General features: G+C 44.0%; 1 protein-coding gene and 1 long non-coding RNA gene across 4 annotated transcripts; one reads left to right on the top strand and one right to left on the bottom strand.

Moving 5' to 3' along the window:
- Nucleotides 1–25,482: 25,482 nt before the first annotated feature.
- Nucleotides 25,483–27,212, bottom strand: LOC118090558 (uncharacterized). 2 transcript variants are annotated; one of them, XR_004693268.2, is made up of 3 exons: nucleotides 26,851–27,212; nucleotides 25,849–25,963; nucleotides 25,483–25,676 (listed from the first exon to the last, which is right to left on the bottom strand). It is a non-coding gene; the product is annotated as an uncharacterized LOC118090558 (long non-coding RNA). The 2 variants fall into 2 exon arrangements; XR_009557993.1 differs by having other exon boundaries at nucleotides 26,997–27,212.
- A 41,156-nt stretch (nucleotides 27,213–68,368) lies between these two features.
- Nucleotides 68,369–135,133, top strand: SDC2 (syndecan 2). 2 transcript variants are annotated; one of them, XM_035124704.2, is made up of 5 exons: nucleotides 68,369–69,042; nucleotides 127,721–127,832; nucleotides 130,301–130,425; nucleotides 132,146–132,287; nucleotides 133,874–135,133. In XM_035124704.2, exons 1-5 carry the CDS (start codon nucleotides 68,983–68,985, stop codon nucleotides 134,035–134,037), a joined length of 603 nt encoding a protein of 200 aa, XP_034980595.1. In that variant the 5' UTR covers nucleotides 68,369–68,982; the 3' UTR covers nucleotides 134,038–135,133. The 2 variants fall into 2 exon arrangements, with proteins under 2 accessions (XP_034980595.1, XP_034980594.1); XM_035124703.2 differs by having other exon boundaries at nucleotides 68,388–69,042; nucleotides 130,301–130,443.
- The last annotated feature ends 792 nt before the right edge of the window (nucleotides 135,134–135,925 follow it).

The raw sequence follows: 135,925 nt of genomic DNA, 5'->3' as shown, positions 1-135,925 counted from the left end.
ATGGGAGTTATAGTTCACCAAGATTTGGAGGGCCACAGGCTCCCTATCCCTGTGTGACAGACTGCTTGCTATCTGTAATTGGTTGTTTTTTAGTATAAAATCCATGGGTTCTAATCCATGCAATTCTGTGAAAATAGATTCTGCTTGTCAACAGAACTTCTGTCACTTCCTGTTTTGTCTCTTGATAAAAGGTCTGGTCCATATGACCAAACAGGATCGGTTCTAACCCTTTGCCTGCAGACTGAACAATACAATTCAGAAAAATACTCCAGGATGTAGTGTTTTAACTCTGATTTTGTTTCTCCTTGTTTTAAAATACAAAATCAATGTTGGAGCAATAATGAGTTCCTACCATAAAGCATATGGTAGTTTTCTGCACATTTTCTGTGTTGCACTGTCTTTGTGAGTTTGTATTTAATACCTGCCCTTTATGGGCATTTGATTTCTATTCTCAGTTTCTATTCTTCAGAAAAATCACCTGAAGTATCTGATTTGGAATAGGAAGGGCTTTGGACCGAGCCAAGTGTCTGACAAGCTGCACTAAACAGTTCTTGAGCTGCTTGGACAAGAATCCATTGGCTTGAAGTAGCCACAGTGTCACGGTCCGGTCGGCGGGCGTCAGGACCAGAGGCAAGATGGTGGTGTAGAAGCAGGAACAGGTGCAGGGCTGAGGGTCCAGCAGCACGCAGTTGCAGGGTCAATGAGCAAGGCAGAGGCGAAGGCGAAGGTCTGGGAGTCAAGGAGCAAGGCGGGGGAGGGGGGTTAATAAGAGGAAAAACAAGAACCTAAAAGCAGGAAGAGTCCTGCTGGATCATTTAGCCCAGCGGTTTCTTTCAATTGACAATATTAAATTGCATTTGGGGTCGGGAGTGGACTTAAAACGATGTTGAAACTGAAATCAATACAGGCATGAGAGCTAGTTTCAGCTTTAATGCAGTGGTTCATGAGTGGCTGCTTTGTGATACAGTACAGAAAGCCCACACCTCTTCCCCATTAAAGAGAGAATGGTTTGGGACGGAGTCTCGTGTTAAGATTTTAAGTCATGTGTGCAGAATCAGACCCATCATTATGGCTACTTCAAATTTCCATGCACAGAAAAGTTTTCTATCCAAGATGTTCCAAGGCATTTTGTATGGAGTATGTAACGTACAGCCCACATTACAGTACATCCCATTATTGCTGCTCATAATTGCTGCCATTAGGCTGTGAGTTAATTCCTGTTACTGCAGAGTGCTCCTTTCTTCCCTTATTCTATTATCACCCTTCCCCAATCCGGTGCCCTCCAGATATTTTGAACTATGACCCCTACTAGCATGTGAATGCAAACACTTGCAATGAAATACCACACAGGCTGTTGGATACTGCAATTTTCTGAAGTAACATCAAGCACTGGCAGAAATGTTTATTGTACCTTTTCCTTCACTCGGTGTCCTACTGCAGCGCTGACAGTCTCACTTGGGATTGTCTGTCCCAGTGACAGCTGACTCATAAGGGTAAGTGTGGCATCGTGCCCATTTTTCAAAATGTCTTGGTGACCTTGCTTGACAAGAAAAGACATTACACACTGTTGGCAGCTCCCCCTGACTTTAAAAACAAACAAAAATGCAGGAAAATGGAGAGAAGGGAAGGTACCACTGCAGTCAGAAATAAAAGTTAAAGAAACCCCCGGGGAAAGTTGTCGGTGAAGGCATTTCCTCCATAGCTAGGCTAGAGATCAGAGTCAGATCAGTGGGAAAAAACACACAAGCTTTTTTTTTTTTTTTAAAAAAAAAGAAACTAGAGAGGACACTCAACAGAATGCTGCAGTGTGGAGTGCTGCTGTTCAGGATACCAGCCAGTCAGCTTCCCCCCCCCCTTTTCAGGATACAGTGGTACCTCAGGTTAAGAACTTAATTCGTTCTGGAAGTCCGTTCTTAACCTGAAACTGTTCTTAGCCTGAGGTACCACTTTAGCCAGGCATCCCCAAACTTCAGCCCTCCAGATGTTTTGGACTACAATTCCCATCTTCCCTGACCACTGGTCCTGTTATCTAGGAATCATGGGAGTTGTAGGCCAAAACATCTGGAGGGCCGCAGTTTGGGGATGCCTGACTTTAGCTAATGGGGTCTCCCGCTGCCGCCGCACCGCCGCTACACGATTTCTGTTCTCATTATGAAGCAAAGTTCTTAACCCGAGGTACTATTTCTGGGTGAGCGGAGTCTGTAACCTGAAGCGTCTGTAACCTTAAGCATCTGTAACCCGAGGTACCACTGTACTCCATTTCATTCCTGCTCACCCTCCAACAGTCAAGCCAGCATTCTATGGTGACTGGGAAAAGAAAAGAGAAAACTCGAGAAAAGTACAGTGGTACCTCTACTTATGAATTTTATACAGTGCATTCAGCGGCTCTCAGACGATGAGTTTATTTATATGCTGCTTTTCCACAGTGGGCTGTGCCCAAAGCACGTTATGACAGCTCCTTATTGTCCAATGCAAAACACTGTTCCCTACGAAGAGGGATTGCTTGTTAAACCTCTCTGGGAATTGCAGCTCTGGGAGGGGAATAAAGGTATTCTAGCAACTCTTGGCATCCGTGAACAAACTACAGCTCCCAGAATTCTTGGGTTGGGAGGAGAGCTACAGCTCTTTAAAGTGGCATCATAGTGCTTTCAATTTATGGTGTGGATGGGGCCTAATAACAGCTGTAGGGGCAATGCTGAGGAGGGCAATGAGGAGGAACCCTCTTCTGCAGCCAGAAGCTTCCAGAATTACCACCTGCTAGTTCACAGGCCTTCTGAGCTCCATGCTTGCCTGCGACTGGACAGCAGGAGGGGTGTACTGTGTGAATTAGAGATGCACCTGTGAGCAGATTCCTGCAGTAGCAAAACTGTTCAGTGGCACTAGTTGGTATTAGGGCTGCAGGCCACACAATACAGTAACTCCTCCATCTGGCACAAACGCTGTGGCCTGTGCTTGAACTGTCCTTAAGTTCCTCAATGCTCCCTTTGTACTATCTATGTTATGATTTGGGTGTTTTCTTTCTGCTGCGTGTGCTGTAAAAGCAGGCGGTGTCAGAAGGTGCGGAAACTGTGCCAGGGAAGGAAACATTGTAGGTTCATAATTCATACTTGCACATCGGAGCTTGTTTTGCCACATCTGGAAAGTGCTGGGACCAGCGCATTCCCTTAGACCGCGTGTGCAACAATCTCCCACCCCTCTCTAAAGTATCGGGAAAAGGAAGGGAGTGGCGGGAAAAGGGATGGAAATATTGCCAAAGTGTCCAGGTAACTTTCCAGAGCAGACACTGCTGCAGTCTATGGCTGCATACATACCAAGAATCCTGGGAGCTGTAGTTTTAAGGACACTGGGAACTGTAGCTTTGTAAAACGTAAATATCTCTGCAGGCACAACAACGAAACCCGCTTGTCTCCTGTGTCTTTGAAATAAGGTCCTTTTTGCATCTCCAGAAAATTTCAGCCACCCTGAAATGTCCCGCATTTCATCAGCACACCAGGCGCTGGAATGAAGGGGAAAGGAGCCTTGCTTTCCAGTTAGAATCTCATGGGTTTTCTGGGCAGTCCCATTGTGCTATAATGAAATACCATTTTAAAGCACACTTCACTGGGCACTTTCACTGAAGGATCTTAAAGCACTTCTGCAATGATGAATTATGTTGCGTAGGCTGGCACCATTTGGCAAGCTGGCTTTGGAGGTCTGGTTTGAAAACGAACATGCATTAGGTTTGGGATGAGCACAAAGCCATGCAGAGCATCAAAACAGAATCCGAAGGTAAATGCTAATGTGATTTGTTTTCCCTGCTGCAGCTGCAGCAACCTCCTCTCTTCCATCTTGCCCTGCTGACATGAAAGAAGACACAGCTAGTACTAATAGACCTACCTTGGCTCCCCCAGAGCCAAAATTCCTAGCACTCTTCACAAACTACAACTCCCAGGATTCTTTGTGTGTGGAGGGGGTGCTTTTAAATACAGGGTTTGCACACAGTCCCTGTCTCCACTTTCCAATGGAGAAACCACAGCCTAAATCCCGGAGAGCTGCTGCCGGTTAGTGTTAGACCAACCTTCTGCAACCTGGCAACCTCCAGATGTTTTGAACTTCAGTTCCCATTAGCCCCAGCTAACACAGGAATGGGAGCTAATACTAAGCCTAACAGAGACATGGGTGGTGCTGTGGGTTAAACCACAGAGCCTAGGGCTTGCTGATCAGAAGGTCAGCAGTTCGAATCCCTGCAACGGGGTGAGCTCCTGTTGCTCGGTCCCTGCCCCTGCCAACCTAGCAGTTTGAAAGCACGTCAAAGTACAAGTAGATAAATAGGTACCGCTCTGGTGGGAAGGTAAACAGCATTTCCATGCGCTGCTCTGGTTTGCCAAAAGCGGCTTTGTCATGCTGGCCATATGACCTGGAAGCCAGGGCCGGCTCTAGGTAGACCCCCGGTGGCACGGTGCACCGCGGAAACCATGCTGCGCCCTGCGAGGCCGGGGGCGCCAGAGCAATCTCCGTCCCTCAGCGCCAGGGCGTGCGACCTGCTCGAGACTGCCCTGCTGGAAGCTGTACGCCGGCTCCCTCGGCCGGTAAAGCGAGATGAGCGCCGCAACCCCAGAGTTGTCCGCGACTGGACCTAACGGTCAGGGGTCCCTTTACCTTTACCTTTACTAAGCCTAACCAGCAGGGCATAAGCCTGACAGCAAATAGGCTGTAGGTTCTGAGAGCTGCCATTTGTCCACGGCCAATTGGAAGTGGCCATTTACCGTGGCGAAGCTGAATGCTCCGCTACCGGGGGTGGAGAGCAGGCAGGGGCATGGCTGGTGGCCCACTGGAGCATGGCACGCTGGGAGTGCTGGGAACTATGGTTCTGCAATGGGTCAAGTACAGTTTCTGGGATTCTGTGTGAGTGCACTTTAAATGTATGGTACATGTGCTGCCTGGGTCTTTCAAATGACTCTAGCATTGGGAGGTAGGGCAAAAAGGGAACCACTCCCATCTTGGCAGAGGGCAACCCAGTACTCCCTTCCTTTAGTTTCCTTAGCCTGATGTAGAGTAGAAGGATTATAACAGAGCTCCCCCTGGGTATTATTTCTCAGCTCCGTAGCTTCCAAGCTGAGCTGATTCCCATTCTTGCAAAGAATGCAAGACCTCAGATTATTTTTACCCTCTCAATGAAAAGAAAATGAGCACAGGAGGAGAAAAGGAAGGAGAAGCCCGTCCAATTGAGTACCAGAAACAATCAGCTGTATTGTCAAGTTGCATCAGCTTTCTTTCCCTCACTAGCTACAGCATATGGAGGATGAGCTGCTGGTTAGAATTAATAAATATTTTTCTTGAAGTTCATTGCCAGCTTGAGTTTTGAAGCAGGGAGAGAGGTATTGGGCTCTGTAGGAAAAGGATGGGGAACATCCAGCTAGGGCCTGAATGTGGCCCTTGAGGCCTCTTTACTTGGCCCTTGGGACTCTGCCCACGTCACAAACCCTTATTGGCTTACCTCTGCACCCTCTTCAAGTGCGTTTCCTGGGCTGGAATGTGCCACTGAACTTGATGGTGCTTCTTGTTTGGCTGAATGGCTTGTGTGCAGTTGGACTTTAGTGTACTGTACAAATGCAGGAATCAGACCTGTTGCCACGCCCTCTTTTCCCTCTGTCCCCGCCCCTTTTGCTCCTGGTCCCACCCACCACTCCCATGCAGCCCCTTGAATTAGCCCACAGGGGTGCAGCCCTTGCCCTGCCCTAGGAGAGCAGGGGGCAGGGAACTGTAGCCTCTTCAGTCTAGCTGCCTGCAAGAAGAGGGTGAGGGCAACACGAGAATGGAAGGCAAAGGAATGTGAATGACAATTTTCAGCAGGCTAGCACAGCATGCAGTGCACTGGTTACAGCCAACCTCCCAGCAGTGCCAGATTCAGGGCAGTGCAGGCGGTTCCCCCTCACAAGGTGCCGAGCAAAGGGGGTGCCAATTGAGAAGATCCATAATTGAGATGATTGCCTATGTGAGCGTCACACCTCCCTCCCTAAGCCAGGCAGAAGCTTCCTGGGAAGGAGGATAAGATACTGGAGCCCTGCTGCCTTCTTCCTAAAGACGGGGGGAAGGTGGCAGGAGGGCTCTTGGACCCCAACGGAGCATTGTGCTTCCCTCATTATGCAGAAGCTTCCTGAGCTTTGGGAAGCAGACGCCAGGCTTTAATACTCAAATTTACCAGGAACACTTAGGAGACTAGACTAGCCCCCTAGTCCACTGACCCCACAGCACTGTCTTGTCCACTCAATCTGCTGGAGCCTTTCTTTGCATGCAGGGGAAGTCCTTAACCCATCAGCTACCCCCCTCTGTTTTAGCTGGTCAGTCGAAGCTGTTCCTGGGATGTGGCCGCTGTCGCATGCTGACACATAGCTGCCAAGTCTCCCGTTTTCCCCGGGAAACCCCCGTTTTCCCAGCTGTCCCCAGCCGAAAAAATGGATTTTTTTGTTTCCCCCGGTTTATTCTGGCGCGGCGGCCATTTTGGAACTGGGCGGAGCATTCTCAGAAGCGACTTTTGATGCTGCTCTGCCCAGTTCCAAAATGGCTGCAGCACGACTTCTGGTGCGGCGGCCATTTTGGAACAGGGCAGAACAGCATCAAAAGTCACTTCTGAGCATGCTCTGCCCAGTTCCAAAATGGCCACCGCGCTACTTCCGGTATGCTACTTTCGGTCCGGTCCCTTATTTTTCAGAGAGGAACTTGGCAGGTATGTGCTGACAGCTTCTAGGAGCCACAGGTGAGAGCTGAGTGCAGGATGGAGACCAAAGGTGGACAAATGACCCCAGAAGGAGTACGACGTGCCCTCCCACCAGAGGTACTACCCCTCTCCTAACACCCCATACATGCCCCCATATACCACACAGGTTCAAGCTCTAGAAAGTTCATGGTCCAATTAGAAATTTATTAGCAGAAACTGGACCCTCAGAATTCTGCCCCCAAAATCTGGTTCTATATACTTTTTGCTGGCTTCTAACCTCCTTAACTGGTTTATTGTGTAACAGGCAGATGTATGCAACACTCTGTTGGAGTAGGTGTTGCCCATGGGATTTTATGCAAAATTCAGCCCATGTCCCACACCAGCACGGACCTTCCATGTGCTGTGTTTCTGCAAATGCATCTCTCACCTGGATGTGTACCTGCGCGAGCCAATCATTGTTGCAGAAGCAGAGAAACTCGCATTCAGCCCATGCATGAGAACACACGCCATGCTTCCGCAGCCACCCAACGGATGACTGGCAGCGTGCATTCTTCTAATAATGTTCTTTTGTGTGATTACATTATTTAGAACACGAAGCATGAAAGAATTTTAGAGATTTCTGACTTTGTGATTAGATGCCTTTGTGATGCAAATCCTCCTTTGCACAGCTTCTCATTTGGAATGTGATAAGAGTCTCTTTCCTGCGCCAGTACTTCAGCTGACAGTTCTGGTAGGTTACAGTCATGCGGAGACCACGATTCAAGAAAGCGCTGGCCTGTGTCCACTGTAATTTAGCAGCAGCATGAATTATTCCCTTTCTGTAACTAACTTAATACTGTTGCACATAAGTGGCTCTCTCGCAAACTGAATTATCGTTGCTCCTTACAAGCACAGGGCACATTTCCTCTTGGCATCTGCTTATGGTAAACTTTTGCATCTGTCTACAATTTGGCTGTTGTCCTGCCTTGCCATAGATACAAATAATTCAAGGCCCTCTTGTTTCTGTGTATTTTTTCTTTAAAAAAATGTTGGCCAAGTGCTCCTTATGCACACCAGATGATTTCCTCCGGTGTCCTTCTGTTTGAACTGAATTTGCAAGTAAACAAGAACCAAGTGACATTTCTCCAAGGTCAAAATGTTTACTGGAATGCAGAAGAAGAAATTACTTTTTCTGGCAGTGAGGGAACTGCCAGAAGGCCCTCAGAGCTGGACCTCAGTGTCCGGGCTGAACGATTGGGGTGGAGACGCTCCTTCAGGTATACTGGGCCGAGGCCATCCTATGCATGTCTACTCAGCAGCAAGCCCCATTAAGTTCCTGAGGCTTACTCCCAGGTCAATGTGCATAGAATTGCAGTCTGACAGTACAATCCTATACATGTCTGCTCACAAGTAAACCACATTGAGTTTAGCAAATTTGCTTCCAGTAGTTTTTAGGATAGCAGCCTGAGTCTAGACCTTCCAAGCGCCCCTGTTTTACAGGAGAGCGCGTTCTCTGATCCGGGAGAGTTGCGGAAGGGTTAAAAGACATCTCCCGGGTTGGGGGTGGTGTTGGATGAGAGGGAGTGTGTGTGATTGGAACCCTTTGGGTTGCTTGGGTAAAAAGCATGTAGCAATTTTTGATTGACAGGAAGGGCCCCTTAAAACCTCAGCGTCCTGCAGCTAGTTTCACTTTTGCAAAGTGCTTCGGATCTCCCTCCCGCCCACCGCCTTTTTCTAATGGTTTTAGCCTGACATTGCTTTGCCTCTCATGGGGTCGCTTGCTTTGCAAGGCCCCAGTAGGAATTTTGCCATTTGGCTGATTGGCTGTTGCCATTGGTTTTTGCCTACTGCTTAGCAAATTGTCACAACTTGTTAGGTTGGCGGTTAGGATTGGTTAATAAGTCTGGTTGGTGGAGGGGTATGGTATGGAGGTGCCCACCCCTCATTAAAATGCTGTTCCACATAGAAGTATTCCGTTAAAGGAATCCTGGGGCTCCAGGGCTCTAGTCCATACACCCTCACAACGGGCGGGGCTGGGGCCATTACAGAGCACGAGCCTTCGGGAGCATTTCTGGTCGAGGGGAGAATGCCTGAACACAGTTACCTCCTCTCCCATGGGGTGTTTACTTGACTTCCCTATACTGCTAGGGAAGTTGGAGCTGATCTGTCCCAGGCGGGGGGCAGATGGATTAACCAATGCCTAAGCCAACACTCACATTTAATTGTATTTAAATAAAGTTGTGGCCAAATTAATGCCAAAACCCAAACTAAAATTCTGTGTGTGGTGTGAGTTATTTGGGGGGATGTCTGGCAACCTCGGCACGCAACCTTTCTGGTTTCTGATATTATCCCGGAATGTCTTGCTTTTCCTCACGACACCCCTATTTTCATTGGAGAAATGTTGGAGGGTATGACCAAGTCTGTCAAAAGTTTGTGGCTTGTGCACAGAATGTCTTTGGTTTATTGAACCCATGATACCAGCTTTCCCATTGTAAATGCTACAAGCTGAGTTTCTGCCAAGGACAGTTTAGTAGTGCTGTGTGTTTCACCTGTGTCTGTTTTGAGAGTTCATTTCCAGCAAAACCAGCAAATAAATGGATATGCTCATTTATTTTCTGATACCGAAAAGGGGGAAATAATTTGTCTTCATTGGGCTCTTGACAATTTCAGACGAAGAAAAGTGTTAAACCTTCTTGCTTGAAAGCAAAGAACTTTATCATTGCCGAACAGGATTAACGGTTGTATAATCCCTTTACAACAGCTACTAATCTTCTAACTACAGTGCACATAAATTTAAAAAAAAGAAAGAGAGGAAGGGATCAATGTTTTTCTTCTAATTCTAGAGCAGCCACATTAACTCATTAAAACGCTCATCTTAAAAGATGCATAGAACAAAGACAAGCGGAAGATGTATAATTAACCAATGTTAACTACATCACCATGCTTATATTTGTTAGTTTCCCCAGAGTGGCTTTCCAAATGCCCTTTGTTTGTTTTTTAAATGTTGTTACTGCATAGATAAACCTATGAAAGGAAGCTGAAAGAGAATATTTTGTATATTTCTTCCCACTTACGAATCACTTCCCATGAAGCATCTCAAAGGAACCAAACAATAAAAACATTAAAAAATCATATATTAAATTTTCAAGACAGTTACAGACTTGGATAAAAATTTCCACATAAGATGCTTGTTGGACAACGAAGGCCTTCAATGAGCACTAGAAATAGACTTATGGCGGCATGAGCCATCGCCATCTTGAAAATGGCAGAGGGAGAAGACCAAAGCATGTGCCTCTCTGTAAAACAGACAACTACAGGATCATAAATATGACCAACAAATAGGGAAGGATCTCATCCAATCTGAAAGGAGAAAAATGGTTCCGGGAACCAGGAAACCCCGTTTCAAATTTTGCTGAAGCATTGAACTTGCTAGGCTGTCTTTGAGATGCCATTCATCTGGGTTGGGGGGATAATAATACTGGTCTGCCTTACAGGGTTATTTTAAAGACTGTAGAGAAAACTTATGGAAAGCAGTACTCTCATAGTCTAGATTAGGGGTTGCCAACTCCCAAGACACTGCAATCTACCTCATAGAGTTAAAAACTGGCAGTGATCTACCCTCTTTTTGGGGGTTCAGGTCAAAGTTGCTGAGCTTTTTTATAGGAAGGAAAGCCCCGTTTTTTGGGGTGCAGGCCAACACTGTTGAACTTTTTTAGGGGAGCCAAAGTTGTTGAGCTTGTTGGGGGGGGAGCCAGTGATCTACCACAGACATCAAGTGATCTACTGGTAGATCACGATCTACCTGTTGGACGTGCCTGGTCTAGATAAACTATGAGATGATGGTAGTGGTTTTGTTGCGTTTGTTTATTTAAAATATTTATATCCCATCTTTCTGCTTCCAAGATGGCTGACAACACATGACAATTAATACACAGTAGGCAGTGGTGGGTAGTGATGGCTCTGAGCGGAAGCAATGATGGGAAAGATTTATTCCTCAAGCTTCAGATAGATATGGGGAATCTGTGACCTTCCAGTTGGACTAAAACACTGGCCACAGCTCACTGTGTATATCCACTGGTCCAGGATGATGGGAGTTATGTTCCACTAACAACTGGAGGGACACAGGTCCCTGGTCCCTCAGGGACAACAAGTCCCATTACCCTTGGCCATTGACCATGCTCATAGCTGCCAAGTACCTCGTATTCCCCAGGAAACCCCCGTTTTTCCTTACCATTTCCTGGTGGTCTCCCGTTTGAGCTCCTCTCCCATAAATCTCCCTTAAATCCGCTCCTGCCGGCAGCCATTTTTCTGGTGCCAGTTTGCCCATCTATGGGCACCAGAAAATGGCCGTCGCTGGAAATAGCTTCTATGCATGCCCGGCGGCCATCTTGGAGGTGGCCGCATGGCCACCCCTAAGATGGCCACCACCATGTGGCCACCCCCAACATGGCCACCGGACAACTTCCGGTGCCGCTACTGCTGCTGAGCCTGTATTTTTCTGCGGAAGACTTGGCAGGTATAGCCATGCTGGCTGAGACTGGTGGGAGTTGTAGTTCAGCAACAACTAGAGGGTCACAGGTCCCCATCCCTGGTTTATTCTGGCAGGTAGTAGGTCCGCAAAGTCTCAGGCAGAGACCTGGCTAAGCTATAACATCTCCTTCCAATGTTGTATCCACTGAAATCTGGATGGGTGGGTGGAGATTATTAATAATAGACATGGTCAGCTGTCTGTCTGTCTTGATCATACAGAACTGTACCTTGTTTCCCATCCAACACCAACACCCCCCTTGAAGGAGTTCTTGAAGGCTGTTGTTAGCAAGCTGTTTTGCTGTGTATTTGCCTCTCTCACAGCGAGCAGCTCTGGAAAACCTTCCTTGAGCCTCCTGATCAAACACTACAGCAGAACAAAGCAGGCAGGAGTCACGGGGCCGAGTGGGCTCTTTGATTTGTGCCATTTAATAAATAAAATAGTTTCTTTTCTGAGAAGGAGCTAACCCAATTGCATTAGTAGAAATAATGAACTGCATTTTGGGGTGGGGGGACCACATTGTCCTCAATCAAGTTGTCGTTGTGTGTACAAGCAGGCTCATGTAGCAGGTCATCTCTCAAGATGAAGATTGTAAGTGATAAACCATAAAATTAATAAATGTTACCAGTCGTCAGTGTTTTGCTCTCCTCTAGCATTGCATAGCAGAGTGTCCAAGAGACAGTACTGATGGGTGTGAATGCGCTATTGGATAGCAGCAGAAACCAATGTGATGTAGTAGCAGGGCCGGTCCTTTCATTGGGTAGTTTGAGGTATTCCCCTCTACTAGATGCAAGAGCTGTGTGTGCTGGTGAGCCTGCTCTGAACCCCTTAAACTAGCCTGCTGTCCTCCAGTTTAGTTCCCACAAGAACCATGCGAGGTAGGTTAGCCAGAGAGATACTTTATGGCCCCAAACCACCCAGTGAGCTTCATGAGCAAGTGAGGATTTGAACCTGAGTCTTCATCTGACACTAATCACTACATCCCCTCTTTCGTTTCCTCAGAAGGGTGGCTATTAGTGGTTCCCCCCCCCCCCGAGTGGTGGTCTTACCACAGTTTCATTTTTCCCTCCAAAACTAAATGCCTGGCCCATCATAAAGGCAGCGAATGCTCCATTGCCTCTGTCATAGATTTAGCTCAATCTGATCCAGATGATTATTTCAGCTCGCTTCTTACATACCTTTGAGGTCTTTCTATTTAACTTTCCAAAAACAAATGGATTTGCTTATTGGCTTATATTCCTTCAAGGGGAAGAGATTGCCTCTCTGATCGATAGGGTTTCCTTATCACAACAAGTTTTACAACCATATTGCCATTCTTTTAAAACTATATTGCTGGACTTCGAAGCGGAGCCAATTGTTCAAAGAGTTTACCTTGGCTCTTGGCTTAGCACATACATATTAAATTTATCGTGATTATTGGATTCGCAATATGCATGACTTCTCTCATGACCTTTTGCTTAAACTATAGCTGAATGTTAGTACTATTGAAATGTCAGTATTATTTCCAGTTTTCATCCGCTCATGGGTGATGTGTTGAAGGTGGGAATAGGATGCATTCAAGGGGAACCGTCTAGTCTAGAGGTGACAAATTGCTGGCCTGAAGGCCTGATTCAGACCTCAAACCCTTTTTGTTTTGCCAATGGCACCGGCAACAGCAGAAAAATAACTAATGGCTATAACGGCTTGCTAGTATCAGTGGCAGAGCCAATCCAGTTCAGTGGGATCTGGTGGGGATCGTGTAGGTGGCAAATGATTAAAACCCACTTTCGCCGATATCACAACTTTGACCCAGCTTGCTCCTTAAATATCTGGCACACCAGGGCTAAAGAAGTTAAAAACAAAAACACGTTTAGTTTGGCCTACAGTTGGGTTTAATTGCTCACCATATGACCCAAACTTATCATATTCCCTCAGCCACCCTACCTGATATCGTTCTGAGGTTAAGACAAGGGGTACAAGCGTCTTGAATAAAAGATGGAATAAGAATGTAAAAATAAAGATGAATTATGGCTGTAGCCTGATGGAAGCAATTTTATTTTTTATTTTTTTATTTTTTATAATGATTTTTATTGATTTTACAACAGAAAAAACAACACAATATGAAAATAACAATAAACACAATAAGACAACATTAAAAAGACAAATACAAAAATCCAAATGCAAAATCCTTTTCTTTTAACATTGTATGGGGGGGACTTCCTCAAGTTCCCTCCATCTGCGGTTCATTACTCCTTTATCTTTAGCAATTTCCAATTCATTATTTAAAACTCCTTATAATTTCAGATCTCTCATACATCAATTTACTTCACATAATTCCCAAACCTGCAGTTTCTATAAACTTCTAAATCTAATCTGGAAGCAATTTTAAACAACAAGTTGTATGAGCCTTAATGGACTAACTAATCGATTGATTAAATCTGCATATTGTTAAGGGAAACACAATAGTTTGGAAACAAAAAAAACAACATATGCATTTTTGTGTTTAGGCGATCCACATGCGTATTCTGGAAGAGACGTTTCTTTGTGTCAGGGATCAGGGAGTATGCCTCTTTCAAGAAGCTACTTTCCATCTGTAGATTTTAGACTTGTTTGCATTAAAACAATATATTTTTCTTTAAAAAAAAAAGATTTCTGCCCAGTTAACTGGGGACACCTTCTTAGGCAATGGGCAAATCAATCTAAGGAGAGGGTGGGAGATGAAGAATTGAAAGCATACAACCTGCCTAAGTTTATTCTGTGAACCGCCCTGAGATTTTATGATGAAGGGTGGTATATGAATCTAATTCATCATCATCATCATCATCATCATCATTATAAGCCCTGGTGAGCTTGTGCTAGTAGGATGGACATTTGGGAAGGCACATGATCCCCCCTTTTAACCATCAGTTCTATGTTGCAATTTCCCCTCCCATTGATGGTGTTTCCTGCTTGGCAGGGGGTTGGACTGGATGGCCCTTGTGGTCTCTTCCAACTCTATGATTCTATGATCCCAAGGGTTATCCAGCAGATCAAAAGCCTTCCCCCATCTTTCTCCGACCCACACCAAAGTGCCTCCTCTCTGCCCTTTCCAATGGAGCAATGGCACTGGAGGCTCAATGGCCACAGAAGTCTGTGTAGCTGGCAAGAGGATGCTTCCATGGGTAGATTTCCTGCTTTCCCATGGATCTCTCTCTCCCCACCCACAAGAGGGAGATCCATCATATCCTGTTGCCCCTGGGATGCCTTCTTGGGAACCACTTGGCCATGATGCTCCGCAGGTAACCTTGGGGCCAGTCACTGTCTCTCTGCCTAACCTATCTCACCAGGTTGTTGTAGGGATTAAATGAGGAGGGGGGGAGAACCATCTACACCGCCTTGCGCTCCGTGGATAAAAGTGTGGGTATGAATGCAATAAATAAATAAATGAAATAATTAAAAACTGATGCACAAATGTGGAGAATTGAACTTTAGCCTGGAAAGTAAGAAATTAACAGATACGTCTGTTTCTACTCCACTCAGTGAGTAAAATTGGGATTGTAACTTGGCTGTCTTCATTCTATATCTCTTTCGCTGGACTGCATTGTTTCCCAATTATGTAATAAATTTTTCAGAACCTAAGAACTTAGAAAGAGCCTATTAATGGTCTATTAATCCCTCGCTGTCTACCCACACACATCCGTTTCTCAAGACCCGTTTTGTAAGTTTCATTCCGAATGGTTCAGAGTGTGGCTTGACTTTTATTTCACTGGGAAACGTGACAAACGAATGGAGTGAACCAAAGGAAGCCACTTTAATCACAAAATGACCTCACCATACTAGGAAATGTGAGAACAGTACATGACCACTCGGACCCAAACAGTTTGCCTTCGTAAAATAGCGTGCTTGCCAATGTGACAAAGGTAATGTTGTCCTTAGGATCTTTCAGGGTTTGAGTACTCAATGTACTTAATGCAACCAGATCATTGGACTAAGCAGAACGCAGCAAACACCTCTAACAGCAAGGTGATTTTGTTTCTGGCTCCAGCAGTGCATGTATAATGTGTGAGCATTTCAGAAAATAACAGCAATTTTTCTCAGCCAGCCTGGGCTCCTTCCAAGCCCAGGAACGTCTTGCTCAGTGGGGCAGACCAGCAAGAATCACAAGCCAGCAGTGGCATTGCTGCTGCTGCATACTGTACTGGGAAGTGGAAGATTTAGGCAGCACCATTGACAGTGTGTATGCCTGACAGAGATGCTGCTACTGGGAGGTCCTTGTCCTGGCTCCGCCCCACCAGGTGAGCCACTCCTGATTTTACCTCTTGGCATACGCATGTTCCACCAAGAATCTGCTTCTCCCATCCAAGAACTCTGCAGATGTATGAGGTAGAATGCCTCCACTACTGCGTTGTGTGGTAGAGCAGGGCCCCACTTGTTCATTTCTTGCCGTTTTTGGCCACTCAACCCTGCAAGCGCAATTCAAAAGCAAAAGGAGCTTGTTTGATTCAACTCAGGAACATGAGGAAATGATCCAGAGGACTGTTTGCCTTGTACAGCAGTTTGAGGGATGCACAGATTCAATGCGCACTCCTAATATCTACCCAAGAGTGAGGCCCAGTGCTGGATTTACGTATAAGCTAAACAAGCTATAGTTTAGGGCCCCACTCTCTTGGGAGGCCCCCAAAAAATTAAAGGAAAAAAAGATGTATATTTCCAAAATATAAGATAAAAAACAAATAAAATGAAACCTACATCCAGCAACAGTGTTTTGTGTTGTGTAGGCTCCTGTGATGTAAGTAATGGGCCCCGCCTGCTAGCCTGCTCCCTAAAATATCACTGGTTTGCTCATTGCTATATATAGGGTGCCTACATTCTGCATGTGCAAATGGTTTTAGATACCTTTTAGGTAAATTACCATACAGCATATATTCAACACAAAAACAGTGACAATTTGTTGTTGACAAAGGACAGCTGGACATATAAAGGGCTCCATTACCTTCAGTAGCTTAAATGTAAAGGTAAAGGGACCCCTGACCATTAGGTCCAGTCGTGACCGACTCTGGGGTTGCGGCGCTCATCTCGCGTTATCGGCCGAGGGAGCCGGCGTACAGCTTCCAGGTCATGTGGCCAGCATGACGAAGCCGCTTCTGGCGAACCAGAGCAGTGCACGGAAACACCGTTTACCTTCCCGCTTGGAGCGGTACCTATTTATCTACTTGCACTTTGACGTGCTTTTGAACTGCTAGGTTGGCAGGAGCTGGGACCGAGCAATGGGAGCTCACCCCATCACGGGGATTCGAACCGCCGACCTTCTGATCAGCAAGCCCTAGGCTCTGTGGTTTAACCCACAGCGCCACCTGCGTTCAGTAGCTTGTTGTTGTTGTTTAGTCATTTAGTCATGTCCGACTCTTCGTGACCCCCATGGACCAGAGCACGCCAGGCTCATAAAAATTAAATCCAGCCCTGGTGAGGCCCATTGTGTATATGCCGACACCTGAGGGGACACAGCAGAGACTTTGCTAGCCTTTCACTCCTTATCAGAATGACTTAAGAAGTTGCAGGAGCTGCAAGGTAAATCTCAATCTCAGGATGTTTCTGTCCCCTCTACACAAGGCAATGTACAGTGCTGCCACAAGGCTAGTACAATGTTGCAAGGCAACCTCCAACAAAATGTTCCCTGTTCTAGATATCTGTCACTGGATTCCATTGCCCCTCTCCTCCAGTTTTCCATTTCTCCCAAGTCACTCAGCATTTTGCAGCTACTGAGTGCACACTTAAGTCTTCATTGGGCTGTTTTTTTAAGAGTGTTCCCCCCCACTTGGTTAGGATTGCGGTTCCCTCATGCCTCTTAAAACCTCTCCGTTGTGTATGCGTGTTGCCATTTTGGATGCAAAAGGACTGGCACACAAACCTTGAACATTGGAAATAGAAGGAATGATCACTAGCTGTGGCATTCTGCCCCCCCAAAAAACCTATATGCACAAGCAGATAAGTCTTTAGTCTCAACTGATTTAAACAGAAAATTAGCTCAAACTTTCTCCTATACACACACACACACACACACACACACACACACACACACACGTGTATATATATATATATAGCTTCTGAGTGTAGGGAGAGAATTGTGCCCCCCCCCCGTAGAATGGTGACAGTTTTGCAGTAGGAATGATTTATGCTAACCACTGAATGCTCTCATCTGTGTCATGCGGAGCACTTGGAATAATAAGTGGTAGACATTAGTATGAAGCTTGATTGCCTTGGAATCTTCAAGTGATTGAAAAGTTGTTTTTGTTGTCTCTGTATGTGTGCTTTTATTCCTGTTGCTGATGGCAATGAATTAGAAGTACATTACAAGCCCAGAGTGCAGGTATCCTGTTTGGGGGAGGGGGGGAGTCTTGGAGACCACAGGAGATTGCTTGGTCTGAAATAAATGGAGCTATTATCAAAATCTAAAATCTTCTAAGATGAATTACCTGCTTTCAGAGTGTTTTTCCCTTTCTTCTTCTTAAAACCCACTGCCCCTTTCAAAGAGGGGCTGATGTTCTTTGCCAAGCCTCTACTAATAACCAAGCCCAGAGGGCTGTGATGGAGCCCATGGAGTTTGATAAAAGTTGTGTTGACTTTCTGCAGAACTGCTGCCAAACTGAAGTGGCTGTCCCTCACAGCCACCCCCCTAATGCAAAAATGCTGGATGGTTTCACGAGTGATGCTTAAATAGCTTTTCTTTGCTTCTTTGTCTTTTCTGCTCCTGTAACAGACATCTTCTAGACCAGGGTCCCCAAACTAAGGCCCGGGGGCCGGATGCGGCCCAATCGGCTTCTATATCCGGCCCGCAGACGGTCCAGGAATCAGCATGTTTTTACATGAGTAGAATGTGTTCTTCTATTTAAAATGCATCTCTGGGTTATTTGTGAGGCCTGCCTGGTGTTTTTACATGAGTAGAATGTGTCCTTTTATTTAAAATGCATTCATTCATCCCCCCCAAAAATATAGTCTGGCCCCCCATAATAAAATAATAATAATAATAATAATAATAATAATAATAATAATAATAATAATAATAATATATTATTATTTATACCCCGCCCATCTGGCTGGGTTTCCCCAGCCACTCTGGGCGGCTTCCAACAGAAAAATAAAACACAATAATCTATTAAACATTAAAAGCCTCCCTGAACAAGGTCTGAGGGGCAGTGGACCAGACCCCTGCTGAAAAAGTTTGCTGACCCCTGTTCTAGACTGTGTACAGTCAGTCAGAAAAGGAATTCCCCCCACCTTAATTACGCAACACAAGTAGTGCAATAGAACCTCAGTATTGCATTTCATGGTGTGAATGAAGCTACCATTTGACATGGCTTACAGGTAGGTAGCTGTGGTCTGCCATAGTCGAAACAAAATTTTAAAAAATTCCTTCCAGTAGCACCTTAGAGACCATCTAAGTTTGTCATTGGTATGAGCTTTCGTGTGCATGCATACTTCTTCAGATACTGAAGAAGTGTGGTATCTGAAGAAGTGTGCATGCACACGAAAGCTCATACCATTGACAAACTTAGTTGGTCTCTAAGGTGCTACTGGAAGGATTTTTTTTTTATTTTGTTTCAGCTACTGATTGGATAGTCTTGGATGCATTTGTTTTATACTGAGCCAGGCCATTGGTCCATAACTCATTACAGTGGAACCTCGGCTTTCGAACACCGAAAACCTGGAAGTAACTCTTCTGATTTTCAAACGATTTTTGGAAGCCAGACATGCTACGCGCCTTCCGTTTTGAGTTTCCCTATTGTATTAAGGCTTCCATGTTGAGTTTTCAGTTTTCAAACATTTTGGTAGTCTTCCGGAATGAATTATGTTCAAAAACTGAGCTTCCACTGTATTTGAAAGCAGTGACTTGACCTAAAACCATCACTTTACTCCCATAGCACCATCAGAGCTTTTTTTTTTTTCAGCCGGAACTCACTGGAACTCAGTTCTGACACTTCTCAGGTGGGCACCATTGCCAAGCAGAGCATTTGTGGTGAGTTCCGGCACCTCTTTTTCTAGAAAAATAGCGTTGAGCACAGTAAACACTAACAAATATATCATTGCATAAACATTTGTGCCAGTGTGTTTTCTTGCATCGCTTGCAATTGATGAAGCTTTGCCAAAATAAATTTGTTTCTGTTTCAGAATCTACATAGATTCTTTGTTGTTTTTGCTCTGGAAGTTGTTAATTGACCTAATAAATGAAAGCATCAAGGGACTAATTGTCTGGCGTTCATTATTAACAGGTTTCCTACTTTTGAGATCCAGGCACCAGAAAAAATAATCCAATCATTGGGGGTGCAGCGAGAACAACCCCTAAAGACAACATTGGAGAACAAATCCCTTGGAGACAAAGATAAGAACTTTCTAAGCCTCTCAATTGCCATTTTAAAACCTCTTTTAAAGGAAAAGATTAGGCTGCTTTGGAAACAGTACGCTCCATTAAAATGTAAAATGGCTGGGAAGATATGCCACAATATGTTAATGTTTTTTAAAGGCTAGAGAGCACCTGCTTTTTCAAAATGAGTGTCAGTGTTTGCTTTCAAAGTGTGAGTTATTCAAATCAGCTAAACAAAAAATGAATCAAAGGCTAATGTGTGATAATTACATTTAATGCTTTCCCACTCTGGTACCTAACAAACATTTACAGCTCTTGGATTTTGTGTGTGTGTGTGTGTGTTGGGAGATTAGGCATTTAAATTGGCAGATCTCCTTTGTCCATGGCTGCAGGAAATCAGATTTCATTCCCAAGTGCCTGGGTTTCTCATTCTATGTGTAATCTTGAGCTAGTAGTGACCAAGCTTGTTTGAAACTTCCTGCACTCTTAATGTTAGCCTTGATGTACTCTTGATGTTAGGATGTAGGTGACGTCGTGGTCTAAACCACTGAGCCTCTTGGGCTTGCCAATCAGAAGGTCAGCGGTTCGAATCCCTGGCAACGGGGTGAGCTCCCGTTGCTTTGTCCCAGCTCCTGCCAACCTAGCAGTTCAAAAGCATACCTGTGCAAGTAGATAAATAGGTACCGCTGTGGCTGGAAAGTAAACAGTGTTTCCGTGCAGTCTGGTTTCCGTCATGGTGTCCCATTGCACCAGAAGCGGTTTGGTCATGCTGGCCACATGACCCAGAAAACTGTCTGTGGACAAATGCTGGCTCCCTTGGCCTGAAACCGAGATGAACGCCACAACCCCACAGTCGCCTTTGACTGGACTTTACCTTTTACCTTTTATTCAGATGTTCAGGAGGGAGTGTGCTAAAGTTCTCCACTCAGCTAGATTGAGTTTACACATGTATTGGGGAGGCTGCCACATTTTTTTGCATGTTTATTCGATTCCTTGAAAATAGGGATGGAGAATCTCATGTCTTCGGGACTAAATACAGCCCTCCAGACCTACATACCTGGCCCTTTGAACGCTACACAGGCCACCTCTCACACTGGCCCAACTTTGCATCCCAAATATTTTTTCCTGGCTGCAATGTGCCCTTGAACTCTGATCATGCTTCTTGCTCATCAGAATGAAAGGGGTGTGAGAGTCTGTGCAGAAACCAGCCTACCGTATTTTCCTGGGGTTGCCACTGTTCAGGAGGAATTTTAAAACATTCCAGTTTAGCCAGGCATTTAATCGCTGAAAGATGGCTGGCAACCCTGAAATCATTGGCTGAGAGGATGTTTTTAGCTGTTTCTTGAATACTTTTAAGATCTCTCTCTCTTTCACCCTGGGCTCCTTTGGGAGGAAGAGCAGGATATAAATTGAATGAATGCATGAATGAATAATAATAAGAAGAAGAGTTTGGATTTGATATCCCGCTTTATCACTACCCGAAGGAGTCTCAAAGCGGCCAACATTCTCCTTTCCCTTCCTCCCCCACAACAAACACCCTGTGAGGTGGGTGGGGCTGAGAGACTTCAGAGAAGTGTGACTAGCCCAAGGTCACCCAGCAGCTGCGTGTGGAGGAGCAGAGACGCGAACCCGGTTCCCCAGATTACGAGTCTACTGCTCTTAACCACTACACCACAGAACCTGGTGCCCTCCAGACATTTTTGAAAAGCCTGGCCATGCCGCCCGGGGATGCTGGGAATTGTAGTTTGCTGAAGGCTGTTCCAAAGGGAGCTACAGTGGTATCTCGCAAGACGAATGCCCTGCAAGACGAATTTTTCGCAAGACGAATGCGTCTTGCGATCTGATGGTGACTTGCAAGACTAATTCGTTTTGCGAAAAATTCATCTTGCGAATCTCAGTTTCCCATAGGAATGCATTGAAATTTAACTAATGCGTTCCTATGGGCAAAAAAAGAAATTTCAATGCATTCCTATGGGAAACCGCGATTCGCAAGACAAATTTTTCGCAGATTAAATTCGTCTTGCGAGGCACCACTGTATTTAATAACAGGGACAAATAATTCTATGTGATTTCTCAGGAGACACTTTTAAAAGACCACATTGCTTCGTCTACATGTGCAAGAATAATCTGATGTGGTGGAAGAAAGTGCTCTTCAGGCGGTTGTTTTTATTTTTGAAAACAAAGGGGAGGAAAGTTGCCAAACGTGTGACTCTCCCAAGCAGAAGAAGTTATTGCTCTATTTCAATATGGATATATTTTGGGCATCTTATTCTCGCTGTCTGAAAAGTGTAAGACTGTCAGTTTTTGCTCCTTGCACATACAGAGGTTGTGTCAGGAGGAAGTTTGGTAAACAAGTGGGTGGACTTTTTTTAAAAAAAAGTCTCTGTCACATGAAAGATCGGTTTCTCTCTGGGATTCAATAATACTGTCTCAAGTTCTGGAAAAATATATTCTTCCTGGATATCTTGATTAAGTCCCCTGGGGTCGGCACCAGCTGTTGTCCAGATGTTGCAACCCTTCCTAAACTGCCCTCTCTCGCTGCAGATGAGATCGGATTGGGAATAAGGAATGTTACCCTGCCAGCCAGAGAGCTCTGAGTTCCCGGGAACTGTTTGTTTTTGTAGCTTAAATGCATGAATTTCATTAAAAGTAAAACTGGGACAGATGCATTGAAAACCTCTTTTGTGCGCAGGGCTGCTTTCATTAGCTCTCCTGACGCTTGAGAGCTGCCAGCACACCCATTATGCAGCTCCATGTTTTCAGAGTTTTGCATTTTGGGTATGAAACAGCATATTGGGCCCAAACTTCGGCCTGCCCCAAGCGAAGTCTGCAGTGCCCTCAAATAACCTCTCTTGAATACGGCAGGACTGAACAAAAGCTCTCCAAACCAGTCCTTAATATTCCTTAACATTTGCAGTGTGTGTTCAAACTGCTTCAGACGCATTATCTACAATAACCCTGTAAGGTGGGACAGTGTTATTTGTGTCATTATTCCCACCCACATTGTTGTGTTATTATTCCCCCCCCCCACATTTTACTGATGGGTGGAGAGATGCTGAGAGATGCTGATTTCATCTGAGTTCTTGGGAGAGATGAGTGTGGTGGAGTCTCCTTCTTTGGAGGTCTTTAAGCGGAGGCTTGACAGGCATATGTCAAGAATGCTTTGATGGTGTTTCCTGCTTGGCAGGGGGTTGGACTGGATGGCCCTTGTGGTCTCTTCCAACTCTACGATTCTATGATTCTATGAGATGAAACTCTGAGCAGAGGCTTCCTGGTTCATATCTCTTAGTCACCACACTGCACCAGCTCCCTGTCAGTCCGTGAGAGAAGCCTTTGATCTGGTCTGGAATGTGGGCAGATTCACAAAAACTCATATCGCCTTCTGGCTCAAGGTGGGATGATTCATCTTTCTTTCTTGGAACGAACTGCAGTTTTGATATTGCTATAGCCAGCACTGATGATGCGCCGCAGTGGTTAGCAATAGGCATAGCTAGGGATGGGCGAATTTTGATTTCTCCCGGTTTCTCATGTTTTAGTTCCCGCACCACTCAGGTGGGCACCATTGCCATTCTAAGAGAACAAGGAAGGCGTTCATGGTGAGTTCCACCACCTATTTTTTCTAGAAAAATAGCACAGTTCCTGTCGCTGCGTTGTATCTGAAGCTGTGCCAGCAGATTTCTGCTGGCACAACAGGGCTCCCTCTGTGTATTTCCAAAATCTGCTCCAGAGTGTCCCCCAACCCTGAGGAACAGATTTTGAGGCTGGAGGGGTCAGGAGGGGAAGTCTGGGACACCAGTGGAGCTTCAGCGTTCAATACATCTGTATGTATGTATGTATGTATGTATGTATGTATGTATGTATGTGTTATGTATTAAGTTAACCCATCTTTCCCACAATTCAACAGTACGTATTATCTTCTTCTAATGAAGCAAGAATGAACATGAAGGAGAATTAATGTAAAGTAGAATATGCAGAACCAGGAGAGACACTTATTTAATTAATATATTTAGATTCAGCCTTTCTCTCAAATTCTACTACAGGACAGATATTTGAAGACCACTAGCATGTCCTGTTCCCCCACCCCAGCGCCCACATCTTCTCTTCTCCAGGTTAAATATATCCAGCTCCCTCCTCACAAGACTTGGACTGCATCTGCACCATACATTTAAAGCGCGGGTTGCGCTGTGGGTTAAACCACAGAACCTAGGGCTTGCCAATCAGAAGATTGGCGGTTTGAATCCCTGTGACGGGGTGAGCTCCCGTTGCTCGGTCCCAGCTCCTGCCAACCTAGCAGTTCGAAAGCACATCAAAGTGCAAGTAGATAAATAGATACTGCTACAGCGGGAAGGTAAACGGTGTTTCCGTGTGCTGCTCTGGTTCGCCAGAAACGGCTTAGTCATGCTGGCCACATGACCTGGAAGCTGTGCACTGGCTCTTTTGGCCAATAACGCAAGTTGAGCATGCAACCCCAGAGTCGGTCACGACTGGAGCTAATGGTCAGGGGTCCTTTTACCTTTACCTATACCACTATAGACAGTCATGGCTTCCCTCAAAGAATCCTGGGAGCTGTAGTTTGTTAAGGGTGCTGAGAGTTGTTAGGAGGCCCCCAATCCCCTCACCCAGCTACAACTCCCAGAGTTCCCTGGGAAGAGGCACTGACGGTTAAACCACTCTGCAAGGGAAATCGAGGGCTTTTAACAACTCTCAGTGCCCTTATCAATCTTCAGTTCATAGGATGGAAGCCATGACAGTTAAAAAGTGGCACAATAACACTTTCAGTGTCTGGTGCAAATGCGGCCTTGGTTTCTGCCTTCACCATCTTTGTTGTCCACCTTTGAATATCCTCCAATTTGTCGATGGTGCCCTGACGTGGGCACCTGATGTGTATCCTTATCCGGTGCCCTTCTGAGCTTTATTTGTAGTGTCAAAACCAGGTGAGGTTCCTTTTGCAACCACTCACTTTCAAGCTGTGTCTAGCTAGGGCGAGACCCAGCTCCACCCTGGCAGCAGCTCTCTGTGTCTGCTTGTTACCCTGAGGAATGACCTCTGAGGAGAAATTTTTGCCTCGGAATCCACAGCTATTAGGCCTTCAACTTGTACGAAGGGATGCATCTGCGTTCTATTATAGCTGGAGGGGAACTCCCTTGTGCTTTTTGGCTGGCTTATTAAAGCCTCCTCAGTGTAATGAATTATACTGGCTGGGCATTCCTCCTTTTAGCTGTAAAATTGTTTTTCAAATCAGCATGACGGTTTTATGAAGCGTTTGGTTTTCATACAGAGATGGATTATTTTTATGAGCCAGAGGCCAACTTGGTTAGGTGGCTTATTTTTATTTTATGTTTTGCTTCATGCCAGGCTGGGGGTAAGAGAGGGTTTCGTTCAATGCTTGCTTTGATTTGGGGGAGAACCGTCACCTCCACATTCAAAAAGCCAGCTGGGATGATAGATCTGTGCTAAGATGGTTTGGGGGCCTCAGGGGGTGTGTTCAGAGAAAAGGATGCGCACCAGATGAAAACAGGCAAGGCTGGATTTAGGGGCAGGTTGTGGGATGCCCGGCTCAGAATCTGTCTTGGACTCGTGACGCGACTATCCCCTGAAACAAAAAGCACAAATAGTTCAAATGGCAGAAAGAAGAAATACATATTTTCAGATCCAAGCTTGGAAAATGTTTCCCCGGCTTACAGGGTAGAAATCCAGAATACATACAAACCGAGGATGGAAATCATGAAATGGGCTACGAAAGCAATTTTTAAAAGGTATTTATTATTTGTTCATCTAGGATATGGAATTCCTGCTGCCTATAAAGCAGCTGTATATGGGTGGCAGGCTTGCCCAACAGTTTCAGGGCATATATCTCAGAAGACGTCTAAAGAGACAGCCCTATTGTTGGAATGCGTTCCTGGGGGGGGGGGAGAGAGATGGCAGACCCCCAGTACCTCTGAGCGTATCCAGGAAGGCACGTCTCTGCAATGGCATTCCCATTCACTCCAGAGTGCCTCTCTGCGACACTCCTCCTTGGAAAAGTGCACGAAAGTCTTCTGGCATTTTGCAGCAAGAAGAAAGAAACATCCGTAGGTCTAAACCACGTTTTATTTTCAATATATTCAGAGGATCCATAAGCACGTCTGTGTTCTCCAGCTCCGGCCGAACAAGACCTAAAACACACACAGGAGAAGTGAAAGTACAATCCAATAACACTCTCAGACGGAAGAGATAAGACAGTCTTCCGTTCCCACATTCTTCTCTGACAGCTCATGTGATTCCCACCAATCACACTACCCTGCATCGGGTACACAAAATCCTAACATCTGAGCTCATAAATGTTACCTAGTGCTTTGAAGATGGAGTCCTTAAGTCAATAGTGCTCAAAGCGACCTGCAATATCTGCTTGGACCATTTGTTTGGGCTCTTGGACCGGGGATCTGAAGCATACGTTCAATATCTGAAATTTAGAGGAAGAAACCCAGGCCATTCAACAACATATTTCACACCTCTCTCTTTCTCTGGGACCCCTCTCAGGTAAAAATCAATCAATCAATCAATCAATCAATCAATCAATCTGCAGCCATGTTTCTCCATCTTTAATGCAAGATTGTCAGTCAGCATTTGTAAAAATTGGATCCCTAACTGATTTGTTCAGCGCCTCGTTCACCATCTTGGAAACAACGGAGATCTGGCTTGATAAAGGGCTGGTCCACAGTTTCATTCAGTGTTTGCCAGACTCAGAGCAGACCCACTGAAATTAATGGGCATGACTAACTTTGGTCTGTGAATTTCAACCAGTCCACTCTAGGAGAACATAGAAGAACATTAGGGTTGCCATATTTCAAAAAGTGAAAAAACAAACAAACACCAAAATTGTTGAGATTGGGGGAGGGGGCAAAGTTGTTGAGATCTTTTTAGACTTCTGACATGGGTTGTGCCATACGTCCGGATTTTCCCGGACACTTCAGCAATTTCCACCCGGACACTGTTTGCGATTGCAACCTAATAGGTGCATTCAGTAAATGTTGGCAACATTTCTGAGATCCAGTTGCCATTTTAAAATAAATACTCCAAATACAGATATCCAAATACAAGCAAACACTTCCCATGCGCAAACCACACTAACAGCAGTGACAGATAGTCATTGCTTATGTTTTAACTGCTTACTGGGAGCAAATCATAGATAGGATCTCGATACATTTTGGTGCCAGAAAATCCAAATAGCACCCTTTCAACACACCAAACAAGGGCATCAACAATCACAAAGTTCCTGTTCATTTCAGTGGACTCAGGAGAACCCCCCAGTCTTTTTTGCCCCAAGAGTTAGCTTGGTCAGTCTCGAACCTTATAATCCACGCCAGCACCCTTAATCTGTTGCCCAAGGCAGCCATCTCATCTTGGTTCACAGTAAGGCTGTTTTTGGGGGCTGTTGTCAGTGACACTACTGTGTAATAAATCCAGTTATTGGGAAAAGTTGGCCAAATACTCACAGCCCCTACCAGAACTTTTGGAATAGCATTTCGTAATTCCCTTTCTCAGTTTGCAGCCCAGTTTAGGCTCTCCTTTCAATCAACAGCTGAAATGCACCAAATCAAATAACAACAATGGATACCCAGAGCTTTCTATCATAAAATTGCTGCTGTGGTGCAGATTAGAGCCATCTATGCCACTAAGAGCTCTCCAGCTGTACCATAACTTCTCATCACTTACACTGGATCCCTCTGGTAGCGTCACACACAAACTATGATAGTAGTTGTTGACGTTAATGGTTAACACAGGTCAAAACAATCTATCCTGACTTTTTTGTGGCCAAAACAGGCTTAATAATTATTAACTGCACTCTGAGTTATGAAGGAGCGAACGTTAACTAATAACTTTGAGCTACTTAAGCAAACATTTATTTAATATCTCTTATGTAAATGTCTGTTATGAGTGCCGTTTTATTTGCTTAGAAATCCATCACGGATTCCCAGTTGAGTTGTGCCTACATAGGATAGCAGATGGGCACAATGGTAAGTTGTATCTAGAGTCCTTCTCCACAACCCCATGGCTTTTGGCTATTTTTGTGCTACGTATAGAAATGGACACACTCTGAGTCATAGAGCAAAGGCTCTGTATCATGGAGGTCATTCTGTTCCCTAGATGGAGGTGGAGGTATGCCTGTGTGGCTCTCTAGGTATTGTTGGACTCCAAATCCCATCAGCTCCAGCAAGCATGGCCAATGGTCAGGTAGGATGGGAGTTGTAGGCCACATTCACACCACATGTCACCACTTTGAGCAGTCATAGCTTCTCCCGAATAATTCTGGGAGCTGTAGTTTGTTATGGGTGCTGAGACTTGTTAGGAAACCCCCATTCCCCTCCCAGAGCTACAATTCCCAGAGTTCCCTAGGAAGAGGGGTTGACTGTTGAACCACTTTTGAGAATAGTTTAACACAATGCCCTCCAGAAGTTGTGGACTGCAGCTCCCATTATCCCTGACCATTGGCCATGCCAGCTGGAGTCCATGGCAGTTGTAGTCCACAACTTCTCAAAGGCACCATGTTGACTATCCCTGAATTAAAAAATGCCTGCCCAAGGAAAGACATCTTAGGAACTCATTTAAATGTGAGCAAAGAAGGGGCCAGATGGACTTCCCTTGGCGGTTCCACTACTTATGTCCTCATCAACAGCACCTGGCTGGAAAACAATAAGAAGGACCTCAAGAAAAGAGCGAAGATCTCATATAGGTTCATGATGGGAGGAGGTGATAGGCTGGCCATGTGTCCAACTTGGCAGAGGACCATCCTCTATTGTAAGGGCTGGCCAATCTAAGCCCTGTTTATAGATACAGAACCATAAGATGGGAAAGTAGGAGGAGTCTTGAAGTTGCACCTGCACCTGCTGGACAGCAGGCTAGGCAGACACCTGGTCACAGTCTTCCCTGCTATGGCAAAAGGCATTGCATTTCTCCTCAAATTGTACTTATGATTTCTAAAGTTTCATCGATAATATTTGCATATGCAATTTTTATGCAAACCTGCCTCCTCTTTCATCTTCTTTTCGGGGGGTTGGGGAGGTTAATGCATTTGTTACCCTTTTTTGAGCCATTTGTAAGTGGCCACCCTAGGATGGAGGTGATTTTTCTCAGATGTCCTCAGGAATTTGTTTGCATGCTTTTGCTCTGTTTGATTTGGTGTTTCCGTTTGGAATCCACGTCAGGGGCTACGCCAAGAAGCGAGACAGTACAAAAAACCCCTGCTGCTCTGAGCTCCTTGGAAGAATGGTGGGCGATACAAATGTGATAGACAGATTACCAAAAAGCATGGGCAGTGGCCATCTGGCTGCATCCTTTGCCTTAAAATCTGAAGCATAATGTAAATTACAGCCGTTTCTTCTTGGCACAGAAGATGCGGTTTACAGTTCTAAGTTATGTTTTGTCTGTCTCTAACCAAAGCCAGGCTGTGGAGTGTTCAAAATAAGCAGCAATTACATCAATGTTCAGGAACAACATGACTTTTGAACAAAGCAAGCATTTGAAATAATATCTTTTAGCCCTTGTAGTTTGTTCTTTATTTATGTTTGATCCATCTGTTGCTTAAAATAGGTCTGCTGTGAGATGTAAGGGGTTATGAATAGCAAAAATTGAAGAGAGAGCAAGAGGACCCTTTGCTTCTGAGTGCCAGAGTCAACCAAGAACACAAGCTATTCTCCTTTCAAAGGAGAATTCATTTTGCTGTTTCCCTGATAGTTACTTGTGCAGCCTGGGACCTTCAGGAGTCTTGAGTGAGATGGCTGCCTCAGGGGGCAGATGATAGAGGATATATGGCTCTCTGATGAACATCTATCATACTGCAAAGGAACAATCAATTTGCAAAGGAGAAGCAGCAATGCAAGAACTGCTTAAGCGTTGCCTGCACTGCCATTTCCCCTGAAGCTTTGCTTCCAGCTGTCTTCTTCCTCTTTGGCGATCCCTTGTAGCTGAGTAAGATTCTCTTCCATAAACATAGTTTTAACAGTGGCTCCGTAAGTGACTGTGGAGGCCAATTCTGGATCCACACACCCTTCCACAGTGGGGACATAGGTTTCTGGGCGGGAGTTGATCATGGTGAGGGTTTGCCAAGCGTGCCTTCCTCTTAGCTTGTTTCTCCCTTTCGTCCTGAATTCGAGCATCTTCAAAGCCCATGACACCTTCTCCAACTGGAGCACTCACAGGCCAGTGTTTCCCGGTTGTCGGTGTTTATACTCCATTTGTAAGATTTGCCTTGAGAGAGTCTTTGAACCTCTTTTGTTGACCACCAGCATTATGCGTACCATTTTTAAGTTTAGAATAGAGTAGTTGCTTTGGAAGATGGTAATCAGGCATCCACACAACATGACCAGTCCAAAGAAGTTGATGTTGAAGAATCATTGCTGCAACACTGATCTTTACTTCTTCCAGTACACTGGCATTCGTTCACCTGTCTTTCCAGGTGATGTGTAAAGTTTTTCAGAGGCACCATTGATGGGATCTTTCGAGGAGTTGGCGTTTATAAGTGGTCCACGTTTCACAAGCATACAGTAAGGTTGGTAGTACAATAGCTTTGTAAACAAGCATTTTGGTTTCCCTGTGAATGTCCTGGTCCTCAAACACTCTGCACTTCAATCAAACAGCTGGGGAAACAGGGGTGCAGGGAAGAAATGATGGGGATGTAAGGTTGAGGTACTCCATCTACTTCAGCCATCATTTCTCCACTAATTTGATGTGGAGGAAACCATTTTGACTGTACCCTGCAACGGAAAAATAAGTCTTGAGTTTTTGGAACTGTCTGGCAAAAACAAGCTGTTGTTGCATTGGGGGAACAGACACGTTACAGAAGAAGAAGAAGAAGAAGAAGAAGAAGAAGAAGAAGAAGAAGAAGAAGAAGAAGAAGAAGAAGAAGAAGAAGAAGAAGAAGAAGAAGAAGAAGAGGAAGAAGAAGAGGAAGAAAGAAGAAGGGCAGGCTGGATATTTCTTTAGGCTGAGGCTCAGCTTGTGCAATAAAATGTATGACATAAACACCACAAGCTTCCAGTACTTTTCTCCTCACAGGGAATTGGATAATGTAAAAGGCTACCTTGGACTTTTTACCACTTAAGAAATCCGGGAACATCAACTGGTAGTTGCCTCATTCTGCTCAAATAGGGCTGTGTAATATTGACCAAGTTCTGGCTATTTAAACAGTGGTGAAGCTGTGAGCCAAAACAGCCATCACTGGATATGAAAGTATTACATGTTGTTCCCAGTCTCCAGGCCAAATGACCACAACTACTGTTCCTTCATCACTGAACGCATGGGCATTGAAGTGCCAAGTGTGTTGTAATTTCCAGCTCCAATGTGAGAGGCAATTGGTCCATGAGTTTGTGGAAAGGGAACTTGGAATAAGGGGACACGATGCTTTCTTTATTTCATCTGTGTGAATCAACAGGTGAATCAGCTCCATTGAAAAGCATTGCATTGGAGGTGACTTTGGATGATACAAAATCTCTGTCTCTGTTTAAATTTGTGATAGCACATTCAAGTTAATGCTTGATGTTGCTTGTCATCAAGTGATGAATGTGCTTAGCTCAGAAAGCCCGGTGTCTCTATTAAAAACTGTGCTGCCATTTAAACAAAGCCAACTTCTCAACCAACAACTATAGCCCTGATCAGTTGCACAAAATTGGTTGCTCAAATTGAATTGAAATCAATGAGGTTTCAGTTAGTCACAATCATCTTGCCCCTTGATTTCTGAATGGGGCTCAAACGTAACAAACATTCCCAGATCAGGGCCATTTTTGTCTTACGGTATATTCATAAGAGAATTTTCACGAGCAGTGCTAAGGGCGTCTTTCGAGTTTGGTTTGGGACTCTTGGCAATAATGATGGATAGAAAGAGGAAAGGAGCCGTTTTAAAACCAAATATGCATTCCACTGGATCTTCATGTTAATGGTGTTTTCATTGTAACAGACTTGTAATAATTTATATCAAAATTCTGTAACGATGCCTCTGGCCCCCTTTCTGTTTCAATATTTCTAACCTGTATTCTGTGGTGATTTTGTTTATGCTTCATTTCACATTTAATAACAAAAGAAATGTATTCTAGTCAAAGCAGGTTTCCCCGCTTTGCAGATCTGGTAATACTGCAAATATAGTTCAGCAGTCACATGTGAAAATGGAGCTGACCAGATTTCCACTCGTCTTTCTGCATCACCCTCCCACTCTTCAAATGCTCCTTTTCTTTTCTTAAGTTTTGCTTTCACAAGAGTTCAGTTAAGAGCAGTTAGCAGCTTTATTTATTTCCTTGTGCCATTTAGTAGCTGCTTTAAAATAGGTCTTACCCCAACAGAGCTATTTGCAGAAAAGAGCAACATGGCTTCTCGCCTGGACACACGTTAAGTGTTGACCTCGCAAGGTCAAGTCGTCCTGCACAAGCTCCCATTAGGCAGCAATACCTTTTTCTAGATCTGGAGTCTTGCTGAGGAAAGGATATACAGTTCAGAAGATTCCATGAGGTCTGGCAAAAAAGAGAGAAGTTGGCACTGTAATCTTAGATAGAATCCCTTAAAACAGGACTCAAGAATCTATTTACCTCCAGATATTGTTGGACTACAGATCCCGTCATCCCTGACCATTAGCGTTCCTGCTCAGGGCTGATGGGAATTGGAGTTCAGCAAGACCTGGAGGGCCACATGCTTTCTAACCCTGTGCCCAGTCACATGTACCCAGTTAGGTGCATGTAGACCTACTCAGGAAGAGAGGAAAACACATGTCAGCACCTGAAGAGATAATCAGGAATCAAACAGGAGTCGAACGTCCAACTCCTTTATTGAGTCGCTTCATTTCTGAAGCCACAGTTCTCTTAAAGCTACAAATTCCAGCACAGAGCCATTCCTGAACTGGGGAGACTGACCCCTAGTTGGCAAAGACCATATGCTCTTGAAATTACAGACATGCAAACAGAGAACCTTTCCAAGCAAACAATTCATCCTGCAGAAAAAACTGTCCTTGTCATGTAGCACTTCTAACTACAGGCAGCAACCATTTCATGCGGGGGTTCCACCCCGGCCCCCACCCATGTTGGTAGAGCACGTATAAGTGCACCCCCACCCCATTATGCCCCATTCCGCCTTGCACCCCCATTCTGCCTTCTTCCAGGTCCTAAAGGACCCACACACCAGCAATCATGTGTCAATTGGACACACCTAAAATGGCCATTGCTTGCATATTATCGCATGCTCCCCCAGGGATGGTCATAGCTGCAAAGTTCTCCCTTTTTTAAAGGGAAATTCCCTTATGCTGAATAGGCTTCCTCGTGAGAAAAGGGAAAACTTGGCAGCTATGGGGATGGTGCCAGGGAGAAGAGGGAGAAACATAGAAAAGCAGCAAAGCTAGTCTAGCACAGAACTCTTTCCCCTTTACACCTGGCTTCCAAAGCACAGCTACTGGGAGAGTTTAAGTGCTGGGATGAGAGTGGAAATGTTGCCCTTTTAAAGAGCAGGGCAGGTTTATCTGCAATCCCAGTGCTATGATCACATATAAAAGATCCTTCAGTCTGTGATTTAGACAAATTCAGTTGAAAAATCACAATGAATAGAATACCGCATGTGGATCAATCTTCAGGTTGGGACAGCCTTGTGCTGCGAAACTATTATGGTACTTTAGAAGAAACACCAGACATATTTCTAATTGGGAAGAATTGAGGAGTGTCATGGGTTTAATTCAGACAACAAGTATGTTTCATTTTGGCACTGCACATTCCTATAATCAAATTGTCTGAGGGCTGCTGTTCACAGCAGACATATAATGTGAATAAATATTCTTTGTTTCCTTTCAGGCGGATTATGTTGACGGTAATATTCTGCTTTAAACCTGATCATACATTCTCCCTCTTATTATGCAAGCTCTCAAGGGCATCCTAGAGTCATGAATTAAAGCAAGAGGCCTAATTAGATCCTATTGTGGCAACTAAATATTATTTGATCTGCAGCAAGAACACAGAGAATGCAACTCTCCAGCTTGTTTCGTCTGACTTTATTAAATCTTTTTTTCATTTTTTCATTTTCTTTTTTTACAGAAATGGGCGTAGTTTATGCTTAACTTTTTTGAGTTTGCACCTGAATAAAGTAAAAGAAACCAATCTATACTTTCTGGTAGCAAAACTGAAAGGAAAGAATATGGCATAATTACGCTATCTGTGTACAGTTAATATTTTCTTTCTTCTGTGTGTAAATCTATCACACATGTCTGCCCGCAATCACATCCAGCTGGTTAAATAGTAAACAAAGGCTATATTTTTTAATAAAAGTACAGAGTTCCATTTGCTGTGAGCGAAGGTTTTGCAAGTGTTTGAACAACTGCATATGACTTGTGGCAGTGTGGGTTTTTATCTGAAGTACATTTCAATTGTTTCTGTAGCAGATGTGAATTTACTGGTTGATAGTGTCTCTGGGCAATTTTCGACTTTAAAATGTTTGTCATCAAATCGGGGGGATGACATTATTTAGATAACAGATCCTCTGTGATGCATCTACACAGCCAGCAGCAAAATGTAGCTGAGAAAGGAATGTTAGCTGAACACGTCCCATGTGATGGGAAATTATCCACATCTTCCAAGACAGGGCTCACCATGTTTTAGGAACACAGGAAGCTGCCATATGCCAAGTCAGATTGTTGGTTCTTATAGGCCATTATTGTGTACACTGTCTGGCAGCTGCTTGTCAGGGATGTGGCTGAATCGAACGCCTGGGAAGAGTCTGACTCTGGAGATGAGGGATCGCAGCCACAAACAGAGCAGGAGTGGTTTAGTTCAGGCCCCCTTCATCAATAGTTCCCAGAGTCAGATAGAGCAGCAGACTCGGGAAGCTCACAGGCAGAGGGAGAGGAGGAGATAGATGACATTGAGGGGGTTGCTATGCAACCAGGAGAGAGGCGTTGTTGGGAAGGATCTTCGTTTGATAGTGGGGAGTGGAGTTCACCCACATTCTCTCTGAACCAGAAGAGATGAAAGGGTTAAAATGCAATGGAAGTACAAGAGAGGAAGGACTGGACTTTGGCGCCCTTCGTGCTGCGAAAGGGGTGGAGACTCAGAGTGACCAACTCGTAGCAAAGTGTGGCAGGCTCGGAGCCATGCGCTGGAAGATAATTGTAAATAAACGTATCATAAAACTGCCAGAGACTCATTAATTCTTATTGGGGCTTGCTTGCCTGCCTGAGATCATTAAACTGCTCCATAGAGTTTCAGACAGGAGTCCTTTCCATTCGTACCTGGAGATGCTGGGAGCTGCACCTGGGCCCTTTTGCATGCTAACTGCACTGAGTTATGCCCTTTCCTCTTTTAACCCTGGAACCTGCTTTTATTGGAAGGGGACTCAGCACCAAGCCCATGAATGTAAAAGCTGTTTTATGCAGGCCCAAAGTACAGGTCATCTCTGATGATATATCCTTAAAATGGCTGCAGCAAATGGCTGCTGCGTCAACAGAAGAATAGTGTCCAGATCAAGGGAAATAATAGCCCTGCTCTATTCTTCCTTGGTCAGACCGCACCTCGAGTTTTGGGTCCAGATCTGGGCACCACAATTGAAGAAGGATATTGGCAAGCTGGAATGTGTGCAGAGGAGGTCAACCAAGATGATCAAGGGTCTGGACAAGACTTATGAGGAACGATTGAAAGAGCTGGGTATGTTTAGTCTGGAAAAGAGAAGACAGAGAGCAGACATGATGGCCATCTTCAAATATCTTAAAGTGTGTCACATGGAAGATGGAGCAAGCTTGTTTTCTCCTGCTCTGGATTCAAGTTACAATAAAGGAGATTTCAATCCAACACCAGGAAGAACTTTCTGACATTAAGAGTTGTTTGACAGGGGAACAGACTCCCACAAGAGGTGGTAGATTCTTCTCCCCTGGAGGTTTTAAAGTAGAAGTTGGATGGCCATCTGTCATGGATGCTTTAATTGAGATTCCTGCATTGCAGGGGGTTGAGCTAGATGACCCTTGGGTCCTGTCACGGTCCGGTCGGCGGGCGGTTGAAGCCCTGGCTGGGGACGTCAGGACCAGAGGCGAGATGGAGGTCTAGAAGCAGGAACAGGTGCAGGGCTGAGGGTCCAGTGTCAGGCAGTCGCAGGGTCAAGGAGCAAGGCAAAGGCGAAGGTCTGGGAGTCAAGGAGCAAGGCATCGGCAAGGCAAAGGTCCAAGGGTCAAGGATCAAGGCGTTGGCAAGGCAGAGGTCCAAGGGTCAAGGATCAAGCCATCAGCAAGGCAAGGGTCCAAGGAGCAAGAGGCCAGAGGCAACCAGGCAGGGGTAGCGTGGCAAAGAGCTGAAGGGAAATGCTGAGCTTTTATCCCTCCCAGCTCCTGCCACCAGGTGCAGTGAGGTATCAAGTGGCCTCACCTGAGTGACCACTCCTTGCCTCTCCAGCACAAGCTGAGGTCTTCACCTGAGTGGCCACTCCTTGCTTCTCCAGCACAAGCTGAGGCAGGCCCCAGTCCTGCAAAGCACTACAGGCCCCAGAGCCTGACTCCTGCCCATACTCCTGACAGGTCCCTTCCGACCCTATGATCCTATTAATTGTTTTTTATTTTAAAATCCTGCCTTTCTCCTGGTGCAGGACCCAAGCTGGCTCAAAATTTTAAACTGATACAAATAAAAACGCACAATAATAGAAATAATTTTTAAAAATAGATAAATAAGTAACCCCATTAAAAATAGTACTTAAAACACTTGCAAATAGTTAAAAGCACATGAAAAAGGTGGTGTGGAGAACAACACCCACTCTTAGAAAAATTCTGCCACAACGGCCTGTTGAACTAAAAAGGGCCTACTCCTCCTGACAGCACATAAAATATTCCAAAACCAGACAAGTGGCAATTTTCAAGAAACCTATAAATCTATTTTTGCCATACATAGCCCATTCAGATAGAATCCTTGCCATTCTCTCATTTCAGGATGCTGTTCTAAGATAAAGTCACTGTCGGTGATCAGTTGGAAGTAATTTTCTTCCTAATTTTAGGCCGCAAAAGTAATAATGAATGAATTACTGGATTATTAATACTTGGAGGCCTTGCCTCCTTCTTTAGCTGCATAAATGAATTCAAGTGTAGCCCAATTCCATTCAGTTCCAAAGACATAGCTGCCAAGTACCCCGTTTTCCCCGGGGAAACCCCGTTTTTACTTACCTTTTCCCGGTGGTCCCCCGTATCACTTCGTCTCCCGTTTTTCTCCATTATTTTCTCCTGCCATTTTTTTTCTTTCCGATTTGCCCTTCTATGGCACCAAAAATGGCCGCCGCCGGCTTCAAAAGTCGCATCTACGCATGTCTGCGGCAGCCATTTTTGGTGCCCATAGGTGGGCGGAGCGACACCGGAAGTTGTGTCGATGCACTTCCTGACATGCGTACAAGCGGCTTTCGAAGCCGGCGGCAGCCATTTTTGGTGCCCATAGAAGGGCAAAGCGACACCGGAAGTTACGTTGACGCAACTTCCGGTGTCACATGGCTGCCAGTCCCAGATTCTGCAGTCCAGGACTTGGAAGGTAAGTCCAAAGAGAGCCACAATATCTCATCCGCCTTTGTTTTCCAGTAACAAGGATTTATTGGTGCCATGCTCTAGATCTGTCAAAGCGCAGGTTGCTAACCAAATTTGCCCAATTTGGTCTGATCCAGTCTTTGGTCAGTTTGGCTCACTGGGGGCAAGTGGTTGGGTGGCACTTTATATGGTACTGGAGTAAGGTGAGTAGCAATCAACACAGGGCCTTTTGAGCAGTGGCACCCCAGTTATGGAATAAATATGTGCAGATAGGGGCTCATTTCATTCATTTAACTGAATAGGCTGACATCAGAAGTGTGGACAGAGGGGCACACTGAGTTTTGGGGTGTGGACAGCTGGTGCAGCCCTGCTCTCCTTTCATGCCTACAGAGAATACACAAGAAGTGGGGTTGAATTCTGAACAGGACTTTCTCCTGCTTCAGCTGTGCTTTCCTGACACTTTGCTTCCTAGGGTGACTGCTCTAAGCAGGAGTTCACTGCATCAGGGGTATCAAGGATGTAAGAAGAACAGAGAAGGTGTCTTGAAAAACAGCATGGGTGTGAACTGTATTGTCCTAGGGGAACTTAGAAGATACGTCTAAACATAAGACACTGTTGCACACCACCTCAATCTCTGAGCAGTGTGAATTTCCAGGGGTTCCAGGCCCTGGGTCTGTGTTTCCTTTTGGAAATGAGGCACAGAGGAGATTGTGGTGTCTTTATGATATATGGTTTATTTATGCATATCTACAACCTGAGCCTACAATGGAGGAATTCGCAGCATCAGCACCCCCAAAGGATCTTGTTTCTCCCACAGCTGTAGTCAGAGCTGCCAGCTTCTCAAGTTTATTGAGGGGGCCCGGCTCAACGTTGTACAACATCCTGAAGATGTCCTCTGAACATTGAGGGGGCCCGGCCCCCTCAAAAGAAATATTCAGGGGGGTGGAAGTGCCTTGGGCTCCAGAAGTTGATGCCTATGGCCACAGCCTTGGATTCAAACAGAAACATTGCTCTCACTCTCTCTCCAGCTTGCTGCTTTATGTCTAGGTCACATTACTCCCACTTTCAGATCTAAACTCAGGCTTTGTCCTCCTAACTATCTCTGAGTTGAGGGAGAGCCCCCACCCATTTTTCATCTCGCGCAGAGCCTCCTTTTCTTTGTATCCCTTAATGGCCCATCACCCAGGCTATTACCTCCACACAGGAAGCTAGCGTGGCTTATATTTTAACACTTGCTGGATCCAGGGGTTGGAAGGATCTCACATACAGCCTACTTCCTCCCCCTCTGCCCCCCCAACTCATAACAATACATTCCACCTTAGCAAATGAAGGGAGGGTGGGAATGCTACTTTCTCTTGTAAATTCAGCTAAAATATTTTTTTCTAACACTGTTTGAACAAGTGTGATTTTTATAATCTCAATGTTTGCTTTGTACTGCTGTTGGTGTATGTGTGTGTGTGTGTGTGTGTGTGTGGAATGGGGCAAGGGGTTGCGGTTCACATGTATTTTGAATAGCAAAACAGAAGCGAGTTATTTACTTTTCTGATTAGGTTAACAGCTTTTCCCAGAAAGTGCTTACCAAACCTAAAACAAGTTAACATGAGTGCAGTGCACAGATGGCCAATCATTTGGGGTTCTTGGAGGAGAAGTAGGAGAAGCCAGTGGGTGAGCATCCTGTTTTGTTTTTGCCATGAAAGGGGAGAGGGAGGAAATGACAGGCATATAAGGCATTCAGATATCAAAGATTCTCCTCACCAAATAACTAAATAAACCCACAGAGCAGCCTGCAAGAAACCTTGCCTTTGTACACACCATGTTTCAAAGTTTTAGTAAGTTGTACATGTTGCTAGGCATGAGGAACTGTTGCAGCAGAGCGCACGGCAAACCAGGAAGAGCAGTAGTTGGGGAAGAGGCATGGGCCACACTCAAAGCACTATGATGTCGCTTTAAGCAGTCATGGCTTCCCACAGAGAACCCTAGGTTCTGGAGTTTGTTAAGGGTGGTGACAGTTGTTCAGGGGCTCCTTTTGGCCTTCCAGAGCTGCTAGGGGCTCTTGGGCCCCAGACTGTGAATGCTCAGCAACACACAATGTGATGTCATGTTATTGTTGGGATTTTCCATTCCACCTTTAGTTGCAGAGATGGGATTATTATATATCACATGTCTGTTTACAGTTTGCTGGCGTGAGCGGAACTTCCGCTGTATTGCTTTTGCGTTTTAGACCCTCTCTCCGAGGAGACGGCAAGGAGAGACGACATGTTTCTTTGTCTTGATTTATATTTAATAAATCCGTAGTTAATAGTATGTATTCACAAGCCTCAGCCTCATCTGTTGTACAGTTACACTGCTAAGTATAGTGTGCCCAAGTCTGGGAGGCATGGATCACTGATTTATGTTGGAGCCAGAGGTCGATGGATCTTTGCAGCAGCATGGCTGGAAGAAGACGATCCAGCTGGGGGGGGGGGGGGGTAGCCAGCTGGCCTTTTGACCCAAAAGCCGACAGTTATTACGTCACTTTACATGCGCACAGTTTGGCTTCCATGCGCTGCTGCTGCTCTCTAGCACCGCTGTGGGGCCAAGGTCTGCCTCCATAACACGCCCTCTGTTGGGCCCTGCCACCATAGCTGCCAAGTTCCGGCCTGAGAAATAAAGGACTGGACCGCAAGTAGCAGACCGGAAGTAGCGCTGCCGCCATTTTGGAACTGGGCAAAGCAGCATCAAAAGTCACTTCTGAGCATGCTCCGCCCAGTTCCAAAATGGCCGCCACGCCAGAATAAACTGGGGGGAAAAAATCCATTTTTTTCGGTTGGGGACAGCTGGAAAACCGGGGGTTTCCCGGGGAATACGGGAGACTTGGCAGCTATGCCTGCAACTGCTGCAGCCACACCCTGGAAGCACATCCATGGCTGCAGCAGGCCAAAAGAAGCCCCGCAGTGGAGGCAGAGGCCCCAGTTAAGTCACCACATTGGTGCTGGAGAGTTGGAGGTAAGGCAGCAGTCAGGGGTGGTGGAGGCCAGGCACCCACAGCGAAAAATTTGTTGGTGCCCAGGCCCCCTGGGCCCCCTGGAGTTGGAACCAATGAGAGCTGCAATTACCCGAGTCCCCTGTGAAGAGGGATGGTTTGTTCAACCATTCTGAGAATTGTAGCTGTGTGAGGGGAATAATTGTAATAATTTTGGCATATAAACTTTGATACAACTTCGTTAATATATTCAGAAAGGTTTGCCTGAACTTTTTCTGTTGTTTTATTTTCATTTTCACATGATTTTAATTTTTTGTAACACAGCATGTCCTACGTTAAACATTTTAAAGTATGAAAATGAGTAAAAAGTATGCCCCCCCCAAAAAAGACGGTATAAAGACGTTCAGGTGTACTGTCTCTCCATGGCATGTTTTATTCTTCAAAGGAAATTCTTGAGTTGAAATATAGAGAACATTTGAAGTATAGTATGTTAAATAGTCTGTAGCAGATTCCATCAGGGGAATCATATCATTAAGCATTTTCTTCTTTTTACCATCTCCTTCATCTGGGAAAGTAATCTGTATTTTCATTTTCTTTTCTAAAAATATGGTGATTAAAGTTTGTACACCCACAGGAGATCCTTTTTAAGCAATAGGACAACGGATTTGAGACACGTAAAGCACCCCATTATAATAGATCCTGAAATCAAATCGCCTGGAGACAGGTTTTTAAAGCTTCTTTTCCATGTTATTACCATGCAAAAGGACAACCAGAATTAGGGGGGGGGGGACGGATGGTTGGACACTTGTACATTGCCAAAGAGGAAATGCAAAAAAAGAAGAAGAAGAGGGCACCAACCAGCATAAAATTTGTATATGCTACCCTGTTTCTCATATTTTAAGACATACCCATAAAATAAGCCATAGCAGGATTTTTAAGCATTCAAGGAATATAAGCCATACCCCGAAAATAAGACATAGTGATAGGCGCAGCAGCAATGCCGGCCGCGGCAGGAGGAGGAGGAAAAAAATAAGACATCCCTTGAAAATAAGCCATAGTGTGTTTTTTTGAGGAAAAAATAAATATAAGACGTGTCTTATAATATGAGAAACACGGTATCTGATATGCATGTATGCATATCAGTGATGTAAGGAAGTGAGAGCTGGACCATAAAGAAGGCTGATCGCCGAAGAATTGATGCTTTTGAATTCTGGTGCTGGAGGAGACTCTTGAGAGTCCCATGGACTGCAAGAAGATCAATCCTATCCAATCTGAAGGAAATCAGCCCTGAGTGCTCACTGGAAGGACAGATCGTGAAGCTGAGGCTGCAATACTTTGGCCACCTCATGAGAAGAGAAGACTCCCTGGAAAAGACCCTGATGTTGGGAAAGATTGAGGGCACTAGGAGAAGGGGACAACAGAGGACAAGATGGCTGGACAGTGTTCTCAAAGCTACGAAAATGAGTTTGACCAAACTCCGGGAGGCAGTGGAAAACAGGAGTACCTGGCGTGCTATGGTCCATGGGGTCACGAAGAGTCAGACACTACTAAACAACTAAACAACAACAACAACTGATATGCATAGATGTAACTCTGAAAATTATAATTGTGATTTTAATAAAAATAAACAGCATTCTGTATGGGGTGAGGTTGGGCGCTGTATGGACACAGTGGTGGTGTATTGATAGAGTCTCCATTTTCCTGCTCCTCTGCCCCGTCCAGGTAAACTGCCATCATACCATTATCAGGAGGGCTTTTCTGAAGCTCTGCCTCACTACTGCAGTCATTACCAGAAACACAGTAATGTACACCTCACCATAGCAGGGAAATTTGCAGCCAGGTGACCTGTGTGTCTGCTCTTAACTATTACAGTGGTACCTTCGGGTTAATAACTTAATTCGTTCCAGAGGTCTGTTCTTAACCTGAAATGGTTCTGAACCTGAGGGGTTGTTTTGCTAATGGGGCCTCCTCCTGCTGCTGCGCTGCTGGAGCGCAATTTCTGTTCTTATCCTGGGGCAAAGTTCTTAACCTGGAACAACCACTTCCTGGTTAGCAGAGTTTGTAACCCGAAGTGACTGTAACCCGAGGTACCACTGTATTTCTCTTTGGGGGAGCTGTGGCTCATCTTCAAAGTGCTAAACCATGGTTTAGTGTTACATGTGAATGCAGCTGTTGTACAGCAGCAGAAAAAGAGAGAAGAAGCTGACATGAACACTAAGGATGTTCTATGAATCTTGACTTGATTGTGTAAATTAATACAGCCAGTCCACAAGTCCAAATTAGGTATCTAAATGAGATCAACAGCAATGGCCAACTTTGGTCTTGTGCAAATGGCTGTGCGAGCCCAAAATTCGGCACTCACACCCACTTCTTGCCTTCTGTTCTGCTCAATTAACAGGGATGTCCAACAGGCAGATCATGATCTACTGGTAGATCACCATGCCCTTCTTGGTAGATCACCATGCCCTTTCTCCCCCCCCCAAAAAGCTCAACAACTTTCGCTTCCCCCCCAACCACTAGCATGGATCGATCACTGCCCCCCCTTTTAAGCCTGGGAGTAGATCGCTAACTCTTGGTAGTTGGGCGTTCCTGAGCTGCATCATAGTTGTGACGTCCTGCAGAGCCCCTAGGCTCGGTGCCCAGTGCGGCACGACTGGTTGCGCTGCCCTAAACCTGCCGCTGTCAACAACTAAAAGCCATGTGTTCAAATGTAGAAAGGACAGTGAGTAGCCCCCAAACGTCATAAAGATGTCACACACAAAAAGGGACAGAATGGGGTGGAGAGGGGAACGGGCTTACGCACACTTTACATGTGCATGCAGATGTCCGGATCGTAACCCCCCCCCCCTCAAAACTAGAATGCCCTGTATGTGAACACTGCCCAGTGTCTTTTGATTATAAATATTCCTAAGGAGGATAATGGATCTTCATGTTTCTTACGCTTGTGCATCACTTGAAAGTGTTGTTTTCACTGGACCCATGAAGACCCTTCACCTCTGAGGAGGGAATTCTCGTCAAGATTGCAGCACTGGGCAATCTTCATATCACAGACGACTACTTCCAGGCACCAGTTTCAGGCCTGCCTCTTCCTTCGCTCTCCATCAGAGAGCCTGTGTCTGCTAGCCAACTCATAGGAGAATAAGCTTGTGTGTTTTTCTGCTCAATGCCTCCCTTGCTTCACCTTTGTTGACAACCAGCCTGATGCTGTTGTGGCTGTCTGCCAAACCTAACAGTATATACCTGTCTGCATTCTGCTTTTATTTCCTAGGCAGGTAGACGGATAAGTCATCACTAGGGAAGGTGTCCTCCTTGACTGCCTCCAACTATATCTTTTGATTGGGCTATGAGACGGCGCTAGGGAGCCTTAGGTACCTAAGCCCAAGGTTACCCAGTGAGATTCATGGCCAAGTGTGGATTTGAATCCTTGTCTCCCAGGTCCTAGTCCAACACTCCAACCACTACACCACACAGTCTCCCTATCAGGCCATTGGTTCTTTTGCTGTTCGCTTTCCTCCCTTTGCTAACTCTGGGAGAGAAAGGGGGATTAGCTGTGCTTTGAAACAGGCTCCACAATGGAGCTTGTGCAAATGGCTGGGGTGTTAAGACATGACGTAAGTGCAAAATGGAGCTATTAATGCCCATACTGCATTTCATTGTCACTGGGGTAGGAACCTTGGAATGTAGGAAATGCAATTAAATCCCTCGCAAACACTAGTTCAGATTTCATTAAAAGATAACAGTTTGCAATGTTATTTTGTAAAGAAGAATAAGAGCCAAGGGAATTTAGCCCAGCCCAACCAGCTCCAATTCTCCAGATCCCCACTTAAGGGGGTGTAAATATCCATATAAAAAGCTATTTATGGGGCAGGTCCGCTGAGAATAACCACAGATGTGGTGCTTTGAGCTAGTTCTGTTCCCAATACTAGTTTACTGTTTTTCAGAGGTGATAGAATCCTGCAGAGGGCTCTTTGCTGGCTTGCCTTATTTAGAGCTTTATTATTTATGAGGACTTGTAGAAAAAAAATACACTTTCTTTGAAGTTATTGCTCCGAAACTTTTCTCCATTACTTTTTGAAAAAACGTTTCCATTGTTGCCCCAAATGGAAGAGATTAGGATTTGAGGAGGTGCAGAAGAGGGCAACCCAAAATTATTCCGTATGGAGGAAAGGCTAATAAGATTGTGGTTTTGTGTAGGAAAAAAAGAACTTGCTGGGCAAGGCAGAGATTTATAAAATCATACATTGTGTGGAGCACCTTTGCCCGACCTGATGGCTTCCAGATGTTACGAATGACGTCCCATCAGACCCAGCAAGCTGAAAGGCCATAGCTGAGTTGCCACTGAGCAACCACCTTGCATGCAGACGGTCACAGGTTCAAACCCCAGAATCTCCCCATAACAGAGGGAGGGACCTTGTCTGAAGAGCTGCTGCTGGAGAGCTGTAGACAATACTGAGCCAGATCGAACAATGATTTGGCACATTAAAACACAGCTTTCCCTGTTTTGAATCTGTTTTCTATATGTACGTGTGTGAGTTTTGGTTGTCCCATTCCAACAAGTGAGATTCATGCGCATAAGCAGGTCTTCTGCGTGATACATTGCTGATGTGGAAGTATGTCTGTGTACACAGTCCCCATCTGCACTGTGATGCACAATGTGCCAGCATTATCCTCTTTTTAAAAAATGGAAATAGGAGCGTGCAGCGTCGCTGGCTTGCCCCTGTAACCATGGCTGCCCTGTGCAACGCCACTGGGGCATGCACACAAACTGTGGGGCATGCACACAATATCATCATGCCCCCTGGTGTGCATGTGTGGCGTCATCACGCCCCCTCAGTGTGCCACTTGTGCATGTGGCATGGCGACATCGCACAGGCCATAATGGCATTGTGTGCATGCTCCCTGTGGCATCCATGTGCGGCTGCCACCACACTTTGTGGATGCCCGGCCCCCTCATTTAAAATGTTGTGGGAGCCATGACACCCAGGGTCCTTGGCCCCTATGGGAGCGTGTATCTGTACCCAGGGTCACTGGTTGTGACTTGTGATTAAATGACCACAGGTTGATGGGCATCTTATTTATTCTTTGGTTAAAGGTGGGAAGTAAGAGACTGAAAAGCAACATTGACTGATGAAGCAATGCCTTGCCTTTGTAGGCCTCATAAAAGACAGATACACGCAAAATGCATACTCTTCAACATTCCTCAGATGAAAATAGGGACATGTCTCACTCCCCTCAACTGACCCTTCTCAACACCCCTCCCCCATTTTTGCGACCCTCCCCCAGCAGAGCATTTCCTGTCAGAAGAAGGGTGAGTGCCACAGAGCACAAACACACTCCACCCAGCGACGGAGCCTATGCCCACGCTGCCCAGGGTGGGCGTGCGCCCGAGGGGGGAGGGGGCACTCCCGAGGGGGGGGGGCGCAGCATGGAGGGTGCCCTCCCACGCACCACAGTTCATGGTAGGAGAGAGGCGGGGAAGATACTGCTCACTCTCCTCCTGCCCTCCGCAGCCGGGTCAGACATGACCTGGCAATGGAGCTGCTGCGGCCGGGTGTGCCTTGCCACCGCTGAGGAGAGCTGCTCTCTGCCGCCAGGTTAGAAGAGCTGCTGCCGCCAGGTACGAGGTGTGCTGCCCACTCGCCTGCCATTTTGTCACCCCCCCCTCAGTCATGACACCTGGGGTGGCCCACACCCACTGAACCCCCCTTCCTACGCCTCTGCCACCACCGTCCCAAGAAAACCCCTCTATCCTGATTTTATTATTTTATTTTATTCTTTATATTTACAAGAAGAAAAATGCACACCAATATATATATATCTACAGTGGTACCTCTACTTACGAATAACTCTACTTACGAATGTTTCTACTTACGAACGGAGCTCCGTCCGCCATCTTGGATGCGGTTTAGATAGGGTTTTTTCTACTTACGAATTTTTAGATAGGGTTGCTTTGACTTACGGATTTTTTCTCCCAATGCATTCCTATGGGATTCGACTTACAATTTTTTTCGACTTACGAATGTGCGTTCGTAACGCATTAAATTCGTAAGTAGAGGTACCACTGTATATATTTAAGGAGAGAGATTAGACAGGGACACACGCAGCATTTTTGTTTTAAAAAATCAAGGCTCCTTGTGTTCTTCTCCGCTCCACCTTTCTTCCCACCCATGGCAACCCTGCCCTCTGCCTGCACTTCAGAGCTGGCGTGTCATGGAGGGCAGGAGCCTCTTCTCCTCCTTACCCATGGAGAGGCAATGGGATGCTCCCTCTCAGCAGCTGCTGCCATTGCTGCTCAAAAAAGTGCCAGTTCCTCCTCCTCCCCAAGCTTGGTGCCAGCGAGGAAAATCTGGACATTCCAGGATCAAATCAGAAGCTAGGATTCTTGGAGGGTATGAAAATATCTGTTTTCACCCCATACATTTAAAGCACATGTTGTTATTGTTGTTGTTTAGTCGTTTAGTCATGTCCGACTCTTCGTGACCCCATGGACCAGAGCACGCCAGGCACTCCTGTTTTCCACTGCCTCCCAGAGTTTGGTCAAACTCATTTTCGTAGCTTTGAGAACACTGTCCAGCCATCTCATCCTCTGTTGTCCCCTTCTCCTAGTGCCCTCAATCTTTCCCAACATCAGGGTCTTTTCCAGGGAGTCTTCTCTTCACATGAGGTGGCCAAAGTATTGGAGCCTCAGCTTCACGATCTGTCCTTCCAGTGAGCACTCAGGGCTGATTTTCTTCAGAATGGATAGGTTTGATCTTCTTGCAGTCCATGGGACTCTCAAGAGTCTCCTCCAGCACCATAATTCAAAAGCATCAATTCCAGCCTTCTTTATGGTCCAACTCTCACTTCCATACATCATTACTGGGAAAACCATAGCTTTAACTATACGGACATAGTTTCCCCCAAGAGCCCTGGGAACTGTAGTTTAACCCTCACAGAGCTATTCCTAACACCCTTAACAAACCACATTTGCAAGAATTATTTGAGGGAAGCTATGTGCTTTAAATGGATGGTGCAGTTGTGACCATAGTAATCTTTTTGCTTTAGTTGGTTGCCTTAGAGAAGCCTGTGTTTTTGCCATATTTCCATTTAAAAGCATGGAAGTGTGTGTGTGCATGCGTGCGTGCGCACACACACTCAATATGCAATGTTTAGATGGATAAGCACTGAGTATCTTAAACCCTAATCCCTTAGAGTGTTAACACTTAATGGGAAACTATTCACAAATTAGCCCAGGGGTGCTCTAACCTAGATAGATAATCACTGGTAAAATTATGTTTTCCTGTACTGAGACAAATGAAATGTACATGGTGGCTCCTTGGAACAAGTAAAAACAAAGCAGCAAAATCAAGTCTTGACATTTATTTATTTTTGCTCTTCAAGAAAAGAGATTCTGGAGATAGTAACAACTGGAGATTTGTTTTGCAGGGGAGGGGCGGAGGAAAGAGTAGCATCTCTGTTTAGAAAGTGAGAGACTGAGCTGTGACAGATGGTGTTATTCTGGAAAAGAAATTCAGTTTTAATTAAGGTTTTAATAGTGTGAACCAGATGTTCATCCTGTACTTTATCTTTGAAAAGAGTTGGGAGAATGCCAGGAAGATACATGTGTGCATCACAGATCTAGCATCACTGGTTTCGCCTCAACTAGGAACCTCTCCTATCCTTTGTCATTTATGTGAATGAAAACAAACTCTCCAGCAATGTAAAAGATCAAGTTAGCTGGGCATCTGGATTTTCCGCTGTCAGAAAGCAGACTGGCTTTGTGAGCTAAGATTCTTCTGCAGAATTTGATGGCAGGTGAATTTCAGGTAGAGGCATTATGAAGGTTTATGATCAGCTAAATTTTACCATTAAAAAACATAGGAAGCTGTCTTATGCTGAATAGCACCTCAGTACTGTCAAAACCTGCTGGAAGTGGCTTTCCAGGATTTCAGAGATCCTGGGGACTGAACCTGGGACATTGTGCATACAAGGCAGATGCTCCAACAAGCAGCTAAGGCATAAAGTGTGAACACTGGTATCAGAGGCGCTCTCAAATTGCCATTCAGTACTGGAACTCAATGGGTAACTTTGACCCAATCACCTTCTCTTAACCTAGCCCACCTTACAGAGTTATTATGATGCTGAAGTAGAGAAAGAGGGAAAAACATATACTGAGCTCCTTGTAGGGCATTCTAACCAAATAATGAGCAGAGCATGGAGCCTATGATTTAGATACATATAAGCACACACATATGCACTAGGGACTGCTGCCCCTACCTGCGCCACTTCTCAACCCCATCTACCCAGCAACCCCTTTGCCAATCCTCCTTCCCTCACACCTGGCCAACCCCTCTTCTTCTCTGCTCCTGCTCCTCTGCTCCACCTCTCTTCACAACATGACCCAACACCCTGCTCCACTGCTTGGTTGCTTGCTGGAGGCCGTGTGAACTACAGCATGACTGCAGCCTTACAATTTTATTATATAGCAAGATATATTCATATAGCACATAGCTGAATTTGCTACCGCAAGACGTGGTGATAGCCACCAACATGAATGGCTCTAGATGGGGATTAAACAGATTCGTAGAAGATAAAGGCTATCCATTGCTCTCAATTAGTTTAAATTCAATTCTGCCCACTTTGAACATACTTCTATGGATTCCATGGTTCCATGGTGAGTGAATAACTAAGCACCCAAGTCCTTTGAACTGTTATTTGATCCTTCTAGTGTACTGCTATGTTCTGTGAGATAGGCTTGAGGTGAAAAGGACAAGGACCTTGATTTTGGGGAAACCACATATTTATCTCTGCAATTCCTGAATCATAAATTTACCTTAAAAAAGACTTTCATTGCCTGTGTGAAGTATGATTCCTGCTTACAGAAAGGTGATAATTAAGTATTTCTGGTAAATATAAAGATTAGCATGCTAATCTTTTCTGAAACTATTAGAGTCAGGATGTTAATTATTCTTTCCGGGACATGTCTGAGACAAGAGCTTGTCCCATGGTCACAGATAGTTCATGAGGGACATATTTTATATTACAGGTGAAACTCGGAAAATTAGAATATTGTCGAAAAGTGCATTTATTTCAGTAATGCAACTTATTATTTTTTTGTTTTCATTTTAATTTTTACAAATGCTTTATTTTGGAAATTCCACAGTAATAAAACAAATACAGTCGTACCTCGGGTTACGAACTGCTCAGGTTGCGAACAGTTCGGGTTACGAACTCCGCAAACCCGGAAGTGTTTTCATTACGCGCGTGCGCTTTGCGCATGCGCAAAAATGGCGCTCGGTTTGCGACCTTTTCGGGTTACGAACTGCGACCCGGAACGGATCGTGTTCGTAACCCGAGGTACGACTGTAGTTACAATAATACAATAATAAACAAAAATAAACATCGCTATTACATTTCATTAATTTCATTCCCTTTATAATTGACTCATCTAACCACAAATAATTACAATTACAACAAATAAAGGCTTGACATATCTTGCTTTGCATGTCATGTATATTGGTTTCACCTTTTAACTTGCATTACTGAAATAAATGCACTTTTTGACGATATTCTAATTTTCCGAGTTTCACCTGTAAACTTATGCCAGCTGTGCTGATGCCATGATCCATTGAAATAAACCATGTAAAAAGCCCAGACATGTAAAAACCATGTAAAAAGCCCAGACCATGTAAAAATGCATCATTACACCCTCCTCTCCTGCAAGTTTGCCATTTTAAAGGAATTTTTTTAAAAAAGTGCTTAGTATGTCAACTGCTTCTCTGTTCTGCTACATATATACCCAAAGCACTGTAAATGAAAATTGTGTCTGCAAGACTGCTCCCTCTCCTACAACAATTCTCTCCTAATTGAGAACATTGTGTCTGCTTAAAGAGCTCTACTATAAAACAAACAAGCAGTATATATTCTGAGGAAGGGATTCAAGCGCATACTGGGAATTTAGGCATGTACAGTTCCTCCTCCAGCATGGTGTAGTGGTTAAGAGCGGTAGACTCGGAATCTGGGGAACCGGGTTCGCTTCCCTGCTCCTCCACATGCAGCTGCTGGGTGACCTTGGACTAGACACACTTCTCTGAAGTCTCTCAGCCTCACTCAACTCACAGAGTGTTTGTTGTGGGAGAGGAAGGGAAAGGAGAATGTTAGCTGTTTTGAGACTCCTTAAGGGGAGTGAAAGGCAGGATATCAAATCCAAACTCCTCCTCCTCCTCCTCCTCCTCCTCCTCCTCCTCCTCCTCCTCCTCCTCCTCTTTTGTAACCTGGTCCTGAGCTGTAGAGGGACTTATATGTTGGTACCAACATCTTGAACTTGGCTCAGATCTACCTGTAAATCCCCATGCAATGTTAACAAAATGCAAGCTCTATTCTCATGTGTATCTCATGCATGGGGTTCTAATGGATGGAGGACAGAGTGGGGTGCACCTTCTGGCCCCTGCCCTCAACATCCTGTGAACTATGCAAAGGTGCTCCAAACAATTGTGTCGTCCCCCCAATTGCACAGGGAGGGGGTTGCCAACCAAGGCTGAGCCTGATCTTTCCCAAAGAGAGTTTAGGAATAGAACAGGTAGCTGGTTTACATCTGCTGCTGTCTTCAAATTTGTAGTCATTGTTTCCAAAATGCAGGTAGTCATTTGTTTTATTGTGTATAATTCTGCAAGCATCTTGCTGTTTATGTGGACAAAAAAGTTGCGGAGAGGGGAAATGAAAAAGTCAAACTGAAGAAATGTTTGAGAATGGCTGAAGGGAAAGCTTAGCAAGGAGCTCCATTCTCTCCTATTGAACCTGATTATGGGTTTCCACCACCCCTGTATTTTTAAAGCATGTGGTTTCCCCCAAAGATTGCTGGGGAACCATAGTTTAAGGGTGATGGGAATAGTAGCTCTGTGGGGTGGGGGGGGAGAGCTACAGTTTCCAGGATTCTTTAGGGAAAGCCATGTGCAACAAATAGTACCGTATGCATGCGATCTTTGTTAAATGAAGGAAATGAAGCAGCATTTACCATACTGAAAAGGAGTCTTATTCAGAGACTTTAGAACTGTTTTGGTTCTATCTTTCAGTGGAACAAATGATTTGCTTTAAAAACAGCAGAAGCAACAAACACAGGCACAAGCAATCCTTTCTCACCATTTTGCAGAAACTGTTTTCAGAGGTAGGGGGGGGGGGAATTGACCAGGAAATCACAGGAGCCAATGCTCTATGAGTCATCCTGAAGCTTCTGTCCTGCTCCGTTTTCCTTCTGCCAGCCAAAATCAATATATTTAACATTTGCATTTCATTACACGAGGCTGGAAAGGTCAGTGTTTCAGGGTTGAAGGTTTCTTCTATCTTAGAAAAGATCGTGGCTAGTTTGGAATCTGACTTACAGTCAGGGAGAGGGTTCATTGCACTCTCCTTACCTGGGGAGAAATTAGAGAAGGTGGGAGCAAAAGCTTCTTCTCTACTTCCCACTATCCAATGCAAACAACCCACCAGCAGATGATAAGATTCCTATTCTTTTGTAGCATGGTGACAAGGCACCGGAGATGTACAATAACATACAAAATGTTTATGCAGATCCAGCCAAGAAAATCTTAACATAAGACTTAAAATGCTTTTAAACAGTATTTTGAGCCCAGGAAAAAGCCAGTGTTTGAACACTATCAGTTTTGGCAACTTCAGTTGGATGAAACCGAATAAATGGATCGCTTTGTTATGCAGTTAAGGTGCAAAGCTCATGACTGTGAGTTTGGAACATCAGAGGATGTAATGATAAGGTATAAAATTGTTTTCAGTGTCCCTGATTACAAGTTAAAAGAGAATCGTGGAATCGTGGAGTTGGAAGCGATCCACAGAGCAATCTTATCCAACCCCCTGCAATGCAGGAATCCCAACTAAAGGTTTCCTGGCAGATGACCAGCTAAACCAGGTGTCCCCAAACTAAGGCCTGGGGGCCGGATGCGGCCCAAACACCTTCTAAATCCAGCCCACGGATGGTCCGGGAATCAGCATGTTTTTACATGAGTAGAATGTGTCCTTTTATTAAAAATGCATCTCTGGGTTATTTGTGGGGCATAGGAATTCATCCATATATTTTTTTCAAAATATAGTCCGGCCCCCCACAAGGTCTATGGGACAGTGGACCGGCCCCCTGCTGAAAAAGTTTGCTGACCCCTGAGCTAAACTCTGTTTAAAAATCTCAGAGGAAGGAGAGTCCACCACATTCCAAAACTTCTTTAGTACCCTGATCTCACACGTGCTCAACCAATAGACGTTTGCGGACTTCAGCTCATGTATTAACCCCCCGCCCCGCAATGGCTCAAGAGTCTTCAGTGTCTGTCCACAGTCAGCCAAAGGAGCAAACGAATTCATCCATTGCATCAGCCAGCAAGGTCATCTGTAATGTCAGCAGTTTGGCACCAGTATTAATGGATTAATAGGAGAACCTTTGTTATTGAGAAGACTCAATGATGACACTGGGAGGGACTAGTCCACTAGCGAGGTACAAAAACCCTGCGGTGCTGTGTCCTGAAAAACAAATGGAGTGTGCATGGCAGTTGATTGGTGGTTTTCTAATATGTCTACCACTAGGGAGCTCTTTCCCTGTAGACTTCACTGCAGAGGACCTGCTGTGTTCCGGAGAGATTGTGTTAGGGTGCTGGTCCGCTCACATGGGATGTTAGGCAGGCCTATTGAGCCTCGTCATTGTACTGCATGAACTGTGGGTGCACCAGAGGGATACTTCCAAGAGCAAAGAAACAGAGGAAGCTTCCTTATAACGAGTGAGACCATTGGACACCTAACTCAGCGTTGTCTGCAAAAATCGGGCAGAGACTTTCCAGGGTTTAAGAAAGCTTACGGTCAAAACAAAAAGGGAAAAGAGAAGCATGTCCAGCCCTTCTTTCATGTCTCAGGAGATCTTCCTCACTCCATCCTCAGAGACTGTCATCTTCTTTCCCCACCTCCAGAACTGGTGCTTCTTTTCTTTTATCATTATCCTCCCACTTCCTTCCGCAATTACAAAGCCCTGCGAAGATCAAAGTCCTTGTGACTCTGAGTTTGCACAGTCTTTCTCCTTTGTCACTGGATGGTGGACAGCTGGAGCATGTTAAAAAACAACAACACACACATCACTGGAATATGTTCCAAATTCAGACTTTTAATAAAATGCTGGAACTGATTGGCTGATACCCAGTGATGGAACCCTGCAAAAGGGAAGTCATCACTTTGATGTTAGCAGCTGCATCGTTTTTGTACATAATCATTCTTTTCTCCCATCTCCCCTGCCCTGTGGTCTATTTTTCGAGGATGCAGCATCTAGCCCTGTGTTGAGGGACCTTTGAGGGTTGTCTCCCTCAATTTATTAGAGTGTTTGTTGAAACTTGCATATGTGGGGCCCCCACCCAGCCCAGCCTCCTATTCTCACAGTGGCTAACCAAATGGATAATTAATTTCATTTACAAAACGTAAACATGATTGCAGGAATGGGCCAATGGGCCACTAGTAAGTTTCTTTAGGATCAGAAACTCAAAGGCCAGATTGAATGCCGTCCTTGGATAGGGGTAGTGCCATGACAAAATCAATTTTCCAATTTATGGAACATTTTCTTCCCAAGTCAAACAGGCTTCTGTTTTTCCACCACATTTGCAGAGCACTTTGGAATTTATTTAGAATTCCTTCATTATTCCAGGAGATGTGGGGTTCTGTTTACCTTAGCCTAGGAAATACCGTGTTTCTCATATTATAAGACATGTCTTATATTTATTTTTTCCTCAAAAAACACACACTATGGCTTATTTTCAAGGGATGTCTTATTTTTTTTCCTCCTCCTCCTGCCGCAGCCGGCATTGCTGCTGCGCCTATCACTATGTCTTATTTTCAGGGTATGGCTTATATTCCTTGAATGCTTTAAAATCCTGCTATGGCTTATTTTATGGGTATGTCTTAAAATATGAGAAACAGGGTAGCTGAGGGTGGTGAATATGGGTTTTTCTTCCCCTTTCTCCAGTGATCTGTAGTTTCTGTTCCCTGTGCTTCCTGAGCTGAAGAAACAAAAACAAAACAACCTGTGGAAGAAGTAACCTCATGGCATCCTTTCCCTGAGTTTTAAATCAAGTGCAGGAAGGCTGGATACTGAGTGGCTGAGCTGGGTGTGCTCACTGGTTGGGTTTTTAAAGGAAAACCTTCCTTTTACCTTTAAAAGAAAAGGAAAGGAAAAAAACGGTGGATGATTGGCAGATGAAGCTGATAGAATTCATGGAACTGTCCGAGCTGACAGGGGGAAGAATCGGTGGAAGAAGATTGGAAGAAATTTAAAGTTTATTTAGAGAAGAATTGTAAGATTAGCAGTATTTAGCTAAAGATTTGGAAGTAAAAGGAGGTTGTAGAAGAGTGTTAGTTAAGTGTATTGTGCATTAAGATTTAGTTAAGTGTTATTATGGTATTGAATTTTTAAGATTTAATTAGAATAGAATTATATTTTGAGATATGTATAAGAGATTTATTGTATTGATAAGGTATTAAGAGCATTAATAGGTTTAGATAATTATTAAAAAGATTGGAATCAAGATTTGGAAATTACTAAGGAAGTGATATATAGAAACGTAGTTGGGAGGGAATGGAGGACCTCAGTGTCCGGGCTGAACGATGGGGGTGGAGACGCTCCCTCAGGTATACAGGACCTAGGCCGTTTAGGGCTTTAAAGGTCAGCACCAACACTTCGATTGTGCTCGGAAACGTACTGGGAGCCAATGTAGATCTCTCAGGACCGGTGTTATGTGGTCCCGGCGGCCGCTCCCAGTCACCAGCCTGGCTGCCGCATTCTGGATTAATTGCAGTTTCTGGGTCACCTTCAAAGGTAGCCCCACGTAGAGCACATTGCAGTAGTCCAAGCGGGAGCATGCACTACTCTGGTGAGACAGTCTGCGGGCAGGTAGGGTCTCAGCCTGCGTACCAGATGGAGCTGGTACTCAGCCGCCCTGGACACAGAATTAACCTGCGCCTCCATGGACAGTTGTGAGTCCAAAATGACTCCCAGGCTGCGCCCCTGGTCCCTCAGGGGCACACTTATCCCATTCAGGACCAGGGAGTCCCCCACACCCGCCCGCCCCCTGTCCCCCAAAAACAGTCCTTCAGTCTTGTCAGGATTCAACCTCAATCTGTTAACCGCCATCCATCCTCCAACCGCCTTCAGGCACTCACACATATCAATGCAACAGAACTGGGGGTGGAGACAGGAATTAGAACTAGAAATAAACAGTAAACTGCAAGAACTCGGGCCAGGAGAAAGATGAATTTCAAGTGAATCTTCAAAAGGTTTTATTTATGTAATGAAGAATTCAAATAGGAATCAATTCCAGTATAATAGGCAAATAAAAATAAATTCCAGTGAAAAAAATCCCAGGAACATACTTGGTACACTCTGACCATTAAAACATTGCTGACGAAGAATTGTCGAAACAGGGCCTTGTCCTGGGATTTTTTCACTGGAATTTATTTTTATTTGCCTATTATACTGGAATTGATTCCTATTTGAATTCTTCATTACATAAATAAAACCTTTTGAAGATGCACTTGAAATTCATCTTTCTCCTGGCCTGAGTTCTTGCGATTTACTGTTTATTTCTGGACTTCACCAAGAACTCCAATTTCTACAGGAATTAGAACTAGGCTTATGCTTTTGCACATACCACCACGCCATCCAGGTGAGAAGAAACAAAAGTATTTGACAGCTAGCATTGTTAATCACAGGTGGCTCTGCCTGGAAACAAAGTTAATGACAAGTGGACTCTGGAAAATAATTTGTTACTTGAATGACTCATTTGTGTGTGTCATGCACTTGAGGGGGGCAGGAGCGCAGATTTTTGCCCCTTATGGGCAAAATTTCTAGATCTGGCACTGCTATTTTCATCCAAGACTCACTGCTGCACAGGACATTGTAATAGGCTTATTATATCTGTATGCCTTTCATTCCCCCCCCCCCCAGCTTCATAGAAATGCCTCACTTTCTTTTCCTGAGATACCCCACTGTTGATAAATATCATCGGCTATTTATCTCTCCTTTGCTGTTTGATTCATTGCATTCGCAAATTTGGAGCTAATTCCTTGTATGACAGGGCAGCTAATGAGTTTGTCTCCTAGACTTGGAATAGAATTTTAAATCCTTTCCATGGAATCTTAAATCCTTTACAGCCATTAATGTCTTATCAGTGAGAGTCTCATTGAACAAAAGGTATAATTCTTAGCTCATGCTGTGTTACGGTAACACCAACTGAATTCAGCCCAGTTGCTTCTGTGACACAAAAAGCAGGAGAGGGAGCCTGTTCTGTAGGTCATCACTGCTGAATATTACACTTTGAAGTATTTTTCTTCATTCAATTAAGAACATTGGCTTATAGGGAAATCTGAATCTCAAAATTCAGCTATCCCTACTGCCTTTTCATCATCAGACTGGTTTTAACAGTCATTCATTCTTTGAGGACACTGGTTGGAATTCAATGTTAAAGTCCCTTGGCAGTGTCCTAGTTGGGCTAGTAAAATGGGTTTTGCAAGAAGAGGCACAGGAAGCCAGCATAGTTTTCATGGCTGCTTGTGCAACAGTTTTTTTGTAGTGCTGATACTTTTGTTGCACAACCAGTTGCACAATAAGCTTCCACTAATGCAGCTATTGCACAGGGCTTCGTATTGCACAGCCATTATTCTCACCCTTAGGCTTGTGAAACAACCCTTGACAATGCATGCTAAACTATTGCAGATATTAATATTATGCAGCATGAAGCAATTGGATGCATAAAATCTGACTTCTTTGGAAATAAAAACAACAACCCTGTCCAGACCTAAGATTATGATTCAAACCTTTACTAACCAGAGCTGCTTCAAAACAGGTATAAAAGCATCAATGATGCACCCAAATAATTCCATAAAGCGTATGCTTATTCAATCATAGGTTTTTCTTCTTAAATATATACAGTGGTGCCTCGCTTAACGAATGCCCTGCTTAACGAAATTTTCGCTTAACGAAAGTTTTTTCTAGCGGAGGTTGCCTCGCTAGACAAATTCGTTTTCGTCTAGCGAATCGCAGTTTCCCATAGGAATGCATTGAAATTCAATTAATGCGTTCCTATGGGCAAAAAAAAAAAATCAAAAAAATTCCAATGCATTCTTATGGGATTCGCTAGACGAATTTTTTCATTATAAGAAAAGACCCGTGGAACGAATTAAATTCGTCTAGCGAGGCACCACTGTAATGTAATTATGATCAGGCTATGCAGCTCCTAGTGAGGCTTCCTTATCACACCCTTCTCTCACCGTACCTGGGAACATAAGACAAAGGCAACTCACCTTCAAAATGGCGAATTTGCAATTGAATACCTTAATCATGTGCTATAAGGTTAAACACTCACATGTAAGCTAGCAGAGAACACCAACAGTTAATTATCAACTCAGTTAAAAGCTTAGAGAAAGCTTCAGTATAGCCTGGGTTACAATTCTTAAATGATCTTACTGATACTCTGCATGCAGCAGCCATTTCTCATTTTGCCACCTGAGGCGAAACAGGAACGTGCTGTGCCACTGCAGCATCTGCTGCCCAAGATAGCTGCCTCTCCCCACCTCATGAACAAGCCTAGCCTGGCAGTAGCTGGCAACCACCTCAAGCATTCTGTGCATCCAGGTCAGGGCTCTGTTCCTCCCTGAAATCTATCGAACGTGTCACGGCTCTTGTGCTTTTGAAGCTTCAGTTTCATTGATTGCTCACTGATACTTTAGACGTGTCACTCCTAACTCCCTTCCTTGTGTGACGGCTTCACCCTGTGACCGTTTGCAAAACTACTGCCTAATGCCAGAGAGAAAATGAACTTAACAAGGACAGCGAATATTGCAATTCTTTAAAGCAGCGCAGGCAGACAGTCTCATCTCAGAGCTTTGAGTCATACTTCAAACTTTTTGATTACTCGCAGGATGCACAATCGGAGGGTAATAAAAATGCACACGGCTATATCGCTGACATATTTATTTATACACATGCGCACATAGAGGAGGCAGATGCAATGCAAATGGATACAGATACAAAAAGCTGGAAACCTTGAAAGAGACTAGTGGTCCCTCGATAATGGAAAGCGTGTCTGAGTGGAAGAATCCTGCTAAAGAATATCTTTAACTCAAGCAGGGAGAAAAGACTCCACCTACACAGTATATACAAAAAAGTTATGAAATGCAAATGTGGTTTATATAGAACATAACAACCTACATTTTTTACTTGTAAAAGGAGCACACCAAATGACACCAGCAGGCCTGCAGGCACAGTCTTTGCAAAAGAAAGTTTTGCCGAATCTGACCACTAACGTTCTATGAATAGGGGCATGAGCTCTGGCTGCCAATTTGCTACCAGGCCAAGTTAAAGGCATTTCTGTTAGTATATAAACACCTGAACAACTTGGGACCTGGTTATTTGATAAACTACCTTCTCCCATATTGCCCTATTTGGTCACTGAAGTCACTGGAAGAGGCTTTCAAGGTTTGGTACAGGGGATAGAGAGGTGATTAATCAAACACTGCCTGATGCTTTTGCTGCTGTCTGCAGGGAACCTCTGGGCTGTGGACCAAATTAAACCCCGCAAAGGTCCCAGTTTGACCTGAAAGGCCATTTCCCCCAAACTATGTCTGCCTGTCCCACACCTGACATCATATATGACCTCAGGTGTTGGATGTTGCAGGATCAGCTGCATGACCAAGTTCCTGTTGGAGATTCATTCCCTGTGTGCAGTCATAGGTTTGTTGTCTGTCATATGACTGTACAGTATGTGTTTTCATTCCACAGAGTGGGAAGTGACGTAGACAGGATGTTTGTCTTACTGTGTTCCCGAAGTGGAACTGTTGTTCTTTGTTCTTTCTCTTTGCTGTCTGTTGCTAGAGAGAGAGAGGGAGCCATGTTGCAGTGCTCCATGTGTGTTTATATGTAAACTAGTCTCATTCAGCCCGTTAAGAAAACGGGCGCTAGAGGTGCGACGGGGCCGCGGCCTTCCCTCCCTTTCTGCGCTCGGCCGTGGGGCGTGCCGGGAACACAATTAAACAAAGCGCCCTCCCATCGTGTCCCGCGGCCAAGCGCAGAGAGGGAGGGAAGGCCGCGGCCCCGCCGCTCCTCCCACATGCCAGGTAGGGTTGTCACGGGGCGGCGGCGGCCCAAGATGACGGCATCGGGCTCTGGGGCCGCGGCTCCGGAGCCCGATGCCACCATCTTGGTCCGCCACTGCAGGGGAACGGGAGGCAGAGGGTTGAGGGGGGGAGAGAATGCGTGTGTGTGTACGTCCCGCCTCTTCGCCCCTTCGTCCCTGTGTCCGTGGGGCACATGCGCATTAGCGCGGACACAGGGACTGGACACAGAGACACAGGGACTTTATTATATAGGATAAAGTAGATTAGCCACGATGCTGTGCTACTGAGTTCTGTTACGCAACTGCGCAACCTCTGCAGATCCCTAAAGTGTGCTGGTGTCTTCTGGCACCAGTCGCTGTGATGTTCGGGTTGAAGGATGCGTTAAGAAGCTTCCAAACGATCGCCCAGGAAGGAAGGAACATGCCAGTCGGGCATGTGTCTCTGCCAAAGTTCTACTCATGAGTAGGCAACCTCCTGACAGTTCCCTGTGGGGAACTTGATTTGCACAAGCAGAAGATACCAGCCATCAGCTGATGGTTGGTGATTCCAAGCCTGTTGGATCAGCTGTGTGATCAAGTTCCCTTTGAAGAACAGAGCTCAACCTCCATGCCCTTTCTGTGCTCTGATGTTTGCTCTTTCTTCCCCCATCATCCCACCCTGGCTTTATGGCATTACTGTACAATGAGCTCAGAAGCATTACTTTTGCTTTCAGCAGATGCTTGTCTGCAGCATTTTTTGGGTGCATTGATAATCAAGGTGTCATCAAGCACCTTGTGCCATCTTGTAGAGATCCCAGCTTTCCTCTGACAAGTCCTGTGCTTTGACTTGGGATCTGGAATTCATTCAGATCTGATGCATATCCCTAAAAACTACTCTCTGCAGAGAGCCCCAAGCTTTGGCACCAGCCCATTTTGCTATGGGAAAAATCTGCTTCACTCCAAAGTAGGCTGCTCTGCCACAAAAAGCAAGCAAAGCAACTCAAAAACAATGAGCAAACTCTGCAGCAAATCATCTGCTATATAGATAGTGGGTTTTTTTTAAAGGCATGTTTAAACTTTCAGTTTTCCAGGATCACCTCTAGCTAATCCTACCTGACTCCAAATTGCCTACAAGAAAATAAATGGAGGAAGCTACTATTTAGAACAATCCCAAGAGCAATTTTGTCTTCTGCAGTTAATCCTTTCTTTCCACACCTGCTAATTCAATTTCAAATGCTCACATTTTTGTTCTTTTTAAAGCCCAGAGAACATTGCTATTCTGGAATATTTTTAGAGTTAAATGTTTGCATGGAACAGATAGGCGGCAGTTGAAATGTTGCAATACAGGCGTCTGTTCTAATAATTTTGGGACATTCTAACCTGTTTTCTAAGATAGTGTTCCAGTTTCATCTTGCTGCAGAACTCACAAAAACCAGTGCAATAACAACAACAACAACAACAACAACAATTTTTATTATTACTACCCCGCCCATCAGGCTGGGTTTCCCATTAATGCATTTCAGATAATTAATTGCCCCATCAGGTAAAAAATTAACCCAGCACTTTGTTCTATTCCTCTTATTCTTTGCAACAGTCATGAAAGGAAACTGACAACCTCTTAATTTCTTTTTATGTGGTTCCAACTCCAGCTCTTTTCCATTCCCAGCGGAAGGAAAACCACTAGTGGTTTATACAACAAATGTTGACTAGTGCCAAATACATTTGCACTGCCTCTTTTATTGCTGTTGCAAGGCACTTAGATCTGCTCTTTACACATCTCCAGATGCTGCTGGCCAAGAAATCTCAAGGCTTGTTCATGGATTGAAATAGAAATTTCCTCAGTTGAACTTTTGTTTCCTGTTCTGGCTTAGGGCTTATCCACACTTACCTTTCATTTGTGTTTTCCAGTCTGTGCTTTAAAGCCCAGCGTCCTAGCGCCCCCCACTTATTTTTTTTGGTTTGGAGCTTTCACTATGAAAACCCACTCTTTAAAGCTGAATCGGCGCAATCGGGTATTCAGGTTTTCAGCGGATTGCTGTTTGCTCCAATTCAGCTTTTAAAGAGCAGGTTTTTGCCAGGAAATCTCTGGAGCAAAAAGAAGGGGTGAGCTTTGAAGTGTGGTCTTGTGTCTGAGTGAGGCAATAGGTAAGTGTAGATAAATCCTTAGATTAGGGTTTCTCAAACTTGGGTATTCTGCTGTTTTTGGTATTCTGATCCAATGTTCAGGGATGATGGGATTTGTAGTCCAAATACAGCTAAATACCCAAGTTTGAGAAACCCTGCCTTAGATGCTCCACCTTCTCTTTCCTTTTGTATCCCATGCTCCCTTAGAATGCAAGTCCTGCAGAGTTGAATGGGGTTTACCCCCAAGTAAACACAGTGGTACTTCGACTTACGAAGATGATCCATTCCGTGGCCGTCTTCGTAAGTCGAGGTTTTCGGATGTCGAAGTGCGCGGTCGGTGCATGCGCCGACTGCGCGTGCGGCAAAAAGACTTCTGGGGTTGTCGACTTCGGAAGTCAAAACCTTCGGAAGTCGAAGCGTTCGGATGTCGAGGTATGACTGTAGGTAGTTATTTACAGTGGACCTATTGCAGTTACAAAGACAGGCCAAGCATCAGTATGAAGCATCCTCATCCAGATGCCAGGGCCTCAATATCCCAGGACGGCCCATAGACATACCTTTAAAACTTTATTTTTATTTTCGATGGGTCTGGAAGCTACCGTGAGCCCTGTGCAGACGTTGTGAAGAGGGTGATCAGAGAATGATGTGGAATGGAAGAGCATGAGTCCAACCTGGGGGGAGGTCCTATTGAGTTGGGGTATGGGTTCCAGGACCCGCAGAAATGCCTGACTCTGGGGAGGATCCCAGTGGCTTAAAAGTGGAGACCTGGGTCCAGGGGAAAGGGCTGATCAGGTTGTCAAAGGGAACTTCCATGTCATCAAATGCATGTGCAATGTCCCCACTTGCCAAGGTGGTGGAGGCAAGGGAGAACCAGTGTGGTGTAGCAGTTAGAGCAGGCACCCCCAAACTTCGGCCCTCCAGATGTTTTGGACTACAATTCCCATCTTCCCCGACCACTGGTCCTGTTAGCTAGGGATCATGGGAGTTGTAGGCCAAAGCATCTGGAGGGCCGCAGTTTGGGGATATATAATAATAATAATAATAATAATAATAATAATAATAATAATAATAATTTATTTATACCCCGCCCATCTGGCTGGGTTTCCCCAGCCACTCTGGGGATGCCTGGGTTAGAGTGTCAGACTAAGATCTGGGAGACCTAGGTTCAAATCCCTAGGTTGTGGGAAATAAATGGGGGGGGGAACCATGTGCACCACCTTAAGTGCCTCGGGAAGAAAAGGCGTGATAGAAATATGATACAATGCAATAATGATCATCCAAGTGCTGCCAATGTTCACACTTGAATAGGTTTGTGCACATAGTAATGTCAAGGTGGGAGACGTACGCAGGTTGGCAATAGCTCACAAGATGCCAGTGAAGTCAACTCTTTATTCAAATAAACAGAACAGTGCAGCCCTAGTGAGCACAACACCTCTTCCTAGTAGGTCTTGTACCAATGAAGCAGTTGTGAGGACTGAAGGTCTTTCTCACAACTTTCTATCTCTCCCCCTCCCCCAGGTCCTTCCCAAGCAACCTGAGACTTCTTTTCCTTGTCTGTCTTTGCTTTGCTTTCTTCTTACTTCTGTGGGTTCTGGGAGACCAGGGGGAGGGGAGCTGGTCGCAGCAGGAGGGGGAAACTCCCTGGCTTCTTCAGCAGCCTGCCTGATCTCTGCCTCTTGGCCCCGCTCTTCTACAGCCTCTTGCTTCTGGACTGCCCTCTGCCACAGCTTCCTCCTGCTCACTAAACCCTGTTACCTCTTCAGGTTCCGACACTTCCTCATCACAGTCTGCTCCCTCTTCTCCCTCTGACCACGCATCGCCATCCCACCACCAATCCCCTGTCTCTAAGCCTTCCTCCCTTGGAGGTTCATCAGCTGGTTCCTCCCACCACTTCTCTGTATCCAGCCAGTCCATGACAAGTACGTACATTTAAACATGGCTGTCTGCATGTGTGTAAGGACTTTCACAGGCCCTGTCATGTTTAAATCCATCCTTTTCTATGCAAAATAGAAAAAGAAAAGCGAGGACCACAGACTTTGCTCTTTGTGGTGCTTCTAACTGTGCTTCCTTCCCTGATCCTGCCAGTCTTTTCCCTGGCTTTCTGCCCCTGCCTGTTCTGCTTCCTGCTCCTCTCTGCACAGCCCGTCTTTCACCTCTCCAAGCTGCCTCCTGGGAGCTGACCTCGGCCTGCCTCTCTGACCGATGAGTTTGCCTTGCCGTTCAGATTCATGTCTTGCCTGGACCTGCGGGGTAAAAGGGCACAGGATGCCACTGGTGGATGACAGCAGTTGCCCTACTGAATTCTGAACATACACAGTATGCTTTAATACAAGAAGCTGCCTTTCGTGTAATTAAATCAGACCACTCTAATCATCCAAACCTGCGATTGCCAAACACTGCAGGGCTGATAAGAGAGACAGGAAGAGATAACGCAGTGAGGAATGAAGGAGTGTTTTTATTTTTAATATAGACAAGAGCAACACAGTGATTAATGGCTGAGCGACTGGATCACGAACACCCTAGGGCAGACCTCCTGCTTTCTCTTGGCAACTCGGCTGTGTCACCAGCCTCTGATTAACCAGCCACTGTTGCTCTGGTTGCACATTTTTGTTTACTCCTTTGTGCTGCATCTTCCCCAGGCCTCCATCCTATAAAACTCAGGCAATGGCAGGAACAAGTGGCGGCAGTTGAGAGCCGCCATTTTGATGTCCCATAAACTCCAGCCAACATGGCTAATTGTCAGGACTGATGGAAGTTGGAGTCTAGCAACTTCTGAAGGACACAGGTTGCCCATCTCTGGTGCAGGTTGTCAGTTACAGTGAACACATTTTTACTTGGGACATAAATATTGTTCTACAGTACTCAGCACACATTAAAGACACAAGGGGTTTTAAAAAATTATTTCCTCTACTGTGCACATAGCTCCATTTTCAGCTGGTGTCCTCTTTTCCTCCCCCAAAATCCCTCTATCTCTTTTACACACACACACACACACACACACACACACACACACACACACAGTGGCGGAGCTTCATGCTCCGGCATGGGGGCGGGGCTGGTGCATGTTCCGGGGACAGGGCGCGGTGCCTGCAGGGGTGAGGCACGCATCCTGGGAGCTGGGTGCGCTGCCCGCAGGGGTGGGGCATGCGTCCTGGGGGCGTGGCATGCTACCTGCAGGGGCGTGGCATGCTACCTGCAGGGGCATGGCACCCTGCACGGGCGGGGGGCAGCCGCAATGGCACCCCACCGGGATCACACTGCTGGGGGCGGTGCGCTCCCCTTGCACTCCTCTTTCTCCACCAGTGCACACACACACACGCTTCTGAGATTACACCACAGTTTGGTGTGACTAAGAAGAACCTAGATGGGGCAGGTTTAGGTTTTAATGTTTGCCAGGGAAGAGGTTTAGCTTCAAGTGCGCTTCCATTAAGAATGAATTGTGGCCACGTTCCTATGACAAAAGCAAAACTGCTGTATTTTGAAGAATATCTCTTTGGCCGGTTGGTGGGAGAGGTGATACTGTCTCACTGACCAGCTTCCACCAGCCTTAATTTGGACACCCCCCGGCCAATAAAGTGCTGATCTGCCATTGTCTGCCTGCTTCAATGGGTGCTTGGAGCTCTGAGTATCACTCAACATGTGGACCAATCGACTGCACCAGGCAAAAAAGAAAAGAAATAAATGCTCTTGCATCTAGCAAGCTGGAACATCAGGACCATGTGTCCTGGCTTGTCCACCAAACTGCTGGTCAACGGCTCATGGAATACGACCTGTGCTTTTTTTCTGGGGGTACGCTAAACATTTTTTAAAGAAAAAAAGCACTGAATACGACCATCATTGACTATGAACTGAAAATGCTCAACACTGATGTTGCCACTCTACAGGAGACCAGGCTACACGTTTTTCTGGTGAGGAGGGCATCCAGAAGGACCACATAGTCACGGCGTAGGCTTTGCAATGAGGAACTCCTTTCTGTCTGTGATAGAACTGCTGACTGAGAGCTCAGAACATTTGTTCTCCTTCTGCATCTAAACCACCTCCAATCTGGTTGACATCTTGAGGACCTCCAGTTTGGTTAACATCTTGATGATCCCACTAACCAATGACCAGTTCCCCATACCTGCTGTAGACAAACTACAAACCAATCTCCTATGCTTATTTCTACCCCAATCCCTTCCTTGGTTTAGAATTTTAACTGTGGGACCCATTAGAAAATAAATATCTATTATTTTCTTGATTCTTCTTTGTTGCTCTTCCACCAAAGGTAGGAATGATCCAATTTCCAGCAAAGATTGTCTGTAACAAAACCAGTGTCCAATGCCATTCGTGCAGCAATATAATGGATTTTTCCCATAGATTTAAATACACTGAAAAAGAGGCTTCAGGCTTCAGTCCATTTATCTTATTGTAAACTTTAATGCCTTTACATCTTTCAAATCCTACAAAATTTAATAATACTTTGTAAGTAATCCTTTAATTCTAATAATTTGCCAGTCATTTTTCAACAGAGATTAATGTCCATCATTTGTTGAAGTAAGCTTTATCTTAAATGGAAATACTGAAAAAAGGGAACGAACTTTCTCATTTAAAACGCACACTTCTGAATAAATAAGAGTCGTTCAAATTCAGAAAAAACTGCAGTATTGCTCTGCTGGGATTGTACCATTTTAGAATGCAAATGGGTTATCACATGATTCAATGCATGCACACAACCACACAACCTAAAAAAGCCCTATGCATGAAAAAGGAAAGTGGTATGTCAAGAAGTCTAGGAGGAAATAACCATTCTGAGAGAGGGACATGGGTAGCGCTGTGGTCTAAACCACTGAGCCTCTTGGGCTTGCCAATTGGAAGATTGGCGGTTTGAATCCACGCAATGGGGTGAGCTCCTGTTGCTGTTTCTGCTCCTGTCAACCTAGCTGTTCGAAAGCACGCCAGTGTAAGTAGATAAATAGGTACCTCTGCGGCGGTAAGATAAATGGTGTTTCTGTGCACTCTGGCACTCATCACAGTGTCCTGTTGTGCCAGTAATGGTTTAGTCATGCTGACCACATGACCCGGAAAGCTGTCTGTGGACAAATGCTGGCTCCCTCGGCCTGAAAGCGAGATGAGCGCTGCACCCCATAGTCGCCTTTGAGTGGACTTAACCATCCAGGGGTCCTTTACCTTTACCTACCTTTCTACCTGAGCGGTTCTCGCCAAATGCCCAGCAAGCAGGGCCTGAGCACAAGACCACTCTCCCCTCCTGTGACTTCCAGCAACTGGTATTCAGAAGCATTACTGCCTCCAACCACGGGGGGAGAACATAGCCATCATGGGTAAAGGTAAAGGGACCCCTGACTGTTGGGTCCAGTCGCGGATGACTCTGGGGTTGCAGCGCTCATCTCACTTTACTGGCCGAGGGAGCCAGCGTTCAGCTTCCGGGTCATGTGGCCAGCATGACTAAGCCGCTTCTGGCGAACCAGAGCAGCGCACGGAAACACCATTTATGTGTAGTAGCCATTGATAGCCTACCCTTCCATGAATTTGTCCAATCATCTTTTAAAACGATTTAAGTTAGTGCTCATCACTGCCTTCTGTGGGAGCAAGTTCCATAGATCCACGGTGCACAGAGTGAAAAAGGTACTTGGCCAGTGTGGTGTAGTGGTTAAGAGCGGTAGACTCGTAATCTGGGGAACTGGATTTGCATCTCCGCTTCTCCACATGCAGCTGCTGGGTGACCTTGGGCTAGTCACACTTCTCTGAAGTCTCTCAGCCCCACTCACCTCACAGAGTGTTTGTTGTGGGAGAGGAAGGGAAAGGAGAATGTTAGCCACTTTGAAACTCCTTCGGGTAGTGCTAAAGCGGGATATCAAATCCAAACTCCTCCTCCTCCTCCTCCTCCTCCTCCTCCTCTTCCTCCTCCTCCTCCTGGGGACAGCACGACTCCAAAACAGCCTATCCTGGTCATCACCTGTTGAAGGTGAGGCTCTCAGAGGAGGACCTTATTAAATGATTATAATAATTGAGCAGGTTCAGCTGGACGGTCCTTCGGGTAGGAGGAAGCTTTATCCTTTGGGGAAGTCAACTAGGTGTTGCAGCCAGTGGTGGGTGGAGCCAGAACACCTAGTGGGAAGAGTTTGAAACAAAGCATGGATCTCCCTATCACTCCATTGAACTGATTGCTCACAGAGGACCACATGCAATGGGGCTGAGGGCCGAATGCAGTCTGGGAATAAGACCCATTAGACTCAATGGATATACATGCAATGGAATGTGCTTTTATACAGCCAGTTCCCAACCCATGTAAGGCCATATAATTATGAATATGCAGTTTGCTTGATTTTTGGTAGATAAATACTGTAGCAATGTGCAAGGCACCTTACCTTGCCTCAGGTGGCAAAATGGGCCAGGCCAGTGCTACAGTAAACTGAGGCTTCCAGGTTCCAGCTATCTTGCAAGATCTTGCCATAGCCACCACCATTTCTCTGCTGCGAGGTGCACCCCTTGAGGTGCCCCTCAGTTTCCGCCGGAGTCGGCTGCCTCAATGTGCCTCATCATGGACAGGCTGGCCCTGTGTAGCCCAAGCAAGTTTCCTGAGACTAGTACTTAAAAGCTGTACAAAATCCCAGGGCCAAGGGCCCAAGGTACTTGTTCATAAATTTCAGGAGCAAGTGGCAACCTGAGGATTAGCATTGCATTGCTTCCTTCTCTCTCCAGGGGTGCCAACTTGAATAAAATTTCTTTTTTGGGGGGGGGGATCAGGTAAGCCCCACCCGGCATAATCTATCACATGACGTGGCGCGCGCGCACTATTTTGAATGGCAGTGCCCATCAAATATTTTATTGCTGGAGAGTTGGCGTGTATCTCGCGCGCCTGAGCTCGTTTCTTCCGTCTGCACGGCACTACACAGCAAAGGAAGGCAGCACACACACACCCCGGCGCGCGCATCTTTCCGCATCCCGCGCAAGCCTGGCTCAGAGAAGCAAGGCGCGCGAGGAGTTTCCTCTCTCGCAGTGCCTTCCGAGGCGGGTTGAACCGAGGGGAGCTGGAGAGTGTGTGTGCGCGCGCGCCTGTGTGTGGAGAGAGAGCGGTACTTGGTCGGGGGGCGGCGGCTCTGAGGAGGGATTAGCTTGGCTTTGCGAGGGACCAAGCAGCGGCGGGGTTGCCTCCGAGCGCCCCGCTCGCCTCCCCTCCCCTCTTCCCCACTGGTTGCGCGACCTGCCAATCCGCGTCGTAATCCTGCAGGAATTTCCCTCAGGCTTCAACTAGGAGTCGCGCTCGCACAGCCCTGGGAAAGGAAAGCCGAGCGCAAAAACGCGAGTTAGAGCGCGGCTTGCGACGACGACCGCCGAGGCTCCGCTCCCTTCTCCCCGCGGACAACTCCGGCGGCGCCTCGGCCAAACTTTGTGGCGTTGCCTGTGCGCCTCTCTTGGCCGGACCCGGCGCGAGGGAGAGAAAGAGGGGTTGAGTCCGACAAAGCGGCGAGGAGGTGAAGGCGAGTGAGCGGCGGCGGCGGCAGTCCGGAGCAGCCCACCAGCCCAGCCCCTTCCCTTTTTGCTCCCCACAAGCCAGCCAACTCCTCCCTGAAGCGAGCGAGCGAGGAGGAGCGGCGGCGTCTGCAGGAGCAGAGACCAGGGAAGAGGGGGAGCCCGCGAGCCCGTCGCTTCTGCCGGCGAGGAGGGGGGAGGAGGAGGATTACTCGCAGGACCTGCCTGGGAATCTCTCCTCTCTCGCGCGCTCTCCTATTTTTTTGTGTGTGGAGGGGGGGACGGGTCCTTCGAAGCCACAGCTTGCAAGCCCGGGAATAATGTGGAACGTGTGGATACTGCTTGCTTTCGCCTCGGCGGCCTGCGTCTCGGCAGAGACGGTACGTCCCTTCTTCTTCTTCTTCTTGCAAAAAGATTTGTTTTTGAGGAGTGGGTGGGAGGGAGAAGCGGAGCAACCGTGGGACGAATCGATACTGGCAGCTTCCTCCCCCCCCCGCTTTCAGTCGCATTCCATGCAGCCGGCCACCCCACAAGCCCTGCAGCAAACCCCGATGCCCCCTAACTGCTGCATTTTGGCCAACTAGTGCCGATAAACAACCTCCCCCCCTCCTGCTTCGTGCAGGCAGCGAAGCCCGCTGGCTATTTCAGCGCCTGCAGAAACTTCGCTTCACTTTCCCCGCTGCACTCGAGGATTCTTTTTCCCTGCCCTCCCCGCTCCGCTAGTTAACAGCACGGGTTGTCACGCTGGCCCCTGTTTCGTTTCTGAGATGGGGTGTCTATTTTGGAACCCCCTCCCCCCTTCTCGATTCTAGAAGCCAGGGGTCGGCCCCGATTTGGGGAGGGAAAGGGTGGGGGGCGACGGCTCAATCGGGAGGAAGGATGAGACGCCCCCGCTGTTCCCACATCTGCTGCGCAGAAGTTTTGCTGAGGTCATTCGCAAAAGATCAAAACTTTTCGAGCAGAAAAGGGGCACTTTGGTCTTTCGCCTCCTCCGTGGTGATATGCGAGACTGGGGTTGGCGGGTGGGAGGAAAGGAGAGAGGGCAGCCCATTGTATGTCTCCAAGCAGTGATTTTCCTGGAATTGGGGCCAGGCTGTTGCATTGAAGGATGTTCGTCCTGAAGAGGCATTTGACAAAACCTTGTGCTGCATTTCTGATGCTCTGTTTGGGTGGTGCCTCCTTTGTTTTGTTTTTTAATAATGAATAAAGTGCAAAGTAAATGTCTGAATATAATGGTTTAAACAGAAGTGCAGAGATGGGAAAGCTTTATAAATGCGCCATAAAAAAGCACCCCTTTTTAAAAAAGTGGGTGCATGAGACAAGAGTGTGGCTGCTTTTTTAGCACTGCAGGGGAAAAAAGTTTGTAATTGATTCAGACCTCCAATGCTGCGGCTTCAGTTTGTCCACTTTGCCTGGAAGACTCAGGAAAACATGATATGATGGTGATTCAAATTGTGATCATTTTTGGGGGGTGGTGGTGCAGGGTTAAGAATCCCAGAGGCAATCTTTAAATTCAGCTCGATGGATCGGAACAGAAATGTGGATTTGGTCAGAAGCTCACTATATTGTAGCTACTGTATAAGGTAGCTTCTCCCCACCCAACAAGAAATATATAAGCAGACTTAAGAGTTAAATCCATCCCAAGCAAAGCTTTCTGGTTGGACCTGTGGGATTGATACGTTGCATAGATGGTTAGAATGGAATTGGGGAACTGTTTTCCCTCTTGGGATTTGTTTTGCAGTTGACTAACAGGCTCTCTTTAAGTTTAGAAACCAGCCAGGGATTCCTCTGGGCTGTAGCTATGGTGCCTGGAAAAGGCTGCTGTTTCTTTTCTCCCTCTGACATATAGTGGAGTTTAATTGTTGACGATAAGACATTTACGAATCAAATGCCTTTCTGATCCTTGTGCAATCAAAAACTCTTCTTTCCACCCCCTTGCATGGAAAAGGGTGAGGAAAAATCTTTTACTCTTTGCAAAATAGCCCAAATCCCTGAAGGATTCTGTTGCTGAAAGTACTTATATCCCTCGAGAACTGCGAGGTTCAGCTGCAGATATTGAACAATATATGTTGTGGTCTCTTCCCTCATCACTTCAGCATATCTGAAACTCTTCGTGTAAAAAGATCTTGCACTCTTTTATGGCTGTATCACATCCTTTTCCCCGCTCCTCTCTTTCTGGTGTTCAAGGTTAGAAGTACTTCAAGCATACCTTGATTTTATGAAATTTGCAGGCAGCACAGAGTTTCTCTCTGGAGTAGCTTGTTTGCATTTCCTATTCCCCTTATGCATAATACAGGCTTCAAAACTACTGAATAATAATGGTGAAGCCAAGATGAAATCTGATAATAATCTGAGATTTTCCCCTCGCCTAAGCATTTTGATGTGGCTTTAGTATCTTGTTTTCTGCTCATACACCGGCTGTGTGTGTGTATGTGTGTGTGCTTTGCTTGCTTGCCAGGGGTACTTTCAATGGGGGGGGCGGGGGGGTCCTGTCTCTGCTTGGCTTAGTATCATTGAGAAGCATTCCAGGCAATCCTCTATCCTTTCAGAAGTTCCAGTGAGGATAAAACCACTTCTCTGTGGTAAGAAAGTGTATAGGAACTAATTGTAGAGTTTGCTGATTTCTCCCTCCTTCCTCTTTAAAATGTTTTGGATGTCTTTGAGCTGCTCGACTTTGCTGTCATGAGTTTCCAAAACCAGTAGCCTGATAATGAATATTCACATAAGTTTTCTGGAGTTAAATAGGATTTACAGCCAACTCCAAATTAAATGTGCCTGGGATTGCAGCCCTGGGAGTACCTTCACCAATGCATATGACACAGCCTGGACCAACCACATGATGGAGTGAGTGTGCATAGCATTGCAGTTGGACAGCACACCTACTTTGTGGGTTAGCCCTGTAAACTTGGTGGAATTTACGCTAAGGAAACTTGCTTAAGATCCGACTAAACATGTTTATTACTGCATTGCGCCCGTCTCCTAGCCTGAATGCAATGATTTGATCATCTTAATTGGAGACGTCTTTCAGTGTTTGTTTTCTTCATAAAATGAGCATGGTATTAATTGGTAGTAGTTGCTTCCCCCCCCCCCCCGGCCCCAATTTGATCAATGGCAGTATAAGAACAATTGTTTAAATGTTTGTACATTAGGATTTCTTCACCACACTGTTCATATAAAAACTAAACCTTCATAAAACCTTCATTTTCTAGTTAATGCACCTGATAATGGTGTCATTAGCCTGGGTTTCTCTGAAAAAAGGTATTCATGAAAGAGCCACAGCAATTGGCAGTACTTTCATTTATTTTTTGCATTAAGTTCTAAGTGGCTGAGCTGGTAGTCCTGCTGCTTTTGTCTGGATGCAGTAAGACTGATAGAGAAGGATGGTGCTGAAAATCCGTGAAGACTATAATGAAAGGAGGTCCAACCCCACCATTGATAAAGATGCGCAGGCATGCATTCACCCACAAAGTGCCTTCATTACATTAATTGGGAAGGAAAGCTCAGCAGCACAGCTCAAATCTAGTCTTGGACTTACTGAACTGTGAACGTTAAGGAAGAGTTTGCATTGCCCCCATCAGTCATCTTGGGGAGTCCTGGGCTAGCTGGGGCCTGGTGCTAGTTTTCTTGATGAACTAAAGGCTGCACACATTAAGCGTATTTACATAGACGTCTTATTGAGATGAACGATGCTTCTTCAGAGTAAATGGATGATGGTGCAAGTGAACAACCCACTCAGCATGATCTTCTTCTACCCAGCACAAGCACTTTACAATTTTCTCTGGAGCTTTTAAGACTGAAAACAGCACCATGTGGATTTTCTGCAGAGGCTACATCTGAGCTGACTGTACATATGCAGCGTTGATTCAGCGATGCTATAGCTGCAGTGTTAGTTCTTGTTTCCAAATGTGTAAATAGATCATACTGTTTCAGTGCCAGTTCCATCTCATGTGTGTGCTTTCCAAATCCATCTGATGCAATGTAATGTAATGGCTAGAATGTTAGACTAGGAGAAGAGGGTGAAAATTCTCAGCTGGCCATGAATCTTGCTGGGTGACCTTGGTTCCATCACAGTCTCTCAGCCTAACCTACCCTCTCAAAGGGGTGTTGGGGTGATAAATGGAGGTGTGAGGGGACGGACCCATGAGCCATGTATGCCATCTTGAGCTCCTTGCAGCAATGGCAGGATATAAATGTGATAACAATTCAATAAATCATAGAATTGTAGAGTTGGGAGCAATCCCAAGGGTCATCTAGTCCAACCCCCTGCAATGCAAGAAACACAGCTAAGGAATCCCCAACAGATGGCCATCCAACCTCTTCTTAAAAGTCCTCAATGAAGGAGAGCCCACAGCCTCCTGTGGAAGTCCGTTCCACTGTTGGAACAGCTGTTACCACCAGAAAATTATTACTCATATTTAGTCCTTTCTTGTAACTTGAATCCATTGATTCAGGTCCTACCCTCCAGAGCAGGAGAAAACAAGCTTACTCCATCTTCCATGTGACATCCCTTTATATATTTCCCTCTCTCCCCTTTAATTGTTTCGTTTTGGAGAGGTAAGTTCTCATCAACAGTTTCCCGGAAAGAAAAAAGAGGCGGTAGAAGTGGAGACGTTTTATTTTATTTTTGGTGTGTTTCCCCCCCTCCCCCCAAAAAAGAGATGAGGAATTATAGACACTGTGGTATGTTAAATGAAGGGGGGCATGTTTCACAAGGAAAACTGCATAAGGTTTGCAGTAAACAACAAAGCCATCAATTTTGGTGACCCAGTTGTGGCTCCTGTCATCCTACCCTTAAACTATGTTTGGATGTCTTGAAAACGTTCCACGTTGCCACCACAGACCATTTGCTCCAGTTGCACAGTAGTCGCAGCAGGTAATAGGGTGATTTTGTCAGCCACAAATATATAGTGCAGTGATGATGTAGCTGTTCTACTGATGGATGAAGATTCTTAGAACTTATTCTTAGAACTCTCACCTGGATAGCAGAGATTGTTTTGTGTCTCCTCTTTATGGTCAGCGCAGCTGGAGTTATGAAGGGCTTAGACTTTCCCCAAATATTCCGGTAGAAGGGCAATAAACAAACATGGAATTACTATTCAGCAAAATCTCATGGATGTTCGTAACTGCAGGGCCTTCTTTTTATCCAGTTCTAATAGAGGTTCAGTGCAGTTCAGCTATGTGCAAGATTCAGGCTGAAGATAACTGCATCATAGATTCTGACCAAACTAAGCCTCCTGTTGTATATTTTGCACTAGGAGGCTTGGTTTGGTCAGAATCAAGTACTGTATGCACTTTCAGAGTTAACGCTGAATACAGTACTTCTGGTAAGTGAGCCACCATAGCCGTTAGCGGGCTGTGAAAATTTGTGTCCCATGCCTTTTAGACGAGGGGCGCATTGTTTGCAAAGTGTGATTTTGATTTTTCCAGCTCTCCTCCCCACTACAGGAAAATGGGAAGAAAGAATGGATTGGAGTAGCCTAGAAGATAGTATGACTAGCCGCAACCCTGAATAGGAGCACTCTACGCTGCAACATTTTGTTGTAGGTCCCACTTGAACCAAATGGAGATGCCCTAGCTCTCGATTTCCTTCAACAAATAGGGTTTTGGACTAGGTAGCCAACCAACTCTGACTCCTTTTCCTAGCTAAGAGGAGAGGCCTTGTTGGTCTTTAGAAACAGTGATGTGATCCAGTCGTCCGTAAAAATCGTGGTTATTATCTTGGATTGTACAGCATATGTAACGTGCGCACTAGCACACATGCACTAGCAGCAAAGCACATGGAGAAAGACTAGTATTTATGGCGTTCCCATGGTGGTGTATCAGTTGCCTTGAATGTGGTATAACGAAGAATATAAACATTTTAAATAAACAAAATAAATAGTGTCGTTTATAGCATTTCTTGCACTTTCTCCCTTTCTTTCTGTGAGAGTTTGCAAAGAACAACCACCATGCCATGCTTACTTTATTTAAGGTTGACTTCACTGCAGCACGTCTATAATGAGTTATTAATTAAATTATTATAATTAAACGACTATTTAATTACCCTGGAAAATGAGTTAACTTTTCCTGGTCACCAGTTCAAATGTTTTCCTTATGGCGAATAATTATGCTGTTGTGATCCGTAGACTGAATAAAAGAGCACTTGTGCAGCTGCTGAAAAGCACTCTGTCGTCTTATTAGATGTGACTGTTTCTTTTAAACAGGGTTGTGTTGTTCTTTGAAGATGGGGAGGTTGTTTTAAGCCCCCTGTAAGGCACTGCTTGCATGGAAGTCATAAAGAACTCCCTTTTTAAATGTTTGCGTCTCATCTTCAGCCGCAGCAAATAATGAGTGAGCAATTTGGGTTTGGTTCAAGACACATTGCTAAAGTGGTATGACATGGTTTCCTGTTGTAGCTAGTATGGGAGAATTACTTCAGGCTGTTCTGTGAACAAAATCTTGCCTAGTTGTGTCCTTAGTTCACAAGGCAAGCGAGGAGTTTGCTGTCTGTAGCTTTGGTAATATATTCCTAGACCTATCATTGCACAACATAGCCTTCCTTGTTCACAGCGAAACACATTTTGCACTCCTTTTGAGCACAGAGAGATTAATCCTTGACAATGTTATGATAGTTACAGTTGCTTTTTGAATTCTATAGTCCTGAGGAACAATAACATAATACAGCAATACTCAAAAAGACACAGGTTCTCCAAAGCAACCCTGGGGAGAATGACTGTGCAGAGAGTTAAACCTTAAGGGATCTGCTTCCAACAAGCAGTGTGAATTATTTTTGTCTAGTTCTGAGTTTGCTTGGGGTGAAATAAGATGATGAGCAATATATGCATAATATTGCACAAGCAACCTGTAAAGAACAAATTGCATATCAAATAAATACAAAATAAAAATATCGTTTTCTTAAAACACTCGTAAGCACATTAACCCAATTGGGAGGGTACATTGTTTCCAACCAAAAGCGAATTAATTTTGGATGGCATGATTAACATTGTGTTGGACTTCCTTGTTGAACACAAATATACAACATTGCATTCTTTTCTTCCTTCCCGCTCAAAAAATTTCTCTGGCGTCTTGGAACATCAGTAATACTGAAGGTGGCTAGAAAATGAAAGATTTATTAACATGTATGCACAGACACATGTGGGATGGTTAATATCTTTTCATTTACACCAGGGATGGGGAAACGTGTTCTGAGGGCCGCATAATGTTCTGGAGGCCACATGGCAGTGGTGGGTGGGGCCAGAGGCAAAAGTGGGCGGAGCAATGGATGTGAATCTTACCTTTCTACAGTAGACTAGTTTATATGCACACCTCCCTTGGGCCTCCAAGCAACCAAACAAGCGTCATTATCAGAGTTCAGGGATACATCTGAACCAGGCAGAAACTCTCAAGTAGGGTGAGAAGCAACGCTGGTGAGGGGCGTCACCTGGAAATAGTCCCAAGGGCCATATTTCGAGACAGCATTTGAACCCTGGAGCTGTGTTCCCCCTGATTTACATGAACATTTGAACATACACCATTGGATCCCTATGGCAGATACTCAAAAGATAAAATACTACGTTGCAAAATTAACAGCAGTGTTTAATGATCTAACTGACTTGTATTCACAGATTCTCATTGGTATGCTTTCTCCTCACACCATCTCACAAACATGTAGGTGCCTAGTTGTCACTGGCACTTTAAAAAAACAACCAATTGGTCCTGACACTTGTGTTGCTGAAAATGACAGGAAGCAGGTTCTTAATCCTGGGTATGTTGCACTCTGTGTGTGGGCTTGGCTACCTCTTCCGGAGATGCATGATACTCAGTCATGTGATTCCCTGGAGAGCTTTTTTTTAAAAAAGAAAAAGAAAAAAGAGCCACATGAGTGGCCATATTGGAGAGGGGAGGGCACTCTTTCTATCAGCTGTTTGGCTCAAAATCCTTACTTTCCCACCCCACCCACAGCAGGTTAAAGTACACGGTCCCTAGTGATATCTGTATGTAGCTGAGCCCTTCCTTTCACAGTTCTTCATCTCAGCACTGGAGGTAAGGCATCCAGATTGGAGGCAATGATATCAGAGTACAGTGGTACCTTGGTTTAAGAACCGGGAAGTAGGTGTTTTGGTTTGTGAACTTTGCCTTGGAATAAGAACATGTTCTGCTTCCTGTTGAGTGTGTTCCATTTGTAAATGGAAATTTGAGTCCCCCGCTGCTATGGGAAAGCACGCCTTGGTTTAAGAACGGACTTACGGAACGGATTAAGTCCGCAAACCAAGGTACCACTGTACAAACTCTACTTACAAATTTAATGCGTTCCTAATGCACATTTGTAAGTCGAAAAAAATTGTAAGTCGAATCCCATAGGAATGCATTGGGACAAAAAAATCGTAAGTAGAAGCAACCCTATATAAAAATTCATAAGTAGAAAAAATCCTATCTAAACCGCATCCAAGATGGCGGACGGAGCTACATTCATAAGTAGAGTTATTCGTAAGTAGAGGTACCACTGTAGTTTGCAGTGCTGGGACTTCTTAGTTGAGTGTGCAGGCCAGAGGGGTGGGACGAACAAGGAAGCTATGAGCCATCCCTTCTAACTGGTGGATCCTGCTGTTCACCTTCCTAAATTCTCCAGAATCGTAATCAATAATATTGTATCTTTACTTGTAATGATTTTTTAAAATGGGGTATTCATCATGAAAAGATTGTCTCTCTCTGTGTGTGTGTTTTAATAAGATTCAAAGGCATAATTTCTGAATGGATCTGACATTTAGGGCCATGATGTCCCTGTTGCTATTTGAACCTTTGCTTCTTGAGGCAAAACTTTACACAGTACATTTCTCATACACATATTTTTTGTAAAATGCTTAGAGGTTTTTTCTACAATCAAGCGGTATATAAATTTTATGAAATAAATATGTCCTGGTCTTCTCCAGGTATGTGCTCTTCTGATCAGATGTAGGTAGAGTTTATACAAACATAAAAGCAAGAGCTACTCTACTCTGCTGTTGGACACTGCATTGACCTTTTCATTGGGCTCTACACAATGGAATTAAGATTTCCTTCTGGTCAATCACTATCAGCTCAGACACCATCAGTGTATATGCATAGTTCGGTACTTCAGTCCCAATGTACCGTATTTTACATTTACATTGAACAGCATTTGCCAATTTATTGTCAATTTATTGTCAATTCTTCTGGAGCTCTTTGCAAACCGTTGAATTTTTATTACCCTGAAGGAATTGGTTTCCTATACTAACATTAATATGGGACCCAGGTGGCGCTGTGGTTAAACCACTGAGCCTAGGGCTTGCTGATCAGAAGGTCGGCGGTTCGAATCCCTGTGACGGGGTGAGCTCCCGTTGCTTGGTCCCAGCTCCTGCCAACCTAGCAGTTCGAAAGCACATCAAATGCAAGTAGATAAATAGGAACCGCTACAGCGGGAAGGTAAACGGCGTTTCCATGTGCTGCTCTGGTTTGCCAGAAGTGGCTTTGTCATGCTGGCCACATGACCTGGAAGCTATACGCCGGCTCCCTCGGCCAATAATGCGAGATGAGCGCTACAACCCCAGAGTCGGTCACGACTGGACCTAATGGTCAGGGGTCCCTTTACCTTTACCTTTACCTTTACCTTTACTAACGTTAATAAGTTACCTTATTGCTCATCCTTAACTTTGGATAATTTACATATCTTTTAGAGATAGCGGTGGGGGAGAAATTCAGTTTGTTTTGCCCAAATTCACATTTCCTACAACAGTACAGTACACAAATTGAAATGCGTATTAGGGAAACATGTACATAAAGTATTGGTGAAAATAATGTACAAAATGCTTTGTATCAGGTGAAATTGCATGCAAAAATGTGTGTGTTAGGTGAAATGCACACAGTTTAACAATAATTGTTTTCTTAAAAAAGCAAATGTGATACAGAAATGTGATGAACTGAATTTAAGTTTAGAAAAATGAGGAACTAAGAGAAACCAGATTATACAGATTATCAATCCTTTTGGGGATATCCCACTGTTTACATTCTTCCCCTAAATTGTGAGAGTTGTCCATTTATTCCTACTCTCCGCTTCCTGTTCTCTAACCAATTACATAGGGCATGCCACACGACTGCTAAGTTTGCCTAGGAGCCTTTGGTAAGAGACTTTGTCAAAAGTCCAAGAGCACAACACTTAACGGATCAACTTTATCCACATGCTTGTTGTTGTTGTTGATGATGATATTTTTTATCTATGTGCATTTACACACACACTTTGCCCTCCAATAGACATTTCTGTACACATTATTTGGCTGGAACACTGCATTACAAAACCCAGAGAAGTGAGGATTTTGAAATATGGCAGTTCTTCGGTTTGCATATTGTTTCCCAAAGTGTGAATTGGGTAGATTTGCCTCTAAATGCAAACTGAATCTGAATTTCTCCCCCACCCCAGTGTGCACACATCACAACTTATGAGCCAGCGTGGTATAGTGGTTAAGAGTGGTAGACTCGTAATCTGGGGAACCGGGTTCACATCTCCGCTCCTCCACATGCAGCTGCTGGGTGACCTTGGGCTAGTCACACTTCTCTGAAGTCTCTCAGCCCCACTCACCTCACAGAGGGTTTGTTGTGGGGGAGGAAGGGAAAGGAGATTGTTAGCCGCTTTGAGACTCCTTAGGGTAGTGATAAAGCGGGGTATCAAATCCAAACTCTTCTTATTTCTTTGGCTACAACTGTACACTTATTTCAACCCTATTTTCAGCTGGGGAGGGGACCTTGAAGGTGCCAGGGAAGGCCTGCGGCTGCCATGTTGGCAACACCTACCCCATGGTTCACAGAGCATGCTTATTGGGTTTCTTATTTGGACAGAAAAGTGGAATGGAGCTGTTTTCAAAACAAAATATAGCACTGGGTGTTCCCCATTTCGGAGAGAAGCACGTTCATGGGCTTCAGGACTCTTGCTATGTATCCTGGACTAGGATTTGGAAACATTTTGTTACCAAGTCCTGATGACAGAACGATGGCTGTGACGGAAACATCTTAATGTCTGTGACAGCATTTTTTATCCTGCGTGCTCTTCAAACACTTCTGCGTTGTGCCACGTTTGAATTCGTGGAGAGAGAATAGAATCACCACCCCGAGGCAGAAAGTTTGAAGTAACATTGCTGCTGCTTTTATTAGCTCAATGAAAATTTCATATGTATCCCCCTACACTCAAATACTGTACACAGCTTCCAGTCTTTGATGGCTTTGTTTATAATTTCTCTGGCGTAGACTCTTTGATTATTTCTTAGCTGTGAGGCTTGGCATTTCAACTGTAATGTGCCGCTTTAGAGAATGGAATCGAGCGAAACATGCTGGAGACGGAATGTCTGTGGAGCCCTTATTTGGCCGAGCATATTACGTTTGCTGAGCTTGGCGTTAGCTTTATGTTTACACTCTGGCTTTCATTTCAGGCAGCCTGTGAATCCACAGTCCAGTGAAGCTGAGGGATGGGGATTTGAACTGATTGACAATCTGGTCCTACGCATGTTTCCTTTTGGTGCCCAAGACCAAAAGTAGTGGGCCCTTCTCTGTTGTGGCACCTTGATGGTGGAACTCTCATTGCTCCCTAGATGGGATTCATGTCAGGAGTTTTGTCCATTATGGCATAAGTGTCACGGAATCACAAAATGTTAATATATTTCCCAATTCTGGAAACGTGGCCAACCCAGTCCAGCATTCCTGAAGGCATTTCTGTGAGAGGGGGTACAGTTTAGGGGTAGCCAATTTAGCACCCTCCATCGGCCCCAGTCAACATGACCAGTGGTCATGGATGATGGAAGTTGTAGTCTTAACAATATTTGGTCACAGGTCCCCTCCACCCTTGTGTTTTGTTATTACCTAGATTACTGTGCAAACATTTTGTTCCTTGTCACGAAATATTCCACAACACAAATCCTTCCCTCAATGGTAGTCCAGGTCTAGAAAAAGTGTCCTTGTCTACTGAGTCCTTGTCCAGGACAACTTGGCAATCTTCAGATTGAAGAAAGTGTAGGTGAAGCATGAATTTCATCTGGCTTTTGAAAACTTGGTTACGTTTTCGTTGCTGTCTGCTGGTTTTGTGTGTTGGTTTCTTTAGAGACTTTGATTGGGTCAGTAGGCCCAAATGTCTTTATCTAATCCATGGTAGGCAAAAGTGAGTTGTACAGTGGTACCTCCGGTTGCGGACGGGATCTGTTCCGGAGCTCCGGTCAGATCCCGAGGTTTCCGCAACTGGAGGGACCGGTTCTGCACATGCGCGCTGCGCAGTAGAGTGCTTTTGTGCATGCACGCGCAACTAAACACTTCCAGGGTTGCAACTTTCGCAACCCAAAGTTTACATTACCTGAGGGTAACGTAAGCCGAGGTGCTACTGTATTCAGATTCATTTTGTCCCAAGGGAGACTTGGTAAGGTAGGGATGAACTGTAGTCAGTTGCTTGCTTCTTGTTAGCAATAACTTTTAGAGAGCTAAACTATACTTGGACTATTTAAGTCAGGGGTCAGCAACCTTTTTCAGCCATGGGCCGTTCCACCGTCCCTCAGACCATGTGGTGGGCCGGACTATATTTTGGGGGGAAAATATGAACAAATTTCTATGCCAGAGATGCATTTTAAATAAAAGGACACATTCTACTCATGTAAAAAGCACGCTGATTCCTGGACCGGATTGAGAAGGCGATTGGTTGCCTACCCCTGATTTAAGTCATACATCAAAATTTAAGTCATACATCAAAAATTAAAGGCAACATTCTCAAGCAAATGCTTGTTTTGCAAGAGTGTAGGCCACAATGCAAAAGTGAGTGCTTAAAGATATTGAAACCTATTCTGTTTTGGATTTGGGCTGCTTTGTGCAATGCACTTTTGCTCAACAAGTGCACTTTTTATAGGCGGGAAATAGTGTGGTGGAGCAGAAAATTCAGCAGAATTGAAGCTCTGGTGCTTTTTCTGCAGCAGGAGCTGCAAGATCATATGCTGGAGTAGTATTTGCCAGTGTTGTAAGCTTATGAAGTCGGGGGACAAATTTGTTTTGGTGAATGATTGCTTGGGTATGGTAGACTCAGACAGTGACAGGCCCATGATCACCCAGTGAATTGCATGGCTGTTGACAGTTGTGAATCCAGGCCTCCAAAAGGATCACAATTCTGTGACTGCTGAAGCGGTTGGGGGCACTGCTTTACCTGACCTCCCATCACTGCAGAGGTGAGATCAGCATGATACAAAAGCCCTAGTAGAGCCAATCTGGCGTTCCTGCTGGTGTGTTTGCACCACACAAACTCTCTGCTGCTTTGCCCTCTGGGTATGCTATGGTGGGGGCAGGAGGTCAGTTCAGTAGCCCTACCAACTGTGTGACTGCCAGGACATCCTAATATAATGCTGCTTTTTCAGTATTGCAGACTGTGCTGTGTACTATAGGTGGTATTGAATGGAGATTATTTCACCTGTGCAAGCATTTCTGCTTGACTGATGGAATGATCTTGCTTTCGTTGTAGAACAATGCATCCCTTATTAGTAGGGAAGGAATGAAAATAGTGAGCATATGCAAAATGGGATGTTCTGATTTGGCTTATTGTAATAGATTTGAGAACATGGACCGTGTATGACTGGTGCAATTATTGTGAAACTTAAGTTATAGGGTTTCCCCCCCCACTGTATCATTAAAATATCAATTTTAAAGTGCTTGCTTTGCCAGAATATTCTTTGAGGAAAAAATAATAATCAGAAAAGTCATGAACAAATACCACAATAACCTGATGCAGGAATGGGCTGAAATTAGATCAGGATGTGCTGGTAGATCTCTGGGTTATTTGCAGTAGGCCAGCAAGGGTTTCTGAGCCCAAAACATTTTAATAAACCAACATACATGACTTTTCCACCTAAACCAGGCTGCTAAAATGAAGAAAGGTAACCAGCAGTGAACCTTGATGCGAAGGAACAGTGAGTTCAGTTCAGTTCTGTACTGCAAAGAAATTCCCGGACTCAGAATGTGTTCAGAGACACCCTGTTTAATTCTAATTGATTGTCAGTTGCGCCTGACTCTGGTTAATAGATCTTGGGGTTCTAGTAAAAATAAAGAAGCTCTGACAAGCCCAAAGACTGCTCATGGCTAATCTAAAGAATACAAAGCTGGACTCATTTAGTACCTTTCCTTTATGGAATGGATGGAAGTTTTCAAAAACAATGCAGAACTCCCGTTCATTTTTCTGGGCCTTGCTTATGAGGTGTGCCTGAAGGCAGTGTTAGAAGCTCAGATATCTAAGCTAGGGGCTAAATGGCTCCTTAACCCAAGTATCTGAAGAAGTGTGCATGCACACGAAAGCTCATACCAAAATAAAAACTTAGTTGGTCTTTAAGGTGCTACTGAAGGAATTTTTTTATTTTCCTTAACCCAAGGTTTCAGTCACCAAAACTGAATGTCTAGTTGCCATTTTGGGGCAAGATGGCTCTAAAGTCTTATTTTTCAAATCATGGATTGACTGTGATAGATTCTCAGTTAAACATCTGGCTAGTTCAGAGGACAACCTTGAGCTAGATTAAGAACTTACGAGAACTTGAAGAAAAGTGACTAGATCATAGCTGCCAAGTTTTCCCTTTTCTCGCGAGGAAGCCTATTCAGCATAAAGGAAAACCCCTTAAAAAAAGGGATAACTTGGCAGCTATGGACTAGATCCAGGGAAAGTCCACATATCTATTGGCCTATTCCTACCTCTTTTTCTTAATGGTGGCATGGACCATTCATAAAATTAAGAATATTATTAAAATTATAGAATATTAAGAATATTATTCAAGGCAGTGGGGTGCAGTAAGTGTAGACAAGCTACAACAGTTAACTATAGCATTGTTCATGGCTCCTCAGCCTGCACAGAAAAAGCATTTTGGTTCTTGAATTTCATTCTGATTATGCAGATAAAATATAACTGATAGTGCTGTGTATTAAAGTAATAGCACAGCCAAGTATGTATTGTAATATAGAGTTTATTGTATTGTATTACAGAGTTTATTTGAATGTACAAGTTCCAGTGGGGACGTCTATCATTTGCTGGTTCAGGGTGCAGGATTTGGATCCTCTGCCGCATTGGTTTCCGCGGGAGGGAATCCGCGCCATTGGTTCCCGCCAAAATGTATATTTTCCCTGCTAGTCCTCTGTTATTATATAAGCCCCAGTTTTCTCCATTCCTGTGTTCTGGCTCTTACCTATTCTTTGAATTAAAGAGTTGTTGTACCAGATCCTTGCCTCCAGCTTCTTATCTGCACCAGACTGAAATCACTGAATACGCACTACACAACAGATAGAATTCTACAGGATGGGGGTATTATTGTGTGAAAACAGTTCAGATTCCCAGACATGCACCTCTGGATGGTGGAGATGTCAGGCGCTATCCTGGCCCCCAAGCGTCTTCACTTGGTTGCAAGTGGCCAATAGCCAGGCGCAATGTGCCTGGCTCCTGCCTAATTTCGAACACTGTCTGAAGGGTTATGCCCAATTAGTACGAAAACATTTTTCTGTTTGTATATTTTTAAATAAATAAATAAATAGCACTTAAATGAAAAAAAAGCTTACCATCAGCTGTGTTCAAATGCCAGTTTATTCAGTTTTCATGGCTTTCCCCTAACTATTCATGTTGTGGAAGTCTAGTGCTCATTTCTGTTCGCTTCCTTGCTTTGCATTTGTAAGAAATCAATATTTTATTGTGGTGGCACTCACACTGTGGAACTCCCTGCTTGTTGACATAAGGCAGCTATGTTTGTTGTACTCGTGTGTGTGTGTGTGTGTGTGTGTGTGTGTGTGTGTGTGTGTCTGCCTGCTTACAACATTTTTGCTTAGGCAAGCCCATCCAGACATGTAGAATGATGACAAGTGTTTTAACCTGGTTTTTAGCTTATAGGTGATTTTAATTATTAATTTTTAAAATGATTTCAGTAGGTTGGTTTTATTTTATTTCATTTTTTAAAAAAACCCTGGTAATATTGTTTTTCTTGTAAATCGCTTCAAGGTTTCGTTACAACCAAGTAGCGTATAAATCTTGCAAAATAAATAAATAAATAGGGTGGAAGCAACATCAAACTTCCAGCCTCTTACTTTGAGGGATGGAGAGGTTCTGCGTACCATTTAAGAAGCAAGCCACATATCTATTGTTCTGGTGATAATTAGTACTATATGAATTTACCTCTTAATGCTGTTGCTTCTAATCCAATGAAAGGCATTTGATCTGCATTCCGGGCACAGCCTTCCAATGGAGCCATTCAGGGAAGTCCTGACCTACTTTCTCTGAGGAAAGTGGGCAAGTCGGCCTTGCCCTTCTAATTTGTGGGGAAAGGTTTTGAGGTAAATTCCCGGCTTAAACGCTCACGCATTGCTGTAGAGCATCATTCACAGGCGGCAGCCCCTTGCTAGGCTAAGCGTTAAATATAGCATGAAGCTTAACAGAACTTACCTGCAATTAAGCAGTGGCAGTCTCTCATTTGGCGCTCCGCAGTTGTCAATTAGCCTTTATTACGAGAGATTTGTTTGCTGGAGGCTTTTGTGAATGGAGGCTGTGCCTTAACTGTGGTTCTTGCTCACAACCTGATTATTTTTTTTAATGGGTGTAAATTTGTGTGTGCCATTGCAGGGATGCTTATTTTAAAATTGTACTCTTCCCTTCTTTTTTCTTTTTCAAAAAAAGACACCCCCCACCTCCCTGCAAGACAGTGACTACATTCTAAGATCCTCTCTCTTGTATTAGTAAAGTGGATGTCCCTCATTCAGATCATAGAATCATAGAGTTGGAAGGGAACCGCTGCCCGCAATGCAGGAATCTTAGCTAAAGCATCCATGACAGATGGCCAACTTCTGCCATCCAACCAGATGTGCTGGTCTAAGTAGGCAGAAGAAGAGAGAGGGAATGAGTCCCATGTGGTGGTTGGATCTAGGAGCAGTGGTGCATGGTTCATTAGGGCAAATGGGGTACTGCTTCACCACCAACCCCATTCTGCCTCCAGCCAGTCCCCACCCATCTACCACCTTCTGTACATCCAGGCCAGGGACTGTCACTGGCTATTAGCTTTCTTCTGCTAATAGTCTCAGTGCTGTCCCATGTAGAACTTAGCAGGGAGGAGGTAGAAGTAGAGCTGGTTGACGCCACTGGTTGTGGCTCTGCCTACCAATGGCTCTGGCTCCACCTCCTTTTGGCATCCCTGTCTTCTGCCCCACTAGTCTCAGTGGATGCTGGCCGTCATTGCCTGGGGGCACTGTAAATTTTGGAAAGGAAAAAGCGCTGCATTGCTTAAAAAAACCAAGATTAGAAGACATTGTGGAATTGTAGGCTTTGGAGGATAAGCTGCAGCAGACTGAACACCTCACAGATAAGGATGAGTACACACACTAAGAGGAACGGATATGCCTCACTACACATCAGAGAAGGAAAAGGACAAAGCTTTGCTTGTATTGCTCCTCAGACAAACCCTGCCTCTTTTTGTCTTGTCCTTCAGTCCTGGCTTGTCCTTCAGTTTTGACTTCTGGCTTGTCCCATGGCTTCTGATTCCCAGCTCCTGGTTCAGTTCAACCTGCTGCCCATGACCCAGCTCTGGAAGGCAATGACTCTTCAAGTCAAGGATGGGGAGCTTGTGGCCCTCCAGATCTTATTGGACTCTCAACTCCCATCAGCTCCAGCTAGCATGGGCAGTGGTGATTGGGATGATGAGTATTATAGTTGAACAATATCTGAAGGGCCACAGATTCTCTATCTCTGCTACCTGAGAGGCCATGGATTGGACCTGGCACCTCATCTCTCTTATACAACCTGCTACTGCAGTGTATGTTTATGCCCTCTGAGCACTGAGATGTGTCACCTACATATGGTTTAGATATGCACCTTTCATTTTCAAGTTTGGAAAAGCTGCATATTGGCCAGCATGGGATTGAAGTGAAAAACATATGCTTCTACTTGTTTAAATATTGGTATGGATTTTGGGCAACTTGAGTCTGCTGATGAGTAATAGCAATAAAGAGTACTTAAAATAACAAGATTAAAGTCATCGTCTGGAAGCTGTATGCAGCAGATGACCCCAAACCTTTTGAACTCAACTGGTAATCATCATCATCATCATCATCATCATCACATTGTTATTCACATTCTTGAGTGTGACTCAGCCATACATTTCTCTGTGTTACTCATTGGACATATTCATATTGTATTTATGTGGATTTGTATTGTCCACTACTCGGATATTTATAGGATTGAGTTGTACATAAGTTTCTAAGTAAATAAATAAATATGGCGGACTCAAGCTGTATAGGGATTTATAAGTTAAAACAAGCATTTTGATTTGTGATGCTTAGTCATGCAGAATAGATTGCTGCTTCCATGTCTCCAACTGGAAAGCAAATTGCATCATTCTAGACCAGCTGGAAATTCCAAATGGTCTTCAAAAGCAGTTCTACATTGAGGATATAGGTGGGCAGTGCACTCAAAGTTACAAAGGCACCCATTGATTTCAGCTGTTTTGTTAGTTAACCTCTCTCCTTAAGACAAAAGGACTTGCAAAGTTGTCACATTTTTCCTGCATCTTTCCCATGGTTTTTTTTATTAAGAAACAACAAAGAACCTAACCTATCCAAGCATTTTATTCAAAAATGCTGGTGTATAATCTGGGCATAAAAGTAAGGTGGCAATATTGAGAAATCAAAAATTGTACATTCATCCTGAGGGCCAGATTAGAAGGGAGCTCTGTTGGGACCAAACTACATGTTGCACATTACTGAAATGTGGGTTCCTATTTGCTTGCTGCAGTGCTACTGCGATTCCAGTTAGGAAAGTGGCATGGCAGAGAAGAAGTTCATTATGAACGAAGCACTTTCATTCACAATTGCAATGAAAATAAATGTCGTACAGTACTTGCTTTATCCTCTTGTCAGATGTTTGTCTGAGAAGTCAAGGTACATTGGGTTGTCCTAACAGCACTGTGGTATCTGCCATTCAACACTGAAAGGTATAAAAGAATGTGATGTGTGTGTGTGTGTGTGTGTGTGTGTGTGTGTGTGTCGCATGCTATGTGCAGTAGAACAAACCACCCAAATCCTGGCTTCTGCTGAGTCAGTTGCACACCAGTCACAGGCACATAATATGTCTGGAACATACGGTCCAACCAACTCGGGCCTCCTGCCAAGCTGTCTCGCTAGGCAAGGGAGAAGAGAGTCTCCGTGGCACAACTCTTGACGGATTATCTCCAGATCAGCAGCTGCTGTCTGAGAGCTTGCTTATGCACACCCTGCATCATGAACAACTTATTAACCCTCTGGACCCACTGAAGGCATCGACACTTACCTATAAATAGTCTCCCTTGCTTTTTTCCTTGCCTTTCAGTAGACGAATTAGAGCAAATAAAAAGGTTGCAATTCAAGGATTTCTCCAAGGCAGGATTGACCTACATATTCAGTGCTCCTGATTTTTTCCCCTTAAATAAGTTTATATGTTTGCAAGGTCCACAAGTAAGTTTGAATAAATATGTCAACTTACTGTGAGTCAGACTTCACTTTATAGGCATGAGCTACTCAGAGTTGTGCAAAACTGTCAGTTGAGTGAAAGAGAAGTGAACATGTATTCCGTTGAATCAGGAACCGCAAAGGAAAATTGGGTGCACACCTGAGTGATAATGGCATCTATCTGAACTAAGTTGCTTTTCAGTAGGCTGTACAGTCAAATCTGTTGCTCCGTCTATGTTCTGGTGCAACTAGAAATGTATAAATAGTGCCTTTTTAAAAAAGCATGACTCTATCCAAGTCAGGGTGTTTTGAGTTCTAACACCAAAGTCCTTGATGAGTTTGCTGATTTCGTTGCTATGATTTTAATTTGTCATGGTTGTTATATTGTGGTCTATTTATTGTTGATATTGCTGTTCATTTCGATATAGTTGATATAAGGCAGCCTTGTGTAATACTTGCTTATTCAAAAGGTATGATGTAAATTTCATATCTCATTCTTTTCTTGCTGCAAAAAAATCCAGTGCCTAGGATGCTGGCTGAGGCTGCTGGGAGTTGACGTTCAGCAACATATACAGTGCCAGAGGTTTTCCATCCTAAGTTTAAGATCAAAGTTCAGTTTTGGGTGTTTTCCCTCTCCTCCAGCAACCCTGTCCCACATCATTCAGTAGTGCTGCTGACCCCTCCAGAGAAGCAGATGCATTTGGCTTCATGAGCAAGGAGAGAACAGGAAACGTTCCTTCCGTGAACCTCTTCCAGTTAACTTATCTTGGGATCCAAACCAAAGTGTACTGTATCTCTAGTTTTGGTCCAGCATTGCTTCTTATTATTTTGTTGGGATTTCTTTTCAAGGCTGTCCAGAGGACTTGGGGATGGGTTTACACAGGGGATGCTATCAACTGTACAGACATCTGTGTTACATAGGTTAAATGTCATAGCTTCCCAGAAGAGCCCTGAGAACGGGAGTTTGGAATTTTCTAGCAACGATCCAGGACACTCCCATGAGAGCTACAGTTTTTCCTGTTTCCTGAACTGAGGAATGGGAGTCAAGCCAGTTTAAGACGGGCTCACATTATGTGCTGGGCCCTTCTGTTGCTCTGTTTTCACAACAACTCTCTTAGGCTGAGTGATAGCAAAACATCCCAGGACTAGACTATGACATTTGTTGCTGGAAAGCCACTTCAGGTGTTACCTTTTTCTTTATGAAATGTATTTTCACTTGAAATATAGGACAGGGATGGGTAATCTGTGGCCTTCTAGAAATTTTAGGCCCATCCAGTGATGATGTGAGTTTGAAGACAATAACGTCTGGAAGGCTGTATTCCTGATACAGTGGTACCTCTACTTACGAATAACTCTACTTACGAATGTTTCTACTTACGAATGGAGCTCTGTCCGCCATCTTGGATGTGGTTTAGATAGGATTTTTTCTACTTACGAATTTTTAGATAGGGTTGCTTCTACTTACGAATTTTTTCTCCCAATGCATTCCTATGGGATTCGACTTACAATTTTTTTCGTCTTACAAATGTGCGTTCGGAACACATTAAATTCGTAAGTAGAGGTACCACTGTACAGCACAAAACTATTTGCTTTATTGTAAGTTGCCTAGAAATATAGCATCTTCCTTTTCTTATGCTCACTGCATCTTGGGAAGGCTGTGTCTCCATTCCGTTTTGCCTGTGTTGTTGAAAAATGCATTGTGTCTGCTGAGACAATCTTTTCTATATTGCTTCATTTACTTTTAAAAAAATAGTCTGGTCCTGTCCCCCCATCCCCCAGTTTGCACAAGTAGACCCTAGTCAAAGATCCATCATGGTTGGGAAAACAACTTAACATTGTTGTGAATCAACTTGCATTCATAGTTTTGTGAATAGTGTGAAATAGTCTTTTTTTTTTAGGAAACTGTGCAACTTTTTTCATCAAGGGCAGGAGAAAAAGCTATCAGTGCCAATTAATAAACAGAAGAAAAACAGCCAAGTTTTCAACACAGGGTTCAAATTAACACATAGCAAATCCAAGTGCGAAGTGAAGATCAGCCTGGTCTTGGCTCTTAGCCACAAGACCAACAGCTGCCCCCCCCCCAGCAGAGAATCCCCTAACGGAATGGCCTGTTACTACAGTGGTACCTCAGTTTATGAACACAATTGGTTCTGGAAGTCTGTTCATAAACTGAAGCGTTCATAAACTGAAGCGAACTTTCCCATTGAAAGTAATGGAAAGTGGATTAATCTGTTCCAGACGGTCCGCGGAGTACTTAAACTGAAGCGTTCATAAACTGAAGCGAACTTTCCCATTGAAAGTAATGGAAAGTGGATTGATCCGTTCCAGACGGCGTCCTTAACCCGGCGTCCTTAACCCGGATCCTGAAGCGTACTTAACCCGAAGCATGGGTGTAATTGGTTCCGGAAGTCTGTTCATAAACTGAAGCGTTCATAAACTGAAGCGAACTTTCCCATTGAAAGTAATGGAAAGTGGATTAATCCGTTCCAGACGGCGTCCTTAACCCGGCGTCCTTAACCCGGATCCTGAAGCGTACTTAACCCGAAACATGGGTGTAATTGGTTCCGGAAGTCTGTTCATAAACTGAAGCGTTCATAAACTGAAGCGAACTTTCCCATTGAAAGTAATGGAAAGTGAATTAATCCGTTCCAGATGGGTCTGCGGTGTTCGTAAACCGGAAATTCGTAAACCGAGGTGTTCATAAACCGAGGTTCCACTGTATGTCACTACCCTGTAATGACAGAAGTGAAGGAAAGCGCAACCTTTGTCTCAGAGAAGCAAAGGCATAGGCAAACTCGGCCCGCCAGATGTTTTGGGACTACAACTCCCACCATCCCTGACCACTGGTCCTGTTAGCTAGGAATCATGGGAGTTGTAGTCCCAAAACATCTGGAGGGCCGAGTTTGCCCATGCCTGATCTAGGATGACTCAGTTGGTAGAGCATGGGGCTTTTAACCTCAGGGCCGTGAGTATGAGCCCCACATTGGGCAAAAAGATTCCTGCATTGCAGGGGGTGGACTAGATGACCCTTGGGGGTACTTTACAATTCTGTGGTTCTATGGAAGTTGCTCTGCTCCCAGCCAGCGATAAAATTTGAAATGGCTTACTGTTCTCTGAGTCTCTGCTGTAGTGCCCAGCCTATTTAGAGGATACCTTTGGAATATATTAAGTTTTTTTTAAAACAAACAAACAAACAAACCTTGCCCCTGTATTTTAACGATAAAATTATAACTATCTGTATAAACCGCTGAGTATCCCAGAGAGAGAGTCCTAATATATAACATACCTTTCAAATATTATTTATTAAATCTTTTTATATTGCCTTTGCAAGTAGAGCATATATTTAGGGAAAGTGGACTGGAACTTGCTGAAAAAACTGAACTGGAACTTGCCGTTTCAAAGGATCTCGCTTTTCGAACTAAAGATGGAAAGACACAAACAGGTCAACACTTTGCACCTTTTATCCGGATGCACCACTGCTCCCGTTCCATATAGGACCCTCATTCTGTTTATTTATGGAGGCATTTAAGCCCACCTGAAGTGTTTGGATTGCCAGGGCACCCAATCTGGAGACTGTGAAAGCGGTGCAAGGCGTGCAAAGTGGTTATCGCGAGCCCTTGTTGTTGGCAAGGAGAGGAGGGAGGTGTGCGTAATCCTTGTTAATGCTGTTAACTTACAGTAGGCCACTGCTTTAGGGAGCTTTGCTCAGCTTGCTTGCTTGGGAGTCTTGGCTTCTCTTGGGAGATGTTAACCTCCTCCTTAGTGAAAAGGAAGAAAGAACAAAGAGATCAAAGAGGAGAACAGTCGGAATTGGTTTTTTTAAATAAAAAAAACTTCTTTCAAGGGGGGGAAATGTGCCCGGGAAGTCACAGTGGTAAAAGCATTCTGCATGCTGGCAGTTCAGAAGGTGCTTTTCATAATACATCAACTAAAGAGGAGCAGGCGTCCTTGGAGAGCTGTGTTGCATTCTTGGTCAAACATTTAACATAACATGTATAAATATTTTTCTCCCCAGATAGACAAGAGAGCGTTGGTTTCTCATTTCCCTTTCCCCACCCCATGCCTGCTTTCAAGTAGGATGCGTGTAACTCCCTTTCCCATGCACGTGCACACACACGCACATACACGAAACTATGTGGTAGCAAAATAACATGTTATTGTTATCCTTATTATACTTACAATATGTGAAGTTTTAAAGACAGCACTCTTGCATGGTACTTGCACACCATACATTTAAATGCACCTCCCACCAAATCCTGGGGACTATAAGGTGTAGGGACTTGTGAAGGGTAAACCACAAGTCCCAGGATTCTTTGAGGGAGAAAATGTGATTCAAATGCATGATATGTATGGGTGGCACTGTGGGTTAAACCACAGAGCCTAGGGCTTGCTGATCAGAAGGTCGGTGGTTCGAATCCCCGCAACGGGGGTCCCAGCTCCTGCCAACCTAGCAGTTTGAAAGCACGTCAAAGTGCAAGTAGATAAATAGGTACCGCTCCGGTGGGAAGGTAAACGGTGTTTCTGTGCGCTGCTCTGGTTTGCCAGAAGCGGCTTAGTCATGCTGGCCACATGACCTGGAAGATGTACGTCAGCTCCCTCGGCCAATAACGTGAGATGAGTGCCACAATCCCAGAGTCGGTCACGACTAGACCTAATCGTCAGGGGTCCCTTTACCTTATGTATGCAGTCTATGCCAAAGTGAATAAGGTTTTTTGTGGGGTGGCTAGGGAAGGCTGGCAGTTGTGGTGGTGGTGGGGAGGTTGGTGTTTCTCCTGAGAGCATAATTTACCAGGCAGATATAGATATATAGATATAGATATAGATAAATATTAGAATCGTTGATCCTTTTGAGATCACTTGTAACTGCATGCTCCTCTAGCCCAGTAGGGAATCTGCTGCTTCAGCATCCCTGACAGTTGGCCCATCAGGCTCTGTTATCAAAGGGGCACCCACGACCGGGCAAGGCAGTCTGTTCCACTATCAAAGAAAGCTTCTGCTCCCAAGAGTAATGTTTCTGGAAATTTGAACAAGCAGTTTGGGGGCTTACCCCCTGGAACCACAGGGGGAAAAAATTGCTCCATCGGTGGCCACCATTACTTGACCGGCTGGACTGTTTGTGAGGAGCCAGAATACAGTGGAACCTCGGTTTACGACTACCTCCGTTTATGAACGCCGTGGACCCGGAAGTGTTTACATGTGGGTTCCGCGGCGTCGGATGCACAGACGCGATATGCGCAGCTTGCGCATGCGCAGAAGCGATCTGTGCAGTGCGTGCGCAGAAGCGCTCTATCGGCACTTCGCGCATGCGCAAAAGCATGCCTTCGACGAGCGAATACCTTGGTGAGCGAGCGCCTCCGCAGAACGGATTGCGTTCGCAAACCGAGGTACCACTGTACCATGGTTATCGAATCAACTATTGAATCCTTGGAAGTGGCTGGGTATACTGCTTTAAATGTCTACTGCAGATGGTTCCTAGGCCTGGGTTCTCCAGAGTGCATACATGGCTATATATTAGCCAGTGTGTGTTTTTCTGTGAGAGGTGCTAATGTTTTCTGCAGTGAGCACTGAGTGCCTTGAGCTGCCTTTAAATTGCAGGCCTGTCAATAGAAGAGAAACTTTGTGAAGGAAAGCAGTGTATGGACTTCCTACTTTTTATAGCTTCTGTGTTGAGTCTAAATATGTGCTGGCAGATTTCATCTAATTGTTTGCATTTCTTTTTTCTTTTTTGAAGAACATTACATTAGTTTTATAGTAAAATAACATCGATCAGTTCCCGAAAAACTTGTAGAATGTTACACGTCAATCACATCTGAGGGGGGAAAAATTGAGCGGGGACACTGTCAATTAACTGAATCATTGAATATACACTATCAAGGCTTCCGCTGTGACAGAACCTCTCCATAACTGAGCATGAGCAGAAGGAGTCTTACATTATAAAGTCATTTATATTTGCATAGTTGATATATGGGAACTATATCTTACCAAAATGATCATGCTTAGTTTAGCATCTCAACAACCTCCATGTTACACTAGATGTTTGGGAAGAGCCAGATCCCAAACTTGCCCTCGCCAATCCCATCAGAGGTGGTCTGTTGGAGCCTCTCCAATGGGAGGCGATTTCTGAGTGTGCAGTGGTAAAACAGCATTGCACTTAGATCCTTACATATAAGCGGAGGGTCTAGAATAGTGTGTGATGACAGAAGGGCCAGAGCTGGGTTATTGTTGGAAACAACATAGAAAATGCTTTGCTCCAAACCCAAGATTTTAAACAGGAAAGAGTGTGTCTATGTGCCCTTTTCTGTGTAAATGTACAATACACACTATTTGTGTTATTTAGCCTGAGGTTGGAGTGTTCCAAGTGCTGTGTCATCATCCAAGGACAAGTCCTTCAGTATGTGAATTCAGTGGCTTTTCAATGGAGATTGAAAAGGGTCAATCCCTGAGACAATAAAATAGTTTTTCTTAGACTGGGTTCTTGTGTTACCTTGGTGGTATGAGAACCACAGCCGCACTTGGTCTTAGCTTCGCTAACAATGTAATGCAAGTCATTACGGGCAATGCTGACAAGGTAACATAATCATGCAGTGTCTTAGTCGTCTTTTGTAAGTCTTCATTTATTTCTGCATTAAATGCTAGGATGGCTTAGTAGTATTTTACCTTTAATATATATATATATATATTCAGGTTTCGTTTAGGTGGTGGTTGAAAGAAAGAAAAGACCAAGGAGCAGGAAAAAAACGGTGAATTAGCATACTCTGATTAGCAAAGCATTTTGCAAATAATAAACCTTGCATTTAAATTGCACGACTTCCCCCCAAATAATCCTGCAAGCCGTATTTTAACGGCATTGTACCTCTGTGAGGTTTTAACTACAGTTCCCAGGATTATTTGAGGAAGACCATGGGCATTAAACGTAGGGAGTGTGTGCAGCCCGAATTGGGTCAGAAACACCGTTAATACTGCAAATCTCAGTTGGAGAGTGGTTTTTAAAAATGGAATAGGATTCCAGATGTGGTGATCAACTTTGTATATTTATGTACCTTCATCTCAAAAGAGCATTTGAGCCTGGTGGGAATATGTTCCTGATCTCTTTAGTCATGCTTAGACACTTAAGAACAAACAATTCATTTAGTCTACAGGTGGAGGCTCTCAGGGTCACAGGCTTAAAAAGTCATGCCAGGGGCCCCAGTTTGGTCCACGAGGCCATTTCTCCCAAGCCCCACACCTGGGGTCATATGATGTTGGATGTGGGACAGGTATATTCATGGCTGCAAAGGGACAGTCAGTGGTGTGACAGTGTGCTTCTGATTGTTCCTCATCAAGTACAGCTTGCATTCAGCACCTTTTCAGTTTGGGCACCAAATACAAGTCTTGTTGGAATTGTTCACCCAGTTTGTTTTGGCACTCAGTTCTGGATCCAGTCAGCAGACCTTTGCACCTTTTAATGTGCTCCTTCCCCTCTCCACTTCCATGGTTTGCTCCAATCATAACACGGGTTTTCTTTGTAACTGGGATTTAAATTGTGTTTCCAGACTCTGGTGACAAGGGTAACCTCGGTTGTTGACATCGACCATAGTTGTTTATAGCAGCTGCTGTTACTTCTATCCCACTGTTCTTCCAAGGAAAACAGGGGATGCACCAGCATGCCCTCCCCTTTCATTTTGCCCCCCTCCCAAACAACCCTGTTATGTAGTTTATACCAGGCACCCCCAAACTCGGCCCTCCACCTGTTTTGGGACTACAACTCCTATCATCCCTAGCTAACAGGACCAGTGGTCAGGGATGATGGGAATTGGAGTCCCAAAACATCTGGAGGGCCAAGTTTGGGGATGTCTGGTTTAGACTATGAGATAGCCGTAGGCTCAAGATCACCCATTGAGTTCCATGGCCCGGGTAGGCATTCAGATCTCCCTAATCCTAGTGGAGTGCTCTAACTGCTACACCAAGCTGACTTAGTTTTAGCAGCAATGCAGAATGCAAGGCAGCACTGTGGTAAAAGGAAACAATGGAAAGTGAGTGAAAGGGGTCTCAAAGGAGAAGGGAGAAAGGTATGGAAGGATCGTCAACCGTTGCTAGGACATGGTGCACTTACTCAGTTGTTACTTGAGTTTGAATTAGGGTAGACTAATCACTTTCCCTGTCATTATCTGTAATAAGTGGTGTGTTGGGTTAAAAATACTTTTTTAGATTTCTTTGAATTCTGCCGTTCAAATGATAGAATGGAATAGTTTGCAAGACAAGAGAGGGACTGCTTTCAATAAGCAGTTACTTTTGTGCGCTTTCTCCTCGTTCACAATTTTGGGTGGTGGTGGTGGTGGTGGAATGTGCAGTCACATAGCAAAGAAAAACATAACCTGGAGGTATGCTCCCTCCTACCCCTTCTCTGAATATAGGACTCTGTTTCGAACATGAGAGGAGACATTTTAATAGTTCTGTTGGGTTGCTATGTGTGGAATTTAATAGTTCATGCATCAAAGACTCTGAAATGGATCCAGGTGCTTGACTGGCCGTTGCTTTTTCTAAAACGAAGTACTGTGAGCAAGAAGTTGGGAGCGGCAGAAAAGCGTTAAAAAAACGAGCAACTGGAAATGTAAACAGCCCATGCTTTAATCTTAAAAACCTCCATACTTCTGCCAGCCTGTGTACCTGTCAGTCTTAAGCTTTGTAATACAAAGCTGTCTTGTGGTTGCATGGGGGCTAATTTGACCTTTTTTGTTCATTGTCGTGTTTAGCTTTCATTTAGAATTACGGCATTTCTTTGCTCTTTATCCTGGATTAAAAAGAGAAATGCATTTTTTTTAATGCACCCAGATCCTTCCCAGAGTACAAGGACTGAAAGTGTGCTGGTTTAGCCTCAGACACCAAAAGCCAGCCCATGCAAAAAGAGACTCTGATTATTATTGCAAAAAAAGACTCTTGGACAGTCTTCCCTGCACCCAACTGGTGCCCTCCAGGTGTTGTGGGACTTCCAACTTTCAATATCCCCAGCCAACATAGTCAATAGTCAGGGGCGGTGAGAGCTATAGTTCAGCAACATTCGGAGCAGCAGCCGACAGCATGATCGGGCAGTGGCACTCATCTGACTTCTTTACATCACTACTGCTTACTAGGAGGCAGAGGGGGAGACACTGTCAAGGTCAGCACAGTGCAAACACACCGTCAAGAGACCTGGAGTGGCTCCCACCATTCCTTTGCACCCAACCAGTCCCTGACACATGGCCACTTCTGACCATGGGTACCCTGTACAATTATGATCCTATTTTAATGAAGTATTAAATGTCTTATTTATTGGGGAAATATTCTAGATGGCGGGTATATGAAGGAGGGTGCTTTTCTCCAGAGTAAAAAGTAGGTTCTGGTGCTGAGATTTGTGTTTAAACTTGCTTAAAATATACCAGCTACCTAGGGTCTATGACCAGGCATGGTCAGACTTGGCCCTCCAGCTGTTTTGGGACTACAATTCTCATCATCCCTGACCACTGATCCTGCTGGCTAGGGATGATGGGAGTTGTAGTCCCGAAACAGCTGGAGGGCCAAGTTTGTCCATGCTTGGTCTATGTTGTCTGTGTGCTTGAAAACATGGCTTTTCCAATATATATATTGGAGAGAAGTTTATTTAGAAATACTGCTAGTTTCTTGGTCTTTTGTCTTGGAATGACAGACTGTGTAAGTTTACAAACTTGAAAAGAAAATCTGCATAATTGGCCAATAAAATCATCCCATGCGATAATTAAAAGCAATCCAATAAACAGCAAACACTTAAACAGAAGCAGTATGCAAGAGGCTGGATGTAACAATGGACTGGACGAGGGCCAATAAAACGAGACTCAGTGCAGACAACTGCTGGCATGCAGTACTTTTGGTAGATGTTTCAATGTCCCAGCCTAATAATAATAATAATAATAATAATAATAATAATAATAATATATTATTTATACCCCGCCCATCTGGCCAAGTCTCCCCAGCCACTCTGGGCGGCTCCCAATTGAATATTAAAACAATACAGCATTAAATATTAAAAGCTTCCCTAAACAGGGCTGCCTTCAGATGTCTTTTAAAATTAGAATATCTGCTTATTTCCTTGACATCTGATGGAAGGGCGTTCCACAGGGCGGGTGCTGCTACCGAGAAGGCCCTCTGTCTGGTTCCCTGTAACTTCACTTCTCGCAATGAGGGAACTGCCAGAAGGCCCTCAGCGCTGGATCTCAGTGTCCGGGCTGAACGGTGGGGGTGGAGACGCTCCTTCAGGTATACAGGACCGTTTAGGGCTTTAAAGGTCAACACCAACATTTTGAATTGTGCTTGGAAACATACTGGGATGTCATTCAGTCAGTTCCAGAGGGAAATGTGAACACCATAAAGGATCAGCGTCACAGTTTGGGGATACTCATTGAACCAAAGTATTCTGTGTGCTTGCTAATGTGGCTGTTATATTTTTGCATCTTGCTTTGGTCTTGTTTGCATGTTATTTTGTGAGGGCATAACTCTTAAGGCAACTGAAAATTAATTCAGTAAATGAACTGATAACATAGTCCATGGAGCAAGACCTCATCTAATGATCTAATGGCGCTAGGGTGTTAACTGAGATATGTTAACTGCGATTTCCAAAACCTTTGGGCCTGATATAGCTTGATTCTGTAGCTTTGCAGAGGAGGGCACATACCCCCAGAGCCAGTTCTGCAATGCGGCACAGAGTGAAGCAACCTAGCAGTCTTGTGGCACCTGGAGCTAGAGAGATAGATGAAGGCAAGAACTGTTATCAAAGTGCAAAAATATCATCTACTCCAGCATCTTGTTCTCTCGATGGCCAGCCAGATGCAAGTAGGAGTCCAACAGCACTCTCCCCGCCTTCTGTTTCCAACATTGGCCGTCATTGAATGCCTCACCTTCCTGCATGAATTTAACTAATCCTCTTTTAAAGTCATCCAAGTTAGCAGACATCTTCTGAGATGTGGTGAATGGTTGCAGCAAGTTTTTTTTTTTTTAATGAAATGTTGGGGCTGGGAGTAGCTGGGCACCTTTTCGGTTCCTCTTCAGTCAGCAAAATGTCTTAGGCCACAACTTGCATGCGCCAGGCACCTTCCACTGGAGCCCTTCAAGGGACCTTCTGCAGCCCACACATCTTTATTCATGTTCAGTAAACAGATTTACTCACATACCCAACTACACTGATCCTGGCCACAAGTTTTACACAGTTCCCCTCCTCAGCACGTGGCCTTGTTGCATTACAATGCCAGATAGGAAAGGGGGAAAGCAAACAAGAAGGTAAAAAGCACATGCTGCTTACAACTTTTGACCAGTAAGTGCTACTTTTTGAGGATGATGCAGAATGTGCAAGTACTTTCGTGTTGCAAAACCAGAGTCCTGCCTTAGCAACACCGTTATTGCACCTAAACTATGTATGCCCTAACTCCTCCTTCCTGCCTGAAAAAAACCAACTAATATTAGCCCACAATCCAAATCTGCCAGGGATGTAAGTAAAGGTTTTGAACATCAACAGGAGATAATAATAATAATAATAATAATAATAATAATAATAATAATAATAATAATAATAATATATTATTTATACCCCGCCCATCTGGCTGGGTTTCCCCAGCCACTCTGGGTGGCTTCCAACAGAAGTATTAAAATACAATAATTTATTAAACATTAAAAGATTCCCTAAACAGGGCTGCCTTCAGACGTCCTCTGAGAAGATTTGTCTTACCACTTTTATGGAGTTAAAAAGCATTTCCTGATAACCCAGACAGTATATATATTTCTATCTTAAAAGGTTTAGTAAACTTTTAGGAGACATCTGAAGGCAGCCTCGTATTGGGAGATTTTTAATCCTTGATGTTTGTATTATGTTTTTAGATATGCTGTAAGACACCCAGAGTGGCTGGGGAAACCCAGCCAGATGGGTGGGGTATAAATAATAAAATTGTTGTTGTTGTTGCTGTTAAGGGGTGGTATATTTTGTGTAAGAGTTAGTTGTGGTGTTACAATGCAGTCTTGCATCATGTGGGTACTGATATTGTGTGTGCAATGCAAGGCAGTGTAATTATTAAAAATATTTTTCTAGTTTTCTTTTAGAAAAATCTAGTTGAAGCTTTTGAGTGGAATTTATTGTGCTCTATGAAGCCACTGTTCTAGAAGGATTATTGGGGATGGGAGGAATTGCCATAGGCAATAGATGGTGTATTGGAGGAAATAGATGGTGTATTTCCTCCAGGTAATATTAGATTGTAAACCTTTTTGTTTGTGTCTACATGCCTCTGGGTATTGCATAGTAAGCTCTTCTGTCTCGTGTTTTGTTCCCTGATCTAATGCACCCTGCCTATTATATCCCACTTTTTTGACCTGTGTACAGTCCGAATGATGCAAATCGTAAGTGCTTCTATAGCAGCCTGCTTCTTAACAAGACACAAGTCCAACTGACTTTAAGGAGGGCTTGTTTCCTAGCAATTATGTTTAGAATTGCAGTCATAAGACTGAGCTGAAATTATTTGGGAGAAAGTGCCATTGAACACAGAGGGACTTATTAAGTAAACCTCTAAAGCAGGGTTTCCCAAACTTGGGTCTTCATCTGTTTTTCATTTAGAATTCCCATCATCTCTGACCACTGGTCTTGCTAGCTAGAGATGATGGGAGTTGTAGTCCAAAAACAGCTGGAGACCCATGTTTGGGAAACCCAGCTCTATAGTATCTGGATGCAAGGCTTAGTCCCACTGAACTTGGTGGGGCTTGCTTCTTCCTAAACATTCTCAGGATTGGGCTACATGTTGTACAACTGGGGCAAAATGGGGGGGGGGGGGTTATTAGTAAGAAGTGGTGGGTCTTCTGCAGGTGAGGCCAGACTTTAAAGTGGTGTGAAAGAAATGTGTGCATTTAGTCCTTCTGCACATTGCCAGAATCAGAAATGCATCGCGTTGCCATCCCCACCAGGAATCCAGAGACAGGGTACAGTATATGCCACGCTGGTATTCCAGTGCTGCAGATGTAATGTGATGCTGGTCACATATTACCTCCCCGCCCCCCGAGCATGTTTTGTGTGTCCAACATAACCTTCCTTTATGGGCCAACATATAGGTCTGCTACAGAAGCCTTAATAGTGTCCCTCTTTCGTGGTAAGGTGAAAAATACATCACATCACATCAGATGTCTGTGGTTATGGGGACTGAACTCCCTGTGACATTAGATATAATAATAATAATTTATTATTTATACCCCGCCCATCTGGCCGGGTTCCCCCAGCCACTCTGGGCGGCTTCCAAAAAAAAACACAGAAATTCTAAAATACAGAAATCCATCAAACATTAAAAGCTTCCCTAAACAGGGCTGCCTTGAGATGCCTTCTAAAGGTCTGGTAATTGTTCTCTTTGACCTCTAGAGACTCCAGTCCACATGTTGTGCATTCCAGTTCACTAGAATCTGGAGCAGTACCACCAGTCCAGGTTTACACAAAGAAACTGTAGAGATCAGGGCCCTGAGGAAGCTGCAAGGGAATAGATTTCTGGTGGACTTTTTTCATGGTGCAATATGTGTTTGAATCTGTTCTAAACAAGGTGTTTTGGTCACCAGCCTTTGCTCAGAGTATGCTGTAGGTAAAGGGTAAAGGGGACCCCTGACCATTAGGTCCAGTCGTGACCGACTCTGGGGTTGCGGCGCTCATCTTGCGTTATTGGCCGAGGGAGCAGGCGTATAGCTTCTGGTCATGTGGCCAGCATGACAAAGCTGCTTCTGTCAAACCAGAGCAGCACATGGAAACGCCGTTTACCTTCCCGCTGTAGCGGTTCCTATTTATCTACTTGCATTTTTGACGTGCTTTCGAACTGCTAGGTTGGCAGGAGCTGGGACTGAGCAACGGGAGCTCACCCCGTCACAGGGATTCGAACCGCCGACCTTCTGATCAGCAAGCCCTAGGCTCAGTGGTTTAACCACAGCGCCACCTGGGTATGCTGTAGGTACCCCTCCCAATTTGGATCAGCGAGGTATCACTTTTACTATAGCCCTGTGCGGGTGTTCTTGTTTGATTTGAGTTGATTTAATATGTGTGTTCCTGTTTTCCGACAACAAATGTTGAGCTGAAAGCGGCTCACCACAGCATGAAAGACCAACAAACACTGCAATACCGAAAACAATAGCATATAAAGCAAACAACGGATTCATCAAAACAATTAATACAATTCAATATTAAGTCATACGTTAGCAACGGATGGTATTGTCAGGACACTACATAATCACATGGAACCTTATTCCAGTTGTGGGTTATCAAATGTGTTCTTCACCATGAGGTTGTAGTTGTGAGAGGGGAATAATGGGGATACATTTGTGAGCCCCACCTTTTCTGAAGCTATTCTCCATGTTTTGGAGAACTTCTACAAGCACAGCACTTTCCCTGCTGCAGCACCTCTGAATGTATGACGACAGGGTGGTCAAGCTGGTTCTCATATCCTCTGCAATTCCCCCTCAAGCTTGCATGATGAAAAAGATGCCTAAAGAGGACTTGGTGTGATGTTAATTGCACTGAATTGTGCAGAACTTTCAGGCAGAAGTGATTGCGAGTTATTAACGAAAGGAGAGCACTACACATTTCAAACCCACACATTATGTTTGCTAATAAGTCCTGGTGAATATGGTGTAAGGCTGTTAAAGGGTGCTTATGCATGCCTGTGATTTGTGGTTTTTGTCTGAACCACATCCATGCATAGCTGCCAAGTTTTCCCTTTTCTCGTGAGGAAGCCTATTCAGCATAATGGAAAATCCCTTAAAAAAAGGGATAACTTGGCAGCTATGCATCCATGAGTTAAGTGTTTGGACGCTTGTGGGCACAGCAGGATGGGGCAGTAAATAATGACTCTGAAATCATTATTTTAAGTGCAGAGTATGATCTGCATGAACATTTTAAATTAAGGATGAAGGAATCAGTCTGTTTCTGCATACCGGTATATCGGAGAATACATTTTTAATTCCCATGAACATCTGCATTTAAATGGACAGTTGAATACTTACTTCTAAAGCATTTTCTCTTTTAAAAAAAAGTATTTTAAAATGCATTTCGATGCACTTTTAAATCCGATAACAGTTTCTGAACATGTGGGAGGTGAGAGTATCAATTGATAATGCAAATGCTGACCCACATAAATGCATTTAAGTGCAAAACTGCCCAATTCACACTGTCCAAAACAAAATGAGAACTGAAACACAGGATCCTTCAAAATTTGCACTTCCCCGAATTTTGCAATGTAGTTCTCCAACCAGCAGTGTGTACAAAATCCATATACTAGGGTAAACTGTGCATAAAAATGCATATGTTAGTGAAAATAACATTAAAATGCATTGTATTTAGGGAAATCACCTTGCAGCAATGGGTTTATTAGGCAAGATTTTATAGCAACATGTGCATATTTAGGATATGTTTGCTGATGGATTTTCACGAGGACTTCTTTTTTAAAATAACAATCACAAACTGATGTGGAAATATGGAGAACTGAATTTAGGAATGTGGGGGTGGGCAATAAGAAATTGAGAGGAAGCAAAATGGACAGATTTACCCATCCCTATCTTTGGCCATGCTGGGTGGGACAGAGGCCATAATCTCTGGGAGACATCAGGTTGGGCTATGTTGATATGGACAGTACTGAACTAGATGAGTTACTGATCCGACTCTGTGCAAGGCAGCCTCCCTTATGGGTTAACTGAGTCTTGCCATCTGGATCTGTAGAGATTGTGCCCTGGAAAATTATTATATCACTTTAAGTGCACATTCGAGGAAATGAGGGAAATGTTTCAACCTAGTATTGAAGAATCATGGAGTATTGAACCAATCATGGAGTATTTTTCAGCTTGCACAAAATGTTCCTGATGATGATTAATATGATTTAGATGTTAAGAGTCCATGCCTCTCTGCAGCTGAACCCTTAAATTCTCAAGCCTGTATGTAGGTCTTGCAGTCTGCCATGGTCTCAAAACAGTAGTTAGAAGGACATTTTGCTGGCTTTTGAGAAGAACTGGTAGCAGCAAGTTGTTAAACCAAATTAGTTCCAAGAAGAAATGGGATTTGGCCTTCCTGCAAATTTCCTTAGAAACCTTTGTGTTTTCTAAAGTGTTTTTGGGACACTGGAACAATAAACCAGAGTTGAATCATGTGCTGGATTTCATTGTTGGCAGCTGAAGGGCATGGTTGCTTTTGAATGCTTCTGGTTGGGGATACTGCAGAATGAAAGGCTTTATGATAAAGAACTAGGAATCTCCTATAATAAATAGATGGCTAATTCTAAAATACGTTAGGCTCCAAGTTGGCTTTTATTAATTATTCTGAAAGACAAGGCAATGCAAAGCAAAGCAAAATATTTCATCCACCTCACCCCTTGCTTTTTCATGCAAGTCCATTTGCAGTCGTTTGCAGTCCTCAACAGCTATCAGTCAGTCTATCACCCATTTCCACCACCCCTCCCCACCCTTTCTCTACCTATAAACGTCTGGGGACTTCTAATTCAGTGTATCTGAAGAAGTGTGCAGGCACAGGAAAGCTCATACCAAAATAAAAACTTAGTTGGTCTTTAAGGTGCTGCTGGAAGGAAATTTTTTATTTTATTTTGTATGAGTTATCTGTTTCATTATACATTTGTTGCCATGCAGACATCTATGACTATGCTTTTGGGGGATGTTTAGAGGGGGGCCTGCTGTTATAGAGGTGGGGACATCAGGGTTGCTGTCTTTGCCTTGGACTGTATAGCTCTACACTGCCACAGAGTGGTGATTTGTCAAAGGTCCCATTGCAATGGAACCACAGAGTGGGTTGGGGGCATGGGGGCAAGGGGTGAAACTGGTGGCCCAAGGAGAGCAAGGAGACATTTGATTGTTTACAACTGATATGGAAGAACACTCTTCACTCTTAGGAGATCTTCCCTCACTGCTTGGTGTTGAATTATTACTATTATTTCATTTACGAATCGCTCACTATGAGGCATCCAGAAGCGATACACACTATAATACTATGGAAAGCAGTTACAGATATGAAAAACAGTTAAAACAGTGTCTAAAACATCAACAGCATAAAGTCAGTTCAAATCCAGTTCAGATACCAACTGAGATATAGGTCTCTGTTTAGAAGGCTTGTTGAAAGAAGAATGTCGATAGGGAAGGTGACCGTATGGTTTACAGTGGGAGGGAGTTCTGAAGGGTAGGTGTTTCCATACTAAAGGCCCAATTCTGGTGTTGTAGAATGGACCTCTTGATATGATATCACATGGAGGATTCCCTCTTCCTCGGAATGCAGTGATCAGTTGTGGTTTTTTTTTTAATAAAAAAGGTATCCTAATCCCAAGCTATACAAGGCTTGAACCTGGCCCCAGGTTGTTTCAAACCTAAAATTCAGGTGACAATGCATGTCTTGTTGAATGATGCAGTTTCATTGATCCAGTTTTCAGTGATATTGGAAAGTTTTGAGAAAATAGTGGAATCTAGTGTTTTGTTTCGTTCAACAATTTTAAATAACGGTGGTTTAGATAATTGGGTGTTTTATTATTATTGTGAATTTTCATGATTATTGTGTGAGATTGTATGCTGCTTTTGTGGCGTGTTTCTGTTAAGTTTTGATCCAGTCCTGCTTAGGCAGTATATAATTTCCCATTGTGATGAATGATAAGCAAATTAAAGCTTTACATATTTGCCTTTGTACTCCACCTTTTGGGGCACATTACCCTTGCAAGATGGCTTACGATTTATTATTATTAAATCATTTAAACATCGCAACACAGCAATACTTTTAAGTACCATTTCAAACTTAAACCTTAGCAGCTGTGAACAATTTTCCAGCCCAGCAAATTAATTAGTTACAGATCAGAACAAAAATATAATTCAAAATTAAAAGCCCATAGCCGTTTTTTCTCCCCAGCACAGCAAATTAATTAAATGTGGAGTCACAATATTTTCAAAGTTCTTTTAAAAACCACCGATGCTAAAGCCATATGTGCCTCCCTGGGGAGGGAGTTTCATGTGACAGAAATAATCATAGCATTTAATTTGATTTTGGGTAGTTTTAGCCAACCCTTAAATACAGGTCCATGTCCATTTTTGACTCTCATAAGTGGCATTATGCTTTGAATATATGTCTGCGCTGTACATTCTCTGTGGACTTTGGGGATTTCTCCAGGCAAGGCTTTGAGGAGGAGGAGGAGGAGGAGGAGGAGGAGGAGGAGGAGGAGGAGGAGGAGGAGGAGAAGAAGAAGAAGAAGAAGAAGAAGAAGAAGAAGAAGAAGAAGAAGAAGAAGAAGAAGAAGAAGAAGAAGAAGAAGAAAAGTTTGGATTTGATATCCTGCTTTATCACTACCCGAAGGAGTCTCAAAGCAGCTAACATTCTCCTTTCCCTTCCTCTCCCAGAACAAACACTCTGTGAGGTGAGTGGGCCTGAGAGACCTCAAAGAAGTGTGACTAGCCCAAGGTCACCCAGCAGCTGAACGTGGATGAGCGGAGACGTGAACCCGGTTCCCCAGATTCTGAGCCTACTGCTCTTAACCACTACACCACACTAGCCAAGTTTCATCAAAACCAATTGCATCTTACTCAATGATTACTAATACCGATAGCCATGCTCTACCTTCACTGCTTTGGAATACCAGTTGCTGGAAACCACAGGTGGGGAAAGTGCTGATGTGCTCAGGCCCTGCATGTGGGCTTCCCGGAGGCACCTGGCTGACCATTGTAAGAAAAGGATGCTGGACTAGATGAGCCTGACTCTTAGGCAGTTCCTAATGCCCATCTCTAACAAGATTTTACTGTGCAATTCCATTTCTGCAAAACTGGACGAATTTATGCAGTAAACATAACGTTACTAAGAACAAATAGTTGCAACTTTCTCCTGCCTCACCGATGGATTTCTATCACATGATCTATTCAGGGAGTCAGCTTACGCTGAATGAGGGTTTTTTGTTTTGTTTTGTTTTTAAAAACTAACTTGTTCAACAAACTAGAACATATATTGAACAAGACTCACATGGATTTGAGGTTACCTCAAATTCACTTTGCGGTTATGCTGAATCTACCCTAGTTCAAATGACATACATATTAATAAGAAACTACTCAAAGGAAACTTTTGTGCCATTTATGATCAGTCACCCTATAATAAATTTGTGGCACTGGGACAATGATGTAATGGCCAGTTGCCCATCTTGTTGCCAGCTTGTGCTGAGATCATGGATGTGGTTTGTCTGGTGATCATGGAATTTACTTGGTATATTACAGTGTGCAGTTTTCCCCATTTATGAATGTTGGGGAGCAGATACGGCTATCAAGGTGTGGACTCCAGGAATAACAGACAATCCTAATAATTGCACATTGCATTAAGCTGCTGCATCCCGCTGCTGAGCATACTTCAGGCAATGTAAACCTTGGAACTGTCCTAAATATAAACAGCAAATATTTTAGGAACTGACACACGGAATGATGTTGGAGACAGAGAAGATTGTGTTGTACAGAAGGCAGCTGTTGTGTTGGTTCTTATCTGCAGCTGAACAGGGGTCTCTAAGGTGCTTGATTTCATGTCTGCAAACTCGACCAGTTTTTTTCTTTTTCTTTGAAAAGGGATACAAGGGAAGTAATGAAAATGATACCATAAAATCAGACAATTGCCATTGAGTCATTGTTGACTCAAAGACATCTTGCTTTGGGACCCATTTGGATCCCTCAAAAATCCTTACTCAAGAGTGATTTCTTCATTGTGTTTTGACTTTTTATTATGGAGATACAGCTGTTCTGTTCCCTGCCTAGAAACAATGACCAAAAAAAGAAAGAAAAAAGGATTGCTTTGTAGATCAGTCATTGAATATGAACCCAGCTCTGCACAAGTTACTTCTTTGGGTTGTTGCCCATCTTTGCCAAACAGCGCTGCAGACACACTGAGAACATTTGCAGGCATTTGGTGTGATCCAGATGGACTCCCATCTAATTAATCTTGTTTTCCATGGTGGCCAGCCAGAAGCCTCCATGGAAAACCCACAGGCACAAAATTCGGGGAATGCTTATTTATATAAAAAATATTTATAGTCCACTTTTCTGCTTGAAAACAGGCCTCCAACGTGGTTGGCCATAAGTGAAAATGAATACAGTATGATCGCATCTTACACACATTTAACTTGTGAGGTTTCAACCATGCATGGTTGAAGTCTGGCTGGTTAAAATTCTGCAAGTTAAATGCAAGTAAGGTGGGCAGCTTAAATGTTATCTTCACGTGGGTTTTTGCAGTGCCGAAAGAGCTTTTAGGCTCTCTGTCTTGCTTTGAGGGCAAGTCCCACTGAGTGTGTGGGCTGTGAAATACTCCTGTGAGATCTCACAGGGCCATCCAAGTTCCCATGAGCACCCCTAGACTTCTGGAGCCAGTGGGCTGAGTGGGGCTTGCCTGGCAAGCAAGGCAAAGAGCTTAAAAGCTCCCTGCCCTGCTGGGGTGGGGGGCAAGGCCCTATTGGTGTGCTGGCTCCAGAAGACTAGAGATGCTTGCATGTGGCCAGTTCCATGGGGGCCGGTTGGGTATGCATATTTTCAGGTGTATGCAGAACCTTTGGAACTAAACGCCTGCATAAGAGATGGTTTGTACTGCATATTGCACATAAAATTCAGTGTTGACTGAATCTCTGCAGGGACAATGAATGAAATTGTACTCTCTCCTGGAAGTTGCTACTGTTTTGACTTTTTCAGTTGCTGGTCTTCAAAAGTTCCATGGAGACAATAGGAGAGTGTGTCACCCCCCCCCCCCAATGTGTTCTATTTAGGAAAACGGTGTTGCACCAAGTGCTTTATTCCCTGATGACAATCACCCCTTTGCTTTCCAGGAATTGGTATTCATAAGCATGCAACATCTGAAGCTGGAGATAGCATATGACTAGTGAATCACTGCTACCCTATTTCTCCATGAATTTATCCAACAATATTTTAAAGCCAAAGCTGTCTTCAAGATTCACAGGTCTTTGAGATGGCCATGTTCAACCTTCCCTTGATAGAATGCCTTCCTTCCTTCTATCCTCCCTCCCTCCCTTCTTTTCAAAAAGTTGATAAGCATATAGTGGTCATCAACCTCTTCAGATATGGGACTCTACCAGCAGCTGAAAAGGCAGCACACCAGAGGTTCCCCAATGCTATTTTACAGGGTCACGTTTCCGTGATGAGAACACTAGAGACCATTTGCTGCCTTTTGCAATGAACAGTTCATTAGAAATGAACAGGTTGAGTCCATCAGGAGGAAGCAAGCATGCGGGTGGTACTAGCAACTCTAGTCCTACTCCTCAGTATATTTCTGAGCTGTAGCTACTTCTGGCAGCCAGTAACCACTCAGCAACTTCTTCCAGCAAGCTTCAAACTCAAACCTGTGTTCCCTTGTTTTCTTTTTTTTCCTGGCCAAGCTCAGGACTGTAAGAAATTGTTCCTTCTGCCCCCAGGCAAGTAAGGTGTGACATAAATTCTAATGCCTTAGTTATCACAGGATATCAGAAGCTATTAATCAGGACCACATTGTGCTCCATAACCTGCCAAGCTCTACAAAAACTTAACAGAGGAAAGCAGGGCTGTTTTGCATAGCAAATAATATGCTTTCAGTAATACATTAAACTTTCTAGGGATTAAATCACAGCTTGGAGTTAGACCAATTTCTTCTCTTATGCTGCCTGGTGGGCTGTTTATCTCCCCCCCCCACCTGCACCTGAATTGCAATGCTAACATAGATTTCACATCTTCCCCCCCCCCCATTGCAGTCCACAACAATAGCAAATATGTTTCATTCAAATGCATGTGCAACCCCCTTTCCTCCCTTTCGAGCCAGCAGAAATTAGCCCTGGCTGTTTACACACCAAGCCCTTAGGAGGTTGATGTACCACATAAATACTGCATTTATCACAATTTTGCCTCCTGTCTGATAATAAGTGTGAAATATCTTCCTTCAGGAGTTGCAGTCATCCCCCCCCCCCGTTGTGCACACAGCCAGATGCCACCTCTCTATTCAATTTTACTTCTGTAATATATTTCAAGGTGGGCTTGAGGAGTGGTGAGTCTTGACAGTTCAGCCCATTTCCTTCATTTATAAAGAATTGCTCCCACACTTTAAGTTTTGTGATGTGTATTCAGTGTTCGCAATACGCTAAAGAAGATAGGACTCTCACAGAGAAGATATGGAACTTGTTCCTCTAGCTAATGGCCATCTTGATTATTTGAAAGTGCCAGCTGGCAGCCGCCTGCTTTTTCTTGATACTCTTTGCCCATTATTTTGTCTTGGACGAATCTAGTTTTAACACCAGATTCTTTGAGCCCTCCTCGTTGTTTCTGATACTCTAATCAGGAAGCATGCTATGATTCCTTCTCTGTCCGGCGTGTCTGTTACTTGATCTGGTGGGCCTTTAACTCTTTTTAATCTTTCATCTGTTGGATTGAATTTGTTGGAACTTGGGGCTAAACTGTGGCTTCTCCATAGTCACATTATCATGTAACAATAAAACAAGGCTTTTGGATTATTGTGGTTTACCATGCCTGAGTAGGGTGCTAGTGCAACTGCCCAATTGCTTGGCTTCCCCATTATATCTGAATCGGCCATTGTTGATTTGCTGTTCTCTAACAGACTATCATTTCTAGCCAACATTAGGCAAGGATATGCTGTTGGTTTATGGGCCGTGGCTTGTTTGGAAGAAAACGACAACAATCCTTGGCTCAGACATAATGGGAAGCCAAGGTTTCCTTGTTTGTTAGTTCTGCTAGTGGCAGGGGAGGAGTGAAGTGGAAGTGATCAACCTCCACGCTGCTCTCATGGTCAACCATGACAGTGAGCCAGAATCATGCAAATGTGGCCAGTATGTTAACCTGCTTTTTTTTTTGGTAAATTCTATAATAGAATTCAGTGAAAGCCCTGGAGCTTTGACTGCCTAGTTTCACAGTCCTACATCATTTCACTAGTCCTAGGATTGTTCTTTGCACTGCCAATCCCCTCCCAGTAACAGCAACCTGTATGTTAACATCATTAAAAACAACAACAACACGATTTAGTGCCGATGACTTTGAGGTTGAATCTGAATTCGTATCTTCTGCCACTTGTTTGACATCGTCCAAGAGGCGGTGTCAGGTTTAGAAATAGCATCACATCCTTTAATAGACAATACATACTGTGGTTTTGTTCAATTTCCAGTTTCCACTGGTAGGAATTAATGTGATGGCATTTTGCAAAACCAAAAATGAAGGAAGTGTTCCTGTTCTCACTTTCCTCTGTGCTTTTTACCTATCAGCTTGTTGCTTTGCTTAGGAATGTGGGAAGCTAACTTAGAGAAAGTCAGATATTTGGTCCGTTTATCTTTGTATCATCTACACCTGTTTTTTCCAACCTGGCATTTTCCAGGTATTTTGGGCCCCTTCTCCTATCAGTTGCAGCCAGTGTGTCCAACGGTCAAGGATGGTGGCAATGTACCACAACGTGCAATGACTGGCCAGCTCTCCCAGTGTGTTTCCTAGCTCTTTCTGGAAATGCCTGGAATTGAATCCAGGATGGTTTCACTGGTGCTGTCCCACTGAGCTATGCCTCCTCCAGAATTGCAATGCCTTCCTAACCACGTCTACTCAGAAGTACTATTGAATTCAGAGGAACCTAGGAAGCAGCCTGCTACCGAGTCAGAACTTTGGTCCTGCTGGCTCAGCATTGTCTACATTGATTAGCAGCTCTCTGGGACATTCAGTCTTTCCCAATCCTACCTGGAGATGCTGGGGATTGAACCTGGGACCTTCTGCATGGGAAGCAGATGCCTTTCCAGTGAGCTCCACCCTTACTCACAGGTAAATGCAGTTAGGATTGCAGCCTAAGACTTGACAATCAGCTTCATTTTCAAATAATGCTAGAATTTGTGTTTAATGAAAACTGTTCCAGAAATGGTTTTTCTATTATAAGCCTAACTTGGACATCAAGCTTTAAATATATGCACAGATCGAACGACCACGTTGCCAGCCTGCTTCTGTTTAAGCAGCTGAGTTTCCACCTGCAGAAACTGCATTCACATCTTTGTGAAAATAGTTTGCATAGACTTTTCTCTGCAACAAAGCAGCATTCTCCTGCTTTATACTACATGACCCTTTTCACTCTTCACTATTCACCCTTGACACTTTTCACTATTAATGAAACTTCCTAAGGATTGGATGCTTTATCAAGTCCATTTTTTCATATTTGCTGCCTTTTTGAACTTTATATTTCCCCCATAATAGTATTCCACTGTTGTGAGATGCTGAATGAACATTCCTCCTGTTTCTTGAAGCATCTTGTCTTTGTTAAAGGATAGTGTTTCTTCATTTCATTAAGCTTATAAGAGTTTCTTAGTACTGAATGAAAAGAATTGTAGGTATTTCAGGAATCTAGGAATAGCTATTTCATAATAAAGGACTTAAAAGGAAGGGTTTTCTCTCTCTTTATACTCTGATCGCCCGCTTTCAAAAAAAGAGAGAACCCCCCCCCCCCTCAAAGATACAACAGCATGGAGCGCTTACTATTCTGTGCTAACATTTGATATTCTGGTTTTACAAGCTCGAAAGCTTATTGTCTTCACTGAGAGGTTGAAATGGTAGAAATGCAGTTTTTTGGGTCTGCCATAACCCTTTGCAGACTGCGGATTAACTTTGGAGAAGTTCAGTTTAACATGAAGAGGTTGGTTTTTGTGTGTGCTGTTGCATAGTACTGGAATTCTAATTGAAGGTGCATGTTGTGCGATGAAGACAAGTTGTAAAATGGGGATGACGCTCACGGCTTTATCTAAAACCAATAACCATATAAAATGTTCCTTTAAACAGACTAGTAAGATTAATGTCTTGCCTTCTTCAAAGTGCGCCAGATAAGAAATTATACAAATAATTGCATCAAAATGTGACTGATTTCACAGAAAACATATGCTAATTTATTGTACCAGAAAGCACACATTATAATTAGTATTAGTTAGTATTAGTATTATTTGTAAACCACGCTATACCCGTAGGTCTCAGGGCAGTTCACAACACAAGCTTACAGTATACAAAGCACAAAATACAGAAACAAAACATAAAGACAGTAAAACATGGCTTTTCACTTGGTGAGCTAACGCCTTCTCCCACTCCTATTCCAAGTCATCCTCCAGAGAACTCCATATGTCTTTTCACTGCTGATTCTTGCACCGCCGATATCTTCTCTGACCATCAATTGTCCATTCGGCGAAAGGATCTCATCTCTCAAGTGAACCTTTCCACATTTCCATGCTGGTCTGTTTTTCTTTTCCTCACCATAGCAGAGGAAGTGCGCTGAGACCTACACATGGAGTTGGTACTTCCAGGAGGCCAGAGAAGACATTTACCACCACTGCCCCCCCCCCGGCATTTGCCTTTTGCTGCTTTCAGCCTCCTCTGGAAAAGGTTCCCCATCCTTGACTTACAGATACTACAGGGTTATTTTTGTCTGTAGGTACAGAAGACAGAAGTCTCCCTGCTTTAATAAAAAAATTAATCCCATAGGTGTGCATTGGTTCATATGCAGTGGCAAACTATGGCTTGCATTAGGTGCTGGACTGCCATACAAACTATAGTTGGAGCATTCCCCCTTTGCCCCTCACCTTCCCTGAGAATTTCCAGGTGCTGTCCCAACAGTGGCCTCTGAGTGCAGAAGAACATCCTAGGCTATGGTTTTAGGGGTGGGATGGAAGTCCAAGCCACAATCGGCAAAACTTTAGTTTACAAACTATCTTCAAACATTATTGTAGTTACAGGTAGGTAGCCGTGTTGGTCTGAGTCGAAGCAAAATAAAAAAATTCCTTCAGTAGCACCTTAAAGACCAACTAAGTTTATATTTTGGTATGAGCTTTCGTGTGCATGCACACTTCTTCAGATACACTAGAAACAGAAGTGTCAGACCCTATATATATACAGAGGGTGGTGGGGGTGGGTGGGAATGGGTGGTGGACTAATTGCAGCCATCAGCAGCCATTAACAGCCATCTCCAGGTTTACCACTCCCATCAGCCCACCACCCATTCCCACCCACCCCCACCACCCTCTGTATATATATAGGGTCTGACACTTCTGTTTCTAGTGTATCTGAAGAAGTGTGCATGCACACGAAAGCTCATACCAAAATACAAACATTATTGGTTTCAGATCCTGGTTTGGTAACCTCTCAGGAACCACAGATTTTTCAGTTTATCAAATGGTGTTAAGTTCCGACAGTGTGGTTTGGCATTATATCAACGCCGTAAGTAAAAAGGCTACTGATGTTATACAGATTGTTCCCTGCAGCGGCAGAGCAACAACTTGTAAACAGGGCAAGACGTTCAATAAGCAGCGAGTGCTGTTCAGAAGTTGAGGTTTTTGGTTTTTTGCAAGTATCTTCATTTGTACTTCTCCAAACTTGTTTTCGTCAGTCTTGCAACAACAAGAAAATCAACAAAAGTTGCTAACCTATAAGATTCCCATTGGCTTAGGGGAAGGGAGTGGGGCAGTGATTGCCACTGATTTCCCTGCAGACGCCTGAAAGTCTGCTCTGCAGGGTTGGTGGATTCTTATGAGCAGCATGAGAGGAGCACTAGGAGTTGCAGGGAGAGGGAGAAAATCAGCCACAAAATAATCACCTCTGCTGGAGCTTGGTTCACCTTGGTTCTCTCACGAACATTAGTGAAACCAGTTTTATTGAAAACTTAAAACATAAATATTTAAAAGGGAGGAAATCACAGGAATCAGAATTATTTGAAAGACAACAAATTTCAACACAACTTGAAATAAGTGATCAAATCGACCCTTCCTTTCCCCATTTCTTTCATATCAAAGCAGTCTTGTAAAGTAAATAAATTGTTCCATAGGACACAGGAGACAGAATACACAGAAGGGGGAATAATCTTCAATTCAGGGAACAAAGCATTCCAAGAAAGGGAAATTGGGACTGTTCTTAGTAGTACATCGTTAATAGCTCGGCAGTACAATTTGCTCTTTTATTTTTTAGAAAGCAACTGCAGCGAGAATCTTGTTTCCTGTAAATAGCTGCCTTGGTCCTTCTGTGAGATTATTATTTGTTTTGGGCAGCCTCCTTGCTTAAACAACTTTTTGAAAAGAACTTGAATGAACAACAACTCTTGCTACACTAATGCTTAATTTGATTGGAACATTGTCCCTGAGTAGGACATTCATAGCAACAGTCAACAGAGAATACACAAAAAAAGTGGTGGGTTGAGAAATGATTCCAGATGTGGGTGATGAGATCCTTTTTTCCATGCTGTGATCCAGCGCTAATTGTTAACTAAGTTGGACATCTCTGTGTCTGTCTCTCTGTGTGTCTCTCTGTGTATGTACTTTCACTGCAGCTCTGTTGAGTGTCAGCGTGCTACACAATTGAATTAGTCACAGCTATTCTGCGTCCGGTCAAACAGCCAGCAATATTATTCGCCCTAGAAGTTCTATTGTTGCATCTAATGGTGCCTTCTCCCCTCGGCAACGTGGGAGCCCATCCCACTTTGCTGGTGAACCACATAGTGCGACACTACTTAACTATAGCATTACATATGAAACAGATTTGTAATTGATGGTTACATGATAGCTAAAATATAATTCTACATTATGGTGGGTTTGTATTTTTAGGTACTACTTGTGTCAGCACTGGCTACAGAGTTTCTCTCTTTCCGTCCCCCCCCCAGCCTTATACATTGATCAGCAAGGTTGTTACTATGTACTTAAAATACTCAGGACACAGGTCTTTGTCACAAATTTGTTATACAGTACATATGGATACAGATTTAGGCCCCTCATCAAATTACGATTGTCAGTGGCTAATGGCACGCCACACATTTTGCAGCATACATTGAATCATAGAATCATAGAGTTGGAAGAGACCACAAGGGCCATCCAGTCCAACCCCCTGCCAAGCAGGGAACACCATCAAAGCATTCTTGACATATGGCTGTCAAGCCTCCGCTTAAAGACCTCCAAAAAAGGAGACTCCACCACACTTCTTGGCAGCAAATTCCACTGTCGAACAGCTCTTACTGCCAGGAAGTTCTTCCTAATGTTTAGGTGGAAGCTTCTTTCTTGTAGTTTGAATCGATTGCTCCGTCCTGTAAGCAAAATTCTGCTTTTAAATGTTTTAAAAGGCAGGGGGAAAGCAGGAGATGTGGCGTCCACAGCAGAGAAACCTAGAATACATAGTTCCACTTCTGTGTTTGTCTTCAATTTTCAGCTGGGGGCTGGGGTGAGAGGACTGCCATTATCAGGTTCCTGGCTCCTCACCTTTTGTGTTTTAAGTTCTAACAAATATGAATTACCTGGCAGTCTCCTGAACGAGGTGTTAAGGGGAAGAAGAGGGCATAAAGAGCTTAGATGCTTTAAATTATAGAAGCACAGCAAGATGAATGTAGTTTTCTCTTCAGAGCCAGCGATATGATTAGAAAATTAGAACGTTTGTTTGCTAACTGCCAACTCTTGCATCCCTTGTGCGATAAGCATCACAGAGCAGCAAGGCTTAAATGTTTAAGCATTTCGCTTTTGAAGTGTAGTGAGTTGGTGTTCTACTTAGAAACGGCTCTGTTTTGCTTTGGTGGCACAGGATAGGTTCTTGGTACGCTTCCAGTTGCTTACATTGCATGAAGACCAGGCCTGTGAAGGAGTTCAACATAGGCAAGTTTCCCATCTAAGTATTTGGTAAAACTGGAAAGCTGGATTTGCTGACTATATGGTGATTCAGTAACCAAGCATGTTAGAACCCAGTTTTGTGTATTATAGGTAAGGCTGGGTGGCGCAGGCCCACCAGATAGCTGCGGTGGGAAACGGGGCGGGAGGGGGGGTGCTGGAGCGATCTTCGCACCACGCTGCCAGGGCGCCCAATATGCTTAAGACGGCCCTGCCTGCCATGTAGGTCAGGGATGGGGAACATGGAGTTGTCCAGTTACAGGTAGGTAGCCGTGTTGGTCTGAGTCGAAGCAAAATAGAAAAAAAATCCTTCAGTAGCACCTTAAAGACCAACTAAGTTTTTATTTTGGTATAAGCTTTCGTGTGCATGCACACTTCTTCAGATACACCATGGAGTTGTCCAGATATTGACAGACTACATAATCCATTGACCACCCGGGCTGTGATTATGGAAGCTGAAGTCCAACAGTATCTGGACTGCCATAGAGGTTCCTTATCCCCGAGGCATCTCTTTCAGTGTTCAATCCAATCCAACTTGAAAAACTTAACAAAACAGAACTCTGTGTGATCTCAGACTAGAACAACAGATATCTTAATGCCATTAGCTGTGTTTGTAATATATGCAACTGTGATTATAGAAATTAAGGTGAATTTCTATAGCTGTTTTTTGTGGCGTCTTAGAAACATTCACAGAAACATCAGGTGCAGATACTGAATTCAGTGTGATAGGTGATACACCCCCCCCCAAAAAAAACCCATATGTGAAGCCAGAATTAAACAGACCTTTTGTACAGAACTATATGGCTGATTCTACTGCCTGTTGAGCCAGCAGGTTGTGTGTAGGCCTGAGTTTTCAAAATTGGGTGCTAGATCATTTGTTTGAGCTCAGCAAAGTTTGGTATAAGTGTAAGACTCTCCTTGCTCCATCCCACCCATGCCACGCCGCCATCACTCCCAGGGGGCAAATCTCGAATGCAGTTGACTAAGATTTGGACTTGCGCAAGGATTCAGAGACAGTGAGATGGAGGAAATAAAGAGGATAGACCAAGGAAGGAGGAGTGAGGCACTTATTAATTTCCTGCCCCAAAGGAAAGGGAGTAAAGAGAAGCACCACGACTCGTGAATGTATGGTGTCTGAGTCTGGGTTTAATAGCTGTGGCTAAGCATGAATTCTATGACAGAGAAACCCTTCTGCACTGTCACCAGTGTGGTGTAGTGGTTAAGAGCGGTAGACTCGTAATATGGGGAACCGGGTTCGCGTCTCCGCTCCTCCACATGCAGCTGCTGGGTGACCTTGGGCTACTCACACTTCTTTGAAGTCTCTCAGCCTCACTCATCTCACAGAGTGTTTGTTGTGGGAGAGGAAGGGAAAGGAGATTGTGAGCTGCTTTGAGACTCCTTCGGGTAGTGATAAAGCGGGATATCAAATCCAAACTCCTCCTCCTCCTCCTCCTCTTCTTCTTCTTCTTCTTCTTCTTCTTCTTCTTCTTCTTCTTCTTCTTCTTCTTCTTCTTCTTCTTCTTCTTCTTCTTCTTCTCCTCCTCCTCCTCCTCCTCCTCCTCCTCCTCCTCCTCCTCCTCCTCCTCCTCCTTCTTCTTCTTCTTCTTCTTCTTCTTCTTCTTCTTCTTCTTCTTCTTCTTCTTCTTCTTCTTCTTCTTCTTCTTCTTCTTCTTCTTCTTCTGTCATTGACAGTGAGCATATAAATGAAAAATATAAACACATTACAGTATTTCTCCCCTGTTTTGTTCTGTAGATATTGTTTCCTGAACCTTTGAAACCTGGTTAACCCATTCTTGATTTCCTGGAAACTCATTGCCTGGATGCAAAGCCTGAATCAGTTCATTTCACATACTTGAAGGAAGATTTGACTTAATGGCTGCACATGATGGGCCCACTTTTTTAAAAAAAATTTTTTAAGAGTTTAAGCATCTGCTAATGGATCATAGGTTGGATGGAAATTGAAGGCTATGAGAACCTTCATGTAGAATTGGGGGGAAATGCTTTGACATTTTTATAAGCTTAATAGAAGTTGCGTTGTTTTGTGGCATCTGTAATAGCCACTGATTAAGTTGGTGCTTTTCAAAAGTAATTCAATTCATTAGCTATGCAATTGCCTGCTTTTCTTCAGAATATATAACTGCTAAACATGCTGCATCTCTTACACTTGTTCCTCCATGTATTTTTCCATCAGCTGGAAAGTTTTGACAGTGGTGGATTTGTTTTTATATGTGTATGTATGTATTTTTGCAGATCCTTCCTCACTCCATCTCCAGTGCCTATTGATTAGCAGCTGCTTGCATAAGTGCCGGGGGGGGGGGTGGTTTGAGAAAAGAACAAACGGTGTGCTTTAAAAACAACATTCTTTGGTATGAGCTTCTGCAAGTTTCCAGGGGGGCTGCTTTGCAATTTGACCACTTGAAGAGATTGCAATTAATTGCTGCTAGGCTGGGGCAGTGAGGCAAGAGGGAAGGTTGTGATGTGAAGAGTTATCGGCATGCATGCCAGCAAGGTTACCCTGACAGCTTTAATCATTCAATTGCATTCTCTGGCGCTGGAAAGGAAGGTCCTCTGAAAGGTAGAAAATGGATCTGCGAGACAAAGACAGATAGATGCATCCTTAGCCTTTAATAGCAATTAATTACAGGGAAATGCATCCATAAGAGGTTTGTTTGTTTGTTTGTTTAAAGAGGAAAGGCTGTCGTCCTCAATGGGACCAGCATCTCACTGCCTTAAAAGGATTAAGTTTGGCACCTGGGTCTTCATTAGCAGATCATTCTCTGAATCTACTTTTATGTGTAAAACACAGGCTGATGCTACTGTGGCTGAAAAATGTACATCCATGTTTTTTTAACTATAATGGAGAATTAGCCGTGCATGCTTCCTTCTATTTGGGACTGAGACTGATGGCTGCGCTTTTCTTTTTTCTTTTTTTCTTTGTAAAACATGCAGAATTGCTATGCTAATTGAGGTAAATCCATCTGTGGTTTGGCTGGCTGGCTGGCTGGCTGCCTTACTGCTGCTACAGTTAGAAGAACAGCTTATCTATTTAAAAACTTAAACATGGAGTGGCACTTCAGGGTTTGAACTGGAGATAGCTTCTTGGAAGCAGCTATTCTGACGTCTTCAGAGCTGAGTGCTCCCACTCCATCCACATTGGAGGCTGAGCTGAGAGCATAATAAAAATGGCTGCAGTAAAAGACCCCAGTCTTCATATCCAGGATTAGGGTGTTGCTCTTCACAATGAAGCTGAATCCCCCCCCTTTTCGAATTCTGATGTTAGTTATATTGTGCAGATGGGAGTCTTTGTTTAGATTTCCAGAAATGCATGCTGTACCTAAAATGCCTAGGCATGTATAGTGTATAGTGTGGTATAGTATAGTATAGTATAGTATAGTATAGTATAGTATAGTATAGTATAGTAGTAGACAACTCAAAATAATGGGCCTTTGTTTGAAAGCATCCCTGTTTAGGAAAGCTTTTAATGTTTAACAGACCATTGTATTTTAATATTTTGTTGGAAGTCACCCAGAGTGGCTAGGGAAACGCAGCCAGATGGGCGGGGTATGAACAAATCATTATAGTATTATTATTATTATTATTATTATTATTATTATTATTATTATTATTATGTTTTTTAGCTGGTGGGATTGAAGCAATTAACAAGGTAAAACACACAACAACAAATGGTTTAGGAATGGAATTTAGCTGCCTCAATTTTTTTTAAAAAAATCAGTGCCTATATTTATTTTTTATTTTTTATTAAATTTCTATACTGCCCTTCCTCTGAGGATCATAGGAAGAGGAATGTTTTTGCCTGACAACTAAATATATGTTTAAAAGATATCTTCCCGGAGAGAGCACCCACAAGCAGGGAATGGCTACAGAAAAGGCCCAGGCTCGTGTTGGCATCCTCTGGACCTCTCATGGAGGAGTCACATGAAGTAGGGCCTCAGAGGATGATTGCAGGGTCCAAGGTTGGTTCATGTGGGGAATATTTGTATATATATGTGAACTGCAAAATGATTGGTTGCTCCGCCTTGTAATCTGGACATAGAATCAACCTGCAGCATAAATTAAACTGTTACTTCTTCATAACGGGAGGTGGCTTCCAGAGATGGTACTGCTTGGATATCTAATTGCTGGTAGAGCCTTTAGCAGGGGATTAGACTAATTAATGGAGTGCTAATGACCATTGGGGACATGGGTGGTGCTGTGGGTTAAACCACTGAGCCTAGGGCTTGCCGATCAGAAGGTTGGCAGTTCGAATCCCCGCGACGGGGTGAGCTCCCGTTGCTTGGTCCCAGCTCCTGCCAACCTAGCAGTTCGAAAGCACATCAAAGTGCAAGTAGATAAATAGGTACCGCTCCGGAGGGAAGGTAAACGGCGTTTCTGTGTGCTGCTCTTGTTCGCCAGAAGCAGCATTGTCATGCTGGCCACGACCTGGAAGCTATACGCCTGCTCCCTCGGCCAATAACGCAAGATGAGCGCCGCAACCCCAAAGTCGGTCACGACTGGACCTAATGGTCAGGGGTCCCTTTACCTTTAATGACCATTAGTCATGAGGGCAATATGGAGCCGCAGAATGCTAGTTGTTGAGGAGCAACACCATGTGATGATTATTGCTTTCAGACATTGCTTGTGGGTATTCCAGAGGCATCTGGCTCTCCACTGTGGAGAACAGGATACTGGACTAGATGGTTTGATCAAGCAGTTTTCTTCTTTTGTTCTCCTGGGAAAATCTGCTTGTGTGCTTGAGATTTCTCTGCTTTGAACTGTAATCAATAACTTTCTCTATGTTGTTTGCATGCACACATTTAAAACAGGGATGGGAAAAACAGTGGCCTTTCCTGTTGTTATTGGACTCCAGATCCTCTTAGCCCCACCTAGCGCAACCTAGGAGGGTGGGTGTTTTCCAAGAACATCTGGAGTACGTTTCCCCACCTCTGGTTTAAAGAATAAGAAAGAAATACTAGGTTTACAATTGCACTGTAATCCAAATACTAGAGCATGAGACTCTTAATCTCAGGGTCGTGGGTTCGATCCCCACATTGGGCAAAAGATTCCTACATTTTGCAGGGTTTGGGAGCAGATAACCCTTAGGGTCCCTTCCAATTCTACAGCTCTGTTATTCGAATTGTATACGGCTAAACCGGTTAATATGTCTCAGGAGGAACCTATTCCTGTTTAAGAATCTTTCTCTTTTGTGCGCAACAGAGACAATTTCCTGTAATTTCAATTATCTGGGTCTTTCCGTACTCTCAGTGGCTGAAGACAGTCAAGCCAGTTCTTTTCTTTCTTTCTTTTAATCTGCAATGAAAGTTCAGAGCCTCCAGCTATGTTTCTTTTTTTATTATTTTATTATATATACACACAGAGAGAGTTGGGAAGAAATTCTTCATTAGATACAAAGAGCGTGAATAATCTTTCTGGCATCTGCTCTGAATGTTATAGTAACTGCACTGGTAAGCCAAGCAAGGCTTCAGTCCAGAGCACAGTTTTCATCTCCAAGGCTGCGCTCTCATTGCCACAGGCGGATGCCAGAGTTTGGAATCAACTGCAGATGCACATTACAAATGCTGACTTAGTATTGTTTCGTGCTTACATAAGGAAGATCTGCAAATGTCCTTCAATACTATAAAGCATTTTTATATAAGCCGTGTGTCATTTTAAATTACAGCAAACCCTCCTGTCTAAGAGAGGGGGGGGAATAAAACAAGGTGTCCTGTTCAGTTCAGCACAGCAGTGCACTGCAAAACCCCACATCCGTTGGCATTGCAGCTAGAGTTATTCAAACAGAACTTCATAGGCCATATTGCCCCTTTGCAGTGTTGGCAGAGAGATCGACTTGAGTTATGAGACTCTGCCCAGGCAGGCAGACCACAGGAAGAGGCCTTCCGAAATCTTCCCCTCTGGGTGTTGTTAAACTCCAGCTCCCATCTGCCCCAGACACCATGGTCAATAGCCAGGGATGATGGGAGTTGTAGTCCCGAACATCTGGAGAACACTGGATTGTACTAAGACTTCTGATGCCACTGGCTTTATCCCCCATTCCACATGTTCTGGACCTAGCTTAAAGCTTTATATATGTGGGCATGCACTTGTACAGAATAACAGAGCAGAATAGCTCTCTGTGTTAAAACATCATCTGCTCCTTGAGTTGCAGCCCTACAAGGGAACTTGGCCACTTTTTTTTTTAAGGGATGTGTATTTCTTTGAAAGTATCCACAGAAAAGCTCTCTTGTTTCCTCTGGGTCAATAAAACTTCCTCCTTGTTGCTTTCTGCCGTAGCTTTGCTGAAATAAGATATCAGTATGGAGTCCTGCGAAATAAGTTTGTATCTGTTCCATTGCCTTGTCAAGAGAGAAAATGTCTTTGAGCACCATGAGATTCTCTAAGCCTCTTTAGCCAAAGGGCATCACTCATCCTCCATTAGAGCAGAGAAGTTTTTTTAGTCTGGGCAAGAGCTCTGTTGTGTCTCGCACCATCTAAAACGCATTAACAGATGCAACTCATGTCTTAAAGACCTCTGCAATCTCCCTCCCCTAGGCTCATTTGGGTACCAGGAAAAGCATGGGAGCAGAAGCAATGAATTTTTAACTTGCTTTCTGAGGAGGATTCAGCATCCTCAGAGGAGAGGTTTTTTTTTTCAGGCAGATGTTCTGGGTTGTTCTCTTCCCCTCCTGTCTCACTTATTGGAAAGAGTGCTAGGCAGAGCACACGGAATCTGGAGCCAAATTCTTAGTAGGAAACCATCCATTGTGGAAGGTTACTCCCCTGGCTTTGGAGAGGCCAAGACACATGCTAACTAACAGAAAAGGACGATGAGGCTCATGGCTTAGAGATGTACATACTTCAGTGCAGTCTTCTAAACATTGGAGGCTGGTGCCTATTGGGATTACTGGGGTGGAAGGCAGGGAGGCCAACCGTAGGTGAAGCCAGAGGCAACGACTGGCAGAAGCTACTAATTCTAGTTTTGAATTTGTCCCCATCCTCCTCCTTGGTAAGCTCTGTAATGGTAACACTGACATTATGGAGAAGGAAGCAAGTAGACAGAGCTACGTACTTCCTGGTCTGGTGGTAAGTAAAAAGACAGGTGAGGACCGGCTGAAGTTGGTTGAGCAGTTCCCCATTTGCCTTCATGGACCAGCCTCCACTACTTCTAAATAGATCCTGCTAGAAACCAGGTTTTATCAGCATCCATTGCATTTTATATAATATTTCATACATATGTGTGTATGGAACGCTAAAGATAAGATAAGATAAGATAAATCTTTATTGTCATTGTCCCCTTGCTGGACAAGCCCCAAATCAAGAGCGATTATCCTAAAAATACATGTCATGTCATACAGTTACTGTTTAGGTAGCAGCAATTGACTTTGAGAATCATGGTGGACCAGTGAGAAAGCAAATTGGATTGGATTTGGTAGGCACAGTTTTAATCTATTTCTTCTTCTTCTTCTTCTTCTTCTTCTTCTTCTTCTTCTTCTTCTTCTTCTTCTTCTTCTTCTTCTTCTTCTTCTTCTATTATTATTTAGAGGGCCTCTTCCTTTGGTGATTTTGTATTGTGCTTGATAAGCCATTACCTCACTCTGAATTGACTCTGTTTGAATTTAATCACTTAATTACATAGTAAAATCAGGCTTGCTATGTAATGATGTGATGTTATCCTGTTCAATACCCTCAATTGACTGGGATCACCCATGTCACTGATTCAGGAAGGAATTGCATCACCGTGTAGCCAATTTAGACAGGCTATGCAATGTTGTGGCACATGCTCTCTGATTGGGTGGCACTGCCAATGTGACTAACCAGGGGGGGGGAATTGGATTTTGTAAGTTAAAAATTAAAAAGCTGCATAAGCAGCAGATAAGAGGAAACAATGGCAGAGAACAAGTTTTTAAAAATAACTATTGACTTCATACCAATCTTAAACAGTGGTGGCTCCTGAGTATTCTAATCCTAATAAGGATTATGTGAAATTATCTAGCCTCTTTCACAGAACTAGGCTCCCTAGCAAAACAAAACAGCTATGTGTCTCTGAAACATAATATATACCCTTACAGGGTTGTCCTCAGTATGTTGACCCACCATGAGGTTTATTCTCCAGGAAGCACAAACAGTGGGGGGGGGGTTAAAAAAATAATTTGAGGTGCCCATATCATATGTTGATAAAAGTGCCTTTGGTGACAGTAAAATAATGGTTCCCATGGTCAGCAAAAGAAGAGGCGGCAGCACTCTGAGAGCACACATACGATGCCAGCTTTACACTCTCTCTATAAGGCTGCCTGCTGAAGAAATAAGATTTGAAAGGAGAATGAGTGCTACGCCACTGATTATGTAGCCCTAAAGGAATCAGTGGTTCTGCAGTATAAGTGCTTCCTACATTTGCTTATTTGTCTGCCCCCAGCTGTTACGGAATGGCGATTGGGATGCTTTTATTTAGATCAGGCATCCCCAAACTTCGGCCCTCCAGATGTTTTGGACTACAATTCCCATCATCCCTGACCACTGGTCCCGTTAGCTAGGGATAATGGGAGTTGTAGGCCAAAACATCTGGAGGGCCGCAGTTTGGGGATGCCTGATTTAGATACATGTGCAAGATCAACCAGGGGCAGATTGGCACTCTGATACACGTATTCCCTTCTCCCTTTATATCTGTGGTCAGAGAAGATGCCTTCACCTTGACTGTGGGTCTAGGGTGACACAATTTCTGTAAAAATACTTCTTCTTTTTTAATTTTGTTTATGACTTGTAACGAGCTAACGACTCCCAGATGTGCAATCTAAACTCAGCACATATCTGAGAGGGGGAGCAACCTGTATTTAGTGCTTAGTGGACATTAATCTGCTTCGCATCCCCTAGATTTAGATTTATTCCTGTTTATTCAGTAACCAGACTGGGCTCCAATGATCATTGGCTTGTAATATGTGAAGAATTTAGGTCAGGGGATTTTCCAGCATTATACTCTTAAGAATATCAATGTAAGTGGGATAATAATTGATGGGTGGGAATGCAATCCCTGTCTGAGTGTACTGAACAGAGTTTCTGTGGCTCTTGCATGGGGCCTGTGCTCACTGCCTGACGCTAAAATCATACACTATAAGCCTGCAACTTACACAAGGGTTACGTTCCGGAGACCACACCTCAAGCAAAAATAGCATATAGACGCAGTGGTGGGTGGAATTGCCAAAGTCTCTCTCTCCCCCCCCCACCCCCCGGTAATCCAACCTCCTTTTAAGTATTTTGCCATACACTGAATGCACACAAGTTAAATGCATGTAGATTGCGATCTAACTGTACACACTTAGGTGGGAGTAAGTTCCTCTGAAGCCAGTGGAAACTTATTTATGATGATGATGATACTCAAACTTTTATCATGCATTTTACAAGTAGAATCACAAGAAAAAAAATCACATACAAAAGTATTTAAAATGCATACAAAGAGGCAACAGTAAACTGCATATACTAATTGTATGTGCGTGTGTGTGTGTATATATATATATATATAATCTGAGATTTCTTCCTATTAAACTACTCCTTGAGACACTGCTGCCAAAAACTCAGCTACTCCCGCAGTCACCTTATGATCAATGTCAGACAGGCAGAATCCAACATTTCCACCATGCTGCACACAAGTTAAATGCATGTAGATCGCAATCTAACTGTACACACTTAGGTGGGAGTAAGTTCCTCCGAACCCAGTGGGAACTTATTTATAGTAGGCATGCATAGAATATTGCTCATAAGTTCTTGTCTGGGTCTTTGATGTTTAATAAACTTAGTCCATCATGTTGTTTTACGTGTTAAAATATGAAAGTCCATTTCCAGTGATCAAGAGCTGTTGCTTATTCTGACTTGACCAAGGAGCACTAAGCAGCATTTCTCAGTTTTTGTCCCTTTTCTCGTTTTTTTTTAAAAACCTTTTTTCTTGCACAAGTGCATGTTCAAGTTGCTTATATGAGATCCCACCTAAACTGCCTGTCCGCCTCCTGTTTCAGGTTGTAATGTATGAAGGGGCCTGCAGATTTTTAAATGATTCAAAGTTAATAACTGGGAGCTTTGTCAGTTCATTTTGAGGGAGTAAGTATAATACCTGTCAGAAAGTGTGTGTTTGACTGCTGATCTTGTCATTGGTTGTGTTTATGCTATTTTTAGTGAGGTGGTGTTGGGTGTGAATATGTTTGGCTGCCTTGAAATGACATCTGAAAAATGAGTGATGGGCTCTCTACCCTTGGTCCTCGGTAACTGGAAGCAGCAAACATAAATATTTCCCCAAAACAGTTAGGGAATAACTCACTTTATACTGAGCTCTGTTATAACTGCAATTAGATCCTGTGGTACCCATTATAATATTATCTGGATCACTGTGTGGACAGATCATTCCCTCACTAACCCCAGAGCGTCCAAATCCTTGAGCCCCCAAATTATCTCCATCAACTAACCCACTTTGGAGCTGCCAGCACTTATTTCTTGCAGCTGCTTACCTGGTTCTTGTTTGGAAATTGGATTGAATGTAGCCCTCCTGGAGTATTGTTGTAACAGCAGCCCAAAGGTTGGTAGCCCTGGGAAATGTTATTTTCCCATGGCTACAGATGTTCAGAAAAAACAGAGGAAGGAAGCAGTATAGCTGAAAAGAGATTTTGGGAGTCATAATGCTTGCCTTTTACTTGTGCTTTATATTTCAAGCCAAGAAAGTACAGACTTTGACAACCTGTCTAATAATGTCAGTTTAAATTAATAAATATTGGCTAATGGAAACAGGAGGACATAGCCTCCATGTTTACCTCATCTTCGTTAAACCCAGTTCAACAATGGCCATGAAGGATATTCTTATGGCACTTGTTTTAACACTGTTTCTCACTACTATTTATTGTGACGTTTCCTTCCTCAGTTCATTTAATGATATACTGGTATGAAATTGAATTGGAAGTTGTGCTTGTGTTTCATGAAACAAAGAACTAACCATGCATTTCACCATCATTTCCAGAGAGCAGCATTGACCTCCGATAAAGACCTGTACCTTGACAACAGCTCCATTGAAGAAGCATCAGGAGTCTATCCAATTGACGACGATGATTATACTTCAGGTTCAGGCTCAGGTAAAGCAATGTCGCATAATGATAAATGTGTTAGGACCGGACATGGCCTTTGTCCTACAGTTCCATTGTACAGCACACATTTCACATGCAAAAAGTGCCATGTTCGATCCCTGGCTTCTTAAAAATGAAATAAAATCAGGTATCAAGCAATGGGAAACAGAGTAGTCATTACTGGGCTAGAAAAGTCTGACCATGTTCTCTTCCCGTGTTCCCTATGTGGGTCTCCACAAGTTGTGTTGATACACTCAGGTCAGCTGATATGTGTGAAGCGGGCCCCTGATCGAGAAGAACATGAAGAAACCTAATCCGTAGAGTACAGAAAATTCAGTACAGGCAGCTCCCAATTTATGCGGAGGTTATGTTCCAAGGCACCATGCATTTAAGTGAAAGTGTATATACTGTATTTGAAACACCCTTGAAAAAGCCTTGAGACACCCCTTCCGCCCCTTTTGGTGACTTTTGGGGTCACTTCTGAGTTCGGCGCGATGCACGTCTGCGCAATCACACGTATATTGGATGTGCCTAAAACAGTCATTGCCTGTATGTTGATGACCCGCTGAATCTGTGATGCTGTTTATAATGAAGATTAGAATCTGCATGTTGTTACAAAAAAATAAATAAATCAGTGTCTGTATCATTTAGTAGGATGACCTTGGTGACACACTGCATTTAAAGGCCACAGAGAATGTTTGGGCAACAAAGAAGTAATTGTGGCTCAGATGACACCACATCATAAATTTTGCCACAAGCAAGAGCATTGCATCTCATTAGCATATATTGGGAGTCATTTTGGACTCACAGCTGTCCATGGAGGCGCAGGTTAATTCTGTGTCCGGGGCAGCTGTCTATCAGCTCCATCTGGTACGCAGGCTGAGACCCTACCTGCCCGCAGACTGTCTCGCCAGAGTGGTGCATGCTCTGTTTATCTCCCGCTTGGACTACTGCAATGCGCTCTACGTGGGGCTACCTTTGAAGGTGACCTGGAAACTGCAACTAATCCAGAATGCGGCAGCTAGACTGGTGACTGGGAGCGGCCGCCAGGACCACATAACACCGGTCCTGAGAGATCTACACTGACTCCCAGTATGTTTCCGAGTACAATTCAAAGTGTTGGTGTTGACCTTTAAAGCCCTAAACGGCCTTGGTCCTGTATACCTGAGGGAGTGTCTCCACCCCCATCGTTCAGCCCGGACACTGAGATCCAGCACCGAGGGCCTTCTGGTGGTTCCCTCATTGTGAGAAGAGAGGTTACAGGGAACCAGACAAAGGGCCTTCTTGGTAGCAGCATCCGCCCTGTGGAACGCCCTTCCATCAGGTGTCAAGGAAATAAGCAGCTATCTTAATAGGCAGCCCTGTTTAGGGAAGCTTTTAATATTTAATGCTGTATTGTTTTAATATTCGATTGGGAGCCGCCCAGAGTGGCTGGGGAGACTCAGCCAGATGGGTGGGGTATAAATAAATTATTATTATTATTATTATTATTATTATTATTAATCAGTTAAAGAGTATTTTTATGGAGAGCATAATGTTGATGGGTGTGGGGGTACGGCTACCTAGAGTGATGGAAATATTGAGTGTGTGGCAGGGAACAAACAGAGCTTTCGGTAGCTACCCCTTCCTTGCCCCCACCTGGATTGTGAAATTTCATGTGCATTTCTATAGTTATACAGTAATCCCGAACTTTTCTGAAGCTTCATGTTGGTTGAATTGTGCATTTATGTTTTCCGGAGTTGAGATACGCAGTTTTAAACACTGATATCCTGTTGGATTTATTACATATAAATAAGGGATAAGACAAAAAATGGGATTTGGTTCTAGATTAGACCCTGAGGAATTTAAAAAAGGGGTTGTACCAGGCTGTCTGATTAATATAATTCTTTCCCCCTGCCCCAGTTGAATGTACTGAAGTAATGGAAAATTAAACTAAGAAAGCCTACTGAGCAAATCTAATGTGAATTAAATCAGTTAGTTAGATAAAAGAAAATGTCACGAGTGTTTGGATTTCAGTGCAAAGCAGTTGCCACATAATCAGTCAGATAACTATCCGCTCCTTTTTACAGTTAAATAAATTCCACAGTAAATGCTTAGAACCTTTTTGATTAGCCAGCTGCTGAATAAGTAAGGGCTGGTCCCCACAAACACCAGATTACATTCTTAAACTGTTCCTGGGCGGGGGGGGGGGGGTGTTACACATTTGAATGCTTCCCTATGAAAGCAACCCCCCCCCCCCCTGCAGATCGGGGAAATGGGGAACTTGTGTCTCTCCAAATGTGTTTGGACACCAACTCGCATCAGCCCCAGCCAGTATGGTCAATGGTCAGATCTGGAGTCCCTTCACTGCTGTAGATAGGAAACCAGCATGTTGTGAAGAGAACAGGTTTAAGGGCAGCACACAAATATCAGCAGTAAACCAAAGCAGAGCGAATATGTACAGATGCGTTTCCATTCATATTCTTCTTATACTTCAGGGGCTGAAGAAGAAGAAGAAGGCGATAACACGCCAATAGTGGTGCCATCAAGAACTCTTCCAAAGATGCCGCCAACTAGCGATGCTCCCAGAACTGAGAAAACCACGCTGAAAATGCAGACCAAGGTACCTACGCAAACAAAGGTGTGTGCAGGGGAGGAGCCTCTTGCTGGTGTTTAAAGCCAAAGTAATAATAATTTAACCTTAAATGCCATCTGATGTATGCTTTAAGAGGATTTACTAGGGTTAGTGCACAGCTGTGGATTAAGCATAAAGACAACTCCCTTGGATATCATATCAGTCTATTAGGAGAAAAACAGAGCTTTGGGCTTCTGTTTTGAAACGTGTGTATTCCCCTCCCCCTCTATATCTGAGAATATATCAGATGCTACTCTCCAGTAGAAGGCGGCCGGTGCCCACAGTTTGTAAGGGTTCTTCCCCAGTGCTACATTTTCCTACTCAAGCATCCTCAGGCTGGCGACCTCCCCAATGTGTTAGTGCATACAGCTAAAATGGGAAAGCTTGGTGACAAGCGTAGAATCCCCAGCCTTGCATTTTCTGCTGTTGTGCAAAGTAGCAGTAGGTTATTGCAAGGAGAAAGGGAGTGGGCAGGAGACTCTGTGCTTAAGCCTTACTCTGCCCACTGCTTCCCCTCTTTTAACCCTTAACCCTATTCCAACCAGCTTCTCCCCCCCCACACACTTTTAGTGGGGAAGGGAGACCGGTGTGTGAGGAAAGCAAAGGTTGGTGTAGGGTTAAGTACTGCAAAGTTATGATTCTGAGTTGCATCGTAAGAGATACTTCCAAAGGCCTGAAACTTGCAAACAACAACAGCAACAACACATAGTGCAGAGTTTTTAGTAACTATCAAAGAGTGGGGCAAGCTGCTGTAGTTTTCTGTATCCAGGGCACCCAATAAGCATCACCGAGCCGTTGGCTGTTCCTCTTATGGACTGTGAATCCTCTCAGAATGTGCTTGTTGCTTCCCTTACGAATTCTGACACTCAAAAAGTTTTTACACAGGGCAACCAAAATACAAAATATCAAAAGGAGCTGATTGCCGCTAAAAGCTTTGTTGTAGGGCTATTGACACACTGGTCTTTGTACAGAGTTCCCTCAAATTAACAGTGGAAATGTTTTTGGGTGTAAATTGTGGGGAATAGGCTCCTTGTTTTGAATTATAGGAACAAGAGCCTCTTACCAAGTCAGATCTACCTAGTTACCGTACACTATGCTTTCTACACCAACCTTATTTTCCAACTTGGCGTCCTCCAGCTGGGGCTGATGGGAGTTGTAGTCTAAAACAGCTGGATCGCACCAAGTTGGGGAAGACTAGGCTGCACTGACTGGCAGTGGCTCCTCAGGTTTGAGAGAGGGGACGTTCCAGCCTTACCTGGAGATGTTTGAGATTGAACCTGGGACCTTTTGTATACAAAGAACATGGTCTTCCACTGAGCTACAGGCCACGTTACGTTACACAGTTGAAGAATATTTAAACTGAAATAGACTACATTCATTGCACCATGTAACAACAAATTTATTTGATTTTACTCTTGTTTCATAGGGGTAAGCAAATCTATATAAGCACACGTTGATTTGCAGGAGTTATTTTGAGAAAGGGGTCTGAGGCTTCCAGTTAGAAATTTAGGAGACAAGTTCTGCCCCCCCATCCCCCTTTCAGGTTCTCAGAAGAGTTGAGATAAAGGTGTCAAGTGAATAGGAAATGTATATATTACAGAATTTGAATGCATAAAGGGTAATGGTTTCTGTTACTGCTGCTGGGGGGTTGCTGTTTCTCCCTCTGAACTGACTCTGTCCCATTGTTTCCCCACATCTTGTGCTACAGTCGCCTGAAGAGATTGATAAAAAGAGGATTCTCAAGCCTGATGCTGAAAACAAAAATGCTAAGAATGAACCAGGTGAAGACACTGACGTATTCACCCAAAAACACTCAGAAAACCTTTTCCAGAGAACAGAAGTATTGGCAGGTGGGTGCCATATGTTCATAAGCTGCAGGAAAAGGAGCTTCCTGTTCTATTTTGAAGCCATGTTATTCGCTATCTGTGCAGCTACTCACATAGCTGTTAGGAGTATTGAAGGGACTGTTGCTTTGGAGCACTGTTCCTCTCCACCCTGCGGTATGATGCAATCTCCCTCCCCACTTTCTCTTTTGCAACCCAGGAACTGTTCCCATTTTATTGCTCTTTTCCTCTCGATACATTGCTGCCCTTTCCTTAGCATCTCAATAATGTTTACACCAGGTCATTCACTTCCTCCTCAAGGGATAGAAGAAAAAACAAATCTCTTTCACCTGAGGGCTTTGGGGTTTGTTTGTTTTTTTGCAAAGGGGATGGGGCTGCTAGAAGCATTTGAGCTTTGCGAATTCGGATACGAACGAACCCTATTCTGCACCTCACACAGATGGATGTGAGGATCCAAACACTGTCAGCCTTTTGGATTTCACACTTCCTCAAATTTTGCAATGCAGTTTTTAGTTCAAAGCATATAAAATTGTGTTTAATGGTGGCACGTGTTTTCAGATAAAATAATGTACATAAATGGGCATTTTGAGAGAATGTGTATTGAAAAGTACATATTGACCACCGTCCCTGGAACACCCCTTTTCACCTTCTAGGCCACTGGCGCACCAGCAGTGGAGGGGAAATGGCAGCAATCCTCTCCACAGGTGGTGATCTCCCTCCCTCTGGGCTAATCTCTCTGGGACCAGAGAGTTGCACCCTTCATGCCTTGCTTGTCTAGTTTGACTCCAGGGCTGCAATTCACACATGCTAGGAAGCGAATCATGTTGCATTTTGCAGCTAAGTAAATATATTTGGGGCTGGGCTTGTCAAGCCTTCAGGAACATTTTAGAACGTCCCTTCTAGAACCTTAACAGTTATTTGGCTATAATATAAACTGGGTGGCTCTTAAGAACCTGGTTGGGTTATAAACACGATTTACATGTTTAAACTAAACTAAATTAAAAGGGGACGACAGAGGACAAGATGGTTGGACAGTGTTCTCGAAGCTACGAACATGAGTTTGACCAAACTGCGGGAGGCAGTGGAAGACAGGAGTGCCTGGCATGCTCTGGTCCATGGGGTCACGAAGAGTCGGACACGACTAAACGACTAAACAACAACAACAACAAATTAAAATATTTCCATGGCAGTGCTCCAAGGGGCCATAGTTGACAGTGCCAGAAGCAAAAGTAGGGGGATCAACATTTTTGTTAACCCTTTGTACAGTAGAATGGTTTCTACGCACACTTGCACACCCCTCCCTATACAGGCAAGCAAACTGCATTATTCAGGGATGCATTTCAGCCAGGCAGAACCCTCATGGAAACTGCAGAGCAGGACCAGTGAGGGGCGTGGCCTGGAAAGAGGAGGTGTGGCAAGGGTAGGAAACCTCTCCACTTGGTTCCCAGGCTTGAGACTTGTTGCTTTGAAATGCCATTTTGAAAGGTTGGGATACTCAGTAAAGGATGGGGGTTGTTTTTTCTCTTGAGAGGGGACAACTTGGAGGCAATACACTGCTCCTGGTGAAACTTCTGTTCTTTTCCCTTCCATAGCTGTTATCGCCGGTGGAGTTATTGGTTTTCTCTTTGCAATCTTCCTTATCTTGCTTTTGGTATATCGCATGAGAAAGAAGGATGAAGGCAGCTATGACCTTGGAGAACGCAAACCATCCAGCGCTGCCTACCAGAAGGCACCTACTAAGGAGTTTTATGCATAAAACTCTTAACTCTTAAGTGTCTCTGTTTAAGAGATCACTGAACTTTTTAAATAAAGCTTTTTTTTGCATAGAATAATGAAGAAACCTTTTTTTTTTCATTAAAGAGCCTTTATGGCACCTTTATGATAAAAAAAATCCCATTGTATTTAAAACTTTTCATGTATTCCTTTTAAGAAAATGTAAAGTAAAATCTTAACATTTTGCAGTGTTCTGTGAATAACAGTGGCAAAACATTATTTTATACAGCCATTGATGTTCACTGAATCATTTAAAAACTTTATGCATAAATGAAAATGATTGTTTTTATCCTATGGTTCAATGAAAGTTGTTTAATTTTTGTCAGCATGTCTGATTGATCTTACAAGTTAGTTTTTATTTCATTAATTTATCTGTTTCCAAAAAAATAAAATAAACATAAAATGCCTTTTTGTAGTTGTCATGGTGCAATTTGTCTTCGGATAACTCAGATAATGGTAACTCTTAGTGTAAATGTATTTTTTCAGCTATGTAAACTTTAACCTCCACTTTGTATAAATTTTAGTGTCAGAAAATCCATTTTACACCTTGCTTTGTTTCTCAGTGTTCCTATAGCTTCATTGAAACTTACAGCAGCAAATTAATGTGTAAAATTGGACTATTACTGCAAACGATGTAGTCGTACCCGTACAAAAACAAGTCTTCTTTATGGGAGATTTTGCAGTAAGCTACTGACAAGCCTATACAAACCCAAAGACTCTTAACAGTATTCCAAGATGTTGCTGCAAATTTCTATGGCCACTGTTGGTTAATTTCTTGCAATTTGAAGGTACGAGTAGGAATTGGAAAAGAATCCTTTTTTTTAATTGTTCTTTTAAAAATGCATTTAAGTTGTAAACGTCTTTTAAAGCCTTTGAAGTGCCTATGATTCTATGTAACTTGTTGCAGACTGGTGTTAATGAGTATATAACAGTAAAGAGAGAGAGAAAAAAGAAAATGTTGGTATTTTATAAGCACAGACAATTCTAATGGTAACTTTTGTAGTCTTACATGGATAGACATAAATTGTAATTTGGGAACATAAACACTACTGAATAAATCATGTGGCCTAATACTGAAATATTTCATTGTGGACTTTATTTTGTTCTCTTTCGTATATTGGTGACTCCATGCGCCATGCTACTGCGGTAATTGCATATGTTATATGATAAAAGGATATGTTGGAAACAAAGGTCCCTGCAAGGTTGCTAACAAGAGTTTCACAGGAGAAATAGCTCTCTTTATAGCCTCATTAAAATGAAAACGTACCTGCAGTTGTTAATTCTTTTCACACTGGTGAAATGTTAAGTTCTAATCAATACGGGCCACTTCTTTAGCGCTCAAATTCACATGAATATAAAGTTTCAGTTCTCCATGTGCTTGAATGATTCCTCCCACCCACGCCTTGCCCTTGAAATAAGCATATGGATATGTTTGCATGCCTTGATAAGTAACAGAATTACTCCACATCATTCTCTCTGTGGTGGGGGTTGAGAATAGCTGGCCAGAACTGTATGTTCAGTGGCTACCATTTCTCCAAAGAAAAGGATGCGAGGAGAGGGCAGAAACAGCAGGTGGGAAGGACCCCCTCCTTTTGCCTGCTGGTGCTTCCCTGGAAATCTGTGCAACCACACAACTCTTTGCATGGGAGAAGTGGCCTCCAGGCACCTGAGTCCCACTGAATGTGCTTGGGACACCATGCCAAATGTGGAGCTGCAGAGACCACACAGAAGTGCCCTGTCCTACACAGTCTGTATAAGATGGACAAGAACAAGGAGGCATGATAGGGCTTAGTGAAGGGACAGTAAGGATGAGGAACTTGTCATAGCTGCCAAGTTATCCCTTTTTTACAGGGATTTTCCCTTATGCTGAA

Source organism: Zootoca vivipara, chromosome 8, assembly GCF_963506605.1.
Source record: "Zootoca vivipara chromosome 8, rZooViv1.1, whole genome shotgun sequence".
NCBI classification, from domain to species: domain Eukaryota; kingdom Metazoa; phylum Chordata; class Lepidosauria; order Squamata; family Lacertidae; genus Zootoca; species Zootoca vivipara.
The sequence above is the reverse complement of the archived record's forward strand: the minus strand, read 5'-3'. Positions and strand labels throughout refer to the sequence as shown.

What these genes read in the sequence shown, in the direction of transcription:
- SDC2 (XM_035124703.2), top strand. Translation starts at nt 68,983, where the DNA reads ATGTGGAACGTGTGGATACTGCTTGCTTTCGCCTCGGCGGCCTGCGTC. An exon ending in CCTGCGTCTCGGCAGAGACG is followed by an intron (nt 69,043 to 127,720) that starts GTACGTCCCTTC and finishes CATCATTTCCAG; the next exon opens with AGAGCAGCATTGACCTCCGA. An exon ending in GAGAACAGAAGTATTGGCAG is followed by an intron (nt 132,288 to 133,873) that starts GTGGGTGCCATA and finishes TCCCTTCCATAG; the next exon opens with CTGTTATCGCCGGTGGAGTT.